This window comes from Struthio camelus, chromosome 24 (genome assembly GCF_040807025.1).
Source record: "Struthio camelus isolate bStrCam1 chromosome 24, bStrCam1.hap1, whole genome shotgun sequence".
Lineage (NCBI taxonomy): Eukaryota > Metazoa > Chordata > Aves > Struthioniformes > Struthionidae > Struthio > Struthio camelus.
The window spans coordinates 9,416,701-9,553,927 of NC_090965.1; the positions used below are offsets into that span (position 1 = coordinate 9,416,701).

Below are 137,227 nucleotides of genomic sequence, written 5' to 3' on the forward strand. Positions count from 1 at the left end.
TTTACTCCTCAATAGTTTATATTATACACATTTATCAGCTTTCCTGCAGGCTTTTAACCCCAGATTCACTGTCTTAGGTTATAGCAGAGGGTGATGAAACGGGTATTCTTTGGGCTTAACACGGGCATCTGCTCAGGAGGCAGGCTGTGGCCAAAATTTAAATAACCAAACGGGCAAAACAAACATGAAACAAAGGCTGCTGCCCACTGCGAAATCTTTGGTACCTCTGTAATCATGGGTTTTCCACCGATCTCCGATGTTGGGACTTCACAGCTGCTGAGAGAGGTGCTCACACAATGTTTTATTACTCCTGTAATTACTACTGTAATGTTTTCATATTCTATCAATATGTTCCCCTCCTCCTCATTTATCAGCACTGAGATTTTGGGTTTTTTTTTTTTTGCTGGGAAGGGATGGGTTAAAAAATGTTCTGTCCAAAGAACTTTGCAACTCAAATGTAAAAATTGTATTTTTAAAGAGCATCTACAATCCTCCAAGAAAACAAGCCAGCCACCAGTGAAATAAATCCTATCAGATTACATCCTGCCTGTAAGAAGTCAGCAATGATATAAGCATGAAAATCCTCGCGATAAGGGGAAATCATAGAAGTGAAGCAGGGGTCATGAGTAAATAGCATTTAAAGCCTAGCAAATTTATAGATAAGAAGCAAAATTAACTCCCTGGCTGTGAAACTATTGAACATCACAGCCCAAAACGCAGACAATGGCATCAAAGTCGGGATTTCCTGCAGTACTTCCAGAACCTCGCTGAGCACCCGTTGGGGTTTCAAGGTATGTGGCCTGCTGCAATGGCCAGGGGGGACATCAGCGACTCAAGACAGTTCAAAAGAGCCCACACATTCTTGTACTTTTATAGGGGCATTAAACGATTTCCAGGCTTTTTAGGAGCTGGCTTCACAAAGGGAAGGGAGCAGGGGGTGGAGGCAGGGGAGGCTCTTGTGCTGCCCACCGAGAGGGTAAAGGTGCCGGAGATAACCACAATGAACCCACATAGGGGTCTGCGCCTGGGGGGACCCAGAGAAATCTCCCTGGAAATGGGATAATACACACTCCCGCTGGCAGGATTAGCCATATAGCAGGACAGCTGAATCAGACGCTCAGCCTTTAATAGGATTACGCACTTGGGAACTCCAATGAAAATACAGACGCGCTCGTCTGCGACGCGGCCGGGGCAGCTCGGCTCTGTCTCCGCTCCCCTACGACCCTCCCCCTGCTCACAAAGTGTCCCCAGGGGTCCCCAGGCTGCAGGAGACATCCGTGTTTTGTTGAAATGTCATAATAAACCAAACTGTTGTGCACTGGAGACAGGCTCGACTGCCCGCTCCGTGCGGGGGGACCCGGACCCTCCATCACGTCTTACTCAACAGGACCAGGAGGTGCCGTGCGCCTGCGAGTGGAGCTGATCCTCCCATCTCCGGCCTCCAAGCAGCACGCACACCACCAAGACGCTTGCTAAAACCTTTGTGAGCCACAGGCATGTTACAGAAGTGACACCACGAAGCAGTGGTGGGATTCCCTGTTCTTTGGAAAGTGCCTACAGGACCTGGTCCGAGCCGACCGGCAGCACACGGGCACTGTTTGCTATGGGGCAAAATGCTGGGCAGTGGAAGGTGGCATCCCATGAAACTAGATGGCACAATGAAACATAAAACATGCAGAAGAGCACCTGACGAGTCTTCTCCACCTCATGGTTTGATTTGATATCCCTGGAATCAAAGGGAATCTTTCAACATACTCTAGTAACTCTGGATAAGACCTTCAATTTCCATGGAAACACAAAACCTTCAGGTGTCCAACATAAAGGTCTCCGCTGCATTCCTCCACAGAGCCTGGAAGCTTCCTAAATCACATTCCTCACATATGAGGGTTAACAGAACAATCAGGTCAAAGGCAAATCATCAACACAGCTCACAGAGATGCTACTTTCCATTACATCTTAATTTCCTTGAACAGGGGATTTGCACTAGACCAGGCATTTTCAAAGCACAGGGAAGCAGAAGTGTGTTGTACAATTTCCCCATTAACATCAATTTCCACCTGCCTAGAAAATCTACAGTAACTAAAACCACCTAATGTTCTGGTTCTTGACTTATCAGCACCCAGGTTTATCGCAGCAAATAGCCCTGTTCTTGGCATCCCGGACTGAAAACACAGCATGTTGCACTGCCTCCTTGCTGGATTTCAGAGGGGCTGCCAGCTGCAAAGCTGATCCAGTTTAGCCGGAGTTCATTATCCAACATAGCATGACATTGGGGCACTTGCAGACATAATCCAGCTTCCTCCTGCCTTGCGAGATATATTGACCGAAGGCAAGAAAACAGAGCATTAATAGCTCTCTGCTGTGCAGACAAATCTGAGCAGCAGGAACTAGATACTTCGGGCTATTTCTAATCAATATTATGACACCTGACACCAGGCACCAGGGCACAAGGGGAACATCAAACTCCACAGCACACATGAGAAGGCGGCAAGAACTAGTAACGCCAGCTCCGAATCTTGGAGCTTGGGGCCAACCCACATTACCCAGGGGTAAACGCAATCACGCTCGCACCAATGGAGAGTTGTCCCCAGTGAAACCCATGGAACGAGACTGGCTGGAACTGAGTGTAAACAAGAGGAGAAAGAGGCTCCTGTTCCACTTTCATCCCCAAATGTTGCTCTTTCAGCAACAAAGAGATATTCATTAATTAAGATTCACAACAGTCATGCTAGAAAGGTCTTAGTACTTTTTTTTTTAATGAATATATGCATGTGTATGTACACACATATTTTATCAGCTCTCAACAACATAACGATCCTTAACAGTTCTCTTTAGGTGTAACAACCATTTCCACCATCCATTGGAAGGGGACAACAGCAGTTCAGAAGGGAAATACAGGACAAGGCTGTCTCCCGTCGAGGCGGCAGGGAGGGAGGGTGCAAACCCAAGCTGGAAAGCAGTCAGGCCTCCCGCGGTCTCATCGGAGGAGCTGCAGAGAGCTGTGGTTTCGTGGCTCAGAGCAGTCCTGACACTGGCCTCTCTCTAGCTTACTACCTGCCTTTGTGGAGCAGCTCTCCAGGTAGGTCCTATCCACTCCAGAGGGGTCTTAGCCAGGAGACGGCCTGGAACAGCCATGCTGGACACTTTGGAAAGGAGGAGGAGGATCAAGAAACATCACCTGGTCCCACAGCAGGGCATGCCGGACCTCCCAGCCCGGCTCAGCAGAGGGTTAGAGTGGCAGGGCCAAAGGAGGACTCCACGCAGGAGGACATGCCATGCTCAGGACACCAGAGAGTAGCTACCAGGGGACGTACAGCCCTCTGCTCCCCGGGAAGCAGCATGCACAGAGGCACGTGCCTGTGCACCAGTACCTTCACGGGGCCAGCCTGCCGGTTACACGCCCCTGTCCCAGCCCGCCACCGTCCCTCCCCGCAGAGGCGCATCCTGGCCACGTCCGACAGGCTTGCCTCCTTGCTCCAGTGAAGGAGCCAACGCTACCCTCATGCGCATCTAACCGGCCAGCCTGGCACCTTCCGAGCACAGGCTCCCCAAAGCCACCAGAGATGTCACCTGCCCACCTCTGGATCGGCCTCGGTTACCCCATCCTCATCCTGAATCTCACTTTAAAACATTTCCTTCCTCCACGCTGAGGCAGAGCAGCCGCCGTCCCTGTCCGGCAGACGCATCCCGCTCGGCAGGCACGAGGGCTTTGTAATAACCTGTTATCTGATCTGGATTTCTCTGGCCTTTCGTCTCAGGCGGACAGTCCTTCAGGCCCATTCAGGGACTATGAGTCACTGAAGAAGCACTTAAAATCCATCCTTGATGATAAGGTTAAAACTATGTGCAGTACATTTCCTGCCCTAGTTTGGTGTTATGCTTGGGCTGTCTGTACTTCCTTGCTTGTTCCACCTTCTCTTTTTTGTTCCAAATTCCCCACAACGCTAAACTACAAAACTGCAAGCGGTTCAGTGGAAATTCGTCAAAACTCAGCAAACTACGTGGGGGCTACAAGTAAGAGCACACAGCCGGGTCCCTCTGCACCAAGGACAAGCCAAGTTCTGTGTGGATTCACACCAGGCAGCCTGGGAATGCAATACATTACTTGTTTGAAAAGGCAGAACAGAAAAAGGTGGGAACTTTGATCACGAAAGCCAGCTGTGATGCTGCCACCACCAACCCAAGACAAACTTCCACGTTCACATCTGAGGATTCAAAGGATTCAATCTGGGACAATACAAGCGGCTTGCTCACACAGGCCCTTTTTACCATGCTGGCAGCAGAATGGGATCATAAACTGAAAGAAAAGGTAATTTATGCCCACTTAAAACTACACTGACCAAGCTGAGTTAACCAACCTTGCTGAAAATGAGAATCTGGTTCCCTATAGTAAGACAAGACCCATTTTGAAAATCGAGCATACCTTTGGGTAACCAGACCCGGTGGGTTTCTCGCCTACCCCAGTGCTACTTTGAAGGTACAGCCATGTTTTGAGAGTCCCAGGGATAAGTGAGCTCAGAGTCCTGGTTAATGACAAAAGTAGCAAATAAATTATCATTGTCATGCAATAGTCTGTACGGCATTCATCGCTCTGCAGTATCTCCCTCCACTATTGACTGTAGGAGATAAGAAATTTGCCTTACGTTAGTGAAATGATTATTCTTAATAGCTGGACATCAATCATACTCCTGAGGAAAAGGAAATATAAATCCTCACTCGCACTGATAGTGACAATCCACCTCCCTAGATACGAGGGAGCTAATTAAGCCTGATGTTTCCAACCAAAGCCGGTATGTTTGTACAAGTGCTACAGTCAAAGTATGTGCAGGATTTGGCCCTACTTCCCCATTTTTATTAATCACAGGAAAAATTCTCCATTTATAGACAACATTTGAGATATACCTGATAGCTTCTTCCCTTGGCCACGTACCACTTGGCAACAGAGATGAAATTCTGGCTTTGCAAAACATTTTAAAACCTGTTTCTGTTCCAGTTCAGAATCACCCACCCCAAAGATTTCCAGGTTATCAGTAAAGAAAACCTAGAGGAATGGATGGCTTGAAATGCTTCAGCTGATAAACTCTAAATGTATTATTTTAACTGCAATTTTGTTTTGCATTATAATGTGGAATAAAAAGACATTAGCGACCAAAGAACAAAAAGGTCTCTGGAAATGGAAAAGATTGTTTGGAAAATGAAGAAATGGAACATTTCTGTGCCCTCAGGACCACTCTGCATTTCCTCTGATGCTTGATAGAATTTCACAAAACATTTCAAGTTTGAGGTGCTGCAATTTGGGGGAAACAAAACTGTCCTTTCTGCCTGCCACAGCCAAAAAGGGCCGTGAGGCCAAACCACTGCAAGGAGGGTGGTGCCGTGCCAGCCCGCACGGCCCGCGCCCCGGCCAGGCAGGGGCCGGCAGCAAAAAGGAGCAGAAATACCAAGCAAGCCTTCTCCGTACTGGGGAGGAATAACGCAAGGAGCAAAGAAAGCAGCTAGAAATAGGGATCCTCTCTTCATGGAATTTAAAAAGTGCAGAAAGAAATAGACAGTATTCCTGACGGACGGACAAATCGGGGTGTTATCTCCCACGAGGTGCTGGCGGTTTTTCTCCAGGACGAAGGGAGGTGTCCTGCGGGCACGCGCGGGGGCAGCGAGGGCCCCCGGGCGCTGCAGCGAGGCGCTGCGCTGCCGCGCGTTTTTAGGGTTTGCTTTGGCGCTGTCTCGCCGCCGTTTCACTCTCTTCGACCCAGCGTTGCAGCGGTTATACGGCGTCCGGCGGGGGCCGAAGCAGGAAGCGGCATCGCTCCGGACACCCTGCGGCGCGGCAGCGCCGGCGCCGGGGAGACCCGGCCGAGCGGGACGGGCACGCGGCGAGCGAGGCGCTGCACGCGTTTGTCACTGTAAAACCCCAACTCAAACACTTGCCTCGTTATAAATAAAGCAGCCACTGACCTCGGAGATTAATCAGTGGGCTGGTGTCTCTGCGTGATGTCACCCCCTGTTTTTCCACAGGCCTGTCGAATTTCAGCCCCGTCTGATGTGCCGATGACAGACGGAGCTCGCGCCTGCCAGACAGCACCGGCACGGCCGCGGGCGGTGGGAGGGGAGAAGCCCGAGAGCGGAGGGCTGCAGGATTTATGGCCGGTTCTCTTTGCAGCACACGCTCCTTCGCTCTCCGCCTCGCACATAATACACAGATGCCTCTGGAAGATGACGGAAACCGGGGCTGCTTGGCGCAGCTGTGGTATTTTTAGGCGTATTGCGCCATTTCTGGCCTTCGGTGACTTTTATGACTAATGCAGCTGGATTTGCAGCAATTAATCTGAACCTGGCCGCTCGGGCGCGCGGAGCCTCGTGCGCAGCGGCCCGGTGAGGACGGCGGCGGAGGGGAGCTCCCGGGGCGAGCGCGGCGGCGCAGGAGCGCGGGCCGGCAGCAGCCCGGCGGGCGGGAGCCGGGGCCGGGGCCGGGCTGCCGAGGCGTGCAGCTCCCGAGGCCCGAGGACGGCTCCCTGCAACGGGAAACCTCAGAGCACCAGACCTGGCACAGGCCTCCAGGAAAGCAAATAACCTCCCCGGTAGACAGCCGGCTCTGATACTGGACAGGGTTTTAATTTCTCTATTCGGGCTTTATGCATGCTCGCTAGCTAGACCTGCCGCCCGGATGTCTTCCCAGCCCGTTCCCGTTAGCCGGCAGGGGCTGATCGCGCCCCCGGCGCGGCGCCCGGGAGACACCGTTGCTCTCCCCAAGGGGCTGGCTCGTCCCAGTTTGTTTGGCTCCCGCTGCTGAGGGGCTCGAGGCCGTTATGAAGGGTCAATTCACCGTTCCAGTTATTCGTAGCTATCCAAAATGGGTGCTTACCGCCTCAGAGAGAGAGGCAGCGGGTAAACTGGGGACTGCTCAGGCGCTGGGAAACGCACTTCTTTTGCGGGATAAAAGCACTTCCCCAGGACCATCCTCCTGGGTGCAAGCCGGGGGGACGCCGGGGCCCCCGGCCAGCTCTGCTGGCAGCTGCCGCGGAGCTGCCGGCGCACGCGAAGGGGAACACGGCTGCAAGCCCGGCTCTCGCCTGGCCACTTCCCTCCTGCTGCTGCGCTGGCTGCCGCAGGACGCGCGGCAGGGCAGAGGCGGGCCGAGGAGCTCCGGCTCCCGCCCGGCGTCGCAGGGGCGCCCAGCGGTAGCGCCCCGTCCTTGCCGCCAGCCCAGCCGGCACTGCCCCTTGCTGCCATACTGCTCCTTTTCCTGCACAAGTTTAAGAGCGTGTGCTGGGCCACAATGTCACATCCCAAAATAAGTCCTCAGTAAATACTATGCTTATAAGGGGGCTTTATTGCTTCAGAAAATAGGTTTCACATGAGGTCAGCAGGCCTGACACGGAGGGTTATTCCAGGACGATGATTTTCCCCTTTGGGGTTCCAGGCGGCTGTGATTATGTAAGGCTCCGAGTTATTCCTGGGGCTGCCACACTAAAGGTTAGCTTTCTAGCTCTGCCCAAGGGCATTTTGGAGGTGCCACCATCCCTGCACGATCTGCATGAGCCCTGGAAGGGGCTCGAGCGCCTGGCACAGCACCAGCACCTGTGCCTGCACGATCCCAGCAGGAATCCAGCGCCTTTGGGGAGACAGCTGGGCACAGCGACCTCTATGCTCGCCGCCGCGAGAGCGAGCACAACCCACGGGCCTCAGGCGCCCAGCAGCCCTCACCGACCACATTGCCTTTGCCTCTGCAAAAAGTTGGGGAGACTTCTGCAGATCAGCTACAGATCAGGTACAGACTCCTGGCTTGCAAACCCTGCTTTGGCCTGTGCCTGTGCTCCAGAGCGCTCTGCAGGCTGGACACCACCTAATAGGCTGTTCATTAAGAACAGGGGATGCCCAAGAACCTCCTAGCCCGCGTGCTTCCTTACGCTGCTTTCCACCCCATGGCCAACAAGAATAGCGAAGCTGTCCCTTTGCCCGTTGCTACAGCTCTGCGTGCGGGAAGCGCTTGGTCTTGGCCAGCATAAGGTGTCATTACCCGAAGCCCTGGCGTGAGCAGCCAGCAACCCCCAACACCCAGGCAACGAGAGTCTCCAGAGGGACTGACCCGCTAAGAAAATAGAGAGCTCGTTGCTTTGAAGTTAATGAATCGTGAAAGCCTTTGAAAGCAGAGCCTTGTTTATTTACTCACTGCAGCTCATGTGGATAAAGCGCACGCACATTCTGAGCAGACTGCTAATTTGAACGAAAGATCAAATGAGAGTCTCCCGGACGGCCGAGCCGCAGCAGTTAGAAGGGCAAGGGCTGTCCTGGCCTCCTCGAGCACCACCGTGAGTCACTGTTAGCAAAACCTGGCAGATAAAGAACAGCCTGATACAAACCCAGGACTTTCTGGGGCTGTCAATCAGATCTTGTTGGCCAGATTTTTGAGGAAAGCATCAAAATAAGGAACCAGGCTGACAGAGAAATTCAATGCACTAGATGCAAAGGTCTGTGAAGCCACTTGGCTGTGAAGCCAAGTCCAAATGTACTGTTTCAGCTCCTAAATTCAGCTGTGGACCCCTCCACAGATGCCCACCACCCTCATCTCCCCCAACCCTGGCACTAGAGCCTGCACCTCCTGCCTCTTTGCACTCATCCTGGAACTGGTTGCAGCCTTCCCAGAGGCGTTCTCCTCCCCAGCACCAGGTCTACACACCAAAATGAACTGACCAGAGAACATGGTACCTGCCACCTCTTCTCTTCCCTCTCCTATAAGAACAGGACACAGAGCACTTAGTCTCCCACTTTTGAATGAAAAACAATCCAGGAACAGAGAAAATTCTGTGAAATGGCAACAGCAAGTAACAGAACCACATTGCCTTGCTATGAGAGCAGAGACTGGGACCTGGACGGCCCCGCTGGGGCGCATGAACGGTGCGTCCTGCTGCAGGCCTGTCTTTGCTAGAAGGCAGAAGCATCAGCGACCACAGCACGCTACCCGGTATGATGAGGCTTCTAAACAAATGCACGGCCTTCAGCAATAGCCTATAAATATCAGGCTTTTCAGTGCAATAGCTTTATAAATAAGCTGCGATACAATATTTCATTTAGGCTCTCAGACAAAAGCGCAGCACCCTATTAGCACTTGCTTTCTGTCACTGCAGTTTTCAGAAGTATAATTGGATTAAAACCAAGCATGAGTTTCTGGTCTCGGTTTCTTTCAGACCAGGCAAGTTACTATCTGATCTGTAACAACAGGAACTGGAAAGAAAGAGAGCAGAGGACTCACTGGGCAGAGGCGGGGGGGATGGCTCAGGGCCTCCGCAGTGCTAAAAGGACTTTGGTGCATATTGAGGTTTGCAATCCTAGTGAATAATTAGGCATTTTTGGAAATGCCAGAAATGAGAAGTAACCCGTTTCAAACTAAAGCCTGCTCACCATCAGGGCTGGAGAAAAACCAGCCAAGGACCACAAGGAAAAGACAGGCAGCTCCCAGGCAAGGTTGGTCTTTGCAAGCTGCCAGACAGCAATCTTACGGCTGCGAAGGAAGGAGGTTAGAGCCAAGGGCAGCTTGCCTTCCAGCCCTCCCTGTCCTGCAGTCACAGGTGGCAGAAACGGTGCAGGAGATGGGAGAGGAGACAACCCTCCCATGCGGTCAATAGAGGCCAAGGAGCAGAGGACTCTTCTGCAGGGCTGAGCACACGCAGCCACACAAAGCTGGCTAAAAGGGGTGCAAGTGGGCAATGGCTAGTGCTCAAACACAGGCTCTCTGCTGAAGAGGGAAGCGGTGGCCCTCACTGGAAAAAACCATGAGTTGAGCTGCTTCGGGGAGCAAATTTTCAAAGACAAACGACTCCGTGTCCTTTGCGTCCCTCCGGGCCTCCGAGCTCGTGGTCCCGCTTCCCTGGGGAACTGCAGGGCCCGAGCTCCGACCGGCCGCCGGGGATCACGGACGGCACAAGGCGCCCTGGAAGGCGAAAGAAAGGCAGGAGAGCGGCCAGCACCGCCTGCTCCCTGCGCGCACGGGAGCGGCAGGCCCGGCCCGGCCCGGCCCGGGCAAGCGGCGAGGGGCGGCGCGGAGGCGAGAAAGCAGCGCGGCGCCGCGACGCCCCGGCCGAGCCGGCCCGGGGAGCCGCCGCCGCCGCCGCCGGGGCCTCCCGGTCCCGTTTCTCACCCTGCAGTGACACCTGGCGGGGGCCGAGCGCCGGGGGCCGCCCCGCCGGGGCCAGCATCCCGCCCGGCCCGGGCCCGGCCCCGGCCGCGGGGCCCCGACGGCCCCGGCCGCGGCTCCGCGCTCGGGGCGGCCCCGCGGCGGCAGGTGGGGCGGCGGCGGCGGCGGGCGCGGGACCCCCCTGCGCGGCGGCGGGCGCCGCAGGCGGTGGGCAGGAGCCCGGAGGGGGCTGTCCGACGTGCCCTTGGGGAGGCGGGGGTCGGTCCGGCCGGAGCGGCGGCTCCGCGCTTCTGACTCTGCCCAATGAGAGCCCGGAGCACGGAGGGAGCTGTCAATATTTGGCCACGGCCCCCGCGCTCCCATCCCCAGTGCGTCCTCGCCCTCCGCGCAAGGACCTCTATGGCCCGGCCCGGCCGCGCCGCTCGCCCTGCCGCGCTCGGGGGGCGCTGAGCCCGCCCCGTCCGCCGGCCGGGAGCCCCCGGGCAGCGCCGCCGCCCCCGCAGCAGCATGCGCCCCGCCGCCGGGGCCCAGCCGGGGCTCGCTCAGCCGCGCGGAGCCGGCAGCCTCCTCGCACCGGGGCCCTGACCCGCCCCGCCCTGCGCCCCGACGGGAGCCCGGGTAGGACCCCCTCCCCGGTCATTTCTCCGCCTGGACAGCCGCCCCGGAGAGATATGCTCAGTCCAAACCGCGTGGAAGTGTCTCCTGGGATTGCCTTGGCCCCCGGGCGCGCGGAGTGCGGAGCCTTCCCTCGGACGGCGGGCGCGGCCCCGCGGATTTACCTGCCCTTCGTGCTCATCCTGCTGGCCCTGACGCCCGGCGCCGACTCCTCGTGGTGGTGAGTCTCGCCCCGCCGCGGCTCGGCGCGGCCCCGCGCTGCCCTCGACGGTCCCCGCGCTCGGCTCGCTCCCGGCGAGCGGCGGCCGGACGCCGGCGGGGCAGGACCCTGCGGCTCTGCGAGGCTCGGCCGAGCCCCGCCGCGCTTTAGACCGGGCGGGAGAGGGGACGAAGCGCCGCCGGGAGCCGGCGGAGGGGGGAGCGCCGGCGGGCGGGGAGGGGGCACCGCGGTGCGCGGGAGCGCCGCGCCCGACGTGCGGGCTGGGCGTCCGCAGCGCGGAGCGGCGGCTGCCGCGGCGGCTTCACGCCCGGCCCCGGGGGCTGCGCCGGCTCCCCCCGCTCCCCTCCGCGGCCGCCGGGGCCCCCGACCCGCCTTCGCCTCCCGCCGGGCGTGAGCCGAGCCGTCCCGGGCAGGACGGGCCGGCCGGGGCTCGGCGCCGCCACCCGCGGAGCAATTGCGGGAGCAACCGCAGCGGCGCCGCCGCCCGCGCCTTCAACCTGCTGCGGGAGCGGCCGGCGGGCAGCGGCGCTTCCCCCGGGGCCGCGCCGTCGGGGGCCGCTGCCGGCGCCGCCCGGGCCCCGCTCCGAGCGAAACGCGGTCGCCGCCCGGCTGCCCCCGCGGCCGGATCCCCTCAGCACGGTGCAGAGCCGAGAACCGCGGTGCCAGCCCGGAACGGAGCTCTCCTCGCTCGCCCCTCCGCGACGCGGCGGTCACGCTGCGTTTCCCGCATCGCCCCCAGCCGCGCTATTACCCACGACGCTTGCACGAGAGATTCTTACAAGCGTAACAAGTTACTGTTCTCCCTCATCTGAATAAGGCTTGGTGAGAGCTAGAAACGATGCCATAGAAAATACCAGCAGAGATGAAGCAACAGGAGCCACTCAGCCTTCTAGAAATTAATCTCTTCCCATCCTAATTCCTGTAGGAATACAAATTCATATATGCAAAGCGGGAGTAATTAGGAAAACAGGGAATGCAAAGCTTTCCAAGAGACCCCCCCCCCCATGCTGCCTTAGTAGGTCAATAACATTAAAAAAAAATTGGCTGCAGAAAAGTTCTCAGTGCCCCTAAAGTCCTCTCTAATCTTGTACAAAATACTGGTTTACAAACCAATCTCATCAACATTGGCATATGGCAGTGAATGAAGCTGAACTTGATCAAATCCAACCCATCCGACACTGAAGGAGAACCGGCAGTGCCTGGCATTCCTTAACTAACCCCGAATACATTGCGAGGGGCTGTGAGCGCTTTACAGTCATGCCGATAATACAAGGATTCTTTGCGTTTGAGAGCGCGTCTGACTGCGTGGCAGGCAGCAACCACAGCAGTGGTGTGAGATCCTTTCCAGGATCGGAAAGACGAAAGGGAGAGCTCCGGAGCGGGAAGGGAGTGGGACAAGCCACGGGCGATGCGCGGCTCAGACGCCTGCCTGGAGCTCAACACGCCAGTTCAACAACTGGGCTTGCGACCAGGCACAAAAGGCAGTTTGCAGGAAGAGCAACTTCTTTCAGAGGGCAACACAGGCTTCTGGGTGCAAATATAATACAAACCAGTAATAACAAGGCTGTTCCCAGCAATACCCAGAGGAGATCTGCAGCTTGTTCAGCCCACATGGAACTGAAATCACTGGGTGAGAAAATGAGTCACCATCCACAAGGATCAGGTTGATACAAGCACTGGCCTGGCTTCCAGCCGCGAAATCTGCCCCCACCCATCAGGGCAGGCGAAGACAGGACAACATCTGTGTGGAAGGTGATGTTACTGATATGCTAAGAGCTAAGGAAGGAAAAGTCTTAGGGTAGTGGAGAAGTTGGATTATTTCACTTAATTACCAAGGAGGCAAGAGAAGGGGAGGCTTGTTCTCTAAACAAGAATAGGCATATGGGGTAAAGTAGCTGGAAGAAGAATAGGATACCAAGTAGTCACAATATCATCTACCCATAGCGAAGATAGTTCTGTTAACACAGATGGATGCTGAATGAAAAGTGAAAATCCTTTCTTTGGGGACAGTTTGGAGAAGAAAAAAAAAAAGCTATTTTCCTTGCTCTTGTACCCTTCTCCCCAAAATGACTCCACCATGGTGCCTGCCCTAATTCCAAATGTCTGTCTTCTCATTTTTGCTCCCACTTGTTGGGTACGTTTTAAGCCTCTATAACTGTGGGGTTTTTTTTTGGAGGAAGCTAGATTTAGCACTCACAGCAGTTTGTAGTCGCAGCTTGCAGACAAACTCCCGGACTGGCAGCTTCTCTTTCTCAGGAGAAAGAAGAGTCGAGGCAATTTCCAGGGTAATTGGGGCTGTTGCGTGCACAGGAGCTCAGTTTTTGAGCAAGCGGGAGAACAGCAATTCCTTTCTGCACAGCCCGATTCTTTCATTTATTCCATGGTGGAGTCGAGCACAATTCTTTCGAATGCTTTCATAAAACAGAATTGGTTCCAGTGACCTTTTATATAGATATATCTATATAAATTTTGTTTAAATTAAAACCCAAAGATTTTAAACCTGAAATTTCATGTTTTAGATTTTGCTTTCTCTTTTGTAGACCAGAACATTCCTAAGAGAAATCTTCATCGCAATGAACGCTTTTCTGCTGTACATGTCAGCTCTGATAAAATAGCATGTTTAGATGAAATTGGGTTTTACTGAAAATGGTTTCAACCAGCTGTGGTTTGGGAAAATGTTATTCAGTGATTTACATAGGTTTCCAAGCACATCTTTAGCACTACTGATATTACAGTAAATACATTTGGTGGTGCATCATCGTTCCTTATTTTTATTATTATTGCCAAATTCTTGTAGGGATTCACACACAATAAACTTGTGGAAATAGAGGAAATGCTTCTCATTTTCAGAGTCAACTTTTAAAGTAGATTAATAGAAAAAACTGGGTCAGTTCTGATCACAGTACATGGAAAGGAAATATCAACCAAATGTTTCTTCTAAACAACTGCAAATTATTAATTTTCAGTGACGTCAGGCATAGCCCACGCTGCCTCCCAAAAACTCCAGGAATTGGTGAACTTTGTCGTTCAAAAAAGCGTGCGGGGATACGTACGTGTGCATAAGCTCAGAGTCTGCAGCAGGGAAGAAATGTCGTTTGTGGGGCCAGAGAAGCTCAGCCGTGGCGGGCAGAGGGGCGCAGCTCCTGGAGCAGCGCTGGGTGTTGCCGCTGGGGCATCCCGGCCGCGTGAGCCGTGGTGCCGGTCGGGCTCTGCAGAGCGCCACGGTGACAAACAGCAGCAACGAGAACCAACGCTAGCGGTGGGGAGCAGCATCCGTGCAGGCAGCTTCCAAACTGGAAAGTGTTACTTAGCAACAAAATACTAGCTGAAACACAGACAGAAATTAAAAAGGAATGCAACGGGAAAATCCCTAAATCCCGTTTACACTTGAGTGCACTCTGGGGTAGGGAGAACAGCATCATCCACAAAACGATTCCAGACCTGGAGAAGTGTGGCTTTGCCCAGGCATGGCGCAGCGAGACCCTGCTTTGGCAGGGCTCTGCCCTGCACAGGCCTAAGCACGCTGCAGGAGAACATCAGGCCCCAAAATGGGCCTCCAAAATTCCTTCTGAAAGATTTGGAAGATTAGACAAATGTTGCTTATAAACATAAACCGTGCAATAAACAAACTTGGTGTAAATAACTAAGTAGAGTTTATTGGCTATTGAGAGCTCCGCTAGTTGCTCTAGTGTGGAAAGCCATTTTAAATTGAAGGTTTGGTTAAAGAAAAATGTACACAAGGCTGTACACACACACACCCCATGCACCCCACCCTCACACATACCCACTTGCCTGCAAACCCACATGAATCCCCCCCAACTCCCAGACACACCAAATCCTCATTAGCTAACTTGTTTATTGCTAACCACAGCCCTTGGAAACTACAAATATTTAATTTCATCTGGCATTGGAACAGATGGGAGGCATCAGGCTCCCAAAGAGATAAAACACATCTATGGAAGGAAGAATAGTGCAAGCTTGTCCTCTGGTTCAGAAGTGTGTAGGACACTAGCAGCCACGTGGGTCTCTCTAAGGCATTAGGCACGTTAAAGGAGATCTTGCCCTCTGCTGATGCATGCGTCGGTATACGCTTTACATCCCAAAGTACCTGGAGAGGAGCAGGCAAGGGGTGCTGAGGCAGAACGCTCTTAGGGGACACGAGCCCAAAGTCTGGCAGTGGACGTGCTCACTCTTCATCTCCCTTCCTTGGCCTGGAAAGGGGCTCTGCTTCCATGTGCAGGGAAAAGGGTGCCAAGAGCAAACGGAAGCAAGAACGTGCATCATGTTCCCTGTGCTAGATCAACCTCAGGAGCTGGTGTCAACTCATTCCCCATGGGAGCTCTGACACAAAAATCCACCAGCTGCACATGAAGAAGGGGACTTTCTTGCCACAATGAATAGGAAGGAGCATTGGCTTCCAGAGCTATTCATTTCAGGGATTTGCTCTTTTTCTGCCATGGCACCTGTACCAAGTCCTGGTCCAGGTGCAATGGATGGGCACAGAGTGTTGGAAAATCAAGCCATATGTATGCGTGAATATAGGATATACATGAGAGAGAGAGGGACTCATTTAAGCAGGCACCATATTGAGGTGTGTGGGAGGGGAAATAGCATCAATAGGAATGTTTGAAATTAAGCCAAGGGAGAGACAGCTGCATGAAAAGAACTTTACAGTAAGCCGGTGTAACCCTTTGGGGTATGTGTGGGTGTTACTGGCTCCCCTCTGTGCCAGCCTCGAGCCCAGTCAGGGCTGCCCTCGTGCAGGCTACAGCAGCTTTCGCAACACCTCCGAGGACCGTGTGCCGGTAGTCCCTGCTACTGCCCTGAGCTATGGACTCATCACATCCCACTTCCAAAACCCCCGCCCCAGCTGCAGAGCAGCTCCTCTTCCACCTGGTCTCAGCTCAAGGTTGTCACAGGCATGTGCCCAGGAAGAGGACTCGCCCTCTCGACAGAAGAGAAATCGTGAAGGATAGGGATGCTTTAGGGCACGGTGGGATCGCCCAGAGGGTTCACAGCAGTTGTGCGTTTGCTGTCGCAAAGTGCTTTGCATGGTAATAATAGTGGGAGGTCAGTGACCAGGAAGTCTTTATCCTGAAGTGCTCTATAACTCTAGCTATCCCAGGGAGCCCTTGCTTTGAAATATAAGTTTTAAAGTAACACCAGACTGATGGAAAATGAACTCTCTGGCCTTTGTAGCAGTTCTGGTGTTCTTTGTTGGGAGTATATTGGAACAGATGGATTCTCTCAGTGACTGTACTCAGTTATAATATTCCTAATTGCATTTCTTAGTTCATTTTTCATTAGGGTCACTTTCACCTATAGGAAATCTTTCTTAAAAAGGAACGCACAAGAGAAAATCCTTCTGTTCTTATAAACTCACTAGCTTTTATTACTTGCAATACTGATTTTAGCAGCGCCTAAGAGAGCACCCTGAGATGAGATTTGTGATGTGCTAGGTCCTGTAAAAACATGCAATCTGCTCTGAGCAGCTTGCAGCCCAACACACAAGATGTGCCAAGGGCAGGAGAAGAATCATCCTTCCTACCATTATCAGAAACAGGGCTGGAGGGAAAGGACTGGTTAGCTCAGGTTCACACAGGGCATATGTGGCAGTTGGGATTTAATCCAGACTCCCAGGTCCCATACTAGTACCCTAGGTATGGACCAGCTTTGCTCCTGGAACTATTTGCAGAAGATAATGGGGTCCCTTCTCTTCAGTGGAGCAGAAAAGGGGTGACCTTAGAGATCTGCATTCCAGCTCTGATTTCTAGCCTTCATCCAGAGGGTGAGCTAACGGTGAGCACTTCACCTCTAGCTGAAATTTAAGGAAGCTGCAAGTTTGCATTGTTCTGTGGACAATCAGGTTCCTCCACATGTATGTGAAAGCCAGAGACTGTTATCTCCTCACCTCTTGGCAGATTGCTTTGAGATTTGGGGAGAAAAAAAAAAAAAGGTAATTGAGGATAAAGTGCACTTCTGATGAGCAATTTGTATTGCCTTCATATATCACCAAAAAAACATCAGAAGAATAGTTTTAACCCATCATTGAACCCATCATTGATTTTGGCCATTATTTCAAAAGGCACCAGAGTCCTTTGCTCCCTGCATTTTCACTCCCTATTTCTGCATCTCCTCTTGCTATGCAGTGGTCCAGGGCCTCAAAGGCTTTGCTGATGACCTGCTATATGCTCTGCACACACCATATCTTGCCGTTATACAACGGCAAGCAGACTAAATCTCAATTTCCATGTGACTGCAGATAGTGGACACAGACAACAAATACTCCTGTAGCAGCCAAGTGGATGGCATGATAGCATCGCCCTACATTCAGGACAGGGCAAGGTGTTCATTTGGTTCCAAGTCCATGGAAGTGCAGCATTTCCAAGACATAACTCTAATTTCCAAGTAACAAGCCCTTCCACAGTAACCTCATTCTGCAAGCTACTCAGTAAAGCAAGGAAATCACAGAAGGGAGACTCCAACAAGGAATCAAAGCAACACAGTTGGAAAAATGTTGACATACAAAAAAAAAAAAAATCATAGTGCAAAGAATGAAAAACATACACTGAATGGCGCTGGTAGTGGCCCAACATTATGCTATTAAAAATTATTCAAGTGAGACTAACACTCTCAATATATAGAGCAGTGGCTCTAAGTGAGGAAATTAGGGCTATTAATCATTCCAAGGCGTTAACAATTCCAGGAGGCCAGGATGGCCCTGTTCCCAGTGGGGCTTAATAAAATACTCAGGGTTTATAATAATAAAATAATATCTCAAATATCTATAGCACCTTGCAACCCAAAGTGCTTTGCAATCTGCTATAAATTCTCTACCCCAGCCATGGGGAGCAAAGGAAGGAAAGTGCAGTATCCTTGGGAAGTATGCAAAGAACTTGAGGAGGTGAAATGTTGTCAGGCTCTTTGGAATTTGCTCTCTTTATCAGACAAAAAGGCAGGAATGATAGATTTGATCCTATCTAAAAGATGTTTCTCCAATAGCTGCCTAGGTCTCTCCAGCCTCCCACCAAAATACAGATTTCATGGGGAAAGAAAGAGAACAGAAGCCAACACAGTTTGGCCCCCAGGGTGATCTTTCAGGATTATCAAAGTGGTTATGAGAGCAATGGGGAAATGAGTTAGTTTTCCCAGGAGAAGGACTCCAACACTGTCTGATACCACAGAAAAGCCAGACCATGCTTTCATCTCAGCTTCAGCAGAGCTCTTGCAGCAGAAGTCAACAGCAAAGCTGTTCTATGCAGAAGTTCTTGGCCCCAGCCTATGGGCCAGAACGTGCAAGGAGCAAAGAGCCTCCTGCGAGGAGACAGGGACCTGCCGTTCAACAGCACGGAGAGCACTCAGCTTTCCCAGAATAGGAAGCATCAGTACAATGGTCTGGTCTCCCTGAACGCTGATCCTAGAGGAAGAGGACAAGGCTACGCACAGGCACTGGAGATGGAGCGGTCCTCACAGGCATGGCACTTGGGCCCAGAGCAGAGACAGGCCTGCAGGAGTATGGGCTAGTGCTGGCCAGCTGCACTTCATCCAGGCACAGGAGAGAGAGAAGCTTCAGGATTTTCACAGCACTCAGTTTACTTTACAGAAAGACCTAGAGAAAGTCCCCAAAGCTGTAAGTGACCAGTGGAGCCAAAGGCAGTGTCCCACTGCCCCTGCCAGGACTATATTCCAGAACAGGCCAGCACAAGCAGTTGGCCATGCCACGCCACGCCACACCATGCTCAGCAAGCAGAGCAGAACCAGTGCTTCTCCCAGCCAGATAAGGAGAACGTCCTGCGCTCACTAGCCATGATCAACCCCCCAGCTTACAATTCATCATATAAGATTCAGATGGCACTAATTGTTCAGCTGTGGAGGGATTTGATGTTTCACATTTCTTCCAAATGATGCTGAGGTTATTTGCCTGAGTAATAATAAGTAGGAGAGCTAAATATGATAGGCATTCAGTGGCCATCAGAGGATATCAAGTTCAGAGGCATGCTTACCACGCGGCCAGGAACAATACCTTGGCTGCTTTTCTTCTTTCTAAAACACAGTCTAGCTAAGTTCTGAGTCACTGACTGCAGCTCTATATACCAATACATAGTGCAAAGCTGCCTACATCACTTTACTTATAATAAGAAAAGACAGGGCCTCTTAGAAACCACAGTAAGTAGTTTATGTGGCAGGGGGGTCCAGGGATTTAAGCTGCCCAAATTGTCTAAAGGGGGAAGCAAGTAACTCGAGCACCGTGCATTTCACGGGGAGAGGCAACATCATGCAAGAGAAATTTGCAAGTTGAAAACCTATTAGGTGAGATGTCACAGCCAAGCCTACCATCTGTTCTGAGAACCTGCTCCAAAGGTCCTTCAGGCGAGAGGAGCATCTCTGAATGATTTCAAGGCCATCAAGTTGACAGTGAGTGCATGTGTCAGAAGCAGGGTTTACGCTGCTGTGTCTGTCCACAGCACCTCCTTCAGCCACCCTGCTGTGCACAGCATCACCACCTCATTTCTACTTCTCTTCTGCACTGTAGTGGTACAAAGAGATACAAACAGTTTGGAGAATGTTTTGGGATCCTCAGGATGAGAGAAGCCACAGGAAGGAGAAATGCTATCCTGCCAGCATTTTTCAGCCATTAACTCTCTCTGCGTTAACAAATAACGAATTTTAAAAAAATGGTGCCTCAGCTGTTTGCATGCTAAAGCAGGCAGACAGCAGCCCTTTACCCTCACTGGGGAGAGGTTCTTTCCTGAGCAGCACTGCTGTACTTAAGAGCAATAGGATATATTCAGAGCTGCTGCGGTGAGCATCAGATGGGCTTAAAGTCTGTTGTACTGCATCAGCAAAATTGCTTGCATGAATACCCTTCTCCTAATGTAAATTTAACCTATAATATTGATTTCAAATTACACTTTCTTGTATAAATCTAATTTAAAATTGTGCCTTTACTGCATTGGTGCAACCCTGATTTCTCCTCAGTGGGAACTTCCAACTTTTCAACAGTTCTTTTAACTCTAAAGCCAAAAAATTAAAATTCTGAGGTTGCCTCAGAAAGGCAATTCCAAAAAATTCCCTTCTGAAATTAAGTAACGCTCAAATACTTTTTTTCAATACCATATAAAATGGTGTAAAATGAAATATGAAATACAGCAGTTTATCTAGCATAGGGATATAATTTTCATTAAGAATTGAATTATAATATTAGTGTGTTTCTGAACAACACCTTGACATTATGATGAAGAAGTTACAAACTCGGTAAGCTCTGATGCCACTGAAACTTGCTCTTTCCTGTGAAATAGTTTCCCTTCTTCAAACATTCATTTTCCAAGGGAGATTTTTCCACCAGATATCTACTGATCAGTCTAGAACACGGGCACAACCCCAAACAAGCCTCTCCTAGGTCTCACATCTCATTGGATCACTGCAACTGCTGGGGAGGCAGCCAAGGCAGCTTTTCTGCAAAGTCAGAGCACGTTGTTCATATTAGAGGAGAAGAATCTCTACTATTTCAGGGGAGCCATAAATGAAGTACCCCCACACTGACATGTCAAGCAAATGCTGATATCATGCAATGAGCCGAGTCCTGTGATTACATCAGAAAGAGGAAACATACTGTTTTCAAATTAGCAGCCTACCCCCAACCATTACAATGACTAGAGCCCCAGAATTGCCTTTATTTTTTCAGTAGTTTTCACGTAGCCATACTCCAAACAAAACAGCAGCCCAGGCATACTGCAGAGATACTAAAAACCAGTGCTCTCCCTCCGCTATGTGCAGGGTCAGCTTACTTTCCTCCCAGGAGAAACACTGTTTTGCAGGTGGCTGGTGACCTTCAGGATTCAGGGTACATATAGAGAGGGTTCATTTTATTGCCATTGCCTGTTTGGGGACTGGAAAACTGTCCTCACAAAACCAGTGGTTCAGCCAGTAGTGTTTTAAGAATAAAACAAATTTACTACCAACAGCTCCAAATAGCAAAAATCTGTAGGTGCCCTCAGGTCTCTGCAGTAGGGGGTTGTTTATTTTTAAGTAAAAAAGAAATTGATTTCCCCTTTTAATCATTTGCAGCATCTTCCTGCTCAGATCTCTAGTTATGCCTCCCTCTTACTGCTGGCTTTTGCAGAACAAAGTCTCCCCAGCCCTCATAAATGCCGACTGGTGCTCCTGGGAGCATGAGAAACCTCTCAGCAGCTGCACAATGCCTTCTGCTCGCCTGACCGGAGTTACACTGACTGATTTTTTGGACAGGTTAGCCCAGACTTCTGGAGAGTCTTGTGTTCTCCAGTAGTGTAGAAATTCCCATTTGCCTGCTGTTAAGGTGCCTTAGGCTCTGGCAATACTCTTGATCTGCCCACTTCTACACCTGTGGTACAGCATTTTTGCTGAGGCAAAAAATCTTGGTCTTTCATATTGAAGATCTCAGCAACCGGGAAGCTGTGTAGGTTATGTGGGTGCCAAAAGCAAAGATTATTGTTCCAGAAAAAGATTCCCAGGCACTATGAAGATGGAGTAGGAGCAAGGCACATTGGGATCTGTTCCTGGAGACAACACACAACAGAACCTAAGTACTCACAGCCTATACGCAAGCATGTGGCTCCCCTCTTAAACCCCAGGAAACCGTACATACAAGGGAAGAGAGAAGGTATAGGTGGGAAAACCCCAAGTCCTCGAGACTTATTGCCAGACTAGACTTAACTGAGGGCAGAGACGTGACATGGGCCACACAGTTCCTTAAGAGCACCCTAAGGAGTTCTGCAAGTCCTTTGAGAAGCCAAACATGCTCTCATGGAAAGTGCAGAAGCAAAACACATACTGCACAGAGGCAAGCATCAGAAGGGGGTTAAAACAAAATGCATGCTGCCAAGTAAATAGATGCGTCTGCCTCTGATTTGCATGTTTATCTTAGAAGCAATTTAGGTTTCTCCTTGTTTATAAGAGTAGAAGTCAGCAGACTCTTAGAACAAGAAAAACAACTGGGAGCCAACATGTGACAGCTCTCTTCTGTTCTCCCAATGCATTGGAGCAGGCAGCGCTTGCAGGCTATTGAGAAAGAGCCCACTTCAGCTGCATCACTGGATGTGTTTGTGCAACAGATTTACTTACACAGAAGAGAGAGAATAGCAGGAAGCAAGGACCACTTTACCACCTTCACATCTGAGGCTCTGAAAACACTTGCCTTTGTAACCTGAAGTCTCCAGCCTGCGCTGGTACCGTGCAGAACGCCAGCAAGTCGCTCCTTGCAGGAAAACAACAAAGAGAAGGAGGAACGCAGAGGTCCAGAGGGATGTATGTTAGCATGGTGTTTCCTGCAACACTCAGTGGTATCTGCAGCTCACAGCCACCTCCTGGTAGCGCTGGAAGCTGAACTCTAGAAGCAAAAGGGAAACACAGCACGCTTGTGATACATGCATCGCCTGTACGCTGATTTGCGAAAAGTAACTGATGTAGCATAATGCAGCCAAAGGCTGTGGGAGGGATTAGTGCCAGCCCCTGCTACCTGAGCTAAGCAAGCAAGCCCTACCTTCCACAGACAGCAGCCACCAGCAAGGGCTATGATGCAAGGGCTTCACCAGCACCATGCGAGGACCTCACAGAAGGCAGCACCACACACCCTTTCAGAACCTCACCTGACGTGGTATCTTCCTACCTTGCTCTCTCTCTTTCCCCGACAGAGTCATTTTCTGATGGAGATTGCAAGGAAAAATGACCGGACATTTTGGACTCTTTTTTTTTTTTTTTTTCTATTGTAAAAATGCAGATTTCCCAGGAGTAAAGCATTTCACACAGATTTGCCACTCCCAACACAACTTCATATTCTAAAAAAACGAAGCAGACCATTCTGATAAGCAAGTTAGGGATTTCTTCAGAACACTCATTTTCTACTTCACCATTTTTTAAATGTCATAGATTTTTAGAAATATAATTAGAAGGGAGATTTTAATCAATCCAAAACAAATGTTTGGGTTTTTTTTTTCCCTCCCAAAATTCTGCTTGGCAGGAAATTTTCAGATATTCCCTGTATTGCTCCATTTCAGAGTAACTGAACCCAATCTGAGAACTTCTCATGAAATGGCAGATCTAGCTCTCGCCTGGATAACTGCAGGCTTTCCAGGACAAATGAAGAGTTTTTCCCCCTTATTGTGCCACGCCATTTTACAATGCCACAGAAATCCTGGGACAGATTTCTGTACATAATCTAGGATGAAGGCCCATAGGTACCATAGAACATAAATCGCTTTTTGTTTGTGGCCACAATGAAAGAGGAAAATGCAATCACCTACACACCAGGGAGGGGAACTCTGAGAAACTTACATTGGCAAGGTGCTCTGTGAACAAATAAAAGGTCTATGACCTTTCTGCATTCTCTTGTTCCACTTTCTCCTGCTGGTAATATTTGCTGTGATCTGGATATTTGGCAGGAGAATTAACAAGAACAGAAGTAATTAGCTCACAGTGTGAAAAAGGGAGTGCCTGGTGTTTATCTTGCCTAGAGGATTTCCCTTGATCTCAGTCTCCCAGGAGACTGCGTTACTCATTGCTTTATCTGCACGCTTTTCCATAGGGGAAGCATCTCTTTCGTCAGCTCACAAGGTGTCTCTTTAAAGCAAGCCTCTTACAGCGACACCACGTTTAACCAAAGAGAAGTGCCCTAGCTTAGTGAAGGTGGAAAAGGATAGGGGATAGGGGGCTGGACAAAGTCCCTTGAGAGGTGGCCCATCCAAGAACATTTTTATCATCTCCAGTCTTCCCTGCATCTCTCTCCTCCAGTGAAGAGGAGCCTTGGCCACGGCTACAACCTCCATCCCAAAACAATGCTGCCTGCCCACAACTGTCCTGTCACTAAGTTCTCAACTCGCAGCAGCTCAGGCAGTGACACATAAGCAATGCCGGCCCTTGCTTGGGATAAGACAGCTTAAACAGAGCGAATTCAGGGCCCAGGTATGGCCTGAGACTCTAGCAATCCCTCCTGCCTTCTGGATCGCAGCGTCAGAGAACTGCTTTCCCCCGACTGAGTTTGCAGAAGCCATGCCGAGCTGGTCGCGCCCAAGTAGTGCGATTCCAACTCTTACACAATCCTCTTCCCTCGTCATCCTCCGTCGAGGAGGATCCTTCACTCCAGCTAAGCAACAAGGCATGAGGAGCTCTGGGGGCAGGGAGCGTTGCTCTGGCTTTGCAGAGGTCCCTGTCCCACAGGGGTGCTGAGGCTCTTCCCAGCAACCCACGTGCTCCACTCTCATCGGTGCCACAGCAGCACTGCGGCATCCCGCAGGGCTGGAGCTCCCACTCCTAGAGCAAAGGGATGCAGAAGAAAGGGCACAAGGGCCCCCTCACCTGCGTCTCCAAAGGGGCTCAGCCAGACCCCCTCTGCCCTTGCACAGCTGGAGGAAACCAGCTTCTCTTTGCAGCTGAGCGCAAGGAAGGCAATTAACTGCCTGGAGCCGGCATTTCTCCATGAACTCCTGTTGGCTTTTCCTTTTTAAATGGGTTCTGCCATCTCTCTTGTGCCACTGCTGCATGATGAAAGGCTGATGAGCAAGCCTGTAAAAATAATACTCACTTGCCATCAGAGTCCTGGCTTGCAAAGCCATGGGGAGCTGGGTTTATTATCCTCAACTCCAGCCTGAGATGACCTTGTGTTTCTGCCAGTGTTTAAACAAAATATTTTAAAAAAGGGAAAAGATCCCATTGCTTTGTGTGTTCACAGGGCTTTCCTGGGTCTGTGAGCTATCTCTGGGACTGATAGAAAGGATAGAACATAGCCAGAGAGAGACAATGAAATATTGCCCAAGTTTATTGCTTTTTATTATTATTAAAGGGAGGGTCTTATTTCCAGTCTGGGGGTTTGAAAAATTTGAATCCCACCCAAATCTCTTTTCTTCCAGCCAGAATCACAACTCCATGGTATGTGGCAAAAATCATTCTCCCGCACAAAGAATCCTGCTTTCTGGCTGGGGTAAACAAGAGACCTAGGCAGGGTTTTTGAATGGAGATGGAAAATTCCACACTTGTCTCCATTGTCTGCGTTGCTTTACAGGCAGCGGAGAAGTCTGCAGGGCTCCTAAGGAAGAATTCAGGATCCCTCCCCCCGCCCCGGGTTTCGGTGGAAAGTTGCCCGTTAGGCTCAGACAGGCTGTACCAGACAATTGTTTGCGCATTGCCTTTCTGCACTGAACTCCTCGCCTTTTCCTCACCATGATGAGGGAATGCCAGAGGAGACCAGGATACAGGCAGGACGGCAGCCATCGCGCAGTCCTCCTGCCTATTTGTCTTTAGGGCATTATCACAAACATTCACCAATACCATAGAGGTGAAGGGAAGGCTAGATAATAGTGTGCTAACAGGCTTTAAGGGGTGCAGGTCACCCCTTTTGACACCCTGACAGTGTCTCTTGGGGGGAGTTTGGTTTGCAAGTTTCCATGCTCCCTGTAGCAGCAATTCCTGCACTGAGCAGAGCTTCCCCCTCTTCCCCTGGACCTGGTGCAGCTTGGGATTATTTTGTTAAACACAAAGGCTAGAGCCCAGAGGTTGTGATGGCTCAGCAGTGCCCCGTCCCCGCATCCCGCCTGTCTGCACCGCAGCACCGGGGAGGTCTCGACAGACAGCCCAGCAGAGCGCGCGGAAGCTCACTGTGCAATCCGGCGATGGCAGCACGCCCGCTGGAAGGGACGGGGCCCACAGGGACACGATGAGCTCAGGCCACTGCGGAGAGATGCCCTCGGGCAGAGCACGGAGCAGTTGTGACACAGCTGAAAAGAACAGAGGAAAAGGCAGGCTTCACTCCCCAGCAGGGGTTAGGAACCAGGGATCAAGATCTCTCCCACCTTAAGCCTCTAAGTGCAGTATGTTCATGCCGGGACAATCATCTCTTTGCTGCAGGTACATTGGGGCCCTGGGTGCGAGGGTGATCTGCGACAACATTCCCGGACTGGTCAACAAGCAGCGCCAGCTGTGCCAGAGGTACCCCGATATCATGCAGTCCGTCGGGGAGGGAGCCAAGGAGTGGATCCGGGAATGCCAGCACCAGTTCCGGCACCACCGCTGGAACTGCAGCACTCTGGATAGAGACCACACCGTCTTCGGCAGAGTCATGCTGCGAAGTAGGTCCCATCACGGTTCCCTTTTCTGTGCAGCCCATGCCTAAATCACAGCCTCAGCTCAGGGACACCTGCAACATAAGAGGGAATTTAGAATTAGTGGCCTGAATGGCTAGTGGCAAATGATATTTGTTTTACAGAGACATTTTAAAAGTGTGTCTCTCTCTCAAAAAAAAAAAAAAAAGGAGGGAGGAAAGATAAGGGTTCTCCTTCCATTTCCTCCCCCTGCATAAACCAAAATCTAAACTGGAAAAATACTCTGACACCTGAAAAATGATTTTGGCTACAATGCATGACTTCTCCTTTTGCATATAGAGCTGCAAGAGACATGCATACATTCTTTGTGAAAAAACACTAAAACAGAAGAAAGCAACCCTTTTCCTTGAAATTACGTTTTGATGGAAAAATTCTCATTAGCTGTGCTCCAGATACAATAGCAGAAAGAAACCTGGGCATTAACCAGGTATGTGGGTAAAACTGTGTACCTTCCGAGCAAGGAAGACATTTTACAGCAGAAAATAAGAAATCAGGCCCAATAAAATGCAGTGTGCAGCGCACCACAGGGGAAAGCAAGCTAGCCAGTCACTCCCTCTAGATTTATGAGGGGCTCCACATTGAAATTCTTTCATATCTCTGAGTCAGCTAGTGTGTAAAGGTGAGGAAGGAGTGGGGAATCCACAGGGAAAGGAAACATTTGTTGGAGATTTTGAGGTTTCTCTCTGTCCAAAGAGGCAGGAGGAGAGGAAGGGAGCAATTTAATTCTGGAATGTCCCAAACCCCATCGAGTCATGCAGAACCACTGCCCCAGACTGTGCATGTACATGGAAATAGAAACGATGCAGCAGCCCTGGAAACCTGCAATCCAGCAACTCCGGCATGCAAGAGCAGCCGCTGCAAAACAAACACCGCCCCACAGCCTCATCCCCACCCTGCAGCCCCAGGGCTCCAGCAGGGACAGAGGCAGAGTCATTCACGAGTCCTATGCTAGCCCCTGCACCAGTGCAAGGTCTTCCAGAGGCTGTAAAAAGGCTCCAGTGCACTGGGCATTTGGAGGTAGGACCTCAAAGGATGCAGCACAGGGTAAAAGGAGGAAACATGAAAAGAATCTGGAAGCAGGTAGATATAAAGTGCCCTCAATACAAATCCCTAACTCCTTCATTTGCAATTTAACCCCACTTCAAACCAAGATGGCTGGTGCCAGGGAATTAGCTTACCTGGCAGGGGGTTTGGCAATACGAGGCTGTCTCCATCCCAGGTCATTCCCTGCAGCTGGCATCCACCAGCTCCTGTTCTTAAAGCACAGCCTATTTGTTATGAATCCCTCCTCGCCACGTGCCAAACCCCAGATTAATTCAGAAGGTCTCTGCCCGCAAAGGGCACAATCTGCTTCCTCCATGATTCACTGGGCACCCTTCCATGGCTCACCGCCCTCCAGATAAGGATTTTCCCTGCAGCAGATGCTGTGCTGGGTTTCAGCGACCGCCAGCGCAGGCACGCAGCCAGCCCAGCCAGCACACCAGGAAAGACTCTGCGCCTGCAGGAGCAGAGCCAAACCACCGCAGCACCTGCAGTGGCGAGAAGGCTGGCCCTGCAGCCCTAGGGCTCTGGCCACCCAGGTCTCCTGTCTGGTCAGAATTTAAAGCTCTCCTGGAGACACGGACGATTGAGCTCACCCCCTGTGCCTGGAGGCAACGCCACTGCTAACCCGCACATGCGGCAATGCCCAAACTCAGCTGAGAAGCACGCCTCCCAGAAATTAGATTCCCCTCTTCAAAGTCTCTCAAAAAATGGGCTTCACGTCCAGCCATTACCAAGCCAGCTGCAGTCTTCCCTCACTGAAGCATGTTTCATCCTCTCAGGACGAAATCCCACCTTCTCTGCACCTAGCAAAGTTCCCAGAGCCTCCTTCACTCCACTGCTGTCACACGTGTCCAGCCGTGCCAGAGCACATTGCTCCCTGTCTCACTGCACAAAGGGCAGGAGGTTTGGGAACCTCGTTTTCCCCTCATTGTTTTTCCTCCTCTCGATGGGTTGCCATGCACAGTGGCTTGGATTACTTCCTTAGGAGAGCTTTGCCTTTCCTTGTAAATTAATCAAACAGTAATGGGAGCAGACCACTGCTTTTGAAATAGCTGCACCAGATGAGATGGAGCAGAGGGAGCACTGAGGGAGAAGGGGGAAGGAGGAGACACCTCCGGAGAACAGGCTCATATGTAAACAGTAATGGGATATATAAATATTTGGAGAGCAGGGTTGGCCAGGAATCAGCAGTTCACGTGGGAACTCGCTGTTCCCTTGCATGGCAAGGAAGGCAAGGCAGAGAGTTAAGGCTCAAGTCGTTGCTTTGGGCTTCATCTTGGAAAAGGGCCACGTTTATGGGGCAGAATCAGCCCCTACACAAAAGGCTGGGGCACAAGCCTTGCCCAAAGGAAGCTTCTTCCTGACGCTAGGTGAGCGAGGAACCATGCGGCCCATGCATGGAAAGCAGTGAAGTGGGGGCCACTAGGCTCTGCCAGGATGCTCCAGGCATGAAGCAGCCTCACTGCAGGAGCGTCCAGGGAGCTGGGAGGAGGCACGTTGCACTGGCCCACCCATGCATCAGTTCCTGTGGGTTGGGAACACACTTGCTAAACTAGAAGCAGCTCAAAAATCCCACAAGTTCAAAAACTATGACTTGGGCCTCAGTCAGGAGACCGGATTTAAAATCATGAGATATGTTTGTTACAGGATAAACATGGACTGTGCATTTCCTGTCTGGTTCTCGAGTTTATAGGCATCACATGTTCAAGATCACCTACAGAACCATCAGAATTCACAAGTTCCTTAGAAAAAGAAACCTGAGTCTATCAATTGCAGGACTCTGGAGCTTGGGCTTTGGTAGAAGAGAAAAATCGCATACCCTGACAAAACTGCAAGAACAGCCATCACTGAAAATAGTTTCTACTCCCTGAGCACAGGAGGTGCTGTGTGATGCAAAAGCTCCTATGTGCCTGGAAGGGATCTGACACTAGATGAGGTGACCTAGGGTTTGTTCTTCACCCCTACTCAAAAGCACGTCCAGGAGGTCCAAAATGCCCACATGTTCCAGACACGTTTTATTCTACAAAGCAGAAATATGTTCAAGAAGTGAAGGAGGAAGGGGTGAGGCGGTGCAGGGACAGGAGCGGTTCCAGAGCAGAAAGAGCAACGTGGGCCCCAGCCACTCCCAGGGAGGGATGAGGAGGAAAGGGTCTCCATACCAAAGCAGACGACTCCAGGGAGCATGCATAAGCCACAGTGCGTGTGACCTGTTGCCAGGAATGGAGCCCCTGGGAGACAGATGCTGCTCCCCTGATATGCTCTGTTATGGTACATCCAGCCATATGGCCTCAAAATCAAACGTGGCCAGGAAGAGCGTTTTGTCTCACCAGAAACAGCTCATACGGAGGACACGTGAGCACCCCACAAAAGGGAACAAGGGAGCTGGTGAGCTTGCTCACAGCTGGCTGGAGGAAGGAGCAGCTCACGGAGAAGGACAAAGAGCAGGGCACACTAGCCAGACTTCAATCCACCACGACAGGAGCTGGCAGGGCCAGCAGAAGGGGAAGGAAATTAAGCACTGGGAAGACAGGAGCACTAGCCCCTAGTGCTGCAACCTGCCTGGGTCAGAGCCTCTCCATCCCTGTGACTGCACCCTTTTCTCCAAGACCCCACATCCTGTCCTGGCAAAGGACAGGGAATCATGAAAGCTCCTTGCCACAGTCCCATCCTGCTAGGCACAATAAGAGCTCTGTTCTCTTTGAAGTTGCTTTCAAAGGCTCTCAGAATGAAGACTAACATGGTTTTGATTTGCAGCTTCTTTTACAACATTATAAAAACAGCTGTGAATTCAAACCAGAGCCATAAAATACCAGGCGGCACACTGTGCTGCATGGGGAGCATTCCAGCAGCTGCCCAGCCAGGCCCTCATTGCGCCGTTGCCTTTGCAAACAAAAGCCTGTCCCCCAGCCGCCTGCCATCTCCAGCCAGCCTCGCTCCTCCTAAGAGCTGCTCAGCCTCCTTCCACCTGGGTTTGGAGCATGCTCCAGCTCCTCCACTGTTTGCACTCAGTGTCATCCTATGTGGGATGAGGGCCCTGGCAGAAACTTGTTGACTGGTCTTGCCCTGTTGGTCTTCCAGTCACTGCACTATAGCACCCCAGGTCTTTTCTTGACCACGCTGAGGTCAAGAGACTGTCAGCCTTGCCTAGTCCTATCGCATCCCCATCCCTTGCTCCCAATGCGGGTTGGTGCTCTTAAAAGCCAAAGCTGGACAGTGTGGACACAGCAGAGACTGACAGGACTTGGCTTACCTTTATGCAGGACACAGCATATATCTCACTCCCAGCCACAAAGGTGCTGCCGTACCTTTGTGTCCTTATTTCTTGGAGCTGGGATCCCTGTGCCCAGGACAAGCCCCAGCACACTCACTCCCCATCCTCATTCTCTCTTCCCTGTGGCAGGCAGCAGGGAGGCCGCCTTTGTCTATGCCATCTCCTCAGCAGGAGTGGTCTATGCCATCACCCGGGCCTGCAGCCAAGGGGACCTGAAGGCCTGCAGCTGCGACCCTCTCAAGAGGGGCCGTTCCAAGGACGAGCGCGGGGAGTTTGACTGGGGTGGCTGCAGTGACAACATCAACTACGGAATCAGGTTTGCCAAAGCCTTTGTGGATGCCAAGGAGAAGAAAGTGAAAGATGCCCGGGCACTGATGAACTTGCACAACAACCGCTGCGGGAGGATGGTGAGTGCATTGGTGCTCAGACAGCTCCCACATTCCTCCCCACATCCCTTTTTGCTGCAAGGAGTGTCCTTTGCAGCCAGGCACAACCTTCCCGAAGCAGAATCCAGCAGCCAGTGCCTATTGCAAAGCTGAAGGTACCTCCCTGCTCTCAAGCTGCTGGTCCCTGGTCCCTGTGCCAAGCCAGCAGTCGCACCCAGGCACTCTGGGACACTTCCAGCAGAAGCGGGCAGTAGGAGCAGCTTCCTGCTCTGCCGGCAAGGCGGGTGTAGCCCTGACATTAGCCAGGGCAGGGAGCAGTACTTGGGGTGCCTGTGGAGGCTCAGGTCCTGCCACAGGCAGGGCTTGCCTGCTCTGCAGAGGGACACCCCTCCAGGACACTGCCTTGCCTTCCCTGCGCTCCTCTGCATGACCAGGACAGCAAACGGCTCTGTAGGGAAGGCAAGTCTCCTGTTTACTTTCACCCCCAGCATAAATGTCCTCACTGATGTTAGTATTAGCATTCACTGAAATGCATCTTCAGTTTGCATCACCCTGCAGCAGTTTGATGCCATACCTAGCAGGGAGGAGGAGAGGGAGGTTTGTTTTACCAAAGAGGCTCTCTACCTTTGCCTTAATTCATTCCTAGAGCTCACTTTCTCTAGGGAACCCCACTGAAGGCCAAAATTGCAGAGTCTTGCCCAAGCGGTCTTTTCAAAGGACAGGGCTCACAGAAATCACTGGCCCTTACCATTAGGGAGAATGATCCCATGCAAGCGAGAGGGCTAACAAGCGACTCCAAAGACCAATAGATTCAGGCACAACAGGGTCACAGCCTCTCCTCACAGCATCCCTCTTCTCACAGGCTGTAAAGCGTTTCCTGAAGCTGGAGTGCAAATGCCACGGAGTCAGCGGCTCCTGCACACTAAGGACTTGTTGGCTGGCGATGTCAGATTTTCGGAAAACAGGGGATTATCTAAGGAAGAAATACAACGGGGCCATCCAAGTGACAATGAACCAAGATGGCACTGGCTTCACTCTGGCCAACAAGAACTTCAGGAAGCCCACGAAAACAGACCTGGTGTATTTTGAGAACTCACCTGATTATTGCGTGATGGACAAGTCAGCAGGTAAAAAAAAAAAAAAAAAAAAGTTCCATTAATTGGGTAAGAGCAGCTCCTCCTCCTCCTCCTCTCCTGTCAGGCCTGCAACTTCCAAACAGCCCAGCCTGGCAGGACTCCCACCACCTCTATCGAGGAAGAGATTACCCATTAGGGCATCAGCACCAAGGTGCTGTCATGGGATTGAGGACATGCAGAACTGTCCTCAGCACAAGGGAGTGCCCGCATTTACCTTAGCACAGCACTGCAGATCCCTTCTGCTCTCTGTTCAGGCAGACACGAGCTCCAGGCTGTGAAGAGGCTGTAACAGAATTTGAGCTTCATTTAGTTTAAATCCTGAAGTTGTACAAGTACACATAAGTCAAGACACAATAACAAAAATCAATAGCTGTCAGGCTCCTAAGGGAAACAGCCTCTCTGGGAACTACCTGGCACTACACTAGCCTGTTTATCCCAGAGATATTCCAGGAGCTGGGGATCATTTCTAATCTGCAGCATTTAGGCCAACACAGTCTTTAGTTTCGAGCTCCACTGGCGCTCAGGCCAATTCAGCAGTCTGGTAGAGATCGTTCCACTGAATTTCTTTCACACCTTAATAAACCTTATGCCAAATTTAGGCCCTCACCACACAGACAGGGCTCCCTGCACAGGGCAGATTTTGTACAGCTATACCAAATGCCAAAAGCAGGAAAGTGCCCTCAGTAGCACCAGAAAGCTGCTACCCTCTGTGCTTACCCTCTGACCACCCCTTCCCTGCCATTCAAGGTAATATCACACTCTAACATAAGCATTTAGTATGAGATGAGCAAGGGGGCAAATTCAGAGAGAGGCAGAGATTTTCAATGCACCTGTTCCAAAATTTTTGCATGCCCTAATTCCACGTACATCTGGCTGAAGATGCCAACCAAACCTTGGGACATCCTCAAACAGCTTGTAACAGCTGCTGTCACAGGTGATGCCATAGCCGGTTACCACCAGAGCCCTCAAGTGGTGTTAGCCACTGGAGCGCTGTATCCACAGAGCACCTTGTCAAGGCACATGAAAGTGCACACGAAAGTGCACACATCTGCACAAAGCAGAACTGGATTTGTCCAAAATCCTCAGGTTTCACAACCGATGATCCAAACCTCATAGACCTTTTATAATGAATGTAGCAGAGTCTTTCTTCTGCAGAGCAAAGCTCCCTTAAATAGGCAATAAAGAGCCCATTTAGTGTAACAGGCTGAAGACTTATCCTCTGAACACAGCCTGAGGTTGGGATGACACGCAGGGAAGCTAGTGTCATTGCTACTCAGCTTCTGTAAAGAAGATCAAGGGCTTTCCAAGTGATGGAGCCATCCATCAGGTCAGGGAGGCTTCAGACGGCTGCCAGTTACCATGGCAGCCAGCCTACCTCCCTGCGTGCAGGAGGGTGGCCGAGACACAAAAGCGCTCCATGGGGAAGGTGAACCTCTTGCTTGATGCCACGCTTAAATGAGCCATTAGCCAAGACGTACTATCCTGCAGAGGCAGGGGTGACTTCTAGCTTTCACAGCCATAATCACCCCTGCTCCCAGCCAGCTGATCATGCACACACTGATTGACCTTCGGGGGCCTTCTCGGAGCAGAGGCTGGGCAGGGAAAAGGCCCATCCCTACCTGCCACTGCTCCTTCAGTCATGGAAGTAGAGGGTGCATGCTCCAGCAGGGAATTTTGTGAGCTGACACAGGAAAGAAGCCCCTCAGAGGGTCACCACAGCAGCTCCAGGGCACCAGGCTTTCTACCCACACTGTAAGACATGCAAAGCAAGCACATGCATGTGCTCAGCAACCTGTTCCCAGACTTCAGAAAGGCCGTATCATAACAAACGTGGATACCTACATCTATACTATGTCAGAAACAATTACATTTCACCTGCCAAAAAACAGTCACATCTAAGGTCTCCACTGTAGATGGTAAACATCCAGTACTACCCACAGCAAACAGCCGTGTGGGATGGGCTGAGCAGCATTTGGACAAGAATGAGGAAGAACAACTTAATTCACTCTTCCTTCCTTCCTCTAGGCTCCTTGGGGACAGCAGGTCGCGTGTGCAACAAGATGTCCCGTGGGACAGACGGCTGTGAAGTGATGTGCTGTGGGCGGGGGTACGACACCACTCGTGTCACCCGTATTACCAAGTGCGAGTGCAAGTTCCACTGGTGCTGTGCTGTGCGCTGCAAGGAGTGTGAGGACACTGTGGATGTGCACACATGTAAAGCACCAAAACGGGCTGAGTGGTTAGACCAAACCTGAGGAGACGGGAACACCACAGGGAAGAATCAACTGCAACCCCCCTCCCCTCAATTTTTTAAATACTTGTGCCCTATGGGCCATGGCATTCTGGGAGTTGTAGTTCAACTGCATGGCTTTTATTTAATTAATTCTGCAAAGCACTAAAGAAAGGACTACATTTCCCAGGAGGTACTGTAGACCCTTCTGTTTGCTCAGCAAAGCTAATCTCTTACCTAGGAGGAGTCTGCAATCCTTGCTTAAACTGTGAAACTTCTGCTGTCCGTTGTTATCTTTGCAAACGGACAGTGCAACTGATATGAACTTAGAGGACTGATCATTGGAATACAATGACTGAAGAATACTGCATCTCCCTGAGACTTTGTTGCAGTAAAGTTTCACCAGCAAAAAAAACTGTAGTTCAAAATAAGAAACTCTTGCAGAAAGCACTCTTGCTTTTACTTTTTTTGCAAGGCCAGAGGAAGGGTGTTGCAAATTCTTAAGAAAGTTCTATGATCTCAATGATTCTCTCGAGCAGACCTGGCATACTATACCCCAGCTGCACTACTGACACCAGCTGAACAAGAGCAACTTCTGCACAGAAGCTTCACCCCATTCCCCCCGTGAAGATAACAGGTGGTGTTGTAAATTGTCAACTGAAAGCTGAGTAACTGCAAAAAGACAAAGGCTATCCATACAAGTTCACAACCAACAGAGGGCTAGAGAAAGCAAATAGAACAATCTGTGAGCTAACTGGTAGGTTCTAAGTCAATGGATACAACAGCATCTCTCTGTAAAACTCACTTGTATGTTGTGTATACTGCTTATTATTTTAAGACAAAACTCATTATAAACCTATATCAGAAAATTATGGTTTTTGCTTTTTGAATTACTACATATCCAATTGGGCAGAGAAGCCCTCAATCTCTTCCTCCAGACTGGGAATCAGCCTGCAGCTTTTCTTCCTGCCTTCTTGCCTACAGGTTCTGCAGTCCTTAAGCATAGGCCTCCCCATCACAGTAATTATGCATAGCTTCCTGCAAAGTAGAGTCATATAGTCCAGCACACTAAGCCCACAATGGAAACCTTCACAAGAACCAAAACACCCCAAGACATCTAATGATGACTGTGACAAGCAAGAGATCCTAGATGAACTTCCATATCTTTTCCATAGGGGTGGGGGGGAAACACCCTTAAAAACCACCAACTAAAAATGAAACTGATAAGAGGAGAGGCAGGAAGCCAAAGAGCTGCAAGTGGATATGTTATAGAGACTAATGCTTCTCATCTCTAGCGATTTCCTCAATTCTTCCCCCTCCCACCCCCAATCTGGGCAAGCACTGATTACAGAGATGCTTTATTTAGTTCAAGGATGCTTTATAAAGACTGATCAGAAAGGATCAATTCACACAGACTTAGTGTACAAATAGGAGAGTTGTACCAATTATATTGATTCAGAAAGAAATTCAGCTAAATCATGTGCTGAAGCTTTAAAAGTTTAATATCCTATAGCAGATACCAGGACTCTCTCGTCAGCAAGGAACTCATCACAACAGTTTAGGATTGCAGCAACTAACCACTGGACTAATAATTGCACTAGTCTGAACTTCATTAAAGTGCTTTCATGTCAACAGCCATGAAGTAACATAGCAGCAGATCTAATTGTTATAGATGCTTCTAAACTTCCCTTCCAGAGCTTGGTTACCCCCTTTGCCCAGGGCAAGACATGCTTTCTTAATGGCTGAGCAGAAGTGTTATTAATTTTCCTTATATTGATCATCATGCTGAAGGGCAGGTAAGTAAGTTTCATGCTCAAGTCAGGAAATTTTCAAAGCAACTTTTCAAGAAAGCATAAACTTACAACAATGGGAAAGGACAAGTCAACATTAACATTCACTTGTAAATATTTTTAATTCTGGTTCTGGTTTTACATTGCTATTGCTTCTGGAAGAGCTGTAGAATTTCCCCAATAATTCGAGGCTTTCTACTGTCAGGGAGCGAGATGTATGCACAGAGGGAACTGAGCAGGCTGTACAGCACAAAGGTTTGAGGGAACAGTCAAAGCAGCAGGATGGGATTAAACCAAAGAAGATTATTCTATTTCTAAACTACCGCTGGCTATCACACTGTTCAGAGTGAAGTGCCACCTCTGAGACAGAACTTTACCCAATGGCCCTAGGAAATATTAGGTTTAACTGGTGAGTGAAAACTGTTTTGACAGGAAGTGCTCAAAGAATTTAAAGACTCTGCCTTTGGGGCAGATTGCAGTGCCTTACTCTTTAGCAGACAGACCACGGAGATCGCTTATGCGGAAAAAGGATCTTCAGCATAGCTTCTGCGAAACCATGAACAAGCAAAAAGGTAAAGTTTTAACAGAACTATGTACAAAGCGCAGCAGCAATTCAGAATAGCGTGAACTCAACAGCAGTGCTGCCAAAGCTTGGCGGACTGCTCCTGTGCTGCAACTAATAGGGCAGTACACCTGTAATTCTTAAGTGAAACTGAACTTCTATGGTAATGCAACTACACCTGCGTACAAGCTGTATTTTTGCCCTCCAGAATGCTAAGGCCTTTTATGAAACTCTTCATCCAATGCAGCTCTTAAATCTTATTATTACCATTTTACAGGACTGGACAAAGGCACCTAAACTCCTTTGTTTTATATTTTTCACTCAAGCATTTCAGCCCACTTAAAAGTCAGTCATTTTAAAATATCAGTCACCTGCCTCCTGCACATCAGGTTTAAGAACAGGAAGCAAGGCTTATGCTGCACCCTGGAGCCTCAGTACTGCTTGAAGAATGACAACTCCCACCTTCATAGGCTACGCTGCGGCAAATGAGGACCTGATTTCTCCTTTGTCTGTGTCTCCTTTCTCACAGGAATGAAGCAGAAATCCTTTTAAATTCTGCGTAGATTAAGCACAAGAGGGCTCAACAGTACCTTTCCTCCTTTCTCACTGCTCATGCAGAACTTGCAATCAGGCTCATGTTTATCTTGGAGGCTCCTGTGTCTCACCTCAGGCCCTTCAAAGCCCTCTGAACTTCAAGGATAGGCAATTTTCAAAGATTTGTTCCGTCTCCAGACTGTGTCAGAGGAATGCTAGCAGGTGAAAGGGAGGAGGTTTGAACCAGGCCAAAGGCATTTTAAGCCTGCTGTAGTACAGCGTTCATCAGCATGCAGTCTAATCCACTGGGAAGAGTGCTCTCATTTATCTTCATTACTGCTCCACCTACCATCAATTTAAGATAGACTTGAAAAAAAAAAAATGCTGCCCCCTTGCAATCAATCCAAGCCTCTCCTCCCTCTTTTTCCCAGAGTAATAGACCCTCAATAGGCTGAGAAGGACCCTAGTGCCCTGACACCCAAGGGTCAGCTGTTGATAAACATTTCTTTCCCTCCACAAAACTTCTGGGAATTCTCTTCCAGCAGAAATACTAGTTCTTAGCAGATTTGTAGACCCACCTGATGAATGACACCTTAATCATTGGCTCCTGCTAGGGTCCTAAAATATTTCTTCTGTTTGCATGCTGACGTTCAACATTTCACAACGAAGGAGCAAGAAGTCCCGAGGACAGATTGTCTTAGGTTTATTGGCTTCCTCCCTTCCTGGCTGCAAACTATATCATTATCAAGATATGAAAGCAGGATGCCTTTATCACTTTATAGCTGAAAAGGTAACCCTCTAACCATGCCCATTTTCACAGATATGACTAAACTCCAATTTACAGCAATCAACTTGAAAAGTAAAAGTTTTTGGAAGCAGGTACCAGTTTTACAGTAGTACCTAGAGTATCGGCTGTGGATACAGCTCAATTAGTTTGATTCTATCAGACAAAGTGAGACAGTTTTTTCTGCAAAGGGCTTCCAATCCTAAACATGCAAGACAGAAGAAGGGAGAAGAGAACCATTTCCCATTTGGGAGAATGAAGTAAACAGGCATAGTGAAAAGAAGAATTTTGTCAAGACACCTGGAAGCCTGTACAGCACAGGCAGCTGAACCCATGGCTGCCAAGTCCTGGACTACTTATGTTTACCGCCGAGGGATGCAATTAGGGACAGACAAAGCAAGCATTACATAACCTCCTTTCACAGTCATACATGCTTTACACAGCATGTGGAGTTTTAGGGTGTTTCTGTGCTTCAACTTCCCTCACTTGCCAGCACACAGGTGCCTCACAGAGACAATGCTCACTCCTTGTTTATTAACAAGCAAATAGCAAAAGCACAATACCTAGGAATCAGAAATATGTTGGTTAACTAGAGCCAACTTTCAGTGTTTGAGCTGGAGGATGTTCTACTTGCAGGCTCAATGAAATTCAGGCTGTTGCATGTCGTCTTACAAATGAGGCCTACTGAAACTCTGTCAGTGCAGTCATCTTCAGAAAACAGATGTTTTCCATCTATAAAAGTTTATGAAGGCTGGAGTCTTGTCAGAGAATACTCAGTTCCACTCACATGCCCCTCTTAAGTAATTTGCCTGAAGTGTATGGGCAACCTTTTGTGGAAGATCATGCTCTAATTATCCTCCAGTCACAAGCATGTCTGAACCCAAAGACAAGGAGCAGAATTAATTGCTTAATGAGTTTCTGAATAACTTACCTCTGAAGAAGCTGGACAGGACACACAGGAGGAAGAGGTAGAAGACACAGGAAACATCAGAGCATTCTGTCTCCTAAACCATGTGCAAGTGAGAGAGTGCCTGAGCCCAGGTGACAGCAGATACTTTTTTCTGGATGGGTGTACTGATAGGAATATTAATTTTGTGACCTACTGCAATCCAGAGGGTACACACTGTTCAGTTATGTCTCAATCCTAAAAACTCCTTGTCACTGTCATAGACCCTTTCTGTGTACCATCACATTTATACTTATGCAACAGGCTTCGATCAAGTACCTGTGCCAATGGCTACCGGCCATTTTCTCAAGTAATAGCAAGTTGCATGTGGGTTATCTGAATAACCATGCTCTTCCTGTATCAGGTCCAAATCTCAGGGACAGATTTATCGGGGCATTTCCACTAACATTTGCACAATCTGTCAAGATCTGTGTGGGAGCGTACTCATCCATTATTACTGAACGCAAGTCACAGAGGGCTACTCCAACTAGCAGCAGGGGGATTACTGCTCTGAAATCTCAGCTGATGAGTCAGTATAGGAGAATACAATAGTCATACGCTGTCGCACTGTTTTATAACTGATGATAGCCTACAGCCAGAATAGAAAGGAAATCAAGAGGCTGCTTAAGAGAAGGGTTTGAGTTGATGAGGCCAAGGTGCGATTGTAACATTAAATGTATCCAGAGTAAAGGAAAAATGTAATTGGCCAGAAATAACCAGAGCAAGAAGATCCCCAACAGAGAAACGTATTCATCTTCATGGAAGCACCCTCACTGACATAGTAAGTGCGGGTATGTTACATAGCATTCCCCAGTAATCAGACTCATCCAAGGGTCTAACAACAAGTAAGACACACCAATTAAAGTTGGAAATGACAAGGAAGGTTCCCAGCACATTTGCAGCATCCCTGATGACCATTCTATTTCCACAGCGCTAAGGGCTGGGGCATGCAGAGCATGCCTCAATTACGAGGCTCGAGAAAGGGAGCAAATCACTAGGAGACTAGAGACAAGATCTTGCAACTGAAGCGCCTTTCCTTTTTATCCATCTTTTATTAAAAGTTAGATGAATTGAGACCGCAGAACTGAGCACAGAAGCCCAACACTACTGTTGCTACTGTCAGTGTGACCTGATGTTTAGGAGATATTTTTGACCCATAAGCAGATCAGAATAGCTAGCATCATACCATCTATGCAGCAATACAGACTTAACCATAGAAAGGAAAAATAAGGAGTCTGCTGCTTCTTTTTGACAGCAGAGCATATAAAGATGGGCACTACTCAGAGGCTGGTAGAATATGAATTCCATCTTGCTCTCTCTGACCTTGCTACCAATACTGTCCTCTGTTAAGGATATAGCATCAGTACACATCTGCTCCCTACCTCCACAGCTGTTCCTAGTCTAAAATCTCAATATAGTTTCACATGGCTCCCACCTACGTGACCCATTATATTAGTAGTTTGGGAGGTGCACTTCCCCTTAGCCTGTCATTCTCTGGGCAGGGGGGAAAGGGCAAAACTAATTTATGGCTGTAAGAACCCCATATGCGCATCTCCTTTTCTCTGAGGGAATTTGCTCTCTTATTTAACCTCTTCAGCCCGCTGGCACTGAAGGCTGATGATGCAGTTTATAGAGAGGTGCAGGCGCTCTCCCCCCTCCCCCTGGAATCCTCCTCTCACTTGTGGTCCTTGGGATTCACCCAATGTTTCTCAAAAAAAAAAAAAGAGGACCTCAAGACAAGTATGCATTTAATAAGCAGTGAGACAAATAAGCTCCAGTTATCCCAGCAGAATTACAACACCAGAGAACAATTTGCTGCATTCCTCTGAAGGCCTGAAGGAACCCAATTGCCTGCTCTCAGCCTAAATAGGTACCAGACACCAAGCGCTCCATAAGCAAACAGAGCCCCCAAAGTGCAAAAATGAAATAAGTAAAAAGCTTCACATTACATATAAACCAGCCGTTTGCACCTTGTTATTAATGGTCTTGACTATGACCTCTGAACCCTGCCTTGCTCAGAGTCATGGATCTACAAGCCTTGTCACCCTCACAACAATTCCAGGATAGGGAGGTGGGAAATAAACAAGCCTGGCCAATACTGAAGGAGATGCAATAAAGGGAAACCAAACTGCAATAAAGCTGTACCAAGAATCACTTCAATGCAGCAGCCAGGGCTGAGAGGTGACCACCTCCAGGATGCACTCGACAACATAACCTTGGTGACTGGGGTTTTTGACAGGATAGGAAGTTGTTGCCACATACCACGCATAAAAGCTAGCAGTGCAACATCTATCTGTAGTTTCAAAGAATGAAAGGCACACCGCATGGTAACCAACTGGACGACAGTTCATTCTCTAGAGGCCTGATATTGTTGATAAGCCCAAATAAACTAGTGTTGCCTCATGCAGATCCTGTTCCCCAGAAACACATATTAATCTAAACTACTACACCACTGCTCTAAGTTTTTATTATGGTACCAAGTTAGCGAGTGGAAAGTTTTACCCCTTGAAAGCTGTTCCGTATAAGGACACTACTCCCGGTGGAGAAGTCTCTGCACTACAAGTGGTTGGAGAGTGTTCTAAAGACACTGCTACACGCTCACGCTTGTCTTTCTTTTACACTCTACCTTGGGCATTTGATACTGGCCACTGTAGACCTTTGGTAGGACCACTATATCTGTTATGATATATTGGATTGAAACACTCCTACTTACATAAAGGGGCCAAAGTTTCAGACTGAATCTGTGGCAGACAGTTTTCCAAACTTAATAATTCCTCAGATAAAATAGGTATATAGGAATACTATACTTGATAGACATTTGCTAGGCTTAAGGGATTTGTATGTCTAAGTGACATCAACTACCCAATAGCATTTGGGAACTAAACTTCCACTTCATTTAAAGTCACTCAACGTTAGAAAGCTCTCCTTCAATAATAACACTGCAAATCATGTTTGTGTGATCTCTCCAGATGTGCGTGCAATAAAGGCCCTGAACCAAAACCATATTTAGACACTCAGTAGCCTTTCATTAAAATCAATGGAAAGACAGGGCAAATTCACACAAGAATTTAGCCACCTAATTGTCTCATAATCAATAGACTTAGTGCCTGGGAAAGCATTTCCCTCTTTTCTTTCTTCCTGTCTTTTTTTTAGAGATTGTGCTTATGGAACAGTAAGAGATTGGTTGGAAGAAATGCAGCATTCCTCTTCCTAGATATTCTGAAAGAAGTGGATTTGTCATAAGATGTTATGAGACAGTGTGAGTGACAAAGAAAAAAAAAAACTAAACTCTACTTCTGCCAGTATGAATCAAAAAAATATAATTATCCTACTTTACAAATACACTTATTAGCAACAGGTATACAAATAAACATTGATTTTTCAAGGTCTTTGACTTTTACTAGCTACTTTGAATGAAAATTTGAGAAGTCTACTACACTTTTCTGTAAAAGGAACTTTGCCATCCCAATGACTATAAGGTTACTCTACAGCTTGTTTCCAGGAAATGGCAACAATCAGTGCTTATCTTTCCTGAGTCATTAACTGACTTGTTGTATATACACAACTTAATTGCATGTGGACTGAAATGATATTACCATGGTACAGATCAGGTAGTGAGCTCTTGCTCTTAAGCGGCAAAGGAATGTTCCTATAAAGTATGCACAGTCCTGCTAGAAAATCATACAGAGCTCCTCCTGCCTCAAGAATTACTGGCACTTCTGGAAAGGCAAGAAGATTTTCATTACATAGACTGTTGCCAGCTATACTTTCAGCATAAGCCCATCCCCTTTCTGTTACTGTTATGTCAGGGGAGGACAGTGAAAGAAAGCAGCTCTTGGGATGATACATGGAGGCAGTGCTTCATTTATAACCCCACACAAACGCTGGAAAATGTTCAACTTTAAAAAGCATTAGGTTGGTTACCTTATGGGCCCCTGCAGACCAAGAAGCGAAGTTACATGAACACAACATATCTATTAATCACCAGAATGATTCCACAGTGAGAAATGGCCCCAATGGCTTACATTCAACTGGAAAGAAAGTTGAGAAAATTACCTACTAGTAGTTGGGCAACTCAAAAAAATTTGGTAGTACCGTTCCAGAGGACTTCCCTCTTGACTTCTCAATGAATGCAAGTATTTAACTTGGATTAAAACACAGCTAATACAAAAACACAGTGGAGAGCATCAATGACATTTCTACTTAAACGTGTGTGTTTCCTCTTGGCCGCAGTAATAAATAAGCTATACTTATATGAGATGCAAAGGTGACTGTCTGCTTCATAGTCCTTCATTTACAAGTTAAAGAAGGATTTGGCAAATTTATTCTCAGTCTTATGCGTCAAGATAGATTACGGGACAATGCAAACGGCCTTAGATACGAAGTATTGCACATTTTCATTTCATATTCTGCTAAAAGCTGGGATGACCACTCCACTCCTTGCACCTGCTAACTGATCCTTTGGCTGGAAGCTTGCAGAAGAGAGAGTACTAGAAGCCGAAAGTGTACAGAAAGACAACTTTCAGAGAATCAGAATTAAGGAATACTTTATCTGTATTCATTAGAATATCCTCTCTTCCTTATGAGTCCTGCTTCCATTAAAGAACTGAATAGCTTCAGAATGAAGAACTACCTCTGCTGATTGACTTAGGTACTACTAAAGATATCTTAACAGGTAAGGGATACAGTAAGCTTCTTCCATACAGGATTCAGAAACTGCAGTCATTTACAATACCTTTCAAAGAAGCCCTCAAGATCACACCTTACATCACTCATTCATGAAAATTAGAGAAGTTTAAGCATGTAAAATCTCCTTAGCCCTTATCAGTAACTTCATGTGGCTATTAAAAATATATGAAGATTTACAACTTTTCATGTGCCCGGAATTAGCTTTTATCCACAAGCCTCTGCTATTTTCTATGGATTTCCCCATTTTAAGAAGCCTAGGCTAACATGACTTTGCTTCTTCAATACAAAGTAGCAGACACAAACGTGAAGTAGACATTTTCTCTAACGGGAGGAGAGCGAAAATGGAAGTCACACCAGTTACCTCAAGCCACTTGGCTGCCACAGCTATCATTTCACCTCTGCTCTAAACAAACGTTTGTGGCTGGTCCATACAGCAAGTAATTCCTTTGAAGAGTGCTCCTCATCTCAGTTCTCTTCAAGTGTTGGTATCAACAATGCTAGTACTTTTCTTCAGATTAACGCTTGAAAGTTCAAGTCTCCCAAGGAGACTCCCATGCAGATACCACAATCACTTTGGCAGTTACAGAAACCTCCTAGTTCTTCAAGGCAAAGGGATTTGAAAGACAGAAGACGTACAATTAAATCTAAAGAGATAATAATATGAAATAGGGGAATTTATACTACCATTTCCTTGTGTGATGCAAACTTACCAGGATACAGGAAAAAAACAGATCTTTGTTTGTACAGTGTCATCTATATTAAACAACTGCTTAAGAAGCCAACGTACTCAATGTATTAAGAAGCAACCTTTTAATAAAGAAAGCGGAACCATACTTTGCTGTTAACAAATATTTTGAAAAAGGCTTACGAAATTTAATTGAAGCCAATTATGTTCTGCATCTGCAGCTGAGAAGGAAGTGTCAATACTCAAAACATCTGTTCAATTTGTGTTCTTTCATTTCTTACAAAGGAAGCATTAGCTTCTGGTTATACAAGTGATTAAGAGAGCAATAAGATATTGCTCAACAAAAACTATTTCCTTAAACGATTACAGGCTCTAAGGTCAAATAAATTCATAACATTAAGCACCATTACCAGTGGGGAAGCCTGTGAAAGATACCACTTTGAATAACACAGCTTTCCTTGTTCCCCCATCCAGATGTCAGCTAACCATGCCCAGTGGATGCTGGAGGTGATGCTCATGAGATCAACGGAATCGAACTATCATGAAAAGCAGGCTCCAGTCAAACTGGAGTCAGCTGATGCCAGAGAACAGACAGTATGAAGACCTCAATGTTTTCCATTATGAAGCTGAAGAGTGAAAGAGGAGTCCCAAAGAACTGGAAGAAACAGAACACAACAACAACAACAATGAACTCAATTTCAAAAAACAACATACTTTTTTAGGCTTAAGGTATGAACAAAGACATCCTGCATCTTTCCTCCAGACAATACAGAACTACAGTTCTCTCAGTACTGATGCCAGGCTTGTAGAAAATATTAACGTAGATTTACATACACAGAGACTCAATCATCATCTGTAGGACAACACCGAACCCTCAACATCTGTCACATATGAAGCTTTACTACAATTTTGCTTTTAGTAAATGGAGGCATAAAGGTTGAGATTTATTTAAAGCTGATGAGACAACAAGAAGGCTGGGGAACAGAACTGGGCCTTAAAACTCTCTGCTTTAACTGCACATCTTTTTATCTGAATAGCACTTAAAAGTCACAGAATAGCTTCAGTGAGACCGTGATAACGCCTTATAGTGCGTTACTACAAAGTAGAGTCCCACGTCAAATTCAAGGGTGGGGGGCAGCTCTGGGAAGCCAGGGCTCAGACATCATTAACTCACCCCACTGTGCTTAGAGGGAGGGTACAGTCCACTCTCAGCTGGATGCCAGAACGCTGGGAGCACTCACAGGCCAAAGAACTCGCAATACCTAGGCACAACCAGGATGCGTTAGGATAGCACTGCTACATGCTACAATTCTTCCAGCTGCTCTAAGCTCTACGTCTTCAGTGTTACACAGACTGGGAAGGAGGGTACTATTATTTTCTTAATTATTCAGTCATGGATTATTTATAGGTCATTGATTCAAGCACATGAAGACCAAACAGACAATCCAGCAAGGAGAGCCCATGCTTCCCGACAGGATCTGTATTCTAGATGCCATCTAAACAGTTCCAAAAATAAAGATTAGATTAAAACAAATGGTGCAAACTCCCCTGCACCCTCCCAACCCATCCCCCCAATTATTCAGTTGGGATTCATGTTATCCTCATACAAACCCTCTTTCTATGAGACAGCAATGACAGAACTCATTTACTTTGAGGGCTTTACTTTGGCCCTCCTGGCTTATATCATAACCTCAAATATTACATTAAAAAAGCTTTTAAAACATAACATTCACAACAGTGCAGGAGCTTTTCATGGCAGCTAGCTTCTTCCCTGCCTGTTTGCGTGTGGCACCTTCACATTAAGTGCATGAGTTAAGATGTAGATTAGCGAGGCAAGAAACCTTTGCCCTTGGCATCGACACTCAGCTGTGACAGGAAACTTCAGGCTTTTTTTCTATGAAGTGTAGAACCACTCATTACACATTGGCAGGGAAGTGCACATCTCCAAACTATACACATTTTCTCTTAGATAAGCAAAAGACTCAAGTGTTTATAAATATGAAAAGTTCAGCAGCTGGCTAAAAACTTAATTCTCCAGTCTCACTTAATGAGCTTTGGGGAAAGTGGTAGGGGGATTTGCTCAGAAAGCAAAGCAGAGCATCACAGAAAACAGGACTTGCCAGACTGGGGTCTGTTTAGTCCCATGTTCTGTCTCTAGCAATGGCTGCTATCAGCAAAACAGCAAAAAATGCTCTAATGGGTAGCTATGGAACAACCACCATGAAAAATGTTTTCTCCTAATCTTGTAATCACAAAAATTAACCAATTTAAGTCCCATGACTTACTACTTTGCTGTGAAAATATCAAGCAATCTATATCAAACACTTTGGAACATGGATTGTCTTAGGATCTAGTCCAATTCACCGCACAAGGAAGTGCTTTCAGTAGGAACACTGGTTCTCAACTAGAACGCTGCTGCAATTTTTTTCAGTAATTTAATGTTAACTAATTATGATCTATTCCAACAGACCATATTGGAAAAAGGACATTAGGACTCATAAAATGGGAAATATTTCTTTTGAAGGCAAGCACGCTAGCCGTTTTCAGGCACTTCTGACAAGACTGCTTGCAGCGCCTACTGTCACTCTGCATCCGCAATTTGCTTGAAGAGAAGACTTTTTGGTGTCTTTATGTGACGTTAGAGAAGGAATTGTGCAACATCACTTTTGCAAGTTTATTCGCAACTACCCAGGTCTCCACCTATGCAGTTATTAAAAATTCACAGAAATACAAAAAGAATCAGATACTTTTGTCTGCAGTTTTGACAGAAACTGTTTTAGATGAATATAGAATATTTTTCAGCTTACACAGTGAACTGTATACATTCATGTCATCTATTTTATTTGTACCTTCTCCCTTCTGTAACTTAATGAGAAAATCCTGAACAGCAACTGCTTAAGAAACACAGCAGCCCCAGATTATCGGTAACAGAGGGATTCTCCAGGAGATCAGAAACGTATCTGAAAAAACTGCAAGGTCGAGCTCTTAACTACAACATACACTGAGAGGGTACGCACTCTTTTTGTGGCTCATACTGCATTCTCTACTGCTGCATATTCCATTGTCATCACCTAAACTGGCTTGCAGGGTACATCCTCCCCTAGTTGAGGGATATTAAAACTGAGAAGTCTGAGTAGCAAGAGAACTAATAAAACCACAGGTGGCTCTAGCTGGATCAGTACTTCTAGAAACATCAGTCCCTAACATCTGCAAACCCTTCCACCTGTATAAAACATAACTAAAACCCTTCTGGCACCTGAACCCAAGGTCAGTGAATACAATGGAAAGACTGCCAACAATTTCAAAGGGAGTTGAATCAGAGTAGGTGCCAGTGCTAAAGACTTTTGTTGATGGTGTATTGGATTGTATACATTGGAACTAGTAAATGCTTCTTTGTGATTTTTGGCCACTTGGAATATTTTTAGCAATTTGCCAAGGTTTCCCCTGTGATTTATTATGGGGGAAACAAACTCAAGCACTAACAAATGAAAATATGTAAACTCAGACTTTTCTGGTCAATAGAAAGGTATTCAACTTTTTAAAGCTCTTTAGAGTCGTGCAACTCCTAAGATATATTCAATTGCTGGAAACAACAGCTTGATTAACAAACAATTCAAATGTAACCTAAGTAGTTAGATTTGAGTTATTCAAAGAGATTATAGTGAAAAATTCCATATACATTGTATTTTGAAATTGTCATTCCTACAACCATGCTCTGGATTTGTTGGAAATTCAGTAATTACAAAATAAATTTCCAACAAATTATTGGATCACTTTTTCACTGAGTCCAAAGCTCCCTAAGTATCTCATTATATGTAATAGATTGAGATAAAGGTCAAGATAATAAGTTACAAAAAATATTTAAAAACACTTGAAATCATGAAAACCAGTTTTTACTTTAAAAAGCTTAAAATATTGAAATTACCTGCAGGCATGACACTAGATACAACAAATAATTGTTTTATTGCAGTATGTTTGGGGGGGGGGGGGGGGAAGAAGGGGTCATGAACGAAAAGGCAAACTTCTGTTTTCAGCATGAAAACTCATACAGATGCTACTGCCACACACCTCCACAACACCGAAGATAATGTGTTATCAAGCATTAGAAGTCATCACAGTAGTATCAACAGTTAAAATACAGAAACAGCCTGCAAAGGATCTGAAACAATCTAAGAATAAAATTGAATATATTAGTTTGGTATTTGAATATATTTGTTTCTTATGAGCTTTCTGAACAATGCTGAAGACGACATCAGGAACAGGATTAAGAGTACAATAATCTAATAATTAAAATAAGAAGAAAGAGCAGAATAGTGGAAGGTGGTGTTTTCCTCTCAGCTGTCAACCTCAGTAGGTTAACAAGGAATTCACTTGTCCTCTCTTTATCTCAAGAGGTAATCTCTGCTTTTGCTGGCACTAAGCTAGCACACCGAGTGGCAGGAACCTCTTTTTCTGTACCTGACATTAAGGTCAATTGGTTGGTAAAATTATGCAGGGATATGCATGCTTCCTGATCATCTTTTGAGCTGTTCTTCCCTATAGAAAATAAGTGAAATAAATACGCTGCCAAATGAACAAACCCTGTGAGTTTTTTTTCCACGTTTGGACAACATGTCACTTGATATTCAAAATGCCATTATGCAAAGCCAACTAACTTGTACAAAGTCTTTTTTTGGTTCAAGAAACCCAGGGAGAACTTCACCAGGCGATTCTTTGTTAGCATAACATTTGACCTTGTATCTCTTTGGAAATCATACAACTTTGCTAATGCAGTCCTTACAGAATTAATCAAGCAGATAGTTAGACCCTAGTTACATGAAGCCAGCCAATTATGAGCAGCACTGAAATTTGTCACTGGCATGTCCAACTACATTTTCCAACATAAAGATCAACAGAACTGTGTGGAAGTGGGGCCCTCATTCTCAGACCTGCATGACTTGGACATTGTAGACTAGAATCACTAGCAAAGCCAACATTTTAGGAACAATGTATTATTAAGAAAGAAAGGCTTGTTTTCTAGGTCTCTGTTACCTGGTGCATTAAAGCAGCAAGAAAGCAGAATCTCTTTCACCCCGGCTTTTGACTAGCACAGCTTGAATAAATAACGCATTGAGAGTTTAGTACTCTTTAGCTAGCACTCCACTCTACTGCATGATTATAGATCCTTAGTTCAATAAAGGCCAAAGGTATTACACGGTTTAGTTTGAGAAGAGGGGAGGAGAAACTGCCTATGCAGTTTTTCTCTCTTCGTTGAGGTAAGACAGCAGAACTTTGAGAGTCCAAGGAAACAGCTGTTTGAATACAATGACATACTGCAACTGCAAAAGACCATTACAATATGTACCACCGCATACAAAAGGCTGGGTTCCACTGGCAATCTCATTTTTATGAAATTTGATGAAGAAAATTTTCCGAACTTGAATTCCACAGGTAGATTCTTCCTTACTCTGCTGTAAAAATCCATTGGTTAAGTGAAGGGAAAGAACTATGTTTTTGCATTCTAACAACTTAAATGTTTCACAACATAACCACTGCTGCAATAACATTGCTGCTTTCTAACCCATCACTATGTACTTTTCTATGGGTCTCAGAAGGATCCCAAGAACACAGGCAGAAAAAGCCTGTCATTCATTCTGAAATGGAACAGTTTTAGCCACTTTCAAAACCAGGCTGTTTACTGCTGTCCAAACTGTCCATAGCTAAGTTCTTTAGGACAAGGCAGCATCCTCTCACTAGTTTTCTGTGTCCTGCAAGTGAAGTGGATCTCAGTAACATTCCACTGAATCGCACAAAATACTGTCTTTGCAGAGATTTGCCAAACAGTTGCTGTACGGAAGAATTCAAGTCATGATTACTAAGCCTCTCTGTAGTGGCACCTTTAAAATGTAACAACTGCCTAAGTAGAATTCTAGAAGACCAGCACCCCTGTTTACAGCACAGTAATAATGCATATAACAGAAGGAAAGCAGCTAAGTTATCATTTGATAAATGATTGTGTCTAAATTTCCTATACAAGCTCTAACACCTCCTGTATCAAGCACTGAGCAGACACGTAGCGAAACACTGCAAACATCTGCTACACGGATGTTGACATCTCCAATTTTTAAAAGGCAAAGATGTGAGAAATAGTGGTAAAATGGAAATACATTTAAAAAGTTACAGGCCTTTATTTGATTTCCAACTTTCATGCAATAACATGTCTTACAGGAAGATTTTACAATTGCTATTGTAAGTATTGGAGCATCCATCACTGCTCACTGTAGAGCATTCCTTTGCAAGATAACAAAAAGCAGCAGCAAGTTAAACGGCTTACAGAGAATGTGCAAAGTTTTATTTGTTATGCACAATGTCCTCAACATGATACAAGATAAAGATTTAAACAGTTTCTGCCTCAGAGAGTTTACAATCTAAACATTCTCAAGGCTTGGGGTTTAACTCCTGTTGGCTCCTGGAAAAGCCTCTTAAATCAGAATGCAAAAGTTTTTTACTTCCAGCTTGAATTTTAAGCTGAAAAATCAAGTCAATGAGACAGTAGAAGCTAGAGTTCTATTGCATTCAATGGGTATTCAGGAGTAACCTGATTAAATCAGCAAAAAAACCCAAACCAAACAAGAACAAAGAAGAGGGAGGGAAAAAAATCCCACACACTACAAAAATCCCAGTCTTCTGGTAAGCTATGAATCCAATTCTATTAAGCATCACATAAATCACACAGCACCTTAAGGAGCACGGCACTGACTACAGCCTCCAGCACCGCAGAACATGGACCTCAGAACTTCCAAAGATTCTCTAAGCAAGCCCCACGATAGAAACAATACTTACAGCTTTAGCAAAAACGACCATCAGCTCAGGGAACTGGTGTGTAAGGAGGGCAAGCATTGCTGAAAAGGAACATAAGCCTGCTGTGAAATGGATGAAAAAGGGAAGTTCCTTCTGTGGGTAAACGGAGACTTCATGAAACGCTGAAAGGAAAATATTAAGAATATTGACATTTGATAATGAATAGGATAGATTTCTGAATTAATTATACTCTCAATTCTAGATCTACAGAAAGTGCAAGTGTGGACTCACAACTATTGTGCAGCACAAAACATTAGGTCCCAGTACTTGAAATTTCCAGACTTGTAAAGAATTTTCCCCGACATTAAATGCCTTTGCTCATTGTTAACAGTCACCACAGCTTTCTTTTCCCAGTCTTTTCCACTTGCATGGGATTTATTTTTAAAGCATTTCATCAGGCTTAGTTTTTGATACCTGCTCTTTTAACAGGACAGAGGGAAGAGCTATAAAATTTACAAGCTGTCAAAATACACGTTCCAGACAAATTACCTAGACCAATTTAAACAATTCAGGTGTTTTCAAACTTTTGAAGTATTAATTCTATTATTTAAAGAGAACAGCATATTTCAAGGATATTTTAGTTTTTCTGCCTCTCCTATTTTAATGGATTTACTGAACTTAAGGTGGATGAGCATTCCAAAACAACCATCAGATCATATATGCACACAAGGTAGCTCCATAAAACTTCCATAAACTGTAGTTTTTAGACTACAGTAAATTTTTCAACCAGCTGACAGAGCAGACCTCAAAGAAAACAGCTCCAGCACTAGGTTATAAATTCTGTACATAACAGTTCCATGCAATTTCCAATCTATGGTAACAAAATCAAAAGAAGGCGATTAGACAGCCTAAGGGGCTCGCATATGGAGCTTTCAGCACTCAAGACACTAAAACTGCTTACTAGCTGAGGATCTGTTTAGTGAATTTGCAATTACTTACAGACTCTGAATACCTGCAGTTCTGACATTTTACCAATGATTCTGAATTTTTTTTTAAATAAAAAAGGTTTCTTTAGATAAAATAATTATGAAAGGGTTGCATATATTTCTTCACAAGCTGGTTTTAAATCTACAAAAGCAAAATTTAGGGAAGTCTTTTTAGAAGACATGAAATATAATTGTCTTCATTATTTGCTTTCCCTGTATTAGTTTTTCATCTTGTACCTGTATTTTTTGGCTTTTAACATGCAGCAGACCGAAGTCTGAGGAGAAAAAAAGACAGCTCACTCTCCCAGGTATTGTTTCTGAATGTTGGCACATAAAAAAGTTATTATAAAAGCAACCCCAGCAAAAGCAACTTGTGCCCTTGCCTATAACGCATTAATGAAAGGGGGCTTGGTTTTTGCTTTGCTTTTAAATCTGTGATTCTAGAACACAACTATTTAGAACACACAGTATTCTATGTCTAATGCCAGTCAGAGATGTTTAATGATATCCCAGAGATTATCAGTTCATCTTCTCAACAAGCAACTAGCCCTGCTACTTCTTTATGATAGCATATGATAGCAATGCACTCTTCTTTACTGAGCAAAGAAAGGAATAGCAGTCTACTACTGCATAATGCCAAGCTCTCATGCGACGAAGAAACTCACCTGATTTTCAAAACAGGGAGCAATGTAATTTAGAAAACACCACAACAAAAGGCCGCAAAATAAGTTAGGAAAGGATTAGGGATAAAAAAGGAAAAAAAGGAGGAGAGAGAGAGACAGAGAGAGAGAGACAGAGAGAGAGAGACAGAGAGAGAGAGACAGAGAGAGAGAGACAGAGAGAGAGAGACAGAGAGAGAGAGACAGAGAGAGAGAGACAGAGAGAGAGAGACAGAGAGAGAGAGACAGAGAGAGAGAGACAGAGAGAGAGAGACAGAGAGAGAGAGACAGAGAGAGAGAGACAGAGAGAGAGAGACAGAGAGAGAGAGACAGAGAGAGAGAGACAGAGAGAGAGAGACAGAGAGAGAGAGACAGAGAGAGAGAGACAGAGAGAGAGAGACAGAGAGAGAGAGACAGAGAGAGAGAGACAGAGAGAGAGAGACAGAGAGAGAGAGACAGAGAGAGAGAGACAGAGAGAGAGAGACAGAGAGAGAGAGACAGAGAGAGAGAGACAGAGAGAGAGAGACAGAGAGAGAGAGACAGAGAGAGAGAGACAGAGAGAGAGAGACAGAGAGAGAGAGACAGAGAGAGAGAGACAGAGAGAGAGAGACAGAGAGAGAGAGACAGAGAGAGAGAGACAGAGAGAGAGAGACAGAGAGAGAGAGACAGAGAGAAGTATTCTTTTTATACCCCTTGCTCCTACTCTGAGATATTAGAATCACATCCAAAATACATGAGGGTAACTAAAAACAGTTCTATATATTCACAGCCATTTGGGAATTGTTACTAGTCAGACCAATTCAGGGTCTTTGAATCATTAATTTGGCCAACATTATTTTAAATAGATAAGTTTAAAAAAAATTAAGTGTCAAAATTTCTTGGGGAAGTAGTGCAATAAAAGTGTTAAGATGATTTTATTTATGGGTACTTTTATATTTAAAACATAACAGGAATGCGTGAGTGATCGCGTTGAAATATGTGCATGTGTTGGTGTTTAATTATGCTGGGAAGTCTACAATTTAGGGTTAGTCACTAACCAAGGAATTCCTTGTGCAATATCCTGCATAAGTGAGAAATGAGTAATTTAAAGCAGTCTGGGGGCAAATTTAAATTACACATTTTAAATATAACTTCAGGCACTTAAAGAGAAATACGTATGTGTAGGTTTGCTTTTCCACAGCTGTGGTCTCAGTGGGTCTGGTGGTACTTTTGCAGTAGCCCTTCACAGTCCTCTGGGACTTGTGTTTCTTCATGATATAGAAGTTCACCTTAAAAGAATTCTATTAGCACATACAGTTAAGAGTCTAATTCTTATCTAAATTAATGTTACTTTCTCAGACATAATGAGGAAGGGTCCTAATGGTTTATTTTCAGGTTGCCTTACCAAAAAGATCATGCAGGCTCATACTTGCATAAAGTAATCTTGAGGTAATGGGCAGTTGAAGAGCACTTAGCTCTTCAGTGTCAAGTGTTAGTATAAATCCGTAAGGTGCTCTAAATGGATAAAAAATTCCAGGAGGCATACTGTGCAGTGGATAAATACATACCAATAAATTAATCACAGAAATCAATAGTCTCTCAGGCTATAGATTAACCAAGGACTTTAAGATCACAAACAGGTTCTGCCAGATACTTGAAAGTAAGACTGGAAAACAGCTTGCTAAAAGGAAACAGCTCCCCTGCAACAGTAACCAAATCTATGACTTCTTTTAAAAGAAGTGATTTAAAGGACTGGTCCTGGTTTTTTTTTTTTTTTTTTTTTTTTTGCTCTCAAAGTTGGGAAAACATAGGCTGAATGTACCATACACAGAAGCTTCCTCCTGGAAGGGCCTAATAGATTATTATAGAATCAAGCTAACATTTATCCTCGTGCACATGTTAAGTGCTTAAGGATCATTTGGGAGGGACAACAATAACTAGCTGAATCCCCTTCGTGGGAAGCTCAAACCTGAAACCACAATAAGGTAAATACAAAACAACGCAAACTGAATACTTCCTTAGGTTATGTTTTATCATCATTAATGCCTAGAAACCACTTACTTGGCAACAGTTCTCTGTCTGCTGTTTCTGTACAACTCGGATAGGGATAGAAAAGATGGCCTTTCTCTAGCGGGTATGGGATCATCCTAAATGCTGAAAAAAAGAGTGAGCAACATGAGATCTATAGCTAAACCAAAAAACTGGATTCCCACAGAGAGAACCAACTGTGATTGAGGGGAATAAAGGCAGAGGGATTACTGCTGATTTTGGATACTGTCCGAAAAGAAAAAAACCCACTAAAAACAAAACAAAGATACTCACTGCCCTCCCACGTACAGTGCAGCAGATTTAGAGCTCCTTCTATCCTCTTCCAGTGCTGGAGATGAAAAAAAGCATACGCTACTGCCTCACTGTCCCCTCGTTTCAGAATGTGCTCTGGAGGTAGAACTAAGCTTTTCATTTCTAGCAAATACTGAAAGTAAAAGTGGAAAGCACTTTGTTACATGGAACATTCTTAAATCTTTACTAACTGTGAAACACGAAGAATTATTTGAGGCATAACAGAGCACATCACACAGAGACCAACTTCTATCTGTTGAAAAAAGCATCCCTTTGCACAGGAAGGGGAAAAGGAAAAAAAAAAAAACCCATATATCGGTGTATAAGGCTCTTAAACTGGGATTTTCACATACAGAATATCAGGAAAAACGCATCTACTATGAGGCAAAACACGAACATTTTTGTAGAAGATGCATTAAATATAGTGCTGCTGGTACAATACCAGTGAGCTGCAAGTTTAGGCTAATAAAAACCCTGGTGTTTTTACTGTTTTATCAGTGAAACAATGCAGGGGGCTAAGTATTTGTTAGTTCTCAAGTATCAGTAGCAAATCAGAAATTGGTGGTAAGTGCCAGTATGCTAACAAAATGAAGAAGAATCAAGCAAAATTCAGAAAATCCTGGTTTTAACGTGGTTTTGCTGTGCTACCACAAAGTATCTCTGATTTCAGATTTTCTCAGTTTTAGCCTTCTCCCTACATGAGCAGAATATACAATACATAGAAGAGCCAAAGACTACAAGAATTAATAACTTTTCCATTTCCCTTTAAACACAGGATATGCAATTTTGTTTTTTCATGGTATATTAAAAAAAGAGGGATGTTCCTTTTGAATTCAGTTTATTAGAAACAGATAAGTAATTTTTAGAAGCATGAAATGATAGCTTCGGCTCTAGGAGAAGACAACTCATAAGTAAATACTAGAATATAGCGTCTCATTCAATAACAGCCAAAGTTAATCCACATCTTTGATCAATGTGGCTGGCAATTCCTTTGACTGTCTCCCAAAGTGTAAGAATGCAGCCAACTCACCGATTTATTTCAGCAGATGCCACAAACTATGAGATTATTTACTAATCCAGTTTGAGGACTTAACTTTTCCCATTCAGATTCTTGAAGGAATGTGGTAGGGGTTGTGCCCTGGCCAAATAAAGCACATTTACTGCCTGGCTAGGTTCTTCTCTTAGTGCCTTGGGCCTACACTCTGGAGGGTAATATTCTTGCTAATCCTCTCTAATCCTCTTTTTTTTTTTAACACAGTAAAGGATCACTCACACAGGGCTGCTGTGGGAAAATGGTCTCAAATATCTGACCTTTGACCTGACTCCTCATGCTCTGTACAGTGCCTAGTTTTCAGTTGTACTAACTGCTTAAAGAATAAGGGAATGTAAATGCAGCAGTGGTGATGAAGCCCCATGGCAAGTATAGCCTTAACACACTAATATTAAACTCTGTACTTTGGCTGTCTCTGCACCCATGTGTTACCACACGAACAGCAAAAATTCCAGGATCTGCAAGATTTTAATGTCCTTTTTATAATCATAAAATGGACAAGGTATTAGCACGAATTAAAATTTTTTTTTTCCAGATTTAAGAAAGTCTTTTTACCCAATTAAAATTTGTAAGATACTCAGAAGATAACTGGAAAAGAATGATTCGCACATTATCAAAATGTAACTACAGATCTCCCATTTGAAATGGCTTAAAAGTATCATTTTGTAGCACCATAAAATACTTTCCAAACTTTTCAAACAAAAGCCATCCTTGTAAAAGCATAACTTGGAGGAAGAAAGAAATAAACACTATTTTTATTTTCTTTACGCAAAATGATGTTATCTGCAGAGACAATTACTTTCATTAGACACAAGAACAAAGGGATTTATACTTCACATTCATTCATTTTTAATCCAGAGGAGAGGATAGACTGCAAATTTAGAAACTAGATTTTCTTCCTCACTAGTCCACTATAACATATTGGGCAAGTTACTTCACTTGTTTGTGCCCTTCCTCTCCTCTTTTTTGTTGTTTATTTTGACTATGAACGTTTTACAGACCATATTTTAGGTAACCAGCAACAGTAAAATTCTGCCTGGCAGTTTTATCAACTGGAGCTATTGTAATTAAAAAAAAAAAAACTGGAAAAGAAATCTGGATATGTATACAACTAGAAAAGAAGATCAGATTATTGAAACTTAGAATCACTTTCCTGATTGTCTGTAAAACTACCAAACATATTTTGCAAGCAGACTGCCTGAAACGCTATCTAACTCCTTTAAAAAGGTATGTGAGGCTCCTGAAACAACTGAAGGATATATAAAATAAAAGAACTTTTAGATAATGATAATGCGTTATAATCTTCTTCCCCTAAAGGCAGAGGGTAAAAGAAAAATCTGTCTGAGACTGTCTGAAATGAACTTGCTACGCTCTTGATCAGTCATGCAAACAAGCAGCAATTTCTCCCAGCAATTAGCTTTCTCAGTGCACATTCTATTAGATTGGACAGGCAGACAGAATAGAGTGGTTGGATAATTCAAGCCTTCACAGCGATAGTCATTCGGACTCCATGATTATTTTTAGAGGATTAGCTCCAGAACTAAGCCAACTTTTGACATTCAAGACTTCAAACTGAATGCATCACCAATACTAGCACAGTAAGAAGCAAGAAAAGATTTTATTTTCACACAATGCTGAGTGGAATCTATTACCTTGGCTCCTTCAGGTAATACCAGACATTAAGTTACAGCATGTAACAGTACAGATTCATGATCTTGTTTACATAGGGATGAAGAAAATAAGTGACTGTAGATCTTTCAATAACCAGAGTTCTGGGAGCATGCTTTAAATATAATAAAAAAGAAGTACTTTGAAATATTATGAGTAGTTATTGTCTGGATTTAATTTGGCTTCAGGGATTTGAAAGACCTAAGTTTATATTTATTAATACTTAGCTTACCCAACAAAGGGCCTTCAGCAATAAATTACCAGATTTTCCAGCAGCTTAGAAAATCTTAACTTGCATTTAAACATTTTTGTAACAAGACTATTGAACACCACGTATTATGAACGACTAATTGTGGCCAAACATTTTTGATACAAACAACTCCGGCGCTGGAGTAATAACCAACTTCAAGAAAACACAGGGCTAGAAACACTCAAACAACAAGACAATAACATAAGATGACTTCTCTCAGAAGAAAATAAAGTAATCCAACAGAAAATAAAATACTCTTACCTTTGGAACATGAGGGTTAAATTCCACAGCTCTGTGAATTGCTTCCACAGCATTAATTTCTGCTGTACTAAGCCCTCTTTTGGAGGCAGTTTCAGGGGAGAACCTGAAGGGAAAACCCATGCTGAAGGATGTTGATAAACGATAAACGCTAACCAGCTGTTTGTTTGTTTAAGGTTGGAACTCATTAAGAATTGACTGATTTATCAAAAATGAGAAATAAACCCTTCTAGCAAACAAGTGCAAAGGCTAATTTAGGTATCTTGACTGCCATCCATGCCAATATGACAAAGGTATGTTAACCTTTTAGAAACTTCATGTAATCTCCTAAGGTAACTGAGTTCCCAGTCTTTTATAAGCAACATGACCTTTTAAGGAGGAAAAGCTAGAATCACCTGAGAAAACAGATCAGAAAAAGAAATGTCAATGTGAACCTCCACAAATATCTAGCACCTAATCCACACACACACAAAAAAAAAAACCCAGAACCTGCTGAACACCACAAGCAAAATACTGAAAACTTAATTTATAGAAAAGTACATGTGCGGACATGTGCTTTTGGATAATATCTTTACCTGTATTAATTTTAAGGATGCTTAAAAATTTGTTTAATTATGTTCAACTCTCCTGGATTTTACACAAAGAGCGAGCATACTAACTATTCGCCTGTAAAGTTTATTTTTAAGAGAAAAGTGAAATAAAAACTACTGAATGAGATATATATATAGAGAGAGAGATATATATAAAAAAAATACACAGCTGTTGTTTTTAGATATATAAGCACTACACGTTGGATTTAGACCTTTTTATTTCATACTTTACAGCATAATCCAAGATTAGCAACAAATTACTTTTTTCACAAGTGGGCTTGCTTACCTTTCTGAAACAGCTCTGGCTTTTAACAGGGCTGCTGTGTAACATATTGCTGCTGATTTTGGAAGACTAATATCTATGATAAAATAAAATAATTAAACTGTAACATTTGAACGTAAGACAAACATTTTAAAACCACTTCCTTTGAGCTTAAAGATTTTTATTTGTCTATGCCATACAATAAATGTCACATCTGGAACTTTTCAGCTATGATTAGAAACCCTGAAATTCTTAGCCACTATGCACAGTCTTCTGGTGACCAGTCAGTCTTGGATAAAAAAACTCAGAGCTGTAGTTAGGTGGGAAGGAGTAATTCTTTCTTCTAAACATACCAAGACACTGAAACTGGATTTAAAGAGAGATACATGCATAAATACACATTGAGAGCAAGGTACTTTCCCTGTATTAACCCATGGGGGTTTAAAATGAACTTTTAATCTTCACCTGATTTTGCAGTTGCATACCAACAGTTTCACAAAATACTGAAAGAGACACTGACTAGAAGCTGACCAAAAAAATTACGTGACAGACAGGTAGAAAACAATTTTTTTTTTTTTAAAAGAAAATGTAATTTCCATTCTTATCCAATTCAGTGGGAAAAGTATCTGTTAGTTTTATACTTTGTACGACAACCTCTGAGGCCAAGTTTGAGCTGACAATTATAAATCAGGAGGTTAGCACTCCACAGTACAAGTTTACTTTAAAAGCAGGCAATGCCTCGGGTCCCATTCCCAAGTACCATGTTGTGTATAGCAAGATAGCTCTTGTGTTTTTTTGAAAATCCCATCCTGGCCTTGTCCATCACCTACTAGAAGTCTGGTTGTCATTTCAAGTAAAGCACTGGGAGGCTACAGAAATTTTGAAGCTCATATTAATTTTTCCATATGCTTAGAAAAAATATCAGCACCCTTTTCTTAAGGAAGAAAGGGTCACAATTTCTGACATTAACATAAAGACATCCTGGGGAAAGAGCAAATGGTTTTGTTAAATTAATAATAACCCATACAGTAGAGTATGGATGGTCAAATAACACAAGCACGCAGCTGAAGTGGCCACACACAGGGGCACAGGATTTTGGCAAGAACATCATACTTCCGATTCCCTGAAGCAATAAAGAACAGAGACACAACAGAGAACACTGACTTCTAAAGGGCATGGAATGCTTGCCACAAAATACTGCTTCTACGTCTCTCCACTCTGAAGGCGACTGAAGAGACAGTTTTGGCAGCAGCACTTGGTACGCTAATGACCCGGACGTTAGCTACATGGCAAAACTCTGGGGACAAGTAAGCACCTATTTTATTAACATTTGTCTAGGCCTGTACAACACCTGAAACACCCCAGTTTAGGCAGCGAAACGAAACCACTGCCATTTAAGGGAGCAAAGCTTGCACAACACTAACCTCTGGCAAGCAGGCTCAGTATTACAGAATCATCAGACCAAGACCAGAGGATGACAGAAGGGAAGACTACCTTTTTCAGTCTATTTACATCAAATCTTTTAAGGGAGCTATGGGGTGACTGAGAAAGGTGATGAAACTATTCATAACTATTCATAGCAGGGATTTAGAACAGATTCAAAAAAACAAAAAACAAAAAACAAAAACCCAAAACACACGCACACCCTCAGTGGAGGCAAAGCGAATTTCAAGATCTGCTGCTGGATTAGAGGTAACTTAAGAGTGCAATACTTAATTTGTATGTAATTTAGCTTGCCTAGATTCAGATAACTCCATCTGAGCTTATCATTTTAAATGGAAAAACTTGGCTCATGCTCTGAAAGTGCCTTTTTGTGGGTGATGAGGGGAATCTAGCCAACTAGCTCAGATATTGGTAGACATCTGGCTTTTGGACACACTTTGCCTCTTCACCTATACTATTATGCATAAATATATCCGTATTTTTCCAAACAGACATCACTTACCATCATACTTCGCTAAAACCGCCTGGACATCTGCATAAGCCTGTAATTCCAGCAGTGCCTCCAAAAGGTTTTCGTGAATATTCAGCATGCTAAGCAGCGGAAACTCTTTCATTAACTGAAAACCAATACAGAAGAATAAATTAGGTATGATTACATAGTTTTTTTATTTGGACTTCTGAAAGAGTTAATAAAAATTAATATAATAATTTAAACTTTTTCAATGCTCTGTTCTTTTGCAATGTTAGAAATTGGCATACTACCAAAAGTGTTGCACCACCCCTACCTTAAAGGGGTCGCTTTTTTTTTGCCTGCATTCATCTACTGGAAGGCAAGTACACTTAGGTGTTCATACACCATACTTTCAGCCCAGATTGGCATGTTTCCCAGTGGGCTGGTTTGGTCAGTGTATTTTCCATGTAATAACAACTTAGGATAAACCTTGGGCAAACAAAAGGTAAGAATGAAAAATATGAAGAAGTGCAAAGTTTGGCTATTTTAACAAGTTAGTCGTTGACTCGAGCATGAAGCAAACTTGACAACAAAACTGTGAACGTATGCCGTTATATATTATGAAAATTTAATTTCTAGATACAGGAACCAAAAAATTGTCGTCATCATCCCCCAACAAATAAATCCATCATGATGTGCAAATCTCCCTGGGAAATAATTCCATTAGAGTCACTATGATGCCTAGAAATGGAGTTTTACATGATCAGTTTGGACGCGACTGAAAAAACATCAGGAGTTGCTCACACTTTTTTAAAGTTACTTACATCTCTCATCATTTTTACAGCTTCTCTTATTCTTCCAAGTTTTCTCGCACACATAGCTAGCCTCCTTTTCACATAGACTAATACATTGGTGTCTCTTCCTGATTAAAAAAAAAAGGAAAAAATTAGTCTATCTGTTATGATCCTTTTTAAAAAAAACAAACAAACATGAACATGCATTCTAACAGGAATATTTCAAAGCAGATAATCTAGGTGCAATTGACTGTAGAGGCAAAATAGTAAAAGATACATTTGGGATTGCTGTCATCATCTTTTGTACACCTCTAACATGAAGATATACAAATCTCTCAAAAAAACAAAACAAAAAAAAGCAACCTGTTCTTCCCTAACCATGTGTAAAAACATAAAATAATTACTAGTGCTGTCTCAACCAAAGCCCATCTAGACCAATGTCAGCAGTTCCTTTTAACGAGGTTAAAAGGCAAAAAACGTTAAGACTTTTATTCCCTGAAACATTGGCTGGAATAAAAGGAGCCCCAACAAGACAGCCTATGACAGACACACAGCATAACTATCACTTTCTAGATTTATCCTAGTACTACAGAAGACCATATAACATGTCATGCTAAGCATAGCTAAAACAGTAAGAACTACTTCACTGTTCACTTATCATAACTTTTATTTTATTTTGCTCCTGAAAAACAAGTGGTTATCTGATTCAAAAGTGCTTACTCAGCTGTGCTTCATGCTGGGGACTTTGGGAAAGGCAGTTCTGAGACTTTCTGTAAATTGTTTCTCCTGCTTTCAGAGCCTGCTTAAAATACTTCTCAGCATCTACAATAGTCGTTGCTTCTTCCTCAGCCAGGAGGACATATGCAGTTGCACAGCTGTAACAGGGAAAAAAAGCACCACAAATTATTCTGGGGGACATAAAGCTTAATATTTTTGAATAAGCATAAAAATTTTCAGAAACAGGGAGTTTTTGCTTGTGTTTAGTATCTAAGCATTGACAATACTACACTGCTGCACCATAACAATCAATAGTTATGTTCAAATGGTGACTGCCAGGAAACAGAAACCTTTTCAGTTTTAAGGCAAAATAAACATTCCGACATACCTGCTAGAAAAATTATTTTCCATTAAATAGTTAAAATACTTTGAGAGTTGTGTGAAGGTCTTTTTTGTTCAGTGTGTTGTTTTAAAACAAAAAGGTAAACCTTTTTACACAAACATGACCAGATTAAAAAACAAAGTTGATTGCAGAAGTAAGTGAATTTTATTGGTTTGTGTTATACAAGTATATTAAAAACCCTTAGAACACTTTCTAAAACATAGTTCAATACTTCAGTGTAACTGACAGCCACTCTCATACTCACAGGAATCCCCCTTTAAGTATTTGGAAACTTCTCTCTCTAATTCTAAATAATTAGGAATTAATATCATGCCCTTTAACCTTTCACACTGGAAATAAAGAAAATCAACTTATACTCTAAACTTACTCATTGTTCAATTCTAAAGCTTGATATGCTGCTTTAATCCGGGCTTGAGGGTTTCTCTCTCTCCATGCTTTCTGCATAACTGTTGCAAAAACATTTAAAAGGCTGGTGAGGAACAGAAATGCAGGCTAACACCTAGTTAGCCAGTCAGAAAAGTTGAGGCAATATTGGTTCTTTATATCTCAATTCTACTAGATAACATTCACTTTCATTTTGTAAATTCACCTTTGCTAAACAACTGCTGCAGGGACAAGTAAACAAGTGTTTTAATCCCAGCAGGAGCTTCTGCCACAAGAAGCAGAATCTTGCAACATCTGATTACATCACAAGTTTAAATCAAGACAGCAATACCAACAGGAACATTATTCATTGACCATTTAAGAACTCCTAAACTGAAACAAAGGCAGCTTACATAACCAGACAGATGTACAGTTTCTAAACGGCTACAGATTTTTGTAAGCATTTCCCAAGGTTTGTTGAAAGCTTGGCAGGAGCAATTGTTAAACACCGGTTCTTGCACAGACCTGCACAGAATTTCAATTTAAGTTTTCAAACAGAACTTCGAAGAAAGCTGATACAACAAGATGTGTTGCACAGTATAGTTTCACACTTCAGTATCTGAACAACTACCAGATCATAAAGGGTTAAACAATTTATTTTTAAATTCACAAAGCACATCTGAGTGGCATAACATGGCAAAGTCGGTTCAAGATAAAATATAATCATTTATCATCTTATTAAAAGGTGTCCTAAGAACTGGTTAAGAAACAAATGATGAAATCACCTATTCAAAAGGTTTATTTGAATTACAACTTGAATGCAAAATTAGTCAGATGAAAAGCAAACAAGAAGCTCAGTAAAGCATCTCCACACCCTTTCCCGCTATGTTTCTACTAGGGAAAAATGGGATCCCAAATTGAGAGCCAACTTCAACCAAAAGAAAGCAAGCGTACTTACAGCTACCATTTTCTAGGTAGAATTAACAGCTTTCACACAAAGTAACAGCTCTGGAAGAACTCCAAAACATTACATTCATGGAATTAAATATCTGGCCTATCTCAAGTATGATAAGAAAACTGAAGAACCTATACATGTTTCTTTTGGAACAAAACTTTCTGCTGTCCAGCAAGAATAACGTGGAAAAATGGTCGAGTTTTCTTTTGGAAACAAAATATTAGTCTTGGCTTAGTAAGCGAGACAATACACTCCATTTGTGAAACAAAAACATTATCAAACATGTCATAGCTCGCTGACAAGTAATGCTTCCGGAACTTGACAAATTGGTAATAGTTAGCACCTAGTCTGACAATAACCAGGTAGAGTACATTTTCTGCACTAAACATTTGGAATACTATGACAAAATCACAGAGACAGCACTGTTCATCAACAGTCTGTTTAAATCAGACCTCTGCACTGGTTGTGAAGAATAATTCAGGTTTTCAGCATCATATTGTTAATTATTTAATAAGTGTGAGATCTTAAAATATTTCAGGATCCTGATGCACGACCACCCTTAAAGCCAACAGAGAGAGCACAATATAAAAAGAAAAAAAGACCTATTCACTCAACACATCTATTAAACCACCTAAGTAGTAGAGAAAGGCTATTGTTTCACAAGGCAGTTCACACAATAGCTTGTGCTATATTGAATATATTAAAAATATCCACGTTACACATTCCATATAGATATATATATATCTCTCTCATACATACATCACTGGTACCTGTATCTGAAGGCCGAAGGGCATCCGTATCACATGTGAAAAAGTTTTGATGATCTTGAGCTGACAAATTCATGTCATAATATGTAAGAGGCTCCTTCCCAGTCACCCACATGTATCTTTAACAAGAGAAATTTCAGTAAAATGTACTGCTAGTAAACAGTAATGCTGATGCCAAAGGATAATACCTGATGCGCTTGACTGAAGCTAGTGCAGAAACGTTATTAATAAAAGAGTGGGCTACTAACCAGAAGTTTTCAAGTACTACTGCTCCATAATCTGTACAGGTTGCCAGAAGGCTTCCTGCAGAGGAAAAAAAAAGTCTTTTTGATCCTGAAGTTCTAAGAGACTTGGGACTGGCTACCTAAGAAGCACCTTTTCCTATGAAATAGCACAGAGATTTACAGCACAGCTAAATTAGTTTAAAAAGGGATATTTCAGATTTAGAATCATGGTCTCAAATGCAGAATAAAATAACTCAACAGCTGTGAGACCATGATTTTCCCAGAGTTTTCTGAAAAAAAGAACGAAATAAATCCAATTATAATCTTCTCCTACTTTACTCTGAAAAGCCGGTGATGTTTACAGTGACGTTTGCATTCTTAACACTGAAACTGCCAAAGTCTGGGTAGGTGCTTTTTAAACACAGGATTGGCATCAATCCAAACTTCAACCCTATAATCTTGTAGGTCTTAACTGTCTCCCAGTAGTACTACTGCAAGCTCTGGGAACATGTCATAAATACATTCCAGATTAATTTCAAAACCATGCAATGAAAAATAAGATTATTAATACCTGCTATATTCTGCCCCTCTGAAAAGATTGAGAGGATTTCGCCACACTTTGCACTCTGAAAATGATTAAAAAAAAAAAAAGTACTTTTGGAATTAAGAGCACAAGAAATACTACCTTGACTTTAAAATATAGCAACTACATAGTTTTACTTCAGCAACAACTGGTTTTAATTTGAGATTTATAGCCTCATCTCAATTATGATTTTTATAAACATATATATATACACACACACACACGATCTTTTTCTGCGTCCTAGAGCTTCTGCTGTCCCACGGGTTTCCCCCTCCCTCCCCCCCCAGAATTTCCATCATACAAAAGCACATGGTGGAAAAATTAAACTCTGCCATTCACAATCATGCATTGTTTACCTTGTACGTATTTAGAATAGCAAAAAATCTAACCTTACTGAAACAGTTTTAGCTAAACGTGTAATACATTTTCAAAATGATGCTTTTAATAACGAATGTTTTAAATCAAAGATACTATGTAATATATTACGTATCATTTAATTTCTTTTACCGTTATTGATAAAATACATTGGTAAAGCGTAAGCCTTTCTCCAGTTACTATAAGCACTAATGCAGAATCAAAACCACTCAAAAGAAAAGTAAATTCACTTGAACAAGGCCTTCTTGAAGCTCCAGGAAAATTGTAGGGACACTAACAATCACCTGGCATATTCTGCCTGTTTGTCTCATGCTCTCCACTGTTAGCTGAGAACACTACTGGTGCTGGAGGGCTGCTTTCTACTCCACCAATGAGGGGCCTCAAATGACTCACAGATACCTGCTCAATGAAAGATGTGCCGTATTTTCGGAAATGCCACCACTCAAACACCTGTCATAAGAGTAAAAAAAGCACCAGAAATTTTCTTAGGCAACACCCTTCCAATATAAACATAAGAGATGAAGAGTAAACTCAACAGCAAGGACAGACTCTTGAAAATGACTACAGATAGAACTTATCTACGTACAAATTAACACCAATTAACTGTTTCATGCCTGTCTTGTCATGCAAGATCTCCCACATAACATGAAAGAGACTGAAAAAAAACACAGTAAAATTTTCAAACATATGTTCCTCCCTCCCCAAGTCATTAAGCTAAATTCTAAACCCTTTCAGAAGGTGTCTGGATCTTTTAAGACCAAAGTGTGCAGTACAGGGAAACTAGAGACAGAGGCAAGAATCACACAGTGGGCGTAGCTTTTTCATTTAATAAAATGAATCTAAAAATAAGGCACAAAATGGATGGTTGAACTGAGATGTTCTGCCAGTCAAAGTTCAAAGGGGGAAGTCTTAAGTAACAGTAATCTCGTTCACTTACTAGAAATTTTGGATCAAAAGCATTACTGTCTTTCTTTTTTATGCTATTAAAAATATCTGCACACGTATAATACAGTCCTCAAGCACTATATTACATTGTCAGCCCTGGACAAACTTATCGGAGTACTTCCACTAGCATGCAGAAAAGAGTCATGTTCAAACAAATGGCACTCCTTGGTAAGAAACATTACTACAAATAGTTGCTAACCAAAAATCACTCTTTTTCTTTTAGGAAACGTATTTAGCATAATTCCCATATACATGTGTGTGTGTGCATGCTTGTATATATGTACACACATACGTACACACTTCAAACAAGCCTGAATTCCTAAAACAGATACAGATTACTTAGGCTTCATAGTAAGAGAGCGCTTATAATACACCAGAAGAGATACTAAACAGTAAGTTCCTTTGTAGTACAAAGGCACCCTCTAGAGCCTGTTCAAAAAAAAAAAGGAAGTTTATTGCATTTCACCTTAACAAGTTCAAAAGCTGTTAAACAAAAAAAAAAAAAAAGGGGGGGGGGGGGCCAAGAGTGGACTACTTACAAATATCAGTCCAGAAATAAAAGATGAAGTCACAGTAAGCGCAAAGTAGAATTTTGGTGTCAAAGTGCTTAAGAACACAGTCACTGTCAAGAGAAACAAAACTAAAAAGTTTATAAGCAGAACCAAAAAATACAAATAAATTGTTTTTAAACAAACAATACTGTATAAAATACTACGCAAACATAGTATTGTGACATAGCCTTAGTATCTTCATAGATAATGGTTATTTTGTTAGTGAATCCTTTTCATCTGTCACTCTCTTGTCAAAATTGTCTGTAACATTAGTTAGGCTATACATGCAACTCAAAACCTCTTTGTAAATTCTTGGATAAAGAAAGCTATGACTTGGACTATCTGCATGGCTGGTGAGTAATAAGAAGCCATTTTAATGTATTATTTCATTTTAATCTAAAACTGAAAAGTATTGCTTTGATGCAAGCCTCTACTCCGTGTTAACAAGGACGCTGAGGGAGTTTACTTTTTTTAAAAGGCATATTCTTGTGCAACACTAAAACAAAGACGCAAAAGACAACAAAAAGTGAACTAAAATTAATATATATTATACTATCGGAGAGTACATCGTATTAACGTATTCTGTCTTCTACGTTTTACACGGATTCGCTCTCCTGGCATTTACAGGAAAATGCAGTTTTCCATTACCGCTCCGACCGTGATTTCCAACTAGAACTACAGGAAAGCTTTTCCAGCTGTCAGCCTGCGCTGCGAGCGGGGCCGAGGCAGGAGGAGGGCCGAGACCCGGGCAGGGCAGGGCACCGCCAGCCGCGGAGCCCAGCGGCCGCGCTCAAACTCAAGTTAGTGATATCGCTGGGCTGGAAATATCGCCTCCCCCCCCCAAACCCAGCCCCCGCGCAGGCGGCCTGGGCGGGGACGGGCCCCGCCGCGCCTCACCGCCCGCCAGGCCGTCGCGGAGCCGCAGCGGCACCCGCAGCACCGCGTAGAAGAAGCCGAGGCCGGCGGCTGCCGCCAGCAGCCCGCGGGCCCAGGGCGCCGCCGCCGCCGCCCGCCGCCGCAGCTGCTCCCAGCGCCCCAGCGCCGCGCCGCCGCCGCCGCCCGGGCCCGCCGCCGCCGCCGCCCGCCCGGGCCCGCCGCCGTCCGCCATGGCTGCCGCGCCGCCGGGGCACGACGGGATAGGGGCGGACCGCACGACGGGGCGGGGCGGGCCGCGGCTGGGCGCGGCCTCCCTCTCCCTCTGCCGCGCGGCTGCCGGCGCGGGGAACCCCGGTCGCGGGGCTGCGCCTCGGCCCCAGCTCCTGCACCCCCCGGCCGCGGGCGGGCGGGCGGCCAACTCCCGCGCTGCCCGCTCCGGCCCCGGCCAGCCTGCCCGCCGGTAAGATGGCGGCGCCCGCCCACAGCCAACATGGCGCGGGCGGCGCTTCCGGCCCAGCCCCGGCGCCGCCGCCGCTGCTGCCCGGCGCTCCCGGCATGCTGCGCGCGGGCCGGGCCCAGAGCTGCCAAAATGGCCGACTTCGAGGAGCGGGTGTCGGACGAGGAGAAGGTAGGGACGGGGCCGCCGCCGCCCCCCCGCCCCGGCAGCCCCCCCGGCGGTGCCCCCGCCTCCCCGCCGGCAGGGCTGCGCCGGGCCGGACCGGGGCGGCGGCGGCCCCTCCGAGCGCGGGCGCTGCGCCGCGGCGGGCCCGGCCCGGCCCCTCGCTAGGCCCGGGAGCGCCGCCGGGCGGCCCAAGCAGGGGCGAAGGGCTCGTTTTTCAACGCGACGCCTCACGGCTTAGCCCTAGCTCAGGCGTCCCTCCGCGGTTAGGGGGGGCGCAAACACGTTATCTCCCCCCCCCCCCCCGCAGCTGCCGTCGCGTCTGCTAGACCAACGACGTTAGCAGCCCCTTACAGGCGCTTTGGGGAGCCTCTTCGGCTCCAAATCGCGAGGACCTTCAAAACGTGTCTTCACGTTTTCTGCTTACCCCACGTGCTACTGTTATCTTTGCTGCAGATCATAAAAATTTTATTGGATGGTGGGGCCTAAGCAGGAACAAATAAAGAAACTTTCACTTTTAGAAGCTGGAGAAATAAACAGATTATTCCTCCTGCACAGGAATAGGGAAAAGTCCCCATCTTACAGACAGCACTAGGGCTTACATAACAAATGAGGGGATAGCTTTTTCTGCAAGTCCGTAGACATGAGATGCATACAAGTGATAGTTAACAAAAAATTCTGGAGTTATTCTTCTTTAAATCACAAAAATATATATAGCTTTTTGGTTTTTTAAATGTGCTGAAGTGGCTTATCAAGGCTCATAGGTCTTCCAGGATCATGCAAGCCTGGAGTCTACTTCCATTTGCCTCTCAAACTGCCATTTTCAGCTTCATTGTAGTGACGTTCCTCCTGAAGGAACCAGATAGGGCCTCAGGGTGCAATTCCCCCGCTAATATTCCTGTAAGTATGGAACTAGGTTTGTGCTCTGGTTATGTACCCAGTTACCGTAAAACAAAACTAATAGGATACAGGAACCATATTTGTTCTGAGAATTTTCTGCTGTCCTTAAGCTACTAGTTATTCATCTTCAGCTGGCCAGGCAAGTGTTCCTGGTGTGTTTCATTGCAAAATAAGAGACCACTTTAGCCAAACTACTGTAGAAAGCAGCTCATCCGCCTTGCTTTTCATTGGAAGGACCAAATGTTCACAGGAGGCAGGGAATAACATTTATTATAGACACTATGCTGCATAAGCCAATTTTTACATCAATATTTATAGCTTAGCCTGTGTTAACCAAGTAACTGATGACTTAGCTTAGCATGTTCTTGTGATACAATCCAAGAAGTTTAAAAGCTGTAGTTAGACTCAAAATGTTAGTTAAGATCACATGAGCATTGTTTGAAATGAGTACTGCAGAACATAAAGTCCAAAGGAATTAGCACATAACTGAAAATTATTCAAGGACAACAGATAAAATATACATTTTATACAGCATTTGGCTGAATTTCATTCTAGCTTCTGACATTGAGGTCATCGTTACATTTGATGTGAAAATTAGAACAAAGGTAAAGCTTTATCATGCTGGGAGTTATGCTGGTACAGCTTTTGAGAATGAGAGAGAGGTGAAGTAAGTTGCCTTTGGTAATCTAGCAAGTTATTAACAGAGCTAGAAGAACTGGAGTCCCTGTTTGTAGGCTATATCTAAACTATACTCTTAGCCTAGTTAATTTAGGCTGAGAATAAGTCTCTGCTGCAAGAACCTGGGGTCACTAGGTCTTTCTTTCCCCTCCTACTGCTGCATTCACTTGGAATCTACAATTCTTTGAAAGTACTTATGGGAACACCTGTCCTTCAGAAAGACAGAACTGTATGTAACCAAGGACTTTATTTGGCAGAGCAGATGGGATTTTGCTTGAAATTGGAGCTTGTGTTCTACTTTGTGTCCGCGCTCAGGCAACGTAGTGTGAATTTAAAGTAGTTCCATGCTCAGAACAGATAGAAAGGGATACTCTTCAGGCAGGTTTATGAAAAAAGACTTGCAGCCAAGATTTTTCTAGCATGCATTTGACAGTCATTCGGACAAGTCTACAACTGTTTTACATTTCCTTTAAGTCTTGAATTTGCCAGTGCTTTAAGAAAAAGCAGAGAAACCAGCAATCAAAAACAAAATGAATTGTTGCTCTTCCCTTCCATGAGCCTCAGTTCTTTACTCTCTGTAGGCACGTTAGGTAAGCTCAGGATCCACGCTAGTTCAGGGCCTACCAGAACGTACCTTATTGCCTATATAAGTTGCTTCTGCTGCTGTTTTGTTGGCTTGAACCGATGATTGAGTAGCCTCCCTGTTACTTTCCCCATTTTATGGAAAGGAAGTTAGTTTCTGTTAGCGTACTGCAGCACTACCCAAAATGGTAATGATGAGCCAGGAAATAGGTCAGCTTGCAGAAAGTCTTTTCATGCTTCTGCAAGTGAACATCCTGCCAGCGTGCTGACACCATTTTGAGACAAATCAGCTCTGAACGTGACACGCAACAACAATTCAAATGCTTGACATCAATCATTTTACTCCATACAGCCTGTTTCCCACACTCCACTCTTGATTTCAGTAGGTTGACTGAAATGCTTTATATTTTGTTGCTCCAGAGGAAAGGCATGTCTAGTGAGTAATACTTTATAGAAGTAACCAACTTCCAGTTGCAGTGTTTACTTTGTTCATGGCTGTTTGTGATGTTTGTTTGAAATATGGAGCCCTTACTGTATTGATTTAATTTCACTCATCTTCCCACAATGGAAACATTTCTGCAAGACTGTAGAAGTCTCCCCTGCAAGGTTTGAGGCACATTGAAACACCCTCTTAAAAAACAGTCAAGCTTTTGACCTAAAAGTCCTCCATGTATTAAAAGGGTAGTCTCCTTTACAAGGATTCCATATACAGAACTATTCTGCAGCCACAACATTGATGCATAAATAGAGATCGTTAAGTTTTATGGGTTTGAGGGTCCTTACTTTGTCCATGTGTTGATTTAAGCACCTTGTAAAAGGGAGTCTGCTCAGCTGGGGAGTTAATTTGCAGGATGTATTCTAGTGCAATCCTCCCATTGAAACGGAGCTCATGTACCACTTTATGCCAAGATCCAAGTGCTGTGTTTATAAAGGCTTTAACACCAAGTCTGATATGCCTGTACTAGTGCTTACACTTGCACTTTCTTATAAAAGCAGATGTTGTCATTTGGAAGATCTTTCAACTATTTAGAGCAGGCTCTCAGCAATGACCAGAAATGATATAAAGTAAGTGTCCCTCTTAATTACTACTAGGTTATCTTAGTCACCACCTAAGCTTATGGTAGTGAAATCTAAGACTATGGAAACAATGCGTACTAATTACTGTTACTTAAATAGTGACATTTTTCAAAATAAGAGCTACGTTTTAGCATTGCTGTACACTTATCAAGCTTACCTAAAAGCAGAAAATCAGGAGAAAATGGTCTGACATTTCATAATGCATCAGCTGCACTTACTGCTTTTTTAGTTTATCATTCACTTATATTGCAATTTTTTAGACATAAGGTATATACATTTTTTTTTAAACAGATGCTAATTTGGAAAATTATCTATTTTTATCTGAAGCTCAGTCCAGCTGAGATAGAGTTGCTACTTCATGCTGTTGGAATAAGCCAGTATACCTTTTGTTTGGAAAGGTGTATACTTACTTTCCTGGTTTGCTTTTTAAATTGTGGTGTGACAAATCATGAATAGCTATTTTTAATCAAAACCTGGAAGACTGTTGAGAGGAGCAAGTACATTTTGTATCATTCTAAGTAAGAGGTTTAATTTTGGGACATATTCTGTCTCCAAAGTCTTGTCCAGGAAGATTTTATTCTTCTGCGCTGTAAAAGCCATAACAGACTATTACCAAAACCATAACCCTTTACTTACTATTAATAAATAGTTTAAAAAGAATCAGTACCTAGGCCACCTGAATTCTCATAACAAAACATGTATATTGGATTTTAGAACACAGTGCATTTTTATTCTCTTTAAAAGAGAATGGGTTTTCCTGTTTCAGTTTCAGCGTTCTCATACATATAGGTATCTTCCTTACAGTTGGCCTTCTCAGCTATTTATTGCATTACTTGCAATTCCAAATTCCTTAATTCTTTCACTATTTTGTGAAAGCTGGAAATTGTACTGCAGTCCAATCAAATAAAATGCATACTTCCAGATAAATGAAGGCATAACATGCCACAGAATGGAGCCGTGTAATCCTTGAGCAGACACATGCCAGAAGCGCTTCCTAGTCATGCCGCTTTCTACAATGTTATTGTGAGACAGTTTCCATAGCTTGGTGGAGCATAGGACTAACACGTGAAGAACCTCTTGGTTCCTATTGAGGTTCTGACAGTCTGCATTCCTGAGTGTGATTTGCCTCAGAGTTCATCCTCCATAAACTTAGGCACATCTGGCAGGTGTTGTCTGCTGCTCAGGGTGTTAGAAGTGACCAGGACCGCACTGCAAGAGGAGCAGGGAAAATCATCTGCTGACATTTAGAGGTTTCTTTTTAAGGCACTGTCCGTTTCTGTCGACTTGTCAGATTCATTTTGCAGCTTTCCATCACCTTCCACGTTCCTGTCAGTTTCCATCTTTTTTCTTTGCATCTCCATTACTGCCCTCTGCACTCTGAATACATCACTCTTTTCAAAGGCTGTGAAACATAATTAACTCAGAAAGCAGTCCCATGGTAGTTGATATAATTGATTTCCTGTTCTGTTTCCAGAGGGATCAACCTCTTAGTCTTCACATGTTGTTTGCTGCTAGTCAGTGGCATCTCCTTCAGCCAGTCATCAGTATCAGATGAGTTGCATCACAGGGAATCAATGAGTCTCACAACATGTGTTAGACACTCCTTAGCTACCTAGTTCTGCTGTAGGCTGCCATCTAGTTACAGTGTAACTTACCACAGTGGCTTCTTATTCTTTATATATCTTGACATGGGTTTCTGCTTATTAACAAAGATTGGGAAAAGACACGGTTTAGTAACGTCACCAAAAAAGTGGCTAGCCAGCAGTCACGTTCTTAAAAAAAAATCTAATATTGTGCCAGTTGAACAGTTCACATTTTCAGAGGTGCCCACATTAAGTTTGCACTTCCTGCTAAGTATATTTAGAGTTGTTCTGCTCAGTTGCACTGAAAAAAAAGTCTGATCTTGTATGAGACCGTTTCCATCTTGAAAATGCATGTCTCAGTCTTTCCCTGAATCTGGCACTCCCTCTTACTGCCCAAGTTGGTTATGTCAGTGAATTGCTTCAACATAGGTTGTAACCGTTGTTACTGGTCTTTTCTCTCAAGTTTGTTACTCTTCCGCTTCCTTGTAGGTGCGCATTGCTGCAAAATTCATCACTCATGCACCCCCTGGAGAATTTAATGAAGTGTTCAATGGTAAGTAAACAAGAATGATCTGTGAGGTTTTCTTCATGTTTCAGTTATGAAAGTTTATGGATATATCATTTACTCCTTTTAAGGCCAGCAAATAGAAATGAGGGAAGTGTCATTCTGTGACTACACAGGCTTAATGAAATGATTTAATCATTTTAATGGTTGTATTTGTACAACTAAAGATGAAATGAAAGAGGAGAAAGATTTGATCAAAAAATCCAATAATCTGGGCATTTTCTTTTCTCCAGATGTCCGGTTATTGCTTAGCAATGACAATCTTCTCAGGGAAGGAGCAGCACAGTAAGTACTATTGTTTCAAATGTGTGTTGGATTAGCATCTTAAACACATATGTTTTCTTATACTCATCATTCTGTGATGAATCATTTGTGGTGTTGAGAAATCTACTGTAACTTCTCCCCCAAAGTATAATGAAAGGCATGGCAGATTCTTTTTAAAAGGCCAAAATCTGCATTCGTGCTCTAGAGGTCATAAAACAGAGGTACTCTGCCAAAACATTTAACTGCAGCAGGAATGTCTGATCTTGGTGAAGCATGGTTTGTAAAGCAAGTGAAGCCTGAAATACTGAGCAGTCCTCAGAGGTTTTTGTTTTAAGACCTGCCCTCAAAAGAATGCTTTCAAAATATCTTGTTTACTTGCTTAATCTCATCAGAAGGCACCTAAAGCTTATGCATACACACTTTTTGATGCCAAGGTTGATTGACATGCCACACAGCTCAAAGTAAGCAGGTTTTTACAACAGAAAATTGTCGTCAACATTAGTCAACTCGTTTGTTTACCTTGCTACTAAATTGTAGCTTGTGTGCTCCTGTTTTGCCTTGGCCTGCTCACTTTCCCTTAGGTGCAATTCTGCTTCTGAACTCTGTGTTTTCCTGGTCATTGCTAAACAAACCTTGCTTTAGACTTGAGCTTTTGTAGCTATCACTAAAAAATTGAAAAATCTTGTAAGAGTCCCTAGCGTGTATTGTCCGCAAAGTTATTAAATTGGACATTTTCCTCTGTGGTACAAGTCCCACTATATACTTATTCCTGAGTGAAAAATATGTACAGTTACAGCTTATGTTCTTTCAATTCTTAACAGTGCGTTTGCCCAGTATAACATGGATCAGTTCACTCCGGTGAAGATAGAAGGGTATGATGATCAGGTACAAAAATTTGTTTTATACACTATAGAGACTTGTATGGCCTCACTGTGCAAAAGTGATAAGTCTTCCTAAAGAACTTGTAAGTTGTGGGTAGCATGAAACTAGTCATCTCTCCTCCCTCCCCCCCCCATCCTTATATTACCAAACTTTTGTCCTTGTGGAAGACAAGAACTTTAAGCTAAATAGATTCAACACTACTGTAACAGTCTTCTGTTCCAGAAATGGCTGTAAGTGCAATATTACAGTGAAGAGCCAGAGAACTTACCTACAGTCTCACCACAACTACTCTGTACTTAACTGAAATTACTACTAAGGGTCCTTGTTTCTTTACATGATGTTAGAGCTCAGTAAAATAATCGATTGAGACAAATATCTATTCAATTAGTCCAGAAGAAACCCAAAATGCCATGTTTATAGCAGTGTAAGAGCTTCTTAATTTCAACTGTTTATTTTCCAGGTCTTAATCACAGAACATGGCGATCTGGGCAATGGCAGATTTTTAGACCCAAGAAACAAGCTTTCTTTTAAGTTTGATCACTTAAGGAAAGAAGCAAGCGACCCCCAGCCTGAGGACACAGAAGCAGCTTTAAAATCATGGAGAGATGCCTGTGACAGTGCATTGAGAGCATATGTGAAAGATCATTACCCCAATGGCTTCTGTACTGTTGAGTATCCGTCTTGTTTCATTGAAAACTTTGCTTCATGTCAATGAGTACCTTAAAGGGACTTTGTACTGGGCAGTGCTGCTTGAATTGTCCACCTTCGCTAATGTCTGTATTGTTTTTCCTAATTTTGGAACAATGAAGTCCAAAAAAGGGCACAAGTATCTTGATGTGCACACAGGGGTAAAGGTTTATTACGTCTTATTTGCTCAGAGGCATGACTGCAAAGCACCTTAACATCTGCAGTTAAGAAAGAGGAGGCACAGTTTGCACATGTGCGGTGCAGGTGTTGGGCAAGTTAGCTAGTGGTACATGTGCCCAGTGACATAGCACAACACCAAGCCTCCTCAGTGCTGTCAAGAACAGAAAATAGCTCTCCTCAGCTCTTGTGGTGTGTATTACAGAGCCTGTTTTAACTTTTTCTAAATACAGGTTTATGGTAAATCTATAGATGGGCAGCAGACAATTATTGCCTGTATTGAGAGCCACCAGTTCCAGCCCAAAAACTTTTGGTAAGACTATTTAAACATATTGTATTTTCTTCCTTTCCTAGACCTCAAACACAAACTCTTCCTCTGTCTGGCTCTGACAGGTTGAAAGCCAAGTAGTCTTGGGCTTCCCGATCAATTCTGCTTCTTGTGCTCTGTTTTCCATGCAGAGCCCTTGTCACTTCCCTAAAAGCCCTAGTGTAGCTCAATGACCTATCCAGAGAGGAAAATATTAGCAGAGCCAGATAGTTATGCCCTTACATGTTCCTGAGCACAAGTACACCAGAGCCAGTGTGAAGCTTCATTGTCTTGAACTGTGCCTCAGGAATGGAATTCAGTGCCATATAAGGGACCTTAACGTTGATCACAAAGCAACGGGAAGACAACAGAATCAGCATGCTCCTCTTGATTTGGCTCTTTTTGTTGTTAGAGCTTATTGCAAATACAGGTCTCATGGTTTGGTTGTTTTTAGGAATGGTCGTTGGAGATCAGAATGGAAGTTTACCATCACACCACCAACAGCTCAGGTGGCTGCTGTGCTCAAGATTCAGGTGAGTTACACTGCCTGGCAGTAACTGAAGAAGCTACATTGCTGCTTCTTTCATACTGATGTGTTTGACTCCAAAATGAGATGCTGAAATACAGTGAAGATGTCCTTTTAGAATCAAGATGCTGTTAAACTATACGAGTCCATAAATTAATCCTTAAAACTTTAGCATTTTAAACATTGCCTAAAATCTGGCCTGTGGTTTAATACGTAGCATTACCCTATATGCCTCCAAGTCTGCTTCGCTTTATAGGGCTAAAAACTATACCATGAATTCTTTTGTAATTGCTCTTATTTCAACTCTAGGCGTTTACTGCATTAACATAATCTTGAACAGGCTTGACAAAGAATGAAACCTTTTAGAAAATCCATCCTGCTTTTAGTCTCCACGTAAGCAGAGAAGACTGGCACAACAATGCTGTTGTGCCATTCTGGTAGCATTTGGGGGCTCTAGGGTTTATAAAATGAGTGTTAATGATAACCTGTATTTTGTCTGTCTTTGTTCAGGTTCATTATTATGAAGATGGTAATGTGCAACTCGTTAGTCATAAAGATATCCAGGACTCTGTGCAGGTTTCAGTAAGTATGATACAAGATTTTTATGATAAAGCAACCATTTTCTTTCTTAAAGATCTCACCAAAAGTACACTTCTATGACTACACTGTCTTGACTCTAAGAAAAAGAATGTCACTTTAGGGAAAGCAGTCTATGCAACTGTAGCGTTCAGAGTGACATGAGAAACCCAGGCTCTGTTTAAAGTTACTATGTTAAATGTTAATTGCCTCTTGCACAGTTTATCACGCAAGCTTCAGTTAGAGGAACAGAATATGCCTTTCTGTCTACATGCAAGGGAAAAACAGTACAAACTGTGCACTGAGAATAATTAGTCCTGTAGTGACAGCAGAGGGAGCAATAGTCTCAAAATCCCTATTTACACCATGAAGGTCTACTTCCTTTTACTCACACTAGGTTGCAGCCCTGTTTCAGTTTGGAGCAGAAGTTCTAGCTAAAATATACTTATCTTGCACACCAAGTCATGTCCATAATAACTAAAAAGGAACCCTGCTACAAACAGGTGGTGAAAGCTGCTGATACTGTCCACTTCATGTATACACAAGCTGTTACGTGAGAAGAACTATATTGAGTCACTTATGTTTTTACACGTAAAAATACATTTTTCTCCTTTGTTCTGTAGAGTGATGTCCAGACAGCTAAGGAATTTATTAAGATAATAGAAAATGCAGAAAACGAGTACCAGGTAAGATCAGACATTGTTAAAAATAAGTGTGATGGAATCTTACCAATGTCCATTTACAGTTATCAGAAACATGGAAAATAGACCACTAATTCTGTTTCTAACTTAATATGGTATTGACTGTAAGAATTACTTAGGAAAGAGCAGTTGTACTTGTTGACAGAGTATTATTAGCAATGCATAGCTTCAATACTAAAGCTTGCCACGTAGTTATTTTAAAGCATTACAAATGATGGAGCAAGCATAAAAGGGGAGTGGGGAAGTCTAAATGCTTTCCTCCATTGTTGTTGGTATTGAAAAATACCAACGAGGAAATCTGTGCGACAGCTTTTTACATTGTCCCAGCCCATGTGCAGGAAGGAGACTTGATGCAAATAAGTCAGTCAGATGCCTAAGGAGGAACATTCTCAGAAGAGTAACAGAAACACTTTTTCTTGTGCACACACACCAGTGACATTGCATTATTAATTAACTGGTAGTGTGCCTTCCCCTTATAGAAAGGGTGCTGTGGCTTTAACACCAAGTCATGCATTTTCAGAGTATTCTGTTACCACTGTAATTGAACCCACTTGCCATTACAGACAGCAATCAGTGAAAACTACCAGACTATGTCAGACACCACATTCAAAGCCTTACGCCGGCAGCTACCTGTCACCCGCACCAAGATCGACTGGAACAAAATCCTCAGCTACAAGATTGGCAAAGAAATGCAGAACGCTTAACGCAGGAATTATGAGATTTATGAAATGTTTGTATGCAAAAAGAACACAAAAAAATGTGATCTTATGCCAAGTAGATGGTTTCTAAAGCAGTGCAGCATTTTTCTAGGGCTTTCAAAGTTAACAGGTTTTCTAGCCTCAGAGAACTGTGGAACGAATAGCATTGTCTTTGTGTTTTGTGTTCCCCACCATATAAACTTCCTATTGTGACTGCATTTACTGGTAGGTCATTTTAATTGAGTCACATTCATGGTTCAGAAATATAGCTGTTTTCAATCACTGTAATTGTACCGGTTGGAAAACTTCCTAGCTGCAAAAGCCCTATAATAAATACAGCTGAGGGTGCAGAGCATTCCCCTTCACCCATATACAGCACTCCAGGTACTTCAGTAAGTTTGTCAAATCTGCCAACAGCTCAAGGCGCTATGCTGCAAGGTATAATAAATGCAAAAGACAGTAACTTCTCCCATGTATCCTTACTACTGACCTCCACAAAGCAAAGAGCCTATAGGCTTAGACTTTACTATATGAAATGAGTTTACAAGATCCTTTACAGAAATCCCTACACGGTCAGCTCTTCCAGGGGTGTAGTTTTTTTAGTCTGAAGATTTGAGCCATGTTCCCTGTAAGTGAACATTTTTGCTGTCCCCCCCCCCCATGTATGTACGGTTCTCAGACATCTGCATTTTTATAGAACTACATTTTTTGTTGTATGGATCACTGCTGATCCCTTTAGTCTGGATGGAGATTAAAAATGCAAATGTCTACAGAAAAATAGGTATGTTGTGCTTTAATGCTTTGTGGCAGGTTCCTAGAATTTGTATCACAGGTGTATGAATGAATAGTGTACAAAATGATAAATAAACTTGCACCAAAGCAAGAGAAAAAACCTTTCCATTTTGTCTCTATTGTGGCCAGTTTCTTCTTACACTTAATGGGGATGCTGGGCTTAATCTCTTCACTGCTCTCTAAAAGCTTGCTCTGTTGCTTTGTTTGTCTGTAAAAGCAAGAGAAACTGCTTCAGACTGCTACTTTTAACAGGAGGTTGGAGGGGCACGTGGATACTTTCTCAGTCAGAACTCAAAACGTGAATTCACTGTAAGATGAAGCCCCTGTGGTTAATTCACTTTGCTTTGTTTACATTTGTTTCTCACTTGGCCTTTTTGCAGGTTGCTTTTTAAATTGGGTGGTGTCTTCCTATTTTTACATACACAAGGAAGGGGGATTGGAAAGATAGGGGTGGGGCTGCTTGTGCATTACACTTTAGGTTTTGCACAGTAATACCACAATATAAGCGTGTCAGTGTTCTGAGAAATTTTGTCCGAATGTTTGTATTTGCTGTTAAGACTGACCGTTCATCCTACAGGCATCCTCTGTATCAAATAGTCTAGTAGAAATACACCAGTCTTTGTTTTAAAGCCATTTGTGTCTGTCCTTTTTGGTCTCACTTCTGTAGATTCCTGATCACGGTAGAACTGCAGGTGATATCATAAGCAGCCTGAAAGTTGGAATGGTACTGCTTGCAAAGTTACACTTAAGTTAAAAGTAAAAATAGTCACGTGGCTCCAATCATGACACGCTTGACCCTGGGAAAACACAGCAGACAAGGTTACTTCACTAATCATGTATATCTCATTATAGCACCTACATAGCTTCATAGCGTTTAACAACTTGAGTAAAAAAGTAACTGCTGGATACATCCTATGTCAGGGGCATTGGACAAAGCAAGACTTGTCCTGTTCTGGTCAGTTTTGCACACTGCTGTGCTAAGAGCGCTACTCAGGCTAGTGCTTCTGCCACTGGATGTTTGTAAAAAGTATTTCCTCCCTGCTATTCCTAGAAGAAATGAAACACTATGAACATGAGCACCTAAGCAGCTGTAGTCTATGTGGCTACAGTCCCATCCAGACAAGCATTGCAGCAATTCCAGGAATGTGAGACTGAAGCAGGGCCCAAGATAAAAGCTCTGTTGTGCGCACACAGTGTTATCTTCCAGCACTGCCTAAGCCACAAGGCTAGTCTTTCCTTGCTCCAAGTTAGTTGCACTGCACATAGTTCCCACCACTTGTTCCAACCTTAAGACAGTCTCTCTCTCTTCTCCTTTCTCTGAATCTTTAGCTAATCATTCTTTAGGGCCAACTCATTCCCTGTTACCTCCTCACCTTTCTCCTGTATTGTCCTTTGCTACAGCAAAGGCTCCGGTGATCTAGCTGATCCTAGCTCCGGTGATCTAGCTGATCCTAGCTCCGGTGATCTAGCTGATCCTAGCTCCGGTGATCTAGCTGATCCTAGCTCCGGTGATCTAGCTGATCCTAGCTCCTCCCCAGCTCCTATTTCTTCCTTGGAGAAACAAAACTTGACACAGCCCAGTTACTGCCACATTACACAAAGACATTACACAAGTGCAAGCGGTGACACATACCTAAGGCATTTTAATCTTTAGAATCTTCAGCTATTCTCTGCTTGAAATCAGAAGTTTTACATAGGAGTAAAGCCAGCTAGAGAACAATATATGTTCTGGGCTGGTCTTGCCAAGGTGTACCAAAGCCAATGCCTTTTTTAAACAGGCAGCATGAACCCAGTTCTGTTACAGTGCAAAGGCATGGTAATTTGACTGACTCAAGGAAGCTGAGTGAAACATAGCTTTCCCATCCCAGTCCTGGGGAAAGGATCCCTGCTGGCCCCAAGGACATCCACTGGGCTACCCAGTTGACTGCAATGATAAGAGCTCCTCTATCTGCTTGCAAGAGCAAAGCTTAAAGTTCCAAGACTCCACCTGTAATGTGTGACATATACAGAGGAGAAAGTGATTTTGTAAACTCCAGAGGCTGCAAAACACAGAGTTTTTAAATAAGTACACAGAACACTAGAACAGGACTCAGATGCCCATGTTATTTTCCTACCTATGCCCCATTTTCTACAGCCCCTAGATAGGATAGTGATCCTGACTTCTTTTGTAAAGCACTCCGAGAGCTGATGAAGGAGCAAAAGGGCCTTGGAGTTTATTGCTGCTTTTCTAGCTTGCACATACAAGGCTGAAAATCAGGTTTAACTACAAACACCATCTTTCAGAAAAAAAAGCAACTCATGCAGAGGAAGTCACATGCAGGTTATTTGAGTCTCAGCACTCAAACTCATAGCACACCCTTGCCCAGGGTACAGGCAGTGGTTTCAGAAGCAGCTTAGAGCCCTCACACCACCTGCAAGGGGGTCACACACCACCACAGCCTGCTGAGCCTCTTCCAGACAGCAGCAGGACAGCAGTAGTGCTTCAGTCAGAGGAAAAGCCCACTGGAACTAAAGCAGTAAAAATAACAAACTTACCTCAACATCCTTCAGCTACAGGCAAGCCAAAAATCAACCCATTAAGTAGCACTGCAGGCAATCCCAGGGCCTTCAGCCACTTCACAGAAGCAGGTCAGAGACCACCATCCACACTGAGCAGGCTGGAGATTTAAAGCACAGGAAATCAGGGCAGAGCCAAACATAGAAAGCAGCTTTTGCCACTGCTGCCCTATTTATAGGGCAGCAGCGTGGTGCTCTGGGAGCTCTTATCCCTCATTATTGGCTACAGCAATGCAATGCACCTGGGCACCATGTCTCCAGCCAGTAAGAAGCCTCAGCAGCTGCTTTGAGCTTGCAGTGCCTAGTTGCCCTCCCTAGGGACAATTAGTGCCACGGCTCTAGGCCCAAGCTGACCAAATAACCTAGACTTTGACACTTGGCAGCTCTGCTTTCCCAGGTCCCTGCAAACACTTCTCAGCTTGGGCCTGCGTCTATTACTTTTTGAGTAGCCCCAAGAGCAGGGAGGATGTGAACCCCTGCAGGTAGCCCAGCTCCCTGGGGCATGCCAGCCTGCCCCAGCCCCCTCTGCGTGCTGCCGGGGCAGTTCACGTCAGAGGTGAATCTCCCAGCTGGATTCCTCTGTTCACGCTCCGGAACAGGGGACCCGTGGCTGGCCTGGGAGCAGGGAGCCCCCAGAGCGATGGGACCGGGCTGCCAGGCATGGGGAACCCCCGGAGCAGGGGGGTCTGGGCGTGGGGAGCCCCCGGAGCGGGGGGGACCGGGCTGCTGGGCGTGGGGAACCCCTGGAGCGGGGGGGTCTGGGCGTGGGGAACCCCTGGAGCGGGGGGGACCGGGCTGCTGGGCGTGGGGAACCCCCGGAGCAGGGGGGACCGGGCATGGGGAGCCCCTGGAGCGGGGGGGGACCGGGCTGCTGGGCGTGGGGAACCCCTGGAGCGGGGGGGACCGGGCTGCTGGGCGTGGGGAACCCCTGGAGCGGGGGGGGACTGGGCTGCTGGGCGTGGGGAGCCCCCGGAGTGGGGGGGACCGGGCGTGGGGAGCCCCCAGAGCGGGGGGGGACCGGGCTGCTGGGCGTGGGGAACCCCTGGAGCGGGGGGGGACCGGGCTGCCGGGCGTGGGGAACCCCTGGAGCGGGGGGCACCGGGCTGCTGGGCGTGGGGAACCCCTGGAGCGGGGGGGGACTGGGCTGCTGGGAGTGGGGAGCCCCCGGAGCGGGGCGGACCGGGCGTGGGGAGCCCCCAGAGCGGGGGGGGACCGGGCTGCCGGGCGCGGGGAGCCCCCGGAGCGGGGGGGACCGGGCGTGGGGAGCCCCCAGAGCGGGGGGGGACCGGGCTGCTGGGCGTGGGGAGCCCCCGGAGCGGGGGGGGACCGGGCGTGGGGAGCCCCCAGAGCGGGGGGGGGGCCGGGCTGCCGGGCGCGGGGAGCCCCCGGAGCGGGGGGGGCCGGGCTGCCGGGCGCGGGGAGCCCCCGGAGCGGGGGGCGATGCCCGGGGCGGGGCGCGGGCTGCAGGGCTCGGCGGAGCCCCCGGAGCCGGGGCGCGGGGCCGGCTCAGCCCAGCCCCGCCGGGGCGGGCGGCTCGCCGGGCGCACGGCCCCTTTCGCTTTCGTTTCTCCCCGCCGAGCCGCCCGGCTCAGCCCAGCGCAGCGCAGCCCGACCCGGCCCGGCCCGGCCCAGCGGAGTCCAGCCCGGCCCGGCCCGGCTCAGCCCAGCCCGGCCCGGCCATGCCGCGGTGCAGCGTGGCGGAGGCGAGGCGCTGCGGGGAGCAGTTCGTGCGGTTCCTGCGGGACACGGGCCGGGAGCAGGAGAGCCAGCGCGACACGCTGCGGAGCATCTACACCCAGGAGTTTCGGGCCAGGTGAGAGCCCCGGGCCGGTCCCCCCGGGGCGGCCCCAGCAGCATCGCCCCGTCCCCGACCAGCGCTGCCCAGTCCCCAGCCAGCCTCACCTGCCTCTCCCCAGCAGCGATGCCCCTTTTCCAGCCGGCATCTTCTGTTCCCCCCCTCAGCAGAGTCGCCCAGTCCCCTGCCAGCATCCTCTGCCTCCCCCCAGCAGCATCGCTGAGTTCCCAGCCAGCATCACCCAGCTCCCCCGGCCAGCATTGCCCCGTCCGCAGCCAGCATCGCCGGGGCCAGGATCTCAGGCGTGGGGCTGGCTCTCTGGGCCTGAGGATACCCCCAGGGGAGCAAGCTGGGCTTGCGGAGACTCTCCTTGGTCACTGTCTGGGTGGGATGGAGCAGCATGTGCTCCCTGAGCAGCAAGGAACCAACTGGACTTGTTAAACTCAAAACCCAGTAGCTTTACACTCTCTGGGCATGGGAAAACAGCGTGATGCCAGTGGGGCTACCTGTCTCCTGCTGGGCTGCAGATGCAGGGAGCATCAGAGCAGTCCCCTCCGAACACGGGCCCTGCGTGCCATCCAAGCCCCCGTGCCTTGCTGCGGCTCCGTTGGGACCGTCCTCGGCCACAGGAATCCCGGGCAGGGCTCCCCAGCCAGCGCCCCGGCAGCCGCGGGGGCACAGCCGCCGGCACCCGCTGCCTAGGCTCCCCCCGCCGGCACCGGCCACGCTGGCCCAGAGCAGGGCCCTGTGCAATGTCACTGCTGTTAATCATTGGCCAAGTCTGGGTGCAAACAGCCAGAAGGTCATAGGGATGTGCTCTGCGGCCCGGAGGAAATGTCATGGGGAGGCAGCTCTCCTGCCAGGGTCAGGAAGTGGCAAGTCAGTGCCTTAGAGACACTGTCGATCTGCGGCGGGCGCCTCGGAGCGTGGGCTTGGCCAGGAGCAGCCAAAGCAGTTTCTCTGCCGGATGCCCCCTGCGCAGGCTCAGCCCTGGGCCCGGACCCCGCTGAGTCGTCCCTGCCCCTCCAGGACATCCTTGTACCTCCAGGGTCTGGGGACAGTGCCACGTCCCTGCCCCGCTGCCACCTGTACACAGGCAAGTGCAGAGGCTGCACGCCCCAGTGGGGCCAGGCAGGGACTCTGCGGGATAGCTGGGACAGCCACGGCACAGCTGGAAGGGCCGTGACACAGCTGGAACAGGCACAGCACAGCTGGACGGCGGCAGCACAGCTGGAACGGCATCCGAGCAGCCTGCCCGGGGCCTCAGCTTCACCTATGGCATCCAGAAACGCCTACGCTGCCAGGCCGGGGCCCTGCAGCACCCACCCCAGCTGTTCGCAGTTGTACCGTGGAGTTGCCTGGGGCTTTGTGCCCTTCCAGCCCGACCCCTGCTTGCCCGTGGCAAGCCCTGTTTGCAAAGGGACCCACAAGCCTCTAGGTAGCATGAGGTTTGCTAGACAGGCAATCCCACAAAACTCAAGCCAAACGTGGTGGAAAAGCTTGTGAGCCATAGCAGCCTGAGGGGGTGCAAGTTTTGAGCGGGACCAGTGCAAAAGCCCCCGTCCTTTTCCCTCCCGCAGAGTGGAGGGGACTGGTTGGAGCACCCTCGCGCAGCCTGTGCCGCCCCGACTTCGCCCCTCGCTGCTCTTCCCCTGCGCCGAAACGCTCTCTCCCTCTTACCGTGCAGGACTGACACAAAGATGCCCAGTTTCTCCAGCATCTTGTACGCCCTGAAGGTGAACCACCGTGCCCAGGTGCACAGGACATCTGTGCACTTCAAGGAGGTAAGGGAGGCCGTGGGCCCGGCAGCGCGGCGGTTCCCGCGGGAGCGCGGACACGTGCCGAGGGCCCTGCTCCCGCGGCCGCGCTGATGCGGCTGCTCCTTGCAGGAGAAGAGGAGAGTGGTGGTGGCGGACCAGTACCGGAGACCCCGAGCGGACGCAGAGCCGTCAGCATCGGCTGCCGGCCAGCAGCCCGGCTCTGGCCCACGTGCCCCCAAGGGCCGTGCCAAGGAGCGGTACGAACCTGGCGCCCCGCGGGTCCCGGGGCCGCCCGCGCCTCCCCGAGCGGTGGCCAGGAGGGAGCTGCGCCGGGCTGGACCCGGCGGGCTCCGGCGCCCGCTCCGCGCCGCGGAGAGGCTGATCCCCCCCACCCGCAGGGCCGAGTTCATCCTTGGGAAGCACGGGATAGAGATCGTCTCGGAGCACGACCAGGGGGACGGGCACATCCGCTTCCACGTGCCTCTCGGCGAGCCCTGGACGGCCGCCGTCCGGGTGCAGAACGGCGGGGAGGAGCCCGTGACGCTGCTGCGGTGCCGGCCCCTCCGGCCGCAGCAGGAGTTCTCCTTCTCGGACGAGCACGGCGCGACGCAAGGCCAGCCCCTGGTGCTGCACCCGGGTAAGGGGCGGTAGCCCTCGTCCGCCCGCTCGACGCGCTCCTGCGCGGCGGCGGCCGCGGCCCGGGAGGAGGCGCAGGGTGCAGGCCCCTCCGCTCCCACCTCTTTGCGTTGCAGGCAGCACGTACCCCATCCAGGTGCGGTGCCTGACCGCGTTCAACGGCTGCTTCCTCGTCACCCTGGTGTTCGAGTTCACCAAGGAGCCGGATGAGCCCTTCAGCATCGGGCGCTTCCTCTCCGCCACCGCCGAGACCCAGCTGGCCAAGGAGCTGGGGCCCTCGGCACCCTACGAGCCCTACCAGGCCAGCCTCCGGCGGCCGGTCACGGTCGTCACCGAGGACGGGACCCCCCCCGAGAGGTACAGCCCGGCTGGGGCAGAGCCCGCAGCTGCTTGGGCCACAGTTTTGCAGCACCCCGGGCCGCTCGTGATAGCGCACCGTCCCCGTGCACCGGTGACGGCCAGGTCAAGGACCGTCCTGCCCCCGGGGCCGTGAGCGGTCGCGCGTCCGTCTGCCGCTCAGCAGGAGCCTGGCAGTCCCTGCAGCGTCCCTGTCTCCTCTGCCCAGCAACCTGGAAAACGAACTGGAGAGGGAAATCCCGCTGAGCACCTACCAGTACCCGAAGAGCCTCAAGGACGCGATCGTGCTTGGCCCCAACGCCGGCGCTAACCCCACCTGGGCTGCAATGAGGTGAGTGATGGTGGCCGGGGCAACGCCTCGCTGGGCTGCGCTCTCCCTGTCTGCTCCCAGGTGCTCCTGCAGCTCCCTTAGCTGAGCTCTCCGAGGGGGAGGCCAAGGTGAAGGGAGCTGTGGTGGCTCCCAGCCTGGAGACACTTTTCCAGCACGTTTGGCACGATCACCTCCCCGTGCCCTGGCCCCGCAGGTCATTGCTGGAGGCCCCTCTGCAGCCTGAGAACTATCAGGAGAAATTCCAGCTGCTGCTGCACCTGGAGGAGATCCAAATGGAGGTGGACATCCGGCGCTACGACATGCAGGACATGCCCATGGTGCAGGACAGGGCGCTGCTGGTCCTCGACGTGCGTACCAGGAGCAGCCAGGGCGGGAGGGGTGCCCGGCCCTGGCCAGGCGCCCCGGGGGGCTCGGGCGGCCGGGGGCGCGGAGGCTGCCCGGCGTAATGCCAGCTGTGTGGCGCAGGTGCCTGGCGTGGCCGAGAACCGCCCATCGGTGCTGCGGGGTGACCACCTCTTCGCCAGCCTCAGCAGCGAGCGGGACCGCTCCCCGCTTGTCCAGTACAAGGGCTACGTGCATGCCGTGGAGCAGGAGAAGGTCAGGCTGGGCTTCTCCTCCAAGTGAGTGGTATCCGGCCCCGGTGGGCATCACAGGGCCCCGGCAGCAGGTGGGAGCGTGGCTGGGTGGTGGGGACAATGGTGAGGACCGGTCTGGCCAGCTCCTTGTGTCCTGCTCACACCGCTCTTCCCCAGGCTGCAGAAGAAGTTTGTGAATAACCTGAGATTCGACGTGACCTTCACCTTCAGCCGGCTGCCACTGCAAGTCCAGCACCGGGCCGCAGTCCTGGCCATGCAGCGGGGCTTGGCCAGTGTCCTCTTCCCCACCTCCTCCTGCCAGCAGTCTCTCTTTGCCAGCGCCTACCAGCCCCGGTGAGTCACTGTGCCCTCATAGTGGGGTGGTGGGATGGGATGGAGGGGAGAGAGCTGGGCCAGGTGCAGGGGCAGTCCCTGTGCCCAGCTCCTGCTCCCGCAGGTGGTTCGACCAGAAGCTGCAGGACAACGAGGAGCAGCGCCGAGCAGTGACGCACATCGTGACGGGCATGTCCCGGCCAGCCCCCTACCTCATCTTTGGGCCGCCCGGCACCGGCAAGACGGTCACCATTGTGGAGGCCATCAAACAGGTAAAGAGCCAGCCCAGAGCACCGTCACGGTGGCCATGGGGCTCAGTGCCGTCACCTCCTCCTCCTCTACCACGAAGGTATGGACGTGCCTGAAGGACTCGCGGATCTTGGCCTGTGCCCCGTCCAACAGCGCTGCGGACCTGCTGTGCCAGCGCCTCCTCAAGGACATCCCTGCCCGGCATGTCTACAGGATCATGGCCAGCTCCAGGAACTACCAGGAGGTGCCTGCGGACATCCGGGTAGGTCTGCACCCTCGCCCCTGTCCCCGTCGCCCCGCGAGGGACAGACATCCCACCCAATGCTGCCTTTCAGCCCTGCTGCAACTGGGACGGCAACCGGCAGTGCTACGTGTACCCGAGCAGGACACGCCTGGCGCAGCACCGGATCCTGGTCACCACCCTGGTGACGGCGGGCAGGTGCGAGGGGCAGGACTGGGGCGAAACGGGAGGGCAGGACAGTCCTGGAGCCCGAGGGACCGGAGGGGGGACGGACAGCGCAGCCGGGGCCATCGCCGCTCCCCTCTCCCCCAGGCTGGCGTCGGCCAACTTCCCGCCAGGACACTTCACCCACGTCTTCATCGACGAGTGCGGCCACGCGGCCGAGCCGGAGAGCGTGGTGGCCGTGGCGGGTGAGTGGCGCTGCGTGGGCCCTGTGCTGCCCGGCCCGCCGCCACCTCCACGCCAGCGCTGAGCCCTGCCTCTGCCCAGGCATCCTCGCCGCCATGGACCCGGACACCAACCCCAGCGGGGGGCAGCTGGTGCTGGCTGGGGACCCCCAGCAGCTCGGCCCTGTGCTGCGGTCGCCGCTGGCCACCGAGCACGGCTTAGGTGAGCAGGGTGGGGGTCAGCGCCAGGACCTGCCATGGCGATGGTGGGGCCAGGAGCGATGGTGTCACCACATGCCATGGTGGTGGTGAGGCCAGCGATGATAGTGTCACCATGTGCCGTGGTGGTGGTGGGGTCAGAGGTGACGGTGTCACCATGTGCTATGGCGGTGTCACTCCGCGCAGGCACCTCGCTGCTGGAGCGGCTGATGCGGCACAACCCCCTCTACGCCAAGGCGAGCGGTGGGTACGACCCGTGCTTCGTCACCAAGCTGCTGTGGAACTACAGGTGGGGACGGGCACGGGCTGAGGGACATCTCGGCCACGAGAGCCGGCGGGCACGTTCCTGCTGCCGCCACTGCTGCCACCCAGCCCTGCCTCCCTCCGCCAGGTCCCACGCGGCCATCCTCAAGGTGCCCAACGAGCTCTTCTACGAGAGCGAGCTGAAGGCCTGCGGCAGCCACCAGCACGATGCCCGGGGCCTCTACTGCGCCTGGCAGGAGCTGCCCAGGAAGGTGAGGCCAGGAGGGTGCCCGCGGGGCCGCGGCGGCGATGCCAGCGGCTGCCACCTCCCTCTGCCCCCAGGGCTTCCCCATCATCTTCCACGGCGTCTCCGGGGAGGACAAGCGGGAGGCCAGGAGCCCCTCGTTCTTCAACACGGCCGAGATCGAGGTCCTGCTCGGCTACCTCAAGAAGCTGCTGCAGAGCAGGGGCAAGGGGGGCTGCCCCACCGCCTCGCCCGCCGACATCGGCGTCATCTCGCCCTACAGGAAGCAGGTGACGGCGGGCGGGAGCCGCCGGCGCGCGGGGGCTCCCTGCTCAGCTCTGCTTAACCAGCCGCTCCTCCCAGGTGGAGAAGATCCGGAAAGCCGTCACCTCCCTGGACCCGGACTTGCGGAAGCTGCCGGACATCGGCCTGCTGAAGGTGCGGCGGGAGGGGTGGCCGGGCGCGAGGGGCCGTGCCCCGGGCTGCTCCGGGAGCGGAGGAGCCGGCGGCGCCCGCCTCACCGTGCCGCGCGGCCCAGGTGGGCTCCGTGGAGGAGTTCCAGGGCCAGGAGCGGCGCGTGGTCCTCATCTCCACCGTGCGCAGCTGCAGCGAGTACCTCCGCCTCGACGAGACCTTCAAGCTGGGCTTCCTCAAGAACCCCAAGGTACCGCGGCCCCACGCCGCCCGCGGGCAGGCCGTGGCAGCCGGCTGCCGCAGGCGCAAAGCCCCCGCTCTCCTTTCCTCCCCTGCAGAGACTCAACGTAGCCATCACCAGGGCCAAGGCTCTGCTCATAGTGGTGGGCAACCCCGCCGTCCTCAGCAAGGACCACCACTGGCGCAGGTAGGGCTGGCCGGGCGGCCTCCCGCCCCCCCCGGGACGAGTTGGGGGCTTTGGCCAGGGGCCCCGGGGAGACGAGGTGCGGCCACGTGCCCAAAGTGCTCCCGCCCGCCAGGTTCCTGGCCTACTGCAAGGAGGAGGGCGGCTACGCGGGCTACCCCTACGAGGACGAGGACGGCCTGGCCGCCGATCTCGGCTCCCTCCGCTTGGGCAATTAGCGAGCAGGAAACCCAGCCCGGAAAGGCGGCCGAGGGCCCCGCCGCTCCACGGCCGCGGTCCCGGGGCGCCGAGCGGGCCGGGCGTCGCGCCGCGGAGCTGCAAGGACCGGGACGGGGACCGGCTCGCCGCGGCGCGCGCCCGCTTCCTTCCCCTGCAATAAAGGTTTAGCGACGAGGGCCGTGCTGGTTTCTGAGCGCCGGGCGGCCGCCGCAAGCAGCGCTGCCACCCCTGAAATACCGGATGCGTTTATTGTCCCCGTCGCGCGGCTGGAGGCACCGGCGCTGAGCCCCTAACGGGGTCGGCCCCGACGGCCGAGCGGGAGCTGCCCCTGCCGAGGGCCGGGAGCGGCCCGGACCCGGGGTGGGTGCCGGGCGGCCGAGCAGCAGGGCGCTGCTGCCCCAGGACGGGCCGGGCCGGGGCCGCGGGCGCAGAGGAGGGCGGCGGTGGTGGTGGTGGTGGTGGTGGTGGTGGTGGCGGCGCAGCGGGCTCGGGGCCGGCATCGAGCGCTCGCCCGCCGGCCGGCCGGCCGCTCAGAGCAGCGGGCAGCCTCTGCGCCTCTTGTTCTTCCGGACCTGCAAGCCCGCGCGCGTGGCCATCTCGAAGACCTCCCGCACGCCCTCCTTCGTCTTGGCCGAGCACTCCAGGTAGCCGAAGGCGTTGATCCTGTTGGCCATGTCTCTCCCCTCCTCGGGCTTCACGGGCTCCTAGGAATCGGCGGGGGGAGGCTCGCGGGCGCCGCCGGAGGAGGCCAGCGGAGCCGAGACAACCCGACGCTCGGCCGCCCCGGCCGTACCTGCTTCATCTTGGCCAGCTCCCGCCGCGTGTGCTCGTCGTTGCGCAGGTCCTTCTTGTTCCCGACCAGGATGATGGGCACGTTGGGGCAGAAGTGCTTCACTTCGGGCGTCCACTTCTCGGGAATGTTCTCTGGGAAGAGAGAGCGCGGCCCCGGGCTCTGCTGAGCCCTTCCACCGCCGCGGGGCCGCGCGCAGCGGGCGCCAGGGCCGGGGACCCCCGCCCGCCCCCCTCCCTCGGCCCCTACCTAGGCTGTCCGGGCTGTCGATGGAAAAGCACATGAGGATAACGTCCGTGTCCGGGTAGGAGAGGGGCCGCAGCCTGTCGTAGTCTTCCTGGCCGGCCGTGTCCCAGAGGGCCAGCTCCACCTGGGAGGGAGAGGCCGGGTGGCAGGGCCAGCGGCGCCGAGCGCGCGGCGGCAGGACCTCGGCGCCGCTCCGCCGCCGGCCGCTCCGGCATCCGCCGTTACCTGCTTCCCGTCGACTTCGATGTCAGCGATGTAGTTCTCGAAGACGGTGGGCACGTAGACCTCGGGGAACTGGTCCTTGCTGAACACGATGAGCAGACAGGTCTTCCCGCAGGCGCCGTCTCCCACAATCACCAGTTTCTTCCGGATGGCTGCCATCGCTGCAAAACCGGCGGGCTCGGGGCGAGGGGAAGAGAGGGAGCCCGCGCGGGCAGAGCGGGCGCTGGCGGCGCCGGCGGGCGGCACGGCGGCTCTCGGCCGCGGAGGCTGCGCTCCGGCGAGGGCCCGTCCGGCCAGAGCCGGCCCGCCGGCCCCGGGAGAGCCCCGCCACGCTGAATCCACATCCCAGCAAAGCAACGTGTCTATATATTTATATATACACACACCTTTCTATATATACACACACATCTATATGTGTGTGCATCTATATGTCTGCATGCCTATATACAAAAATATTTAAAAATTTACGTGTATACGTGCGTGTGTGTATTTATATATATGCACACACGCACATATACCTATAGGTACAGGCCTCCGTCAGGCTCCATGCCTGCGGGTCCGCTCCCGGCGGGGGCCCAGGCGTCCTGCGGGGCGCCGCCGCTGCCCCCTCGCTGCAGTAACCTCACCAGGCTCAGGCCACCTCCTCCAGCACGGAGCAAGGAGAGCTCGTGGCCAAAAAAAAAAAAAAATCTATTTACTCGGAGAGAAAATCCCTCGCCCGCAGCAAAGCATGGTTCGCAGCTCTGCTACGCCGCAGCTGCGAGACCACGGGGGCGGGCAGCGCCGGCGCAGCACGGGGGGGCACATCTGCAGCGAGCGGCAGGGGCGGCCACGGAGACGAGCGGGCTGCTTGCTGGCCCGGGCGGCAGGATTTCTGGTCCAAAACACGGACGAGGGGAGCGGGCGGAGCGCGCAGCCCGCGCGGCTGCTCCCCCCTTCGCTCGCAGAAGGGCAAAGCCGAGATCCCCCCCGCCAAGAGGAGTCACCAGCCAAGAGGCTCTTCCCCGCAGCCCGGGAAGAGCGCCCTGCTCCGGCACGGCTCCCGGCCGGCCGCTTCCTGGAGCCGGCAGGACGCTCAGCAGTGACTCATCCGCGCAGGGACTTTTCTCCCCCACCCAAAATCTCAACGCTACTCACTGCATTACTCACCGCAGCAGCCAGAAATAGCCCGTTAGCAACCTGAAGTCGACTTCCGCAGACAAGTAAGGTCGGAGCCTCCTGGCGGCCTGCAGCCCGCTCGGCCCCGGGCAGGCTCGGGGCTCGGGGAACCCGGCTCACCCAGGCAAAACTGGTTTTGGCACAGCCAGGCTCTGCCCCGCGTTCCTGCAGGAGAGATTAGCTTATCGCTCCGGTGGCCTTTGGTCACTCAGGAGCACAAGGTCCCTCCCTGGGATGCGCAATGCAAAGGGCCCTGGGCTGCCCCGTAACACCCTCCCCAGGGCACAGGCTGGTGACAGGCAGCAGCCCGCCTGGAGGCGATTCAAGCAGGAGAGCTCTACCGAAACTGCCAGCAGGTCAAATGGCTAAAAAGAAGCAGTCACCAACGTTAGATGTGGAAATTCAGGTTATAAAGCTTGCTGAGCGTTCAGCATCCAGTGCTATAATAAACGCTGGGGGCTGAAATACCTTAACGAACTAACCTGGCATGTGGAGCGAGCGAGGTTTTCAGGAGCGAGCAGCATTTTAGGAGCCTAATTTGAGATTTTTTGGGTTTGCTCTTTTGAACAAAACCTACACAGGCAGCCATGAAATGCTGTGGCATTCACATGGCATTCAGCATGCCCAGAAACTGCAAAACGAAACAAAATTGCTCTGCTCTATTTTTCAAGCAGCTACTCTAAAGTCATCGCGGTAAAAATAGCAAGGGCTCCAACACAGCCGTTACAGTACGAGCCTCTCCCAGCTCCATGACTCAAGACACCAAGTTCCTGCTGAGTAGGAAATGGGGAATTCCTCTGGAAACAGGATGCATCTTTCATCCAGTTTCTGTTACTGGATTTCAGGAAATGGCAGAGAAGGACACTAACGCTTTGAAGAAGGAATGAAACCAGACAGAGAAATCTTCCAGCCAATCTCTTTTGCCAGACTTGAGCTCCCTGCGCCAGCAGAAGAGTTTTGGGAATTTCTAATTTAGAACAAACTTTGTTCGTTGATACTCCAGCCCTTCTGCTGGACTTGTGACACAGAATCACAGAATCACAGAATGGCCAAGGTTGGATGGGACCTCTGGAGATCATCTAGTCCAACCTCCCTGCTCAAGCAGGGTCACCTAGAGCATATTTCCCAGGATCACATCCAGACGGGTTTTGAATATCTGCAGCGAAGGAGACTCCACTACCTCTCTGGGCAACCTGCTCCAGTGCTCTGTCACCACCTCCCAGCAAAACCATCCCGAATGCTGCATGGCCGTGACCCTGGCCGGAGATGCAACCCCGGAGCGGGGCAAGCGGGGCTGGCTGGGGCGGCGAGCGGCCCGTGCCACGAGGAGCCGCGTGGGGCCAGGACCTGCGCACGGCCCTGGGCCCGGCAGACCCCCCCTCCGAACAAAACCTGCTCTCCGAGGGTTTGCACAAGGCTGGCGGAGCAGGAAAGAGGGTCAAGCCTTCAGACGCCACGTCCACAGCAAGACTCCGACCTCGTGACACCCCGCGCAGCCAGGCGAGCCGAAGCCGTTAACGTTTCCCTAGCAGTCCTCTTGGCAAAAGACAGGAGAGCAGACCTGGGGCTGGTGCTCGGGCGTTCCCAGGACAGGTCTGCAGAGCTACCACGATGCGTTTCATTATGGGCTTGTCGGACTACCAGGAAATATTTCTCCAGCCGTGGCAGTTCTCCCATTGCCCCTCTAGGACTCAAAGTTAGCAAAACGTTCGGAACAGCTGGTCCGACACCATCATTTAAAATAACAAGTTTGGCTCCAAAGCCATTTCGTAACGAGAAGACTGCTTTGATTTAACTTTTGTTCGGGAAGGAGCTGGGCTAATGCAACCCAAACCAGATTTAAGGCTAGAATAACTCACACGGCGTTTCACCAGATTCCCAAAACCCCAAAACTCAGGCCTTTAGTTAAGCTAGCGCAACCTGTAATACAGACAAGATCCAAGAGAGCTCACAGCATCCAAACAGCATGAAAGACGGCCTGAAATCCTAGTAAGGAACACAAAAAATGTTTGCTAACCAGTGCAGCCAAGGACAAACTGCCTCCGCTTCTAAACATGGCTTTGTGCGTGCAAGGGACGGCTGCCACATCCCGAAGCACCGCCAGGCGAGTGCACATCAGGACAGGCCCCGAGGAGAGGCGCGACGGCCGGGGCTGGGGCGCGACCGGGCAAACAGCCGCGGCTTTCGGACAGCCACAAATCGGTGCCGGAGCTGCCAGAGCCCCGGCTGCAAACGGACCAGCGGGAGCAAGCAGGGAGGGCTTCAGAAACGCAGCAAGAGGAGCAAAACTCTCCCTTCGCTCCCCAGCAAAACAGATCTACAGCCCTAAAGCTTGCACGGATTACCAGCAGAAAGTGCCTTAATACTGTTTCACAGCAGAAACGGCTTTAGCTAGTATTCCTTGCTGGAGTAGCTGGTGCGGTGAGAAAGTCAGTAAACTTCCCCATTAAAATCTAAAAGGTAACCCCAGTGAGGGGAATTTAATTTGCTGAGCTATCTAAATCATAGCAAAAGCAGTACATGACTTCCTGGCAAATATCTCAGGTATGAGAGGAATTCTTAAACAGGAGCAGAAAAAAGTTCCAAAAACGGCTCACAGGGCACAGCAGTGCCGTGAAACACAAGGGAAACCGGAGCCTAAACGCTGCCATTAGAGCTCCTGGGCAGATCTCCGCTTCTGGACAGACGCTGGAAGCGGTCCCGGCGGTGGCAGAGCAACCGACGGCAGCTTCACGCACACGCAGCTTCTGGGCAGGTCGTGCCGCGCGTTGGCGCGTGCTGCAAGAGAGCGAGCCTGCAGCCCTCACTCCTGCAAGCGATCCTTGCTCGCCTTCCCGTCAGAGCCGGGCGTCTAGGGCCCGAACCCAGCGGAGCCTGCGCCGCCCGCCCGCGGCCCTCCCTCCGGCATCCCTCCTCCGCAGACCGCATCTCATTGCATCAGTCCGCCGCAGGTTTTGGAGGGGAGGAGAGCAGGCAGAGGAAGCTGCGTGGTTTCTTCAAGGCTCTCCTGCGAGGGTGCCGGCAAAAGGCGATCGTCTGCTGTTCGCGAGCTCAGAGCTTCCCTGTCCCGCTTGCCATCGCTTCCCAAATTACCAGGCGCGCAGCACTAAGGGTGAGGAAAGTGTCTGTACATCTCCTGGGAAAGCTGCTGCCGAAGGCCCAGGCCTGCCACATCCAAAGGACCAGCGAGGATCAGAAAAGGAGCTCCAACTCAAGGCTTCACTTTTAGACCTTACAAGTTGTGTGATACAGTTTCGGCGTGGTTAGACAAAGTGAATTTTAGAGCATGCTCCAGGGCAGCAGAAAGTGAAACAGTCCAGACAGCCCACAAACAGGAGCGAAGAGGTTATTTCCATTGTCAAACCCCAGGAAAACATCTGCAACCACAGCAGAGAAAGGGACCGGGGACTGAAGGATTTTAAAGCTCACCAGGGCTTGAAGCACTCAGCGTGGGAAAATGCATGCTTGCTCTCACTGCTGCTAGGGAAAAACCCCAGAGAGGAACAAATCACCGCCTTTCCCACCCCTCCTGGCCCCTCTTACAGCAGAGCCTGTCCCGCACCAGCTGGGACCCAGGGAGCGTTGCCCAGTGCTTGTTTTGCAATGGTGATGCTCTGTGCGTAAGTACCCAACAGCTCAACATATTATACAAGCATTAACGGGAGCAAGGAGTCTTATTACAACTAATTTACATGCCTTTTGTGTCAAGATGGCATCCAAAGAAGTGAAAGCCAGGTGATCACTCTTGAAGCAGTGAATAAACCTATGTGCACAAAAAACCTCTTAAACTAGACTCACAGGGATCACAGCTGTGGACTTTTTGCCCATCACTACGTTAAAGAGAAGCTAACTTTCTATAGAGAGTTGCTGAACCTTTTGGGCTACCTGAAGTGTTCTATTTTAATAGGATGCACTGAAAACAATTTGAGAGAAATACATGGCACACAGGGAGCAAGCAGCGAGGAAAACCCCATCAGTACACTGAGGTGACAGAGAGTTTCCTCCTTCTTCCAGTTTTCTACTCCATCTGGTATCTACATCATTTTGCCTCCTCCCTCAGACAGGCCTGCGCTGCCTGCCCTTACCTCTTTTTCCAAAGAGCATTAGGCCAATTTGTTATTTTACCTTCCCCAGAGGTAACAGCCTTCCCAGGCTCACAGCAATGCAAGTATCTGGTCAAAAGCTTCAAATCACATACCATGAGCTCAGAAAACGCCTGCACTTGTGCAAGGCTTTACTGCCATTGCCCCGGGGCAAATGAATATTTGCTAATACATTCCTTACTTTTCATGTCAATACTCCTCTCCAGTGTAAACAGCAAGTTACAAGGTAAATCTGGTTAAATGCTCCTGATAACCTATTGGAAGACTTGACTTATTGACTTGACTTATTTTCCACTTTAAAAAACGCTCCCCTGGAAAAGCTGCATCTGTCAAGAACGTGGATGCAGTTTCAGGTCCGTGAGGCCTCGCGCAGCCTAACTATACTCCTTGCAGCTAAGAAAGAGGGTCTGAGCATAAACTGAAACTGTGGGGCCGCCAGCCGACACTTGGAAAAAAGAAAGTTAAGTGCAACTGATATCAGTGAAACACAGATAAAAAACACAGCTGAAGCCATCTGCTTCCCGCCTTCCGTTTCCCAAGCCAAGCAAACGCCTCGCTAGGGACGCGGCCCGGCCGCTCTCCCCCCGCGCGGCTGCGGCTCCGGGCGCGACCCCCGCCCGCGGCGGCCCGGATCGGGCGCTGCCTCTGCACGGGCCGCCCGGGGGGTCGGGCCGGGCCGGGGGGGGAGCGGGCCGGGGGCCGCCCGGGGGGTCGGGCCGGGCCGGGGGGGGGAGCGGGCCGGGGGCCGCCCGGGGGGTCGGGCCGGGCCGGGCCGGGGGGGGAGCGGGCCGGGGGCCGCCCGGGGGGTCGGGCCGGGCCGGGGGGGGAGCGGGCCGGGGGCCGCCCGGGAGGGGGGGAGCGGGCGCGCCCAGCGCTCGGGCGGCCCCCGGGCTGCGGGCTCCGCTGCACCGCGCCCCCCCCAGCCCAACGTTTAGCAACGAGCTCCGCAGGACGCGAAGGCAACTTTTCCCCCTCTTTTTCCGGAGAAAACTCGGAGGCCGCTGGGGGAGCGCGGCGGAGCCGGGCCCGGCAGGCAGCGCCGGAGGCGGCGGCGGGGCCGGGGCGCGCCCAGGGACGGGCCCCCCCGCCAGCCTCGCACCGGGAAGGGGGGCCCAGGGCACCCGCCCCGCCGCGCCCGCACCCCCGGCGGCCCCCCAGCAGCCACCCCGGACCCTCCGGCCCCCGCAGCCCCGTCCCGCCGCCCCCGCCCCGCACCTCGCTCCGGCTGCGGCTGCGGCCCCGGCTCCGGCCCCGGCTCGGCAGCGCCGCTCGGGCGGCACCGCCCGTCGGGGGCGGGTCTGGCCGGGCCGGGCCGGGGCCGGGGCCGGGGCCGGGACCGGGGCCGCCCGTCGGGGGCGGGTCTGGTCGGGCCGGGCCGGAGCCGGGGCCGGGGCCGGGGCCGCCCGTCGGGGGCGGGTCTGGTCAGGCCGGGCCGGGCCGGGGCCGGGGCCGTCCGTCGGGGTCGGGTCGGGTCGGGTCGGGTCGGGTCGGGCCGGGCCGGGCCGGAGCCGGGGGCCGCCCGTCGGGGGCGGCGGGGTCCCTTGCGCGGTTTGTTCACATCTGGAGGAAAAGCGCCCGGGCTGCCCCGGGCCCGAGGGGCTGGGCGAAGAGGGAGCCGGGGCGCCGGGTCCCTGTCCCGGGGCGGAGCAGGAATGGTCACGGGCAGGGAGAAAGGGAGAGGCGTTTTTGCGGACTCGCTGTTTGCTGCCTACCTGTGGAGCCAGTCGGGAAATATTTTTCCCCGTTTTATTTTACTGACGCCAGAAAGGGGGAGAGGCAATCACAGCATCCCTCCCCCCGCCCTCCCCCCAATTTTTCGATCAGCCCCAGGAGCAAGCAGACCCTTCCGGGAAGGCTGAGCTCGCTTCACCCACATCCTCCTTCCAGACAGAGCTGACAGCAAAGAGCATCGCATGTTCCAGCCTGCCAAGCAGGAACCCCCCACCCAAGCCCACCTCTGAGGAAACGCCTTCCCTCCGCTGCCGGTGCTCACAGCAGCGCCAAGAGCTAGTGAAAGGCAGGCTCAGCCCTGGAAGGCTTGGTGCCAAGGTGGCCGCACCAGGGGGAGAAAGAGGAGGAGGAGGAGGAGGCGGCAGCCAGCAGCTGAACCCTCCTTCACTGCTCCGGGTGCTGCCCTGGCCTTCGGGGCTCTCCGGCTGCTGGCTGGTCCCTACAGAAATGCCCGGGAAGGACAGTTTTCCCACTGCACTGGACACAGGGCAGACACGAGAGGATCATTTCTGTCCCCAGAAGCTCCTGTCCCCGCTAAGGGGGACCTAGCAGAGCCCCTAGCCCAGTAAAGGGCAGCAGTGGGGACCAGGACGTGTGGGCTGCGCTGCCACCGCTCATGCAGAAACGAGCCTGCGGGCTGCGCCCAACGCTCCCTGGCAGGCAGCACCCTCGCGACCCGGCCGGAGGAGCGAGGCCCGGCCGGAGGAGCGAGGCCCGGCCAGAGGAGCGAGGCCTGGCTGGAGGAGCGAGGCAAACTGCTCCTCCCGCGATGCCCTGGGTGCAGGGCAAGTCTCCGTGACTCAGCCAAGGGTAAGGCAGCTCCAGGGTCCACACCCAGGCCCATAAACTGTTCCTATTTTAAGGGCTCAGAGACGTTTTTTTCTTAATTTATCAAGCTCCAGCCCAGGGGCTGGCTCCAAAGGAAATGCTCCCAGAGAAAAAAAGGGACCCACAGAGGAAACTTTAAGTGCAACCTCTCCCTCTGCTTTCTTGCCTTTATCCCAGAGCTCCCAGCAGTGACCTGGAAAAGCAGAGGCCATTCTCAGCAACTGGCATCGGAGAGCGCCGCTCCGGGGGGACAGAGCCCTGCAAACCAGAGCTGGGATGCAGGGAAAAGACGTGCAAGCGTCTGCACACAAGGGGTGAAGCGCGACGGTGGGGTATGCGCGACGGCAGAGACGCTCCCAGCAGGCCGCAGCAGCCCCTGCTCGCGCCCCGGTGGCACAGGAGCGCTGCAGCCGGCAGGGCCCCGGCTCTCGGCGCTCCCCCGGGCTTTACAGCCCGCAGAGCTGCCTCCATCCACTGCCGCCTCGCCAAAGGGACTCCTCCTTCGGGCCAACCCGGAGAGGGAGCAGAAAGGAGATGGGCAGGGGAACCATCAGCTTTTAGATAAGTCTCTGTTGCAGGAGCCCTGCAAGAAAGACTTTGGAGGGGACTCAAAGCAGCAAAACCTTTATTCGAGCACACGGGAGAGGCGTGTACCCCAGGAGAGGCGCCCCAGCCCGCGCATCACTTCGTGCTCCCTTCAGCGCAGGCAACGTCAACAGGTTAAAATCACGCTGGATAACTTTCACTTCCCATTAAGTGCACTCAGTTTATTTACATCTTGCTGATTACAAGAGACAAACACCATTCCCCAGAGGTGACGCTTGACAAGTGCTGGCTGCCCCCAGTGACAGCAGGACACAGAGAAACTGCCAGTGCCACAGCACATTCCCAAAACAGGGACCACGGCCAGCCCCCCCGGCCCGGGCTGTGCTCCGGCGCTGCCAGGACGAATCCCTCGCGCTCTGGAAGGAGGCGATGCTCTGCAGAGGTCCAGGAAACTCATCTTCCAGGTCAGAGGAGCACATGGCACAAAATGAGAGGTTCTGCAGAGACCCTCTGCTGCTCAGCACCAGCTTTGAGATTATTAAGGAAAAGGAGGGAGCTGTCTTTTTCTTTTCAATCACAGCAAGCAGATTTTATTGTTGGTCTCCAGCCCTCAGCTAAGCAGATCTGTGCAGCATGTTTAAGCTGTTAAGCTTGGCTGAATAGGGCTGCTCTGTGTATAACTGGTGCTCAGCAGTGCCCAGACTAGAACTGCTCAGAAATATAGACATATTCATACATGTTCTCTCCCTGCCAAAAAAGCCCTCTGAATTGGGCATTCTCTCACTCAGCTCTCTAATTAATAATAAATAATAGGCTCTAGAAACACAGCAGTGACCCAAGACATAAGGAGATTTGGTGGGCAGGACCCACAACACAGCCAAGGGCTGGTGAACATTGTACAAGTGCAGCAGGCTCATATCTTTGCAGGTGCTTTCAGTGTGCCGCAGTGACCGAACACCTGTCACATCCCCCAAAACCTGAGACGAAGACACGGTAAACAGCTTGGGATGAAGGCCCAAACAGCCAAGGAGGGTAAGCACAAAGCCAGGACATCAGTCGTGGGGCTCAGCTGCTACCAGGGCCACCCACAGCCTGGTTTCTCCCCTTCAAGGCTGCTGGGTTAAGCGTCACCCCGACTGCCAGCAGGACAGACGGATCGACAGGACTCTGCTCCCAGCAGTGGTGCAATCTGGATGCAGCGCCCATCCCAACGGCGCTGGTGCAGTAGCAGCAGCTTCAGTGTTAATGGTGCAAATTTCAAGGGGTGGCGAGGAGAGGAGACGTTTGCAGCAGCAAGCACACGCTTCACGAGGTACACGTGCTCTGGCCCCCGCGAGCCCAGCGGCAGTCGCACGCCGCTGTAACCAGCGCCCAGGTCCAGAGGTGAGGTGCAAAGGATGCACTGAGAAGCCAGGGAGCGTTTAGGCTTTTCACAGCAATCAAGAAAACGGCACCATGAAAACCACCCCTCTACCCCAGTCCCCCTCTTTCCCTCTGTGTGGGCTTGATGGTGTGCAGGGCTGGGATGCAGCGGGTGGGCAGGGATGCTCTGGGCAGGGGCCCGGGGCATAGAGGCTCCAAGTTTCTTACTCTTCTTGCAGTTGGCTCAGGAAATAAGTGCTCTCCAGAGAGGTGGCCCCAAGGCAGCTCTGGTGTCCTGCTCGTGTCCATCCAGGCAACACGAGCCCTTCTGCCCTGAGGTAACAGGGCATCACGTGTAGTTACCTGGGCCACCCAGAGGGATCACAAAGACAGAGATGTCGTCACCAGAGCCCAGCTTGTCATTGGCCAGACGCCAGCCACGCTCCTTCAGGACCCCTCTAGACCGCACCACCAGCTCCTGGGCCACCATGGTGTACCTGGTGGGGGACAGAGCATGGGTCAGCAGCGACCCCCAGGCCCCACGGCTGCAAACACCCTGCTGGGACACACTGTGGTCCCTAACAAGGAAAGAAGAGACTGGAGGCTCCCCTGGGAGCCTGCCCCAGGCTCACCTGCATGGGTCGTTGGGCTCGTAGCTCGTCAGCACTTCCATCACTACACCAGCCACTTCCTTGTCATTGGTGACATCCCAGAGCCCATCGGTGCCCAAGACAAGAACGTCGTCGGGGCAGTGCTCATACTGCGTGAGGTCATAAACCCTGACCTGCGAAGCAATGGGGCAAGACGCACAGGTGAGGGGCATGGAGGGGCAGAGGAGGCTCAGACAGCTCGGACACGCTGCCGGCCCTGGTCAACACTAGCATTGCTCCATGCCGCTGCGCTGGGCGCGCTGCAGATCTGACCAGTCAGACTCACCTCAGGGAAGCAGGACAAGAAAGGCTTGATGTGGATGTTGGAGCTGAACACCTTGAGGTCGTGGTCTCCTAGGCCCCGCGTGACCCCAATCGTAGCCATTACCCGAGCCTGGAGAACAGGCAAAACAAAAACAAAAACAAACCCTCAAGCCACTTAGTCTCTGCCTCTGTTCCCAGCTGAGAAAATGCACGCAGCATTGGAGCTGTTGCAGCACTAGTGAAAAAAGGCTGGAAGCCCCCAGTTCACTGTGAGCAGGCGGGAAACGGCCCCCACGCGCATGCCAGGGCCAGCGCTGCAGCCCTGCTGCAATGCCTGCTCCCCTTGGGGAGCGGTGACCCGCAGCGCTCAAGCCCCCCACCGCACAGCTCACGCCCCGGCACTTTACCTTTTTACCTTCCCCATAGATAAGTGGGAACTTCAGGTCATCCTCTTCTATCTTTTTGTAAGCCCTAGTTAAAATAAACCAGAGAGAGCGCGTCAGCAGGCAGGTGAAGGCTCTCGGCACCCCTCTGCTTGCTCAGGAGGCATCTGCCAAGGACCGGCCCCCCGGACACCCGGAGCGCGGTGTGCCACGCAGGGGAAGGGCAAGGGCTGGCTCAGCTGGATCCCTGCGGCCACACGGGAACCGGGGCTCCGTCCCTCCGAGCAGGGCACCACGCGCAGTTCAGCAGCTTTACCAGCCGTTCATGTTTTGGTCTCTGTAGAGCATCTTCTTCCCCAGCTCCTTGGGCTGGATCCTGCGGGGAAACTCCAGGTGCGTGAACTCCTTGCCCAGCAGCTCGGGTCTCAGGAAGCCCTGCGGGAGGATGCCCAGGCTCAGCCGCAGTGCGAGGCGAGCGCCCCGCAAGCCGCACGAGGGACGGCCCGGGCGCCTGGCTGCACTGCGCAGCACCGCCTCCCTGCTCCGCCACCCGGGCCTGCACCGGGCCCCTCTGCAAGCAGCTGGGGACAGCCATGCCCACACAGAGCAAAAGAGGTGAAGCTTTTTGCACAGAGAGGTTTGGGGAATAACTAGCCCAAAAGGGATCAAAAATGCAAAAGAGCAAATTCTGGGACAAGCTGGAATTTGCCTAGGAAGAGTCAGACCAGCAAAGAGCCCTGGGGCTGCAAAGCTCAGCACAGAAAGTGGCATTAGCCTGAGGAAAAAGCCACCAGGTCTTTTCAGAAAACAGTCCCAGCTGCAGCCGTGACTCAGAAAGGGCAAGGAGTGAGAAGCGACACAGAGCACCTTCCCCAAGAGGCAGAGGACAGGGCCCCATGCCAGGATGTCTGCCAGCCCCGGCTCCCAGGGCCGAGTGTCATCCATTTGCTGTGGATGCTGCTAGCAGACGACAAACACCCCTGCAAGGGCTAAATCCCACCACGTGGAGGTCCCACCATGCTCTGTTCTGTAAAGAGAGGGCTCTTCCCGGGGATGCAATGCCTGAACGCTCTTAAAGGTGTTACTCTCACACAAGTCTTGCAGACCACTACCAAGACCCACTCCTCTCAAAACAGCTAGCGTGCCACAAGCAAACCCTCCACCAAGAAGGTGGCCCCAGGCAATCCTCTGCGTGCCAGCAGCCCCGAACCACCCCAGAGCGTGGCATGCAGGTGCCGTGGGGCCCTTGACCGCACCAGACTAGTGCTGGGAACAGGGGTCCCAGCAGCATTGGAAAATGGTGATGGAGAGAGGGGAGCTAAAAGAAAGGAAAAAAGCCCTCAGGAACATCGGGGTGGGGGCAGTCCTGTCCCGCTCTGGAGGAGAGCGCCCTGACCGCCACGCAGTGGAGCAAGCACACGCTTGGCCCTCTGCCTGCGTGCCCTGTCCAACACGGCCCATTGGAGAGGATCCTGCTCATGGTGATTTCCTCCTCTCTGGGTTGTTTGAAAATAGATCGGAGAAGAAGAAATGCCTTGGTGTTTTTCCAAGTATGTTCCAAGCCAAGCAAACACATCCAGCAAAACCTCCTCCAACACAAACGCCACCGCCTCTGTGCTGCTGTTGGAGTGAGCCTTTACAACCTTATAAAGTTTCACTGCCCAGCACAGAGAGGTTTGCCCAGCACAGGCAGGAGAGGGGCACTTTTGGGAAGAAAGCTAGAAGACAGCAGGCACACTTCAGCTCCCCAGCTCTCAAGGGAGCATCCAGGCAAGAAACTAGGACTCAGCACTAGCACCGCGACCTTTTCAAATGAGCAAGGGGACGTGATGGGTGAAGAAGAAATACACTCATCCAGCATGCTCAGCAGCTCCCTCACAGGCCATTGCACAGGCGAGCCTATGCCCCTGCTGCAACGGCCAGGCAGGACACGGTCACCTGGCTCAGAAGGGTGATGCTCTCCCTGTTCCCCAGGCACAGTCCACCACACCAGGCCCATGCAAGAGCCTTCGCTCAGACCCAGACACAGCAAACCGGGACTCCACCAGTCACCAGTCAGCTCGGCAGTGATCTGGAGGAGCAACCTGTCCCAAACGCCTCTCCACAACCCTTTGAGCTGGCAGGGCCCTCAGCAGGGCTGGGATGAACGAGTGCCTCCGGCCAGATCCCAGCTGTGATGCTGCCCCCTGACCCCCCAGCACCTCCTACAGAGGAGGAAGTCCAGGCAGGGAGCGTAAGGGGCTGGGGAAGGGGGCCAGGAGGTGGTTTAGGAATGAGATTAGAAGAAAGGTCTTTCTTACTAAAAACTGCAGCCTCTGCCTCTCTGTCTCTGGAGTAAACTCCCTGGACATTGGAATGATTTCCCCGTTACGGATGATAATGGCCCTGCAATGAAACATGGAAGGATGAGATTAGAGAGGAAGAGAGGCAACATGAAGGGTGGTAGCTAAGCACAGGTCTCGCTGCCCAGCCGCAGCGAGCAGTCTGCTCAGGGCCGCCCCGCGGCAGAGGGGCAACCTTGCACACCGTCCAGCCGGAGCAACACCTTCCCGTATCGGCTGCCGTCCCTCTGCCCAGCCCCGAGACAATGAACCCTCCTCTGGCTATGCTGCAGCTCGCTCCCTGCATGCCCCTTCAGGGACCTAGGACACCTGAGTTGTTTGCAGGAGGACGGAAGGAGGGAGGAAAAGAAAAACAGAAAAGTGTGGGGCAGAGGAGAACAGTGCAAACTGAGGAAGGGAAACTGTGAGAAAAGGAGCAGCACAAAGGTTGCAAAGCCTCCTTTAACAGGGGAGCCGGATCCGGGACTGGCACAACTCAGGGGCAGCAGGACACGGGTGCAAGCAGCCGGCCCTCGCACGCCAGCGTGGCAGGCTCACTGCTGGGGCCAGTTCCTCTGGCCTGTTCCTCTGATGCATTAAAAAAAAGTCTGTTTATGAGACGTTTCTGGAGGTCCTGGGGGGATCCAAGATCCACACCAGTGTTGTCATATGATGCCTCCAGCCCTTCATACCATCGCCACACTGGGCTCGACCATAGCCAAGCACATAGCCCAGCTCATCGCCTCCAGCCTCCAGTCATGGTCCCACCTCGCTCTGCTCTGAAATCACCAGGCAGAAGGGCACAAAGGAGCTCCTCCGCTTTCTCCACAGTTCCAGAGCTGGAAGTGCATCTGCCAGCCTCGGATAACTCTACCGAGACCCATATTTGCTGGCATGACATTGGTCACGGTAAGCTAACCCTGCAGTAAATACAGGGCAATTCAAAACAGTTTTGCTCTCAGCATAAGATGGACTACCTGATTATTTCTTGGGGGACAAAAACATATCCATGACCACACTAATGCATCCAAGGTAATGTATCTACAAGTCGAAATCCTTGGGCTCCAAGCTCCCACAGGGCTTGTCTGCACATAGATTTCCATAAGCTTTGGTAGAAAAATTGCCCTTATCTTGGAGCAGTTCATTGCTATAAAACATAGCCTAAAATTAAGACTTCTTGTGCATTTTTGAATGCTTTACTGAGGGCAATTTTCACTTCCCAACTCCCACCTGAGGCCAATGCTGGCAGCAAGGGCTGGGGTGCAACTGAAATGTCCAGCAGACACGCTGCCAGGATGGAAGGGAGCGAGCGGAGCCCCAGCCAGCAGAGCTGATCCTGCAACCCCACAGGCGCACGTGGAGAGCACCATGTGCTCTCCTCTGTGCTTGCAGGCAGGCACGCGCCACCGCGCCGTACCTGCTGTCGCCAGCGTTGGCCACGTAGAACTTGCCCATGAGGTAGACGGCAGCCAGGGCGCAGCAGCCCCCGGACACGTGCTGGGTCGCCCGCTCACGCTCGATTTGGTCGTCCTGGGGAGACAGACAGCAACAGGCTCACGAGGCTGCAACTCAGGGGAGCGCAGGGAGAGGCAGGGCCACTGTCCCTAAGCCAGCCGAGCAAACATCCAAGCAGCCCAAAATAGTCCTCTGCTGCTCCGTCAGCACCTTGGCTGCTAACAAGGCGAGCGCAGGCTCCAGGGGGAGAGGAGTGACCGGCCAGGGCCAGGGCCTTCCCCTTTCCCTGCCCGACTGGGCTCGGAGCAGCCCACGAAGGCATGGAGTGGGCTGGAAAGAGCAAGACTGGAGGAAAGCAGCTGGGCACTGCTGGAACCAAGCACAATAAAACTCTCTGCATCCACACAAAGCCTCTGCGTGAGCATCAGAGCAAGGCAGGAGCTGCCCTGCTTGGAGCCCTCTCCCTGCAGACCTACACACTGCCTTTGGCCAGAGGGGACAAGAACGCGCTGAAAGAGAAAGCAAAGCAGATTGCTCCGAGAGGATGTCCACTGGGGTGCCTCCGGGCAAGGGCAGCCCCACAGGCAGGGACTGCAGAGCTTGCTCACCATGTGCTTAAAGGCGTTCTCGATGGCACCAATCACCAGGCTTTCATGAGAGACCACTTTCTCCAGGTGAAAACGCGGCAGAGCATCGTTGGGGACCTCTCCGTCCTCCTCCGTGAGGGACACCTGGTTCGGCTCAGCCAGGCCGGCCCGTGCGTCTTGCTGGAGGCAGATGGGAGGTGGGGAGGGGTCCTGCAAGATGTCTACGAGGTCCCGGAGCTCCTCACAGATGTGCAGGTGGAGCCTCTTGGATGCCATGACAGCAGCACCACTGCCGGCATGGCCATCAAACAAGGCCCAGTAGTGGAAATAAAAGCCCTTTCTGCCCTGGGAAAGAGAGGAAGGTTAAGCGAGTCCTGCAGGGAATCAGGCGACGGAGCAAACAGGTCGGGGAAGTCAGAGCAGCCGGAGTTAGGGCTGCAGTGAGCAGCTCCGGGCAGCAGGACACCGGAGCTTCGCCTCCAGCCCCCTGGTCCCAGTCCAGCACAGCGCAGGAGTGACCCAGACAGCTGATGGAGGGTGCCCAGACGTAACCGATCCTTGGCTCGAGCCTAGTGCTGCGTCATGAACCCCACGCTGCAAAGAGCCTCCTCCGGCAGCTGGTTCCCCCAGAGGGCACAGCACGGATGGGCCAGCGCGACAGCCAGCACGCTGCCTCCCTAGGGTGCTGGCCAGCCCCCGAGCCACCTGCAGCAAGGACACCGGAGGGAGCTGGCGAGGAGCAGGCAGCCGGCCCGGGCACCGAGGGAATCCCCAAGCACGCAGAGGCTGCGCTCCCGCTTCTCCATGTGCCATCTCGCATCCTCTCGCCAGGCATCCCCTCCCAGCCACCGCTGGACACGGGCAGCGGCTGTGCGGTCCTGCGTGCGTGCAGCACGGCAGCGCCCAGGCTCTCACCCCTTCCAGCTCTCCGGTGCCCTCCTTGGACGGCAGACGACTCCGCGGGCTGGGCCGCCTCTCCACGAACACCACCTCACAGCAGGCCTGGTCCTCGTTGTGCTGGCTCTTCCCAGCGTTTATCACCCTGCCAGAGGGAACAAGGTGTAAAGGCTCTTTTGCACCAGATAGTTATTTCACGGCTTGTCCACAGTTACTCCAGAAAAACGGCTGCTAATTTACTAGCTCTGTGGACACCAGAACAAGGATGCAAACAGGCATCTCTGCTAAACCCGCCCACGCCTCTAGAAGAGGTCGCCCCAGCAGCAGTTCATCGCCATCAGCCCCCTTCCCCGTCCCCCCACATCCCCGCCGATGCTCTTCACAGGTATTCCTGGCCCTGTTTTGGACAGCAGCAGCCAGGCAAGCAGACTTCCCAAATCCATTGCACCAGCTGATCTGTGGGGTGACAGCAGTCCTCTCTCCCACTGACACAGCAGGACCCCGGGAAGGGCAGCTCTTCAGGGCATCCACAGAGGGAGGTGACCAGAAAAAGCTATTTGGCTGCAGGTCCCCACCCCCTCAAATCTGAATCATCTTCTCTGTGTAGCTCAGTCCCAGTCTGGACAGAAGCACTGCTGCTCTGGAATAAGCGGTCACTTCATTATTTGGGAACAGCTGTCCTAAGCAAGCCCTTACAAGAGGCAGCGCCTTGAAACAAGCCATCTACCGACTGGCAGTTTTCATGCGGCGACTTCAGAGAGACTGGCCAGGGCCAGCCCATGCCTCGCTCTCCCTGGCTGCATAGGAGGAAAAGAAGAGCTCCCAGCTGAGACCAGCTGCTCCGCAGGAAGGATGCTCCCACATAGCGCCCCACGCAGAGCTATTGCCCAGGAACCTGCACTCGCCTCAATGCACGCGCACCGAGCCTGGACTCAGATCCTCAAAGGGATCATGGCCTCATCCGCGTGCCAGGAAACGCAGAGCATCGCTCAGAGAGACCAGGTAGCTCAGAGAAAACGGGGAGGAGGACAGAAAGATGAAACCAGCAGAACTTTTGCCAGAAGATTGACATTAACTTGCTGATTTACGCTGGCAAAGCAGATTTCAGATCTAGATTGCAAAACCTGCTCACGGGAGGAAGTTGTAAATATGCATAACAGGATGAGCTCTTTGGGCACAGGTTCTTCAAGCAGTTTGCAGAAAGAAGACTTGGGACACAGAAGAGAAGTCTTGTTGCTCAGCAGAGGGCGGTTTTCACTCTTTCCTCACAGAGTTTGAAAGATTCCTGCTCCTGTGAGATCAAGCACAGGGTACTCTTACCCCAGGGTTTCCTAGGGTGAATTAACATTTCTGAGGGCTCCCAGGGCAATCAGGAAGGTTTATTCGTGCAGAGCGATGCAGGAACGGGCAGACACCCGCTGAGCAGTTAGGCCAACCTTCAAAGCCTGGGGTTCCCCACCTGCCTTTAGTTAAGGGCAAAACTCACAGTGAGCAAAAGGAGAAGAGAATCAGGCCATCAAAGAGGAAGTTGAAGTCAGGTCCCACTCCAAAGACAGCTTCAATTCCCTACTCCCCCTCACATTTCCTGCATGAGCTGGAACAGTTCCCTCGCCCCTCAGAGCGGCAGTTCCCCATCTGTGACACTGGGTGTTTTGCAGATAAGTATGGAAAATAAAAAAAGGCAGAAGAGCTTGAAATATTCACTGATGGATAACATTGCAAACACACACTGATAGCTAGCCCACCACAGACATTTAAAGAGCAGGCTTCGTATCTGCCCCTTTTGAGGAAACAAACACAGCTTATCACCAACTAGCCTCTGCCCAGGTTAGTTTCTAATGATCCCAGCCCTGGGCCTGGTGCACTTCCACTCTGACCGTCCCTGGGGCTGCAAGTCATCTTCCAGCCGGAGGAAGCACATCTGCCCGGGGTGTAGCACCAAGCAGTCATGTAAGTCTTTGCTGAGCTGGAGAGTCCTTTCAATGCAGGAGTTTGCCCATCCTAATTCTGTAGAGCAGGAAACATGCAGCACCCTGTTCAGATGCAGCAACGGGACTGCCTCGAAAGGGGAAACGCACCTGGCCTGCTCCAGAAAAGGTGCCCAGAGGACTCGGAGCCAGCTCAGCGTTGTCTGATGGGGGAAGTATATTTAGAATAGATACCATTATCTCAGAGCTCAGCCCGCATAACCTTCTTAAAAGTAAGAGGCGCTTTGCTGCCCGATAAACGCAGGCTGCGCTCCGGCAGTCACAAGACCTCAAGGAACCTCAGGGGAAGAGGACACGAAGCGAAGCGGCGCAGAGCAGCAGCCGGCCGGCGCCAGAGCCGAGGCTGGGCACCGCCGCCGGGCACCCCCGCCCGCCGCCCCCGGCCCCGGCCCCGCTCACTCGGCGTAGCCCGTGCTCCAGGGCAGGCGGCGGCGGCCGTCGCGGGGGCTCTGCACGGCGCGGCCCGTGTGGTCGTCGGCGCGCCGCAGCTCCTCGGGCGTCAGCTGCAGGAAGGCCGGGCGGCAGAAGGACGGGGCCGCCCCCCCGGGGCCGGGGCCGGGGCCGCGCCGGGGCTCGCCCGCCGCCGCGGGGGGCTGCGCACCGCCGGGGCCGGGGCCCGGGCCCAGCCCCGCCACCAGGTGCGCCACCGCCGTGCGCACCCGCACCAGCATGCCGGGCCGAGCCGGGCCGGGCCGAGCCGTGCGGATCCCGGCCGCGCCGCGCCGAGCCGCCCGCGCTCCGCCCTGCGCTCCGCCCCGGGGCCGGGGCCGGGCTCCGCGCCGCTCCCCCGCTGCCCTCCCTGCCTTCTCCGCTCCCCCGGACGGGGCGGAGCGGGGGGGGGTCCCGGCCGAGGAGGCCCGCGGCTCCGCTCTGCTGGCAGCCGAGGTGCCGAGCGGAGCGCGGCCGCCCGCAGCCCTCCCGCTCCGCCGGCGGCAGGCCAGCCGGCTGGGATGCGCACCCAAGAGCGGAGCGGAGCGGCTCCGGCGAGCCCGCAGGGCCCGGGGCTTCTTCACCGGCGGGGCGGCGCGGCTGCCTTGCTCCCTGCTGCCCACCCACCGGCGGGCGAGGCCAGCGCTGCTCTGCCCGCACGGTACACCCCCTGCGCACCGCTCCATGGCGCTGCTCCCCAGCTGTGCCTGCTGAATATGTCCTAATTCGCTCTTGATCTCTTTTCTGGGCCAAGGCCAGCTGGCAGGTTGGTTTACTCCAAGGTCCCTGGTTAGCAGCGTGGATGCAGCGTGAGCCAGCCTGACCTCCCTCAGCACTAGCACCGCTGCTCCGTGCAGGTCCCCAGAACAGGCGACGCGGTGCTACGTTTCGTGGCATCAGCAACGATGCATTAACAGTGGTGCAAGGACAGCTACTAGACCAAGAGCTTTACAATGCAATAAGTAGAAGTCTCTACTTTGCGTCTACCTGAAACCAGGTAGACCAGATGAGGTAAAACCTTTGTGTTTCTTGGCATGAAGTCTGATCAGAGGGAAAGCTGTCAATAATTGAGTTCTCAGTGCCACAGTCATCTGAAATGCAGCTGAGGACCTTTGACAGGGCAACTCACTGCTTTTCCTGCTGTTAGTCTTGCTCTAGGAGAGAACTGTGCAGCAGGGCACACAGCAGCCAGTGAGTGGCAGCTCTGGGAAAATCCTCTGCTGGCTGCAGAAGGGAAGCAGGGAGATACTTCTCTGCTGAAGATACAGGCCCACCCTGCCCATGTGCATCTGTTCCTTTCACTGTGCTTAGTCTATGGACAAGCACAGGGATTTCATATTTGAATGTTCCCTGGGCTCTAGCAACATCACCTACTCTGATATTACATCTACTTCCAGGAGCAGGTGTTTTGTCACTCTCCCTTGTTTCATCAGTGAAATCCAACCTACCTGCAGTCACACTGGGCTATTGATAGTCCCTGCAGAGGGGCAAGGGGCTAACATGACAAAGGACTGAACACTGCATCTCTCCCTGCTACCAAGGCAGCTACAGTCAGGCATTGGTCAGGATGCAGATGTAGCTGACCCAGAACAACACATCTCTGCTAGCTGGGAACAGAAGATCTGGCAGTTTAGACAGCATCACTCACACAGCCCAACCTCAGCACCTCCACATCTCTGGGTTCCTATGACAACAAAAGTCCTGCTGAAAGCCTACAGCATTTGCCAGCTGTAAAGCAGAATCAGAGCCCATTTCCTAAAAATCTGTGTGTACCCCAGTGCTCAGTTCCTCAAGGAAACTGCTTCTTCCCTTCTACACAGGGTTTTTTTGCACTCTGAGATCTGAGCAGAAGCAGGGCTCTTCCTACCAGCTTTGCAAAGCTCTCAGCACTTTAACTTCCTACCTTAGTCAGAGTTCTTCTAACTGAACTAGACTACCCCATAGACTATTCAACGCTCCTTATAGCCAACATCCCTGTAGCTTCTTAGCCCTAGCTCTAAGTTACTTAGCAATCTGCCTTACTGAAGCCTGCCTATACCTACATCCCCTTCCTAGCTCTTATTCCTAAGGATTGCTCTCACACTCCTATTTGTAGCTGCTGCCTCGTTTCCTCCCTTGTTTTGCATCCACTGCTCACCTGTGCATCCCAGCTGTTGCTTGCTCGGAGTAATGTGTTCCCTGATAAATACTCCCCTGCCTTCTCTTTTCTCCTTTCAGCCTTCCTTGTTGCAGGTGATGCTAGAAGAAAGGAGAGCCTGGAAAGAGGGCTGACTTGCTGTGCTCTTGGCTTGCAGTATGGGCAGGGGAGTAGGCACCTCTTGTAGCAGGTACATATCTACCTCTTTCTTGCATCTTGTGTTAGTGGGTCAAATCTATTTTTAGAAGTTGTTGTTCCTCACCTTGTTTGTAAGCTAGGGGCTAGTTGGCTGGGGGAAAGCTGAGTCCTGAGGCCTCTAAAGCTCTGTGCAGCTCTGGAGCTGAAGCAGGGGACTAGGACAACTGGGAGCTGAGCCCTCCTATAAGGAGCTGAGGCTGTGTCCTGCTGAGCTTCAGCTTGCAGAGCCTGCATGTTTATGCAGTCTTGTGCTGATTCCCTTTGCTCATTTTCTAGTCACAGGGATTTTTTTCTAGTTGCAAACTAAATCAGGTCTGATTTTTTTCAGTTGTCCTCAGTTGTCAGCATGGCTGCTTCCCCCAAGTACCTCTGGGAGCACAGGCAGGTTTTTCTCTGGACCTTGCATGCCTCCTAAATAGAAATGTGTGACTGGCTCTCTATCTGCTGGCCACCTTCCCCTGAATGCTGGCTTGGTCCTGCCAGAGTGTGACTGCAGAGCAGGAGCTTTGTAGAGCCAGGTGCCTTGCACACAGGCTTCTGCATCTTTGCCCCTCTCCTTCTCTGAGCAGTTTCTCACTGTTAGTTGTGGTGAAATCTGAGCTCCTGTATGAACTGCTTTGCTACCAGCACAGTGCAGAGCTAAGTGAGAACACCTTGCTGCCCGGAGGTTTTGCTCCTCTGCCTCCTCTCTGTGCCTATGTCCCCTCTCCTTCAGCAGGCACTGCAGGTGTTTTTCCTTAGTGTGGGCTGTGGTGGCCCTGAGGCCCTTGCTGCTTCTCCAGCACACCCTCCTTTCTGACCCCACTGTCTCCCCTTCCATCTGCAGCTGCTGGCCTTAGCTGAGGGACAGCAAAAACTGCAGAGACAAGAAGGCACTGGATGGAGAGACAGCCTCTGCTATAGGCCTGCTGGGAGCTGGCCTGCATCTGGCTTTGCAGTGTCCCAGGTCAGGGGGTTGTGTCCATGGAGGCCACCATGTTCAGGAGTTTGGGGTGTCCCTGGACTCCCCAGGACTGTGAGGCTCATGGCATCCTGCCACCCAGAGGTCTGGGTTCCTGGATATCTGTATTGCTTAACTTGTGCAATGGCAATTTATTTGTGCAGTCCCCTCCAGACAGCACATGAGCCCCATAGAAAAGCAGTGCTGGAAGATTTAGGTCACCATTGTCAGAAATAGTTATTTGGAAGTGGGATTTGAGATCAGAAGGAAAGGCAATGAAAGAGTAAAAGCTTCCCCTGCAGTCTGTCTCTGTGGGGTTTGCCATTATGGCACTTAGCAGAGTGTGAGGTCCCACATGGCAGTGCTGATGATGTCTGTCCTCAGCAGGCAGGGGGTGGGGTGCAGTCACTGGAGACCTGGCTTTACGTCGCTTTGAGTGAAAAGCGTCTGCTGAGAAGTGCTGCTGCTTTCCCTATTTACTTTCAGTGTAGTTGAAAAAGAAACCAATTACCTAAAGCATGTCAAGCTCCTTGCCTCTTGCCCCTCCTCTTGTGGAGGGTAGGAAGAAGGATAGGAAGTCCAAATGCCCTTGAAATAGCCAAATAGAAATGATCTTGGAATTCCCTGGCATAATTTTACTGGCTCTTTTAGCTCAGTGCAGCCCTTTATAAACTGCTTTGTTTATTGCAACTGGGGCCTGTGAGCCGGACACAGGAGAGCTCCACAGCTTGGACTGGGAAAGGAACAGTTTGGAGCCCTGGCATGTGCACAAGTTTAATATGCTTCTGGCACTTGCTCCCCCTCTTTTCCCTCCTGGTCTTCCCATGCTGTCTAGCTGCTTGAATGCCTCTCACAGCCTGGGCTTGCAGGGGCTGGGTCAGCTGTGAGCCCTTGTGCTGGCATGGCCTGGAGCTACAGTGGGAAGGAGGGCAGCAGGCAGGGGCCAGCTTGGAACAGCCCAGAGTGCTGGGACCCATCCAGCCCTCTCCAGCAGCCCAGGATCCTCTGTCTCTTGGCACCAAATGCCTTTCTCCCTCATGGCACCTCCGCCCTGCTGGTGACAGAGGGGCTCCTTGTGCAATACACTTTGTGTTATTGAGGTTGAAAATCACTGGGTTCTCAGGGGGAAACTCCTCTTCCCCATAGGGCTGCAAATCTGCTGTGTACTGCTGAGTCACCAGGATGTGTTCCTTGGAAAGGAGGAAATTGAAGTTTCCAAAATTAATTCTGTGTGAGTTTGAGTCCTGTTTTACATTTCTGTCATTTCCATTATGCTAAGCACTGCACTGAAAGAATGGCCTGACAAAAACATGTTCCAAGATGCTCCCTAAAACAATGCAATGCTAATAACTTTTTCAAGAAAGAAAAAGCACGTTTTCTTCGATTCATTCTGCCTGCAAGCTGAATGGGAAGTTTCTTGTTTGCATTTCTGGTGGTCCCTTTCACAGTGCTCCCTGGCACGAGAGCCTGTGCACATGCTTGGGGAGGGAGCTGGGTGAAGCCGAGTCAGACTAGGAGCTCTGGGATGCAAACTCTGGTGAACCTGCTGTGGCTGCTTTAGATGTCAGCAGCTGTGCCCTGTGCCTTTCCCATCCCTTGGAGGCTTGTGTCTGATGTGGCCTATGCTTCCCCTGCCTCCCATGGCTATCTTTTCTTTGAGAAGACTATCCTTTCTGCTAGTTCCACATGATGCTGCTCATGGCAAGAGGAACTGAACTGGACTAGGGCAACAGACACTGGTAGCCCCTTGTGCATGAAAAGAGGAATCAGCTGTGGATGGAAAACACTGGCACTGTGACTGACAGTCTACTGTCAACCCACTGCCATGCTAAACATCAATTAAAAACTAATAACATGGAATTGGGCTCAAGTTATGCTATTTTTCATTTTGTGTGCAACTGCTCAGTATTAAGAAAACTGGAGGTTCATTGTTCCAATGGGTTGCTAAGCCCAAAGGAGGTAGAATGAAGCCAGGGATATTTCTTCTGCATTGTAATGTACTTTCTGGTAAGAAAATATGAAAGAATGACATGTTGGTGGCATTTAAACCAGTACAGAAGTAAATTAAACATCCAGATCATAAAAATACCAGAGGATGTTTTAAAATAGGCTCTTCACAGCAGCGCATTAGTTGACTGCACAGCTTTAGTGTGTAATGAGCAATATATTAATTTATAATTAGTGTAATACAGTGAAGTTCAGTAAATAGCTCTGTGCACTCTGGATAATTCATCAACAGAAGAAGCAGCTTTTAATGGTTTTCAAGGTTTGCCTGTCCCCTGTAATTGGGAAGTTCAGAATTTATTGTTATTTCTTTTAAGGGATAATTTGATTGCAACCACACAACTTCACTGTGTCTGTTCCCACTCCAGTGCAGGAAAACCTTCAGAGCATTGCAGCTTGGAGCTTATACATGATCCCTTTGCAGCTTGTTGTGGTCAGTGTTTTGCAGACCAAATGATCTTCTGCTGGTGTGCATTTCCTGCAAGCTTTTTACCTTCACCTCTTCCTGTTGTGGAGAGGGGGAAATCAGCACATTAACCTCCTTGAGTCACTTAGCAGCAGAGAGTGGGGGGGGGGGGAAAGCTGTTGAAATTTCCTTCCCCCTCACATCACCCTAGGGATTTTCATGCTGAATTATCCTCTCAAAGGCTTCAAGGGTCTTCTGTTCATGTATAATTTCACCTGACACAGTAGAAATGCAAAAGGACAATAATAGACAAATGCATAATAATGAGGATACTTTGAATTTATGGAGCCTTTGGGGATTTTTTTGGAAGCTTGGATCTAGATCCCAGACAACGTAGGGACCTCCAATAGCACTTACAGTGCCAGTGTGACCTCTGAAAACCCTGCCTGGTCTGCAGGTGTCCTAGTTTCCTGGAGTGTCCCTCTTGCACCTCTGGTTGGGCCTCTGCAGCTCTCCAGAACCGCAACTGTGTTGTGCAGCTCGGAATGTGTAGTTGAAATTCTCTGGTGTAGGCAAAAGTCTTATGAAAAGAACAAAATCTGCAGTATGGGGTACTATGTGCTGAGATAGCCTGGGGGGATCAATATGTAGGCAGAGGAACTGGATTAAATAGCTTAAATGTTAATCCAGTGATCCATTGAAAATGTGGGTGTGACAAATCTTTCTGTAAAATAAAATGACAGGATCTCTGCCTTTTCCGGCTTCTTTATTAAACTAACTTGTATGCTGCTACCTTTAGCTGTAGATAAGTTGGTTGTGTATTGAGGATTTGCAGTGTTCTGGCATGCCCATCTATCTTGACATAACCATCTATCCAGAGCCCTTGTTGTAACCCCTGAATTTTCTTCCTGATAAAAAGCCAGTTATTTGTCTGGAGAGTTAAAGGATACCAAATATTTCCCAGGTCTGTCAACAGCTGTCCAGTATAAGAGGAAATTATTTCTTCTGTGGTAAGATGAGTGTTCATCACCAGGATTTTCTATTGCAGTTCCTTTCCTTGCCAAACTTGTCTTGTTACTGCTATTAAGTCTTTTTTACGATAAAATTATGGACTATTTGAAGAGTCATATCCAGGAAAGAGAACAATGTAGAAGATTGTTGGGAAGTGTAACAAGTAAGAACTGGGGGGGGGGGGGGGGGAGGGAGGGAAATAAGGAAATTACTATATTCACTTCCACTGTAATTCAAATGAAATCAGTTTTACTTAAGACTTAGCATTTCAATGCAGGGGGAAAAATTGTGATCGGGAAAGCAGCATGTTTGTATTTCTATACTGTTACATCAATAAAGACCTTGATTTTATAGGCTTCCTTATTGAATAATCTGGCCTAATTTAATTGGAATTTGGCTGATGTGAAAGGTATTTTTGATTGCATTTGCTCTTGATTGTTTCTATTAAAACTTTGATCTGGAAAGTAAGATGTTTGTATTTACTTTTCACCACAGAAATAGAGACCTGAGTTTGCAGATGCTCTATCAAATTACCTGATGAATATGAACAGAAGATCTAATCTAGTTTCATATTGATTTTTACCATTATTATTAAAATCCTCTGATCTGGAGAATAAGGTGCTTGTGTTCCCTTACCATCTTATTACTGAGGTTTGGGTTAATTGTGTAGAACTTTTCCCCCTTTCTTTTGACCTACCAAGTCTAATTAAACTGGAATTTAACATATAATCAAATCAAGATCAAAGAGACAAGTGTGGGCTTCTGCTGTGGGTGCATGATGGGGGGGAGGTTGTCCCTGCCCTGCATCCTTCCCCAGCAGAAACAGGAGATGTTGGATGCATGAAATGGTGCTGTGGGTTGCTGGGACCCAGCGTGCCCTGCAGGGAGCTGGGTGGCCTGGGGTGGGCAGCGAGTGAGCCAGTTTTCCCAGTAAAATGGGAATGGTGGGAGGCTGGGTGAGGCTGGGGGTGGTGAGCTGGGTGGTGGGGTCTGTCTGGTGCTGGGCTGGTGGCCTCAGCGTGGTCCTGCCCTGTGGCTGGTGCCCTGGGTGGGGAGAGGGGACCGTGTGGGTGTTAAATGGTCTGGTGGAGAGAAGATGGCCAGGAGATCTGCCAGCGTGTGGGCTCCCCAAGTAGCAGTCATCGGTCTGTAACTTGGACCTGGGTGGCCCTTGCTGGGAGACCGTTCCCTCTCAGGAGGAGACTTGGGGCCTGACTTGCTCGAATGGTCAAGGAGGGAAGGCTGAGATGTCCTGGGGAAACCACGGGGTTTGGCCAGTCTGGGAGCTGTTCTGGGGCAGCTGCTGCCCCACGCTGGTCTCTGGGTCCCCGGTGTTGGGCGTAAGCGTCTCCAGCAGCGCTAGGACGGGGCCTGCGCCAACGTTTGGGTGCTTCTTGGCTGCAGAAAGCTCGGAGCGGTGGTGGCTCGGCCCCTGCCCCGGCGAGTGGTGCGCTGCGGGGGCATGGCGGCAGCTCCCCTCAGGAGGGGCGTGGGGCGCGGACCCTGAGGTAAACCTGCGTCGGGGCCGGGGGACGCTCGCCTGTGTGGGGCAGTGGGGTGACTGTGGGGCAGCCAAGCTGCGTGTGGGGTGACGGGGTGACTGTGGGGGCTGAGGGGTGGCTGGGCTGCATGTGGGGCGGCCGTGCTGTATGTGAGGTGGTGGGGGCGGCTGTGGGGTGGCCGTGCTGTGTGTGAGGTGGTGGGGGCAGCTGTGGGGCGGCTGTGCTGTGTGTGAGGTGGTGGTGGGGGCTGTGGGGTGTGTGAGGTGGTGGGGGCGGCTGTGGGGCGGCCGTGCTGTATGTGAGGTGGTGGGGGCGGCTGTGGGGTGGCCGTGGGGTGTGTGAGGTGGTGGTGGGGGCTGTGGGGCGGCTGTGCTGTGTGTGAGGTGGTGGGGGCGGCTGTGGGGCGGCCGTGCGGTGTGTGAGGTGGTGGGGGCGGCTGTGGGGCGGCTGTGCTGTGTGTGAGGTGGTGGGGGCGGCTGTGCGGTGTGTGAGGTGGTGGGGGCGGCTGTGGGGTGTGTGAGGTGGTGGGGGCGGCTGTGGGGTGTGTGAGGTGGTGGGGGCGGCCGTGCGGTGTGTGAGGTGGTGGGGGCGGCCGTGCGGTGTGTGAGGTGGTGGGGGCGGCTGTGGGGCGGCCGTGGGGTGTGTGAGGTGGTGGGGGCGGCTGTGGGGCGGCTGTGGGGTGTGTGAGGTGGTGGGGGCGGCTGTGGGGTGTGTGAGGTGGTGGGGGCGGCCGTGCGGTGTGTGAGGTGGTGGGGGCGGCTGTGGGGCGGCCGTGCGGTGTGTGAGGTGGTGGGGGCGGCTGTGGGGCGGCCGTGGGGTGTGTGAGGTGGTGGGGGCGGCCGTGGGGTGTGTGAGGTGGTGGGGGCGGCTGTGGGGCGGCTGTGGGGTGTGTGAGGTGGTGGGGGCGGCTGTGGGGTGTGTGAGGTGGTGGGGGCGGCCGTGCGGTGTGTGAGGTGGTGGGGGCGGCTGTGGGGCGGCCGTGCTGTGTGTGAGGTGGTGGGGGCGGCTGTGGGGCGGCCGTGGGGTGTGTGAGGTGGTGGGGGCGGCTGTGGGGCGGCTGTGGGGTGTGTGAGGTGGTGGGGGCGGCCGTGGGGCGGCTGTGGGGTGTGTGAGGTGGTGGGGGCGGCTGTGGGGTGTGTGAGGTGGTGGGGGCGGCTGTGGGGTGTGTGAGGTGGTGGGGGCGGCTGTGGGGCGGCTGTGCTGTGTGTGAGGTGGTGGGGGCGGCTGTGGGGCGGCCGTGGGGTGTGTGAGGTGGTGGGGGCGGCTGTGGGGCGGCCGTGCTGTGTGTGAGGTGGTGGGGGCGGCTGTGGGGCGGCCGTGGGGTGTGTGAGGTGGTGGGGGCGGCTGTGGGGCGGCCGTGGGGTGTGTGAGGTGGTGGGGGCGGCTGTGGGGCGGCCGTGGGGTGTGTGAGGTGGTGGGGGCGGCTGTGGGGCGGCCGTGGGGTGTGTGAGGTGGTGGGGGCGGCTGTGGGGCGGCCGTGGGGTGTGTGAGGTGGTGGGGGCGGCTGTGGGGCGGCCGTGGGGTGTGTGAGGTGGTGGGGGCGGCTGTGGGGCGGCTGTGGGGTGTGTGAGGTGGTGGGGGCGGCTGTGGGGTGTGTGAGGTGGTGGGGGCGGCTGTGGGGTGTGTGAGGTGGTGGGGGCGGCTGTGGGGCAGCTGTGGGGTGTGTGAGGTGGTGGGGGCGGCTGTGGGGCAGCTGTGCTGTGTGTGAGGTGGTGGGGGCGGCTGTGGGGTGTGTGAGGTGGTGGGGGCGGCCGTGGGGCGGCCGTGGGGTGTGTGAGGTGGTGGTGGGGGCCGTGGGGCGGCCGTGGGGTGTGTGAGGTGGTGGTGGGGCTGTGGGGTGTGTGAGGTGGTGGGGGCGGCTGTGGGGCGGCCGTGGGGTGTGTGAGGTGGTGGTGGGGGCCGTGGGGCGGCCGTGGGGTGTGTGAGGTGGTGGGGGCGGCCGTGGGGCGGCCGTGGGGTGTGTGAGGTGGTGGGGGCGGCTCTGGGGCGGCTCTGGGGGCCGCGGCGGCCGGCAGGGGGCGCTGCGCCCCTTCGCGCCGCCGCGGGCTCCGGGGCCGCCCGCCCGCCCGCGCTGCCGCCGCCGCCCCGCGGAGCCGAGGGGAGCGGAGCGCGGTGCCGGCGCCGCCGCAGCCCGGCGATGCCAGCCGGCCGCAGCGGCCCGCGCGCTTGGCGCTGACTCGGCGCGGCCATGGGCAGCGGCGGCCCCCGCCCGCGCGCAGGGCGCCAACAGGTACGTGCAGCCCCGCCCGGCCCGGTCCGGCGGGGAAGTTTGGGGCGGCCGGGCCGGGCCGGGCCGGGAGGGCGGCGGGCGGCTGGGAGCCGCGGCCGGGGGGGGAGCCGCCGCTGTCGGCCCCTCCTCGCCGGCCGCTCCCGGGGCGGCAAAACCGGCGTCTCGTCGCCGAGGGGGCGCCGGGGGTCCCCGTTAGGGAGCTGACGGGCTCGCACGGCCTCTGCCCGGTCGCCCTCCGCCCCGGCGCGCTCGCCTGGCGGCCGCCCGTCCCGGCCGTCCGGAGCGGGGCCTGAGCTGCGCAGCCCCCTCCGGGCGAGCGCGGCTGCCGGTCCCCGCGGGTGGCGCCCCGGGGTCCCGCCCGGCTCGAGGCGCTCTGCCTCCCCCGGCCCGGCCCGCTGCTGGCGACCTCGGGTCCCAGCAGCCCGCAGGAGCGGCCGCTCTCTGCCCCGCAGAGGTCTCCGGCGCCGGGTGGGTCCGCGAGCGGAGCAGCAGCGGGGAGACGGAGGCGCCGGGCCCGCGCTTGGGCCGAGTTAAAGTTGCAAACTCTCCCGCTTGCCTTGGCTGGGAAGAAAGCACTGCAGACGCTGGAGGAGCGAGCAAGGAGCTGGAAATAAATCAGCCCAGAGGAGAGGAGCGAGCACGCTGCGGGGAAGGAGCGCTCTGCCGCTCTCTGCCTGTTTCCCTGTCGGAGAGCACCTGCCTCGTCCGGACCTGCCGCGGCGCCTCCCCGCTGCACCGCCGTCGCCCGGGGCCGTGGGGCTGCCTTCCGCTGCAGGGGCCGCGGGCACCGCCGGAGCCGCAGGGCTGCACAGCTGTAAGTGTACCCGGAGTAAGAGTAGCGGAGGCTACATGATGCGTACGGAAGGGCTCAGCTCAGCCTTGCGCTGCAGGGGCTCGGGCCAGGCTTGCCGAGAGATGGCCGTGCGGTCGCCTGCTGTGGCGTTTCCTCCAGAGAGGAGCGCTTGCTGCTGGCCAGGCCGCCCTGCGCTGGGCTGGGGGACGCCGTCGGGCAGCGCTGGAGGGACGCCACGAGCGCAGAGTGCGACGGGGGGCAGGAGCTACCGTGCCAAACGCCCGTCAGTCTGCGTAGCTCCGACTGAGCGGGCCAGCCCTCCTGGGACGCCTCACCCCCGGGGCTGCTGAGGCCCGCTGTAGCTCTAACTCCTCAGCTTTGCCCATAATTAAGGATCATCAGCACTGCGGAAGGAGCTAGGAGTTAGCCGGTCTGGTGGCTTGCACTGATAAACCCTAAGCTGTTGGCACTGGAGGTTGCTGCTGTCGTCGTCGGTCTGCGTTTGGAAGATGGGAACGTCTTGCTGACCAGCCTCTCCAGGGACCTCCCAGCCGCGTTCGGAGCCTGCAGCTTTCTCTCAGGATGGGCAGCAGCAGAGTATCTCGGAGGTCCTGGGCCCAAACCTCACAGCCCATGCAGGTCTGAGCATTTCCTTGCCTGTCTGCGGCAGAGGATCCAGTGCTCAGGTGATTTTCCAGCCTCAGGTGAGGAGGGCGATGCCCTCCCTGCCAAGCCTGCCCTGCTGCCTTTGCCCTCCCCTTGGCTGCTGGAGCAGAGTAGTAGCAGAGTGGAGCCTGTGCTGCGTCGTCCCCAGGGGACTATGGAGGTGTCTCGTTGCTTGTTTTCATGATCGCTCAAGGCTTTCGAGGAGGTATCAGCTTCTCTGGAGACTGAAGCCTTTCAGCGCTGCTGCAATTGCCTGAGCTTTGCTTCGGGGCAGGGGAGAGGACAGCTTCCCTCCCAGGAGTGTTGTCTGAGAGCACGGAGCAGGAAGGGTGGTGGTCTGGGGGTCCAGCCCTCCCTCTCCTACAAGGGAGGTTTGACTCAGCCACCGCTGTCACGAGGTTTGCCAGGGAACCGTGCAGCATGGCAGACGATGCAGTGTCTGCCGCCCCGTATAATTTCACTGATGGGGCCTACGTATCCTTGCGCTTTGTCCTGTTTGGAAAATGGCTATGGGCTAATCAGTTCCCTGAAGTCTGCGGTTGTCTTGTGTTCCCACGTACCAGGGCATTGCTGCAGTGGTCTGACTTTTCAGGGGAGCAGTCGAACAAAATTGCCACCTAGCATCTCTAGGTGCACTGCAGCATCTCCTACAGCAATTGTGGAAATATTTCTGTTCCTTCTGGGCTTTGTATACGACTGCTTTGCCCCTCTGTGACTGGGCCGCCTGGTAGTGGTGACCCCCTGGACTGTGCTCTGTCGAGCCAATGGGTGCAGCTTTTTTTACGCTAAGCAAAAATGCTGAAGCTCTGAGATGTGCTGAAATAGCAGGAGTATTAAAATGGCTTTTAGAGAGCCAGCAAAACTACTGGGACACATGTGCATAAAGGTTGATAGCGTTGGAGCTGGACTGGAGAATGCATGTGTTATTTAGCATTGAAAGCCTGTGAATGTGCCAGCCTCCCCCACTCCTTTCTGTTTTTTAGGGGGGGGGAGATTTGCTAAGTATAATTATCCAGCTCATACAGACCTTTGCAAATAATGCTCCAGACTTCCAAAACTCTGAGCATAATTTGGCATGACAGAAAGTCCCTCATTAACACTGTGGGGCATCAGGCTGCCTTCCAAATGGAGTTACAGATGGAGCGGTCCTGGCTGGAGGTTCACAATTTTACATGTGGCTTTAACAGAGAGGGAGAAAAAGCCTCTAGATACCCGATCCTATGATTTTGGAAAATGATAGCTACGCTTTAGTGCTGAGATCAGCCTCGTGGCTGTTCATGATTAACCTCTGCTAACTCTGCTAGCACTTCGTCATACGTAGCTCTCTGCTGTATTTAAAAAGTGCGTTCAAAAATTAAAATTGCTGTATGAAGGTTGAGGTGTGAGAGCAATGTGACACTCGGGAGAGCTGAGGCTCTGCGCTGATGCGGAGAGGAGGTGTCCGTGTGCCGCCTTGCTCGTTCTGCCAAGGGCAGGTTGGCCCCTGCTCCCCGTCTCGGTCTGCTCTGGCTGCATGTCCTCGCAGTAAAGACACTCTGTGTTGGATATTCCTTGCACAAGGAGGGCCTGATCCTCTGTGGATTGTCCAGGCATTTTTCACCATATTAGTAGCTAGTTGCCCAAGTAGCAGTCCACATAGTAGTTGCCCAAGGAGCAGGGCGCCTTGCTCCTGGAAGCGTTCTCTGCGGTGGTGAGACGGGGCCTGAGGCCCTGGCAGGCAGCCTACTTGGAGCTAGCGCTTTTTTGGGTTGTTTTGTGGCAGGGATGCTTGTCTTGTGGTTTGACCTGCCTCTCCTGCGCTCCCGGAGCAATGAGAGTGCACTGTGTCTGTGCATGTGTGCACAGGGAGAGGCATGGGCACCGTCAGAGCAATGCTCGTCTCTGCCACCCTGGTTACAGATGGAGATTTGCCTTCAGAGACATTCAGGTGCTTTTGCAGTTACTTCGTATCCCAGCTTGGAACAGAAAGGCAGAATAGCCACTAACAAAACCGTTAATGAAAGATTCCACAAAATTCAAAACAGAATGTAAAAGAATGCAAAGTACCAATGTTTTCAGTTAAAATTAGGTGCTTTGACATGCCAGAACACCACGCTTCATTTCAAAATGACATTCCAGACTGAAAAATTTCAAGTCAGACCAAACATTTTTAGTTTGAGTCTCATGATGATAGGTGTTAAGAACTGTCAAAATACCAATTTCTGTGCAGCTGTGTTTTCTAGCGGGAATTTGTGTGCGAGTGAGAGCCCCGATTACCTGTACCGGGGTGGGTCTGAGGAGGAGCGTTGGCTCTGGGTGGCCGATGCCACAGGGCTAAGTCTGCTGCCTGCTGAAGTGGATTGTGGCTTTTTATACCTCATGCTTCTTTAAACGCCCACATAAGCTCTCTGGAAGTTATGCAGTCGCCCGCTCTCCTTCTGCAGTACAGTACAATAGCTTCCCTTTTAAGTACGGCGTGGACAGTGTAGGCTGCATTATTGATACCTCTGTGATTTATTTATGCTTTCTTAGCCATAGCAAACAGCTCAGCCCTTCTGAGCTAAATATAGTGCACACTGGAAGCGTATCCTGCGTGGTATGGAGGAGGTGAGAGGGGCACTGGCTTTTTGGCTTAGCCAAGAGAGACTTGGGCCAAAAAAAACATTTAGAAGCAGGTCTCACGCCAGCAGGCAGAGCCTCCCTGTGTTGGCTCTGCTGATCTGGTCCCTGCTACGGTGCCGTCTCCGCGCTCAGCCTCCGAGGGGGAGGCGCAGTGGAGATGCCCTGCGGGGACAGGCGCTGCCGGCACGTGGGGCCGAGCCGCGGGAGCAGGAGAGGAGATCCGCCGCAGTGTGTGTGTGCAGGAGGCATCTCACCCTCCCTTCTGGCCTGCACCGGAGCCTCCGTTTCCGGCTCGCTGCGGTGCTGAGGGCTGATGCGTGCACTGCCCGGGGGCCTCTGTGGATTTACACAAAGGGCTGGGCTGCTCTGAGAGGGCTGCTTAATTTTTTATTGAGGAAGTAGAACACATTTTAAGCTGGTGCCAATATTTGCATGATAGACTGTGACATCTCTGAAGGGACTATTACAAAGCAGGCCACTGTGTGAAAATCCATTCTTTGAGGAAACCTCTTGCAGAGCAGATTCTGCTGACAGCCCCACCAGCGCTCCGGAGATTGCCTAAATGCATCTTTACACAGGGGAGTAAGCACAGTCTTGTCACATCAGCTCATGCCCACTTCAAGCAGAGATTGTTTTCTTGCAAATTAAACCAGTTTAATTCATTCTGGCACTGCAGTGGCTCAGGGCAGGCTCTTGGCACCGTGCTTTGTTGCTCCAGTGGCCCATGTGTTAGTAGAGCTGTGTGGGCGCGGAGCAGTAGCAGCAGAGCTCCACGCGTGCAGCGTGGGAGCAGAAGTGCTGAGATCGCGGGGGACAGGTGTCCCCAGAGATCCTGCTGGGGGATCCGTCTGCCTGACCTCCCTGAGAGCACAGAGGGACAGGGACTGCCTTGGGGGCAGGGGGACGCAGTGGCCCCTGCTAGCGAGGCGATGAGCGGGAGCATGGGACAGTGCCCGGTTCAGGGCTGTGCTGTGCCCGCTTGTGAAAGAGTTGCATGGGCACCGCTGTTCTGCAGCTTCCCCCTCCCCTCGTCTCCCAAATTTGCCACTCGCTGCCACCTGATTGCACCTTTGGCCGCAGGGCCAAATGTAGCACGTGCTTCCCACGGCTGGCTGGCAGTGTCAGGCGTTGACTGTGGTCTGAGGGTGCTGCAAGGGCTGGGCAGCTTCCCTGCTGCCCTCTCCTGCATTCCCCACTCTGGACCGGCCAGGCTGCCCTACTTGCTGCTTTCAGTCTGTCGCTTGCTTATTAGCAGCTGCATATCTAGCAGTGACACACCGATGCACCGCGGCCCTGGCGTGGTGCTGCTCATTAGCATTCAGCACCTCTCTCTGCGTGAGCAGGGATGGTGAGCCGCAAGCTGTGAATAATGAGTGCTGAGATAAGGGGAAGCGGGGACAGTGGGGACCGGCCCAGAAGGCGAGGGATGCTTCTCGCTGCAGGGCACCAGCCAGCCTCCATCCCTCCAGCCACTGCGCAGCGAGCAGCCAGGCGCGGAGCAGGCAGGGAGTCCGGGCGGGAGTCAGGTGGAGGCAAAGCAGAAACGTCAACTCCATCCCTTGCCTCTGCCAGAATGGTCCAAAATGCCCCTCTCCTAAATATTCATTTGTAGATTACTCGTTATTCAGGTTGGGAAATCACCACCAGGCAGCCTGGAGGGAGTCATTAGGAGCTGCCACAGGTGCAGGCAGGGTGATCCTGTTTAGTGCAGTTGCTGGGATCTTGCTCTTCAGAGGCAGGTGAGAGAAGATGCAGGTTGAGTGTGGTGGTGTACCTGGAGGAGGACTGGTCCTGTGGCTATCCCTATCTTTCTCTTCCCACCCTGGATCCGTACCCCTGTGCTTTGTGGAGCTGTCCCACCTGGTGAGCGCCTGCACTGCCTCATCGCCTCACTTCTGCTCCGTGCCCAAAGCCTCCTGGCCAAGCAAGAGCACGAGAATGCCAGTTGATGGAAAACCTGATGCTGAGTGTGCCGTGCTGCGCCCTGCTCTCCGAGGCTGGGCCGGTCCTCCTCTCTGGGAACTGTGACTCTGCCAGAGGAGGGCTTGGAGGCTGGCTGGGTGGAGTGTGGTCGCTCCTGGCCATCAGAGCTGGGAAGGGTTTGACCTGAGCGGCCTGGCATGGTGCATCCAAGGCAGGGGCAAGTGCTCTGCACACCACAGCCTGCTCCCGCACTGTCCCTCCGCAGGCATTTCATTGCACGGCGTGAATTATTCACAGTGGAGCAAGGGGAGTGTGCGCGCGAAGCCCGGGTGTCTTCTGTTTTTCCCTTTCCTGTAGCAGCCTCAGCCTCATTCATAAATATTTGCTCAGGGAATATGCAGAGCACCGTAATGAAATAATCACAGAGGGAGAAAGCAGCATCTGCAGGGAGTGGTTTGAGGTGTGCACAGCAGTCACAGCCTGGCGTTACTGAGGACCGACATTTAGTTGTGTTTGAATCATTTGTTTTGTGGAGTATGTTTGATCTGAGCTGCTGTGTGCCAAAGGGAGAGTTACAGCCAGGCCACAGAGAAGAGGAGCTGTGCTGGGACCCTCAGAAGCAGCAGGAGTGGGAGGCTTCCCGGTACCTGCGCTTCGGGGCAGGAAAGGGCTTATTTTGGTTTGCCTCTCCAGTGGGACCTTGCTACCAGTTGTTTGCACTACGGCATCTCCTGACATCCCCGAGACCGGCTCCTCTTTGACGGGGTCTGTAGGCGCAGCGGTGACAGCAAGCCCTGCGCCCGGCAGCGTGCCCACGAAATGCAGATGGAGCAGATGGCGAGGCAGGCAGCGGGGACGGGGCTCGTGTTGTCACCTAGCAGGACCGTAGCAGAGGCAGGAGCGAGACCTGGATGCTGGCGTGTTCGAGCCCTTCCCTGGGCAGTGCTTCGCAGTGTGTTCCTGACTAGGCTGGCCATCCCACAGCATGAATTAGGAATTTTTTTTGCCTATAGATTCTTTTCTTACATAAAAATGTGTTTTTGTCATTTTTCTGGGTGAATGTCAACATTTTTGGTGACGTTTTCTGATTTTTCTTCCAGTTGGGAGAATCAAAATGGAAAATATCATTTTAAATAGGCATTTTGGAATGAAACATTTTTCATTTTGAAATGTCAGTTTAAAACAGAACAATCCATTTTGAAACGCTTCAAAACAAGAAATGCCCTTTTGCCACCTCAAATCACTTTGTTTTGATTAAAAATGTCAGCATTTTCTGTTCTGGCACTTCATTATGTGAGTGTGTTTCAGTGTCTCTGTTTGATGCACAACAGAACGTAATTTGGAAGGTTGGTGAAAATTAAAGATTTCTTCTTCAACCGGCCCCAGCTGTCTCCCGTTGCCTGGCTGATGCCTTGCGCTGCTGCTGCTGCTGCTTGTGTTAACCTCTGGGATGCTGCAAGGTGCCTGGTGGGACAAGGCAGCAAGAGCACCTGCTGCAGCAGAGCTCCCCGCCGGGCACAGGGAAGTAGGTGCTGCTGCTCCGAGAAAGGGGCGGCGGGTGCCACGACCAGGTAGAGCCGTGGCCCCCGTGCAGGATCCTCTGAGGCCGTGCCGTGCCACGCAGCGTGGCTTTGACCTCCCCAGCGTAGCAGGGGCTCTCCTGCTGCCCGAGCAGTGCCGCAGCCTACGGCTTGTGTTTATGGACCCTCGTTAAGAAGTTATGATCTGGCACTGAAGTTTTACAGGGGACGCAGTTATTTGGCCTGGACCCTGCTAGATCCCTGCGGGTGATAAACAAGGCCGTGAAGTTGTCATTTTACCTTGCAGATGCAGAGCGGAGATTTTGCTGTCAAAGCTGTTATCTCTAGTATTGCTTCTTGCAGAGCCCCAGAGCCATCTCCACCTGCAGCGCCGCGGGTGGTAAATATTACAAGGAAAGTGTTTAAAGCAGTGGAAAGTAAAACACTGAATCTTTCGAGGTTTAAATTTTCCCTTGAGGACTTCAGATGAGGTAAAACTCAGCTCCTTCTGAGCACCTCCCATGCCACTCTGTGTGCGGGGGCACAGCGTGGCGTGGGAGGGGAGATGCCACCTCTGTGCTGGGATGGGCAGTGTTTGCACACTTCAGCTTTGTGCGGAGAGATGTGGAGGTGGGTGAGCACGGGTGGGAGGTCAAGGTGCTACGTAGCCTGATGAGCATGTGCCCAGCCCAGGCACTGGGCAGCCTGAGTCCTGGCCTTGGCTTTGCTGTGGGGCTTTGGGTCAAAATTTCAAAGGATTAAGTCCCTCCAGCTCTGAGCTCCTCTGTCCGTAGCATTGCTACTGAAGCTGTTCCCCTTGTTTCCTTTTATCTCAGCTTCTGCATGCATGAGGAAGGTGGGTTTTTTGCTCTGCAGGGTACTTGGATGCGCAGATAGGAGAGGCGCAGACAGGCTGGTTATTATGGGCTCTTGGCTAGCGGAGCAGGTTGTTCAGCCAAGAGCAAAGCAAGGTCTGGAGGGAGGTGATATTGTGACTGCTGTGTTTTTATTCTTGCACAGATGTAAACTAATCCAAACGCTCAATGCTAACTTCCATTCAGTCAAAAGAAGAAGGTGTTGCTGTGATCCGGGCACAGCCCTGGGATGTAGGGGAGTGATGTTCGAGTCCCTGCCAGGCTCCCTGTCTGGAGCATACCCATTTCCAGGCGCTGATCACAGAAGGTTTAGGAGGCAGCTCCTAAAAGGGAGTTAGGAGGTGAATCGGTGCATTGGTAAGGCCAGTTCTGTGGCTGTCTGGGGCCCCACACTCTATGCACGGTGGTTGGGAAAGGGGCATCTTTGTTGGGGAGCGTGTTTCAGTCATTCATCTCGGTGCCACGACTGCTGCCTCTCCTTTGCTGGCAAGTACATCATTCCTGGCATGTGGAATGATAACGGTGCTGTGATCCAGCCCCCGTGCTGTTGTTAGCATGAGTAGCGTTCTGAATTAGTGCATTATTTTAAATACAATTTGGTTGCAACAATTCACTTCTCATTAATGACACTTGACAGCAATTTGTAAACTCAGAGTTTCAGCTGCTACTTGAGTCTGGCTGGAAGCCTCCAGCTGCCAGACAGAATAGGGCAGGTTGTAGTAATATAAATAGCAACTATTCTGCTGGGTCTAGGCGCAGTCTCCTCTCTCTGCCGGCCTGGGCTCTTCCGCAAGCACCCGCTTGCCAGGACGTGGCTGCGCTTCCAGAGCAGCTGGCCCTGGGGAGCGTCCCTGGGAGAGCAGCATTGCTTCTGGCAGGCTGTATTTCCCATAGCTCTGTTTAATCAGGAAGATAAGCAGGTGAGAGCTAAATGCCAAATCTCGTTATTGGGGGAACACGTGTATGCAAAGATAGTGGACACAATTTTGTGTCTGTGTGGTTTTGCAGATTTCGCAAATGTGCTGAAAGGAAAGACAGCACTAGAGCGAGGTATTGCTCTGGGACAGCTGAATTCAGTTTCCCACCCTGATGTGGGCTGTGTGCGTCGACCTGGACAAGTGGCTAGTCTGTTGCTCAGCTCTCTGTGTGTAAATGGTGCTAGCGGTGCTTGCCTGTCCGAGCCGGTGTCCCCTGGGGATAGCTGCTGGTGTGGTCTGTGTGTCAGTGTGTGGTGTGCAAAGTGCCCAGCCTGCGAGAGCCAATTTTAGCTCACTTCAAGGGACCTCTCTAACATTGGAGGCAAAGAGAGTACGTAACCCCTACGTGGAGAAGGTGAAAACGATTCACTGTTCATATACTCTTGCTCTTCTCAGATGCTCTTGGTCCATAGCTACTATTTCTGATCTGCACTTAATACCTGATTTAATGGTCCTGCTTCTGTTCTCTCAGCAGTAAAGGTCAGGAGTAACTCCTCCAAAGCAGGTGGAGTCACACTGGTGTAAAAAAGGGGCAAGCATATTTATGGATTGAATTATTGGAGAGATTTTTGTGCAAGGTGTGTGCTCATGTGCTTGTGAGCATGTACGTTAATGCATGCGTGCAGATACGCGCTTTGCTGTCTGATCTGCTCCTGCGCACCTCTGTACCTTCCTCAGGTATCCTGGTGGCTCGGTCGGCATGCCGAGCCCGGAGCGTGGAAATGCTGTCCCTGGTGCAGGGGCCAGCTGAGGCTCTGGCTCGTGGCCAGCTGAGGCTCTGGCTCGTTCCCAGCTGGTCCCCGGGAACTCAGTGTTTCTGACCTCTCAGGTGCAGCCCTTCCAGCAGGTATCGTTATCCAAGCGCTATTTCTCTCTCTCTCTCCTTTCAGGTGCGCTGATGTTTGCCCTTCTGTGTAAAAACATAATCCGTCGGAGGTTGGCAGATGCACAGGTGTTAGCTGCGAAACCCCAGTAAGAGGTAAATATCTCTCTCTTTGCTGCTATTGGTGAGATGTGACTTCTGACCTGCCTTAACGGGCCGCACTGCTTCAGAAATCTGCGTGGCGGATGAACCCCCAGGCGCACGTGTGCATGCTGTGTGTGCGCCTGTACCGGCCCTGGGCCGTGGTCGTGGCAGAGCCCCATCGGCCCCCGTCGTGGTGTGCGTCCGGGAGCTGAAATGCTGCATTCGGCAGCGGCAGCATACGTGTGCGCTGCCCCTCGCAACGCGCTTCTCAGCTCCCTTCCTCTGTGCATCTCTCTTTCTCTTTTTGTTTTGGTAGAATGAGTGAGAGAGACATACAGAGCTTGAGCAAATGGGTTTTCGTGCTCACTCTCTGCCTTACCACGCTATGGGGAAGACTGACGCTGGCCTCCGCCCACCACAGAAGCCATTCAGGTAGGGGAAGTGAGGACTGGTAAATATTTAATATGGGAGCTGGGCACTGGGGCCAGGCGCTGGGAGGGTGGCTTGCGGGCACGGCCTGAGGCCATAGCTTTGCGTTTGTGGTTTGAGAAGGGTCATGCTGGCGAACGGGAGGCGACGTTATTCCCATGTTGGTGGTATGGCGTAGCAAAGTGAGTGCTTTGAGCTGGTCCCGCCTGGGGCACATGCTGCCCTTGTCTCAGGGTCCTTATTTGTGAGACTAAGTGTTTCATGCAGCCTGACCTCGAGGTTCACAGCAGCCTTTGCATGAGAGCGTAGCGATGTGTGTCAGTACTCGGGCGCATGTCGAAGCCTAGAGGCTGCCCTCCTTGCACGTGGGGACAGGGGGGATCGCCCCATCTGGGCAGAGGGCAGCAGCCAGGGAACCCCAGCACCAATCCGCCTGTTGAAGGGTGAGGGACAAAGCACCTCACCCATCAGATCCCTACGAATATCTGAGGGCCGGCTCAGTTCGTTCTCATTTTCCTGCTTCCTGCTCCTGCCTCTTTGGAGTAAGCCTAGGACTGCAGCAATTTAACCCATGGACCGCAAGTGCCCCAAAAAGTGAGGGCTCTCCCCTTGTGCGCTGCCAGTGCAGCTGGGCTTCACGTGCTGGCCAGCTCTCAGGGTACGGCTCCGATTGCACTCAGCTTCGAGCTGAGCAGAGCAGCCACGGTCTGAGCTGAAAGAGAAAAAGGATGTGGAGTTACGTAGGCCTCGGACCAGGCTTTACCGCTGAAAGAGTGCCAGAACTTTAACGTTCTTCAGGGATTGCCATCAGGATGCCCCAGCGTAGTCTGTGTTTGGAAAAGAGGGTATTTAAGAGTTAATTTGAAAATGTTCTTGCTATTGCCTGACCCGTCACCTAACCCCTGTCCTATTTCTGTCATTTTTCCCTGACAGTTAAAGCAGTTCTAATCCTATAATCCCTATCCTCATTGCTTAAAACCAAAACATATCTTCCAGAGTGACTCTGTCAACCAGCTAGTCAGCAGTTACCTGCTTTACCTTCTTTCTAACCTGTAGCAGGTGCATGAAAAGATAAAACTCCTCAGTCATCTCTGGAATTATTTTTGGCACAAGCTCAGGATTTCCCAGGATGTTGGCAGACTACCTGAGTGATTTGGATGCGATCTTGCATGGGATTGCTTGGAGTGAAGCCTTTCCTGAAAATGCTGCCCTGGCTATAAGAATATTTGTGTCAGACGAACCGTTATTCCAATGGGAGCTCACTGGGATAGATCGGAGATTTGCAGTGTTTGCAGGTGTGTCTGCTCAGTTAGACAGTGCCGGGGAGGTTTCACATTCGGTCCGGTATCACTGCCCATCTACTGATCATCTGGTGGAGCACGGCTGGGGGATGCTCATACAAACTGTTGCTTTGGTCCAGCTCTCCTTGACTGGAGAATTTGGAGGGCCAGGTGCTCTGCTCCTTCTGGGAAGAGTCAGACCTGGAATTAATAAAGCAGAGCCTCATCTAGGTTTAAAAGTGCAAATGCCCAAATGTATTTATGCGGTGTGAATTATGTATAAGTCTCACTCCGAATATGAAAAGGCATGCTTATGTATTCATGTGTTCACAGGGAGAGAGGAGGGGTGGTTCACTCGCACAGAGTAATGCACAATGGACCAAATCTTGTGCTTCTTATTCAAGTGAATTCTAACCCACAGCAAAGAGGCCATAGTAGGAGCAAATACTTCAAGGTTTGACCCCACTCTGTGTCTGTATTAACAAGCTTTCTTTCTGCGCATCCTGATAGTGTAAGAAATTTGCACACTTGCACTGTCCACTTCTTATTTTCTTGGGCTGAATCTCCATTTGCTCAAAACAGGAATTTTTAGTCTGCTTGCTGAGGTTCATGGGCTTTGTTTTCCTGTTGTCTGCCTGTGCTTCTGCGGCGCTTAGGACAGTTTTTAGTAAAGGTTATGTTTGAAACATGATTCATAAGGTCACATTCTCACTTGTGATGGCATTTTTTTCCCCTAGAAAACCTGCAGTCATATTTCTGCAGGTGGAAATGAACTGGAGGTGTGAAACAGGATGGCTGTACCCTTAATGCCTGACTGAATCTCAGTTAGAGATGCTGATGAATTACATGCATAAAAGGATATGGACAGCCAGTGCTTTTGACCATTTATACCATTGCATTTATTCACAGTTAAAACCAGGTGTGGCACTTAAAAATGAAGCATAGCATTTAATTGTGACTATATGGCCACAAGATTTCAGATCCCCCAAATTCATGAATTTCTTAAAAAGAAAGAATGCGTGCAGATCCTCTTTGTTAGCCTTCCAGGAAAACAATGCATTTTAAACATCTGGCTTTGGAAATAAGAGCTAATCACTTATGTTCAGCCAACACGTGGAGAATGCTAATGTGTCAAAGCAGAGCAGTGCTTCTTGGTTTATGTGGTTGGATTTAAATAGCCACATGAATCAAGTGCTGAGATTAAGTCATTTGGAAATGGAATAGGAAACTCCTCAGTGAAGAATGATTCACCGGCAATTTAATCCCCCATGTAACTTGGTGAGCTTTACCTGATGAGCAAGGCTTGCTTGTCTGGATGTAGCTCCTACAAAGATGGTCCAGCATCTTCAGATAAACCCCTTTAATGCTGATTATCAGAGTGTCACCTTTGCCTTTGTTTTGAGGGATGAATGTGAACAAAGCAGAAGTAAAGACATTTCAGCAGCTAGGATTTGCCATTGGGAAATGAGATTCTCTGAATGAATGAAGAACACTGATTTCTGGTTATCTCAAAGAGAGATTTACTGGCCAGTGTGTCATTGTTTGGAGTGAGGACAGTAGCTAGATTGCTTTTATTTGTGAGATGCTTCTGCAAATTCCCCTCTTTGTTTAGAGAGGTGATGTGCAGCCTTTAAATCAAGACAGAATTTTTTTTTTTTAAACCATCTTCTCTAGATCAGGCAGAAGCTGTGGTGGGGGTGTGGGAAGCACCAGTCCTGTGTACTTCAGGTTGCTTGATCGTAGCTATATCCTCTAGCTGTAGTGTTTCCATATAGGTTTCTCTCTGACACACGTTGGCAGAGCAGTTCAAGCTATTCTCCACACTGCCCATGCATTTGTTTTTCTGCTTGCAAGTTTGAAGTGGTGGGATTTGGATGAGCCGTTCACAAAGGAGCTTGCATATATGGCGAAGGGGAGCATGATGTGATCTGAAGTTTTGATGTGACAATGCAGTAAAAAAAACCCTGCTGACATGCACTGATAATGAGCAATAAAAACAGGTCTACTTCTCTCCAAAACCATTTAAATAATACATGTGTCTAAGGCAGTAGTGATTTTATGACTTTAATTATTTAGTGAGTATTAGTAGTACAGTTGTTGCTGGGCACGGTGTACAGATAGCTCACGTCGCCGCTGCGCGGGGGAGAAAGGCTTTCCCTAAAGACAGTAGCGTATGAGCAAAGTCAGAGGTGAGGAAGGAGGCACAAAGATGAGAAGTGGCTTCTGCAGGATCTGTGGCAAAACTGCAAGATCCATGAGGCTATGCTGTCTCCGAGGCAGAGCTCACCTGAGCAGCTGAAAAAGCTCCGGGTTCCTGTCTTGTTCTGGGCACTGAACTCACCTGCCGCCTTCCAGGTTTCCATCTGGTTTCCTAGGGTGCTGCGCAGCCTTTCAGAGGATGCTCTAGACCAGTTTAACTGCATTTCGCTGCCCAGGAGGAAGGCGTTGTGGAGTGGAGGCTTTTGGCATTGCCTGGCAGTTATAACGCGTTAAACTTCTCTTCATTTTACAACTTTGCACCAGGAAACAGAGCAATATTTTACACTGAACAGGCAGAGCAGTGCCCACACCTCCCTGAGACAGACAAAATGTGTCATTTCAGGTTACGCCATAAAAAACATGTTCTGCTGCTCATTTAAAGGTCAGCCAGAGTAGGACAGCATTTTTATTTTATTTTTACATGCAGGATTCAAAAGCCTGGTGCTTTTACAATGCTTTTATGGCTCCTTGAGATAAGATTTTTTAAAAGGGTTCCAGTGGGGAAATAACAGTTAAATGGGAGGGAAAAGCATGCCAGCAGCTCTGGAATTTGTCCCAGGCTCTCAGAGGGTTTCCTACTCTCAGTGTTAAATGCACCATCTGATTTGCATTTTTCAGTTGTATCTGATATGCAGTTTTCTGCCATTCAGCAAAAATAGGGGAGCACCTGCAGGGAGCTCCAGAGAATCCTGTTGTTCTCCCTACACTTGTTCTCAGACTTGCGGCTCTTTCTGCCTAGATGTGTGACATAAAAGACCAGCATAGCGAGGAGCTGCTCAGCGGCACCCTGTGCCAGTGCCAGGGTGCCCCCACGGCACCTTTGCCTCCTGCGAGCTTGCCAGTGCGGTGCAGCGTGGCCCTTGCCTCAGCAAGGTGCTGTTAATCCCTTTTCCCGCAATGAGGGAAGAGCGAAGCTGCTTGCTGACTTCCTGGGCTGTGGCTCGTCCCCGGTCCCAGACCGTCAGCCCTAACGAGACTCCCGAGGTACTTAGGGAGAATGCAGACAGGTTGCCCCTGCCAGTGCAGAGAGATTTCAAAGAGAAAGCTCCCTCCGCCTCCTTAATCCCCCCAGTACGTTCGAGTACAGCCAGCAGCTTTATCGGGAGCAATTACTTGTGGGAAGGCAATGCACCATGCCCTGCTGCTGTGCTCCCAGCTGGAGCTGGGAACTTGGTGCCTGGAGGGATCTGCACAGGAGAGAGGTGCCTGGGGCAAGTTTCCCGTGCAGTTGCTTCCCAGGACAGGATATTGGGATGCTCATAAAACCTTTAAGCGGATGAAGGGCTTTCACAGCCCGAGAGAGGGCTGAGTCCCATGGCTGCGTGCTGCTCCCCCAGCTCTGCCTGCGCGGAGCAGTTGCTGCAGGGGTGCGAGGGAGAGGCAGGGCTGTGCGCGGCCCCAGACGGCTGCAGGAGCTGGTGCCCAGAGACTGCCTGATCTCTGCGGTACACTGGTGGTTCTTTGATGAGCAGTTCAGGGTCTGAATTTGGGAGCAGAAGCAAGTGCCTGAGCTAGGAATGGCACTGCT

General features: G+C 50.2%; 7 protein-coding genes and 2 long non-coding RNA genes across 23 annotated transcripts in view; 4 read left to right on the plus strand and 5 right to left on the minus strand.

Annotated features, from left to right (window-relative positions):
• Window positions 1–10,617: 10,617 nt before the first annotated feature.
• On the plus strand, window positions 10,618–35,030 carry WNT2B (Wnt family member 2B). Its single transcript, XM_068918166.1, has 5 exons — window positions 10,618–10,967; window positions 25,845–26,065; window positions 30,543–30,820; window positions 31,662–31,926; window positions 33,961–35,030. The coding sequence occupies exons 1-5, from the start codon at window positions 10,804–10,806 to the stop codon at window positions 34,188–34,190; spliced, it is 1,158 nt and encodes a 385-aa protein (XP_068774267.1). The 5' UTR covers window positions 10,618–10,803; the 3' UTR covers window positions 34,191–35,030.
• LOC138062108 (uncharacterized) lies at window positions 22,198–25,879 on the minus strand. Its single transcript, XR_011136127.1, has 3 exons — window positions 25,790–25,879; window positions 25,596–25,714; window positions 22,198–22,335 (listed from the first exon to the last, which is right to left on the minus strand). It is a non-coding gene; the product is annotated as an uncharacterized lncRNA (long non-coding RNA).
• Window positions 26,012–68,585, minus strand: ST7L (suppression of tumorigenicity 7 like). Of its 7 annotated transcripts, XM_068918164.1 has the most exons (17): window positions 68,447–68,549; window positions 67,538–67,620; window positions 66,338–66,503; window positions 65,667–65,721; window positions 65,120–65,174; window positions 64,864–64,990; window positions 63,154–63,232; window positions 62,387–62,541; window positions 61,697–61,794; window positions 60,924–61,038; window positions 59,003–59,075; window positions 58,130–58,232; window positions 54,882–55,032; window positions 54,621–54,713; window positions 50,978–51,117; window positions 45,330–45,417; window positions 44,266–44,810 (listed from the first exon to the last, which is right to left on the minus strand). In XM_068918164.1, exons 7-16 carry the CDS (start codon window positions 63,228–63,230, stop codon window positions 45,364–45,366), a joined length of 1,059 nt encoding a protein of 352 aa, XP_068774265.1. In that variant the 5' UTR covers window positions 63,231–63,232; window positions 64,864–64,990; window positions 65,120–65,174; window positions 65,667–65,721; window positions 66,338–66,503; window positions 67,538–67,620; window positions 68,447–68,549; the 3' UTR covers window positions 44,266–44,810; window positions 45,330–45,363. The 7 variants fall into 7 exon arrangements, with proteins under 7 accessions (XP_068774260.1, XP_068774265.1, XP_068774258.1 ...); XM_068918159.1 differs by lacking the exons at window positions 44,266–44,810; window positions 45,330–45,417; window positions 65,120–65,174 and adding exons at window positions 26,012–26,133; window positions 32,150–32,218 and having other exon boundaries at window positions 64,875–64,990; window positions 68,447–68,547; XM_068918157.1 differs by lacking the exon at window positions 65,120–65,174 and having other exon boundaries at window positions 64,875–64,990; window positions 68,447–68,572.
• Window positions 68,586–68,945: 360 nt separating this feature from the next.
• On the plus strand, window positions 68,946–80,668 carry CAPZA1 (capping actin protein of muscle Z-line subunit alpha 1). Its single transcript, XM_068918165.1, has 10 exons — window positions 68,946–69,053; window positions 74,354–74,417; window positions 74,663–74,714; window positions 75,515–75,578; window positions 76,036–76,242; window positions 76,673–76,752; window positions 77,201–77,279; window positions 77,783–77,854; window positions 78,472–78,534; window positions 79,113–80,668. Exons 1-10 carry the CDS (start codon window positions 69,015–69,017, stop codon window positions 79,251–79,253), a joined length of 861 nt encoding a protein of 286 aa, XP_068774266.1. The 5' UTR covers window positions 68,946–69,014; the 3' UTR covers window positions 79,254–80,668.
• LOC138062107 (uncharacterized) lies at window positions 79,308–85,129 on the minus strand. Its single transcript, XR_011136126.1, has 3 exons — window positions 84,897–85,129; window positions 82,575–82,696; window positions 79,308–80,836 (listed from the first exon to the last, which is right to left on the minus strand). It is a non-coding gene; the product is annotated as an uncharacterized lncRNA (long non-coding RNA).
• On the plus strand, window positions 84,177–91,195 carry MOV10 (Mov10 RNA helicase). The gene is made up of 21 exons (XM_068918156.1): window positions 84,177–84,408; window positions 86,078–86,174; window positions 86,280–86,407; window positions 86,549–86,787; window positions 86,903–87,143; window positions 87,352–87,474; window positions 87,668–87,821; window positions 87,940–88,094; window positions 88,227–88,403; window positions 88,507–88,654; window positions 88,732–88,893; window positions 88,967–89,070; window positions 89,185–89,282; window positions 89,362–89,481; window positions 89,664–89,766; window positions 89,869–89,992; window positions 90,063–90,254; window positions 90,328–90,402; window positions 90,503–90,628; window positions 90,717–90,805; window positions 90,918–91,195. Exons 1-21 carry the CDS (start codon window positions 84,275–84,277, stop codon window positions 91,018–91,020), a joined length of 2,892 nt encoding a protein of 963 aa, XP_068774257.1. The 5' UTR covers window positions 84,177–84,274; the 3' UTR covers window positions 91,021–91,195.
• A 9-nt stretch (window positions 91,196–91,204) lies between these two features.
• On the minus strand, window positions 91,205–98,849 carry RHOC (ras homolog family member C). 3 transcript variants are annotated; one of them, XM_068918168.1, is made up of 7 exons: window positions 98,756–98,836; window positions 97,134–97,200; window positions 93,429–93,602; window positions 92,283–92,440; window positions 92,061–92,181; window positions 91,815–91,945; window positions 91,205–91,725 (listed from the first exon to the last, which is right to left on the minus strand). In XM_068918168.1, exons 4-7 carry the CDS (start codon window positions 92,436–92,438, stop codon window positions 91,552–91,554), a joined length of 582 nt encoding a protein of 193 aa, XP_068774269.1. In that variant the 5' UTR covers window positions 92,439–92,440; window positions 93,429–93,602; window positions 97,134–97,200; window positions 98,756–98,836; the 3' UTR covers window positions 91,205–91,551. The 3 variants fall into 3 exon arrangements, with proteins under 3 accessions (XP_068774269.1, XP_068774270.1, XP_068774268.1); XM_068918169.1 differs by lacking the exon at window positions 98,756–98,836 and adding an exon at window positions 97,722–97,985; XM_068918167.1 differs by lacking the exon at window positions 97,134–97,200 and having other exon boundaries at window positions 98,756–98,849.
• Window positions 98,850–100,845: 1,996 nt separating this feature from the next.
• On the minus strand, window positions 100,846–111,223 carry PPM1J (protein phosphatase, Mg2+/Mn2+ dependent 1J). 5 transcript variants are annotated; one of them, XM_068918406.1, is made up of 11 exons: window positions 110,952–111,056; window positions 109,697–109,855; window positions 108,583–108,709; window positions 107,689–108,012; window positions 107,043–107,155; window positions 105,605–105,689; window positions 103,621–103,739; window positions 103,329–103,392; window positions 102,944–103,051; window positions 102,640–102,791; window positions 100,846–102,504 (listed from the first exon to the last, which is right to left on the minus strand). In XM_068918406.1, the coding sequence occupies exons 2-11, from the start codon at window positions 109,717–109,719 to the stop codon at window positions 102,357–102,359; spliced, it is 1,263 nt and encodes a 420-aa protein (XP_068774507.1). In that variant the 5' UTR covers window positions 109,720–109,855; window positions 110,952–111,056; the 3' UTR covers window positions 100,846–102,356. The 5 variants fall into 5 exon arrangements, with proteins under 5 accessions (XP_068774507.1, XP_068774506.1, XP_068774505.1 ...); XM_068918405.1 differs by having other exon boundaries at window positions 109,697–110,207; window positions 110,952–111,054; XM_068918404.1 differs by lacking the exon at window positions 110,952–111,056 and adding an exon at window positions 110,051–110,633.
• Window positions 111,224–121,261: 10,038 nt separating this feature from the next.
• The window catches only part of TAFA3 (TAFA chemokine like family member 3), a 27,609-nt gene continuing 11,643 nt past the window's right edge, over window positions 121,262–137,227 (plus strand). Inside the window, exons 1-4 of one of the 3 annotated variants that reach the window (XM_068918407.1) lie at window positions 121,262–121,409; window positions 121,979–122,223; window positions 131,655–131,743; window positions 132,048–132,163. In XM_068918407.1, coding sequence (XP_068774508.1) covers window positions 132,049–132,163 — 115 coding nt within the window. In that variant the 5' untranslated portion in view covers window positions 121,262–121,409; window positions 121,979–122,223; window positions 131,655–131,743; window position 132,048. Of the gene's footprint in view, window positions 121,410–121,978; window positions 122,224–122,851; window positions 122,889–131,654; window positions 131,744–132,047; window positions 132,164–137,227 lie in introns of those variants that run through there. The other 2 variants (XM_068918408.1, XM_009672152.2) reach the window with 2 other exon arrangements.

What these genes read in the sequence shown, in the direction of transcription:
- WNT2B (XM_068918166.1), top strand. Translation starts at nt 10,804, where the DNA reads ATGCTCAGTCCAAACCGCGTGGAAGTGTCTCCTGGGATTGCCTTGGCC. An exon ending in GGCGCCGACTCCTCGTGGTG is followed by an intron (nt 10,968 to 25,844) that starts GTGAGTCTCGCC and finishes TCTTTGCTGCAG; the next exon opens with GTACATTGGGGCCCTGGGTG. An exon ending in CGTGATGGACAAGTCAGCAG is followed by an intron (nt 31,927 to 33,960) that starts GTAAAAAAAAAA and finishes TCCTTCCTCTAG; the next exon opens with GCTCCTTGGGGACAGCAGGT.
- ST7L (XM_068918157.1), bottom strand. An exon ending in GCACTGTACGTGGGAGGGCA is followed by an intron (nt 54,714 to 54,881) that starts GTGAGTATCTTT and finishes TCTTTTTTTCAG; the next exon opens with CATTTAGGATGATCCCATAC. An exon ending in TGGTCGTTTTTGCTAAAGCT is followed by an intron (nt 45,418 to 50,977) that starts GTAAGTATTGTT and finishes GGTTGTGCCTAG; the next exon opens with GTATTGCGAGTTCTTTGGCC.
- CAPZA1 (XM_068918165.1), top strand. Translation starts at nt 69,015, where the DNA reads ATGGCCGACTTCGAGGAGCGGGTGTCGGACGAGGAGAAG. An exon ending in ATTTAATGAAGTGTTCAATG is followed by an intron (nt 74,418 to 74,662) that starts GTAAGTAAACAA and finishes TCTTTTCTCCAG; the next exon opens with ATGTCCGGTTATTGCTTAGC. An exon ending in CTGCTGTGCTCAAGATTCAG is followed by an intron (nt 77,280 to 77,782) that starts GTGAGTTACACT and finishes GTCTTTGTTCAG; the next exon opens with GTTCATTATTATGAAGATGG.
- MOV10 (XM_068918156.1), top strand. Translation starts at nt 84,275, where the DNA reads ATGCCGCGGTGCAGCGTGGCGGAGGCGAGGCGCTGCGGGGAGCAGTTC. An exon ending in AGGTGCCTGCGGACATCCGG is followed by an intron (nt 88,894 to 88,966) that starts GTAGGTCTGCAC and finishes GCTGCCTTTCAG; the next exon opens with CCCTGCTGCAACTGGGACGG. An exon ending in TCTCGCCCTACAGGAAGCAG is followed by an intron (nt 90,255 to 90,327) that starts GTGACGGCGGGC and finishes CGCTCCTCCCAG; the next exon opens with GTGGAGAAGATCCGGAAAGC.
- RHOC (XM_068918167.1), bottom strand. Translation starts at nt 92,438, where the DNA reads ATGGCAGCCATCCGGAAGAAACTGGTGATTGTGGGAGACGGCGCCTGC. An exon ending in TCGAAGTCGACGGGAAGCAG is followed by an intron (nt 92,182 to 92,282) that starts GTAACGGCGGAT and finishes TCTCCCTCCCAG; the next exon opens with GTGGAGCTGGCCCTCTGGGA. An exon ending in CGACAGCCCGGACAGCCTAG is followed by an intron (nt 91,946 to 92,060) that starts GTAGGGGCCGAG and finishes CTCTCTTCCCAG; the next exon opens with AGAACATTCCCGAGAAGTGG.
- PPM1J (XM_068918401.1), bottom strand. Translation starts at nt 111,223, where the DNA reads ATGCTGGTGCGGGTGCGCACGGCGGTGGCGCACCTGGTGGCGGGGCTG. An exon ending in TCTTGTCCTGCTTCCCTGAG is followed by an intron (nt 102,792 to 102,943) that starts GTGAGTCTGACT and finishes ATTGCTTCGCAG; the next exon opens with GTCAGGGTTTATGACCTCAC. An exon ending in GAGCCCAACGACCCATGCAG is followed by an intron (nt 102,505 to 102,639) that starts GTGAGCCTGGGG and finishes GTCCCCCACCAG; the next exon opens with GTACACCATGGTGGCCCAGG.